The sequence below is a fragment of the Lithobates pipiens genome, unplaced genomic scaffold (genome assembly GCF_037356315.1).
Source record: "Lithobates pipiens isolate NorthernLeopardFrog02 unplaced genomic scaffold, aLitPip1_a1.2 Scaffold_16, whole genome shotgun sequence".
In the NCBI taxonomy this organism is placed as follows: Eukaryota; Metazoa; Chordata; class Amphibia; order Anura; family Ranidae; genus Lithobates; species Lithobates pipiens.
This window is the reverse complement of record NW_027507748.1, coordinates 80899055-81043233: the sequence shown is the minus strand read 5'-3', so window position 1 is coordinate 81043233 and position 144179 is coordinate 80899055. Positions and strand designations below refer to the sequence as shown.

General features: G+C 43.6%; 1 protein-coding gene across 2 annotated transcripts; it reads left to right on the top strand.

Annotated features, from left to right (window-relative positions):
* Positions 1–38541: 38541 nt before the first annotated feature.
* Positions 38542–136987, top strand: CXADR (CXADR cell adhesion molecule). Of its 2 annotated transcripts, XM_077480058.1 has the most exons (8): positions 38542–38709; positions 85666–85835; positions 101038–101239; positions 101399–101551; positions 106596–106718; positions 110451–110589; positions 111550–111736; positions 132594–136987. In XM_077480058.1, the coding sequence occupies exons 1-8, from the start codon at positions 38661–38663 to the stop codon at positions 132615–132617; spliced, it is 1047 nt and encodes a 348-aa protein (XP_077336184.1). In that variant the 5' UTR covers positions 38542–38660; the 3' UTR covers positions 132618–136987. The 2 variants fall into 2 exon arrangements, with proteins under 2 accessions (XP_077336184.1, XP_077336183.1); XM_077480057.1 differs by lacking the exon at positions 132594–136987 and having other exon boundaries at positions 111550–116760.
* The last annotated feature ends 7192 nt before the right edge of the window (positions 136988–144179 follow it).

Sequence of the window (144179 nt, the reverse complement as noted above, 5' to 3'; positions counted from 1 at the left end):
TTCATAAGTCATTTTATACAGCATGATATTGGCATATTGTTACTCAAGATTTCATCTTCTATAATACCTAAGAGACCCAACAGTGGGCTGCATATGTTCGGGAGATCAAACGTATCTGCGATAAACTGGGTCACCTGCGACCATAAGGGCCACATCCTATTGCAGTACCACACCATGTGCATAAAAGTACCATCTACCGCTAGACATTTATGACATGTGGTCTCTTCTACCCATCCTATATAATCTGTGTGGAGTATAATACATTTGATGCAGGTACCTCAGTTGTATCAGGTTGTCCCTGGCAGAAATAACTGTGGGCAAATAGGAGGTCAGTCCCATTGTGCCGCAGTTAGCTCTGGAATTATAGCAGTCCATCTTTCTTTTATTTTCTCTTCTCTCCGATGTTTTTTTTCGATGAGTATAGAATAATATGTAGATATTTGTTTGGTACGGTCAGGTGCAGAAAGAAGAGTTTCTAGTTTAGTGTTTTCTAAAAGTATTGGCCCTGTCCCAAACTGAGTATGAGCTGCATGTCTCATCCTGGTGAATTGAAATGCCCAATCGCCATTGTCATGATGCAGGTAAGTAAGGCCAAATTTGGCCCATCTATGTCTGTCTTCTAGATGAAAAAATTCTTTCAAACATGGGTTAAACCATAATGGGGCATTGGGCGACAGGTGTAAAGGCCCGTCATTTATGTGTTTTATACAGATCCATAGTACCCGCTTAGCTTATCTGAGCATGGGCATATCTCTGCCGTAGGGACTTTCCCTCTAAAGAAAACATTCAGTAGTGCCTCATAGGAGGTCGCCGTAGCTGCCTCCACCACAATTGCAGCGTTGTTCAGCTGTGGAAACATACGCCAATGAATCTGCACCAGCGGTAGACTTGTCTACCCATAAAAAGGAGGTCAACAGGGATTCAATGGATCTGAACGTCTTCTTTGGAATATATAACGTGGCTCTCGGCTGCTGCCGCCACCATTCTAGGTGAGGGAATCAGGAAGTGAAGCGAATCGGCTTCACTTCCCGGTTCCCTACTGCGCATGCGCGAGTCGCGCAGCGCAATAGGAAATCTCTGCGCTGTCGCTGGGACCCGTGTGTGCCAGCAGACAGCGCGGCAGGGCAGGAAATGGCGTAGACTCCCACGGGAGTCTATGCCCGGAAGTGGGTGTAAATACCTGTCTTTGACAGGTATCTCCACCCCCCTCCCCCTGAAAGGTGTCAATTGTGACACCGGAGGGGGGGAGGGATCCGATCAGCGGAGGTTCCACTTTAGGGTGGAATCCCGCTTTAAGTATGTAAACAGTAAAAAAGGAGGACAGACCATATTGGCCCCGTAAAGAATGAGGAAGGTCATCTGGTTACAAAGGATGGGGAGATGGCGAAGGTATCAAATGTATTCTTCTCCTCAGTCTTCACAAGGGAATCGGGGGGCTTCAGTAACCAAAACTTCAGAGTTTATCCTCATGACACATCACAGGATGCACCTCCATGGTTAACAGAGGACAGAATTAAAATTAGACTTGGGAAGCTTACCATTAATAAATCACCGGGACCAGATGGCTTGTACCCGAGGGTACTTAGGGAACTCAGTCAAGTAATTGCCAGACCATTGTTCCTAATTTTTACTGACAGTTTACTGACTGGAATGGTACTAGCTGATTGGAGAAAAGCTAATGTAGCACCAATATTTAAAAAGGGCCCAAAATACATCACTCGGAATTCAAGACCAGTTAGCCTAACATCAATAGTATGCAAGCTCTTGGAGGGGATGCTAAGGGACTATATACAAGATTTTAGTAATGAGAACGGTATCATTAGCAGTAATCAGCATGGATTCATGAAGAATGGTTCTTGCCAAATCAATCTACTAACCTTCTATGCGGAGGTGAGTTGTCATCTAGATAAAGGAAGGTCTGTAGACGTGGTGATTTTGCAAAAGCATTTGACACAGTTTCCCATAAATATTTACTGTACAAAATAAGGTGGCATGGACCATAGGATGAGTACATGGACTTAAAACTGGCTACAAGGGCGAATTCAGAGGGTGGCGATAAATTGGGAGTGCTCAGAATGGTCAGGGGTGTGTAGTGGGGTCCCCTAGGGTTCGGTGCTGGGACCAATCCTATTTAATTTATTCATAAATTACCTGGAGGATGGGGTAAACAGTTCAATCTTTGTATTTGCTGACTAAGCTAGGCAGGGCAATAACTTCTTCACAGGATGTGGAAACCTTGCAAAAAGATCTGAACAAATGAATGGGGTGGGCAACTACATAGAAAATGAGGTTTAATGTAGAAAAATAATGCATTTGTGTGGAAAAAAATATGAATGCAATCTATACACTGGGGTGAGAACCTCTGAGGGAATCTAGGATGGAAAAGGACCCGGGGGTCCTAGTAGATGATAGGCTCAGCAATGGCATGCAATGCCAAACTGCTGCTAACAAAGCAAACAGAATATTGGCATGCATTAAAAAGGGGATCAACTCCACAGATAAAACTATAATTCTCACGCTCTACAAGACTCTGGTCCAACCGCACCTGGAGTATTCTGTCCGGTTCTGGGCACCAGTCCTCAGGAAGGATGTACTGGAAATGGAGCGAGTACAAAGAAGGGCAACAAAGCTAATAAAGGGTCTGGAGGATATTAGTTATGAGGAAAGATTACGAGCACTGAACTTATTCTCTCTGGAGAAGAGACCCTTGAGAGGGGATAGGATTTCAATTTACAAATACCGTAACTGATGACCCCACAATAGGGATAAATCTTTTTTGCGAAAGGGAGTTTAACAAGAGACACGTGACCACTCAATAAATTAGAATAAAAGAGGTTTAACCTTAAACTACGTAGAGGGTTCTTTACTGTATGAATGGCAAGGATGTGGAATTCCCTTCCACAGGCCGTGGTCTCAATGGGGAGCATCGATAGTTTAAAAAAAACTATTAGATAAGCACCTGAACAAACATACAGGAATATACAATGTAATACTGACATATAATCACACACATAGGTTGGATTTGATGGACTTGTGACTTTTTTCAACCTCACCTACTATGTAATATACTATATACACACCTAAAGCACCACGTAAAACCCAGGATTTCACAGCTTCATGTCCTTCTCCGCCCCCTTTCAGGATTTACAAAATACATGCAATGACTTCAGGGCCGTCTTTAATATAAATTGGACCCTGGGCAAAATTTTTCTTGGGGCCCCCCCATGCAATTTGCCTCTCCACCTACTCTGAGACATACAATAAATAGCAGCTAGACTTAAAATCAGTTTTCTGTATCAGATCAGGCAGCAATTGCGATTGGTTGCCAGCAGTTACAGCAAATCATTACTGCTTACTGACTAGTTTGCTAGAGGTTACAGCACACATTACGGCTCACTGATTAGTTGCTAGAGGTTACAGCACATCCCCTCCTCACAGCAGGGGAGCATGATATACATAGGAATGCCGCCTTTATTTACATATCAATGCCGCCAGCCACAGCTATTTACTTAGTATTGTCGCGCTATTTGCATACGAATTCCAGTTATTTACATGTAAACACAGGGTCTGCAGCTGAGTCATCTGTACACAACAATAAGGCAGAGCTGAGCAGCATTAGTAGCAGCACTTCACACTGAGATATTGGGACACAGCACAGGAATAAAACTTCAAGGGACAAGGTAATTTAAACCTGGATTGTTGGCAAGTATGAGGCAGCTGTTTTGGGCCCCCCAACAATGACAGGGCCCAGGGCAGCTGCCCCTTTTGCCCTGCCTTAAAGACGGCCCTGAATGACTTATAAACAAGAACACAACTGAAGTAAAGCTTATCTGGTGTTCCGTTTTAACAGATTCAGCACTGAAGTGTTTCAGGAAAGGCCTGGACGTAGATTTTGCAATGTTCTATGTAGAGGCCAGATACTGAGGGATGTGCTCTGGTAATCTGACAGACACAAGGTAAATGATATAGCTGTGGTTTTGGATCTGGAGGTACCTTTACACGCAAACTTTGAGACTGCCACTTAGCTTAAAGTAAACCAGTTATGATACATCCTGGGCTGCCACTACTGACTTTCAGAAAATGGTAGCCGACCTAATAATCTTGATAGATTTAATTACTGACCCAGAACACATACAACCCCAATTCCACTTGGGATGCGGTGTAAAATATCCATTAAAACAGAATGCAATGATTTGCAAATCATGTAAACCCATATTTTATTTACAATAGAAAATGTTGAATGGTTAAACTGAGAAAAGAAGAAAGAGTCCTCCTTTACTATGTATTATGTGGACTCCGATGTAAGGGGGCTATGCACACTCTGATGTAAGGGCGGCTCTGCGGACTCTGATATAAGGGTGGCTCTGCGGACTCTGAAATAAGGGCGGCTCTGTGGACTCTGATATAAGGACGGCTCTGCGGACTCCGATATAAGGACGGCTCTGCGGACTCCGATATAAGGACGGCTCTGCGGACTCCGATATAAGGGAAACTCTGTGGACTCAGATGTAAGAAAGAACCCTGTGAACTCTGATGTAAGGGAGGAACTCTATGGACTCATAAAATATATGTATAGTGTATACTACAATAAAATTTGCAGTGCACGGATACATTTTTCATTTTTGGCTTGAAGAAAAGGTGATGACCCTACCCAAGACAGCAGAAGAGGGGTCGGCTGCAGAACATATGAAAAGGGTCCCTGTGCAGGATCATAATAAAGGGCCCTGCAATGGGAGTAAAGGGCCCAAGATTAGTCGGGCCAGAGGGGCCCTTCATGGGTTCTTGCACTGGGGCCCTGAAGATTCTAGTTATGCCTCTGACTCCCTAGCTAGCCTAGTTGGGACCTCGATGAACAGCAGACCCATAGCAAGCTTACCTGGGAGGGCAGCAGCCCTCAAATTTAGGATCTCTTCCTCTAGGACAAGAACCCCTCTGCCTCAGGTCTCAGAGTATTTATGCTCCCTCACAGCCACCATCTGGGCACCTCTTCCCAGGGATTGGGGAGGGCTGCTTAAATAATTAGCTGCTGATTTAACTCTCCCAGGCCACTATCTTCCAGAACCTTTCCAGACAGACAGGGGGAAGCAGTCAACCCTGCAGCCAGTGAAACACAGAACAGACCAAACTTATAACATGCAGCTAAATTGATTACAGTGACACCACTGATCAAAATTATACTGTGTAAAATAAGCACATGTAAACACTAGAGAAAATATAAGTTTTCCGTCAGTCCTTCCGTTTTTTATATTGCTATGATGGCCAATCGGATTAATATGATACTTCACCTAGTCGGGCTACTGGGTTATTAGAGGGACAACACAAGACCATTGGCCTGGGGGGGAGGGTTGTGCAGAAAATATAAATCCTACCAAGATTGCACTGGAGAAACAGAGTTTAACCACTTGCCGACCAGGCGCCGCAATTGTACTGCGGCAGAATGGCATGGCTGGGCAAAACGACATTATGCAACGATGATAGGGCCTGGCCCTGTGGCCACTAGGGGCACGCACGCCCCCTGCTCGCCCAGGGAGCCAATGAGAGTTCTCGGTGGTTGCGATCATCTGGGCTCCCTCGATCACTTGGGGCACACAGAGAACCGGTATCTGTGTGTGTAAACACGCAGTTTCCGGTTCTCTGAGAAGAGAAGTGACTGATCGTCTGTTCATACAGAGTAAGAACAGTGACCTGTCATCTAACCTACACAGCCCTCTCCCCCCTTCAGTTAGAACACACACTAGGGAACACAAGTAACCCCTTGATCGCCCCCTAGTGTTAACCCCTTCCCTGCCAGTGATATATTTACAGTAATCAATGCATTTTTATAGCACTGATCAGGGTAAAAAAAGCCAGTGGTCCCAAAAATGTGTCAAAATTGTCCAATGTGTCCGCCATAATGTCAAAATCCCGATAAAAATCACAGATCGCCGCCATTACTAGTAAAAAAATAAATTAATAATAAAAATGCCATAAAACTATCCCCTATTTTGTAGACGATATAACCTTTGCGCAAACCAATCAATATATGCTTATTGTGATTTTTTTTACCAAAAATATGTAGAAGAATGCATATCGGCCTAAACTCAGGAAAAAAATTATTTTTTATATATTTTTGGGGGATATTTATTATAGCAAAAAGTAAAAAATATTGAGTTTTTTTCAAAATTGTCGCTCTTTTTTTCTTTATAGCGCAAAAAATAAAAAAGCACGAAGATGCTTAAATACCATCAAAAGAAAGCTCTATTTGTGGGGAAAAAAGGACATCAATTTTGTTTGGGTGCCATGTCTCACGACCGCGCAATTGTCAGTTAAAGCGACGCAGTGCCAAAATGCAAAAAGTGCTCTGGTCACCAGGGGGGGTAAAATCTTCCGGGGCTGAAGCGGTTAAACAACTGGAAAGGTGTTCTGATTCACTCCCAACTCAAATGATTTCAGACAGTAGAATACATAGCTAAAAGGATCTCTGGTGCTTTCATTGTTTTTTCTCGTTTCCTCGTCCTGGTCTGCAAACACGCTGTTCTCTACATTGTCCTGAACAATCTGTAGACAGTTTAATGTAAAGAGAGAAATGTTGACACTGCCCTGGGCTGGTGATGACAGCTGTCAAAGCAAAGGGAAGGAAAAGGAGGTAAAGGCTCCTTCACACCAGCGGGCGTACATCAGAATGGGCAAAACGCCCACTGGTGTAAATTGTAAACATACGCTGCAATGCATTGTAAAACACATCTCTGTTCTTGTTTTTTCCTTTTTTTTAACCTCAAATAACTGCATGGAAACACTCGGACGCGTTGGAATGTTCTGCATAATAATGCAACATGTCCTACTTTTTCCAGCGCACACTAAACGCAGCCCATTGATGTGAACTGAAGCATTAAAACATAGGCATGGTCTAGGCGTTGGGAGTGCAAGGTTGTTCAACATCAACACAACCCAATGGGGCCGGTGTGAGTTACGCCAAGATGCTTGGTGTCCCTGCATACATTAAAGTAGTATTAAAAGAGTTGTAAAAGCCGAAGGTTTTTTTTCTGTTTTAAAGGGGTTGTAAAGGTTTGCATTTTTTCACATTAAACACCGACAATACCACCCCTCCCCCCTCGTTTTACTTACCTGAGCCCGTTCACCTGCTGCGCTCACCCCCGATGTCCTCTTCGCCACTCAGCCTGGCCGTTGAGGGGGCCGAGTGATACAGTTACTGGCTATAGCCACCGGCCGTATTACGGAAGCGCGCCTGCAAGAACTAACCACCATGCGAGAGAGCTCGCATGAAGGTGGTTAGTTCTTGCGGGGAGGAGCCGAGACAGCCGCGAAGGACCCCAGAAAACAAGGTTCGGGGTCACTCTGTGCAAAACGAGCTGCACAGTGGAGGTAAGTATAACAAGTTTGTTATTTTAAAAAAAATAAAAAATTGTCTTTACAACCCCTTTAATGCATTCTATACATTAAGAAAAAAAAACTTCTGTCTACGGGTCCCCCCTCAGCCCCCCTAATACTTACTGGAGCCCCATCTCTCTCCGGGATGTCCACAAGTGCCTTGGCCATCCGAGACGCTCCTCCTGATTGGCTGAGACACAGCAGCTGCGCAAAGTCAGTCAGCCAATCAGGAGGGGGGGGGGTCAGGGCTCTGTGTCTGAATGAAAACAGGAAGCTGTGACTTGGCTCGGGTGCCCCCATAGCAAGCTGCTTGCTGTGGGGGCACTTGACAGGAGGGAGGGGCTAGGAGCACAGAAGAGGGACCTGAGAAGAGGAGGGTCCGGTCTGCTCTGTGGAAATCCACTACAAGAGAGCCAGTAAGTATAACTTGTTTGTTGTTTTTAGAGAGAAAAAAAAAAACACTTGAGCTCTGGAAAGTTTCACCCCCTTCATGTCCAGAGCATTTTTTGCTATTTGACACTGTGCTAGTTTAACTGGTAATTGCACGGTCATGCAACACTGTACACAAGTGAAATTATTACCAATTTTTTCATGCAAATAAAGCTTTCTTTTGGTGGTATTTGATCACCACTGAATTTATAAATGTCTTAGGTAAAAAAAACATGTCTTTGGTAAAAAAAAATCCCACTATAAAGTTATAGCGTCTACAAATTATGGTATATATACTGGAATTTTTATTTTTTATTTTTTTTTAACTAGTAATGGTGACGATCAGCAACTTATAGTGGGCGGACAATCCGACACTAACTGACACTAGTGGGAACTGAATAACTGACACTGACATCACCAGTGACACTAATACAATGACCAGTGCTAATACTATACACTGTCACTGTAGTAATGACACTGGCTGGGAAGAGGGTTAACATCTATGGGCAATGAAAGGGTTTACTGCGTGCCTAACAAGCGTAATGTGTGCAATATGTGCTGCTTTTAATAGTGGATATGGTTGATTTTTCCTTGCAGGGAAAAAAACAGCCATATCTCTGCTCTGTGTACACAGTCCTATGTTGTTAGTAAACACAGGGCTCTGTACTGTGATTGGCTAGGCCAATCAGCAGATCCAGGCCATAAGTCATTGGCCAGGACCTGCTGATTGGCTTGTGCTGTACCGAATGACAGCACAGATGGGGTGTGGCTATGTGTACATAATCCAGTGCAGAGCAGAAACCCCGTCGCCATATATGCATTGGACGGTCCACAAGTGGTTATATTACACCTTGCCAATTGTTAGATTTGATGGCTGCATTTGTTTAATTTTTCAGGCTTTCTTCTATTTTCATCTAATGATCTGGCCAGTAAAGCCAAGTACACATGGGCCGAATGTCGGGCGGCATCAGCTGGTTCAATAGAAACCGGCTGACATTCGGCCCGTGTGTACTGCAGCTGGTCTGATACAAGCCGGTCATTTGCCCAGCTTCTGTGAACGAGACATGTCCAAAAAAGGTCTGCCGATCAGCGCTCTCAGCCAATGGCTGAGAGCGCTGACCGGAGTGTTCTGGCGGGGTGGGCAATAGAACAGCTGGGAAGATCTCTGTACTAACGTCAGATAGTTAGTACAGCGGCTCCCCCTGAGCGGTCAGTTTTTTTTTCGTTCAGCCCTGCTGGGTACCATGCTTTAACCTAGGTTCACACTGACTGCTGGTTAGAAATTGTGCATGTTCAGCTGGGGCTCCTGTCTATACAAATCGCCCCCCAAGTCGCCAAAAGTAGTACAGGAACTACTTTTGGAAGTCGTGCAGTACCGCAAAGTTGGCCAAGTTGGACGATGCCATTTCCGGCAATAGCTGCTGATTTGGCATGCGATTTGACATGTTAAATCGCATGCCGAGTCGGCCCGATGTGAACGTGGGCTAAGTCTGATCTTTTTCAACAGAAAAGGTGTCTCTATTGTTCCCTCATCCATGGTGGAGAAGCTCTAATACCAGAGGTATGTAAGGCTGGGTTCACACTGGTGTGATGTTAGACAATGTATGTGATTAGCACCCATTGGTGTGCACAGCCTATTGCACCCCAGAGCACAAACACATGTGTGTGTATATCAGCAGAGCAGTGGACGGTGTCAGTAGAGCATAGATTGTTGGTGTTAGTAGTCTATATTTTTTTATTTGTTTTCACAATTTTATTTTTTAAATTATTTTTTACAATTATTTTTTTTATTTAATTTTATTACTTTACATTTTTTTAGGAGCCTTGTTGGGAGGTTTTGGTGAAATATCAAGGGTCTAAACAGACCCCTGATGTCTCTATTTTTGGACAGTGAAAGGGACTTAGGACAGAGCGTCCCCAGTCTTTTTCTCTGTAGCCTCAGCTGCACTGGACAGTGAACTAATGGGAAGTGCTCTGTGCTGAGCAGCTCCCTGTTCACTCACATAGTTTACAATGCTTTAGTTAAGAATGAACACAGGAGCGACCAGTACGTATCACATACTGTGTTCATTCAGAAAAGCAAGGAGCTGGTAAATGCAATATTAGCTAGCCCCTTCCCCTGCTCTCAATCCTGAAACATTCCCTGCAGCAGCCGGAGGGAGAGGAGAGGAGGGAAGCTGGCAGCACTGCAGGGGGGGGGGGGGGGGGCTCCAGGAAACAGGAGAAATCAACACTGCATAGGGTGATTAGGGTGTGCCCAGGCACACCCAGCACATCCTGTGCACGCGCCTATGTTCACAACGCACTGCTGTGCAGATCACATGCGATGTCTGTGCGATGCAAAGTCAGCCATACAGATCTTTCCAAAATGGTGCAGGACTCTTTTTTCGGTCTGCACTGGATACGGATCACATGGGTGTTCACACCTATGCAATCCGATTCCTGCACCATTTGAAAGTTCACACTGTGATCTGCAAACTGATCTCAGGGTGTCGTTAACTTTGCATGGACACCCACAACGGTTCACAGATATCATTGTTACCCGCTGGCAGGCGACCTGCAATGCGGGAACCCTCATTGCGTATATGTGAACCGGGACTTACCGGCAAGATCATCATCTGAAAACAGAGGGAAAAAAGATAAGGATTGCTAAGCTGCAATATATTACATTTTTGGTTTTGGGTTTAATACGGCTGTAAAGACCAATTTAAACAAAAGCGAGGAGTTCATGTAATTTTGTAACTTCAATATAATTCCATGTTTTCCAATTTGTTACAGTTTAATGCATTATTTATTATGGGAAGAGGTGATGATTTGCAGAAACAAACAGGGAAATGTATCTGTTTTTCAATGAGAAATGTCTTATCCAATTACAGGATATTATCCTGACAGGCAGGACTGAAGACTTCAGCCGTGGTGTAACAAGGCGGCATTATTCCCCATTACAATGATCCTGCTGACTCAGGGCTTTGTAGAAACAAAGATTGGCTCTTAGCACCTAATCCATTCCAGCTCATCATTTTGTTAGCTGGAAAAACATTGCTGTGCAATCTGTCACATAAATGTACTCTGAATTTAACATTTCGACATATTTACCATTCAAGGAATGTATGTTTCCTGACACACTGAGCTATTTATTTAAAATCCATACAAAATGTTAAAATTATCTACATATTATAGTTATAACAGAGGCGTAACGAGAATCTTCAGGGCCCCGGTGCAAGAAACCATGAAGGGCCCCTGCTGGGTAGGGATGAGCCGAACACCCCCCGGTTTGGTTCCCACCAGAACCTGCGAACGGACCGAAAGTTCGCACGAACGTTAGAACCCTATTCATTACAATGGACGCGAACGTTCGAAATCTAAAGTGCTAATTATAATGGCCAATATGCATGTTATTGTCCTAAAAAAGGGTTTGGGGACCCGGGACCTGCCCCAGGTGACATGTATCAATGCAAAAAGAAGTTTTAAAAACTGATGTTTTTTCTGGAGCAGTCATTTTAATGATGCATAAAGTGAAAAAAAAGTGAAACATTTCTTTAAAAGGTATTGTAAAGTGAATTTTTTTTATTTTTTTTAATAAACATGTTATACTTACCTCCACTGTGCAGCTCGTTTTGCACAGAGTTGCCCCAAACCTGCTCTTCTGGGGTCCCTCGGCGGCTGTCTCGGCTTCCTCCTGCAGGTGCTTCTCACGTTCATGCGAGCTCCCTCGCATGGTGAGAAGCATCTGCGGGCGCGCTCCCGTGATACAGCCGGCGGCTATAGCCGCTCGCTGTATCACACGGCCCCGCCCCCCGGCGCTCCGCGTCAGTGGATGTGATTGACAACAGCGCGAGCCAATGGCTGCGCTGCTTTCCATCCATCCACTCCAGCCAATCAGCGGCCAGGCTGAACGGTGGAAAGGACGTCGGGGGACGAGCGTGGGACTTTCGAGGGGTGAGGTAAGTAAAACGGGGGGCTGGGGGCGCCGGGACTGTCAGATGTTTTTTCACCTTAATGCGTAGAATGCATTAAAGCGGGAGTCCGCTGGGAGTTCCACCGTTTTAAAAAAAAAAAAGCCAGCAGCTACAAATACTGCAGCTGCTGACTTTTAAAATAAGGACACTTACCCGCCCAGCGCGCCCGCGATGTCGGCACCCGAAGCCGATCTCTCGATCGTCTCTCGGGTGCTGCCGCCGCCATCTTGGGTATGGGAATCAGGAAGTGGAGCCTTTCGGCTTCATTTCCCAGTTCCCTACTGCGCATGCGCGAGTCGTGCTGCGCAATAAGGATGGACCAGCTGCCTCTGGGATCTGTGTGTTTCCCAGCAGGCAGCGGGGGACTTTCGGAAAGGGGCGTAGATTCTGCAGAATCTACGCCCCTTTTCACAGAGAGCTATCCCGGAAGTGGGTGCAGATACCTGTACTGTACAGGTACCTGCACCCCCTCCCCCCTGAAAGGTGCCAATTGTGGCGCCAGAGGGGGGGAGGATTCCAATGAGCGGAAGGTCCACTTTAGGGTGGACCTCTGCTTTAAGGTGAAAAAACATTTACCTTTACAACCCCTTTAAATATCGTACCTGGGGGGTGTCTGTAGTATGCCTGTGAAGTGGCATGTGTTTCCCATGTTTCGAATAGTCCCTGCACAAAATGACATTTGTAAAGGAAAAAAAGCCATTTAAAACTGCTTGCGGCTTTAATGTAATGTCTTGTCCTAATGTTAGGCCGATGCCTGTGCTGCACAAATGAACCACACAACACCAGCAACGAGGGGGTAGATTCAGGTGTATGTTGTGCAGGAGGCACACTACACTGACTGAATATTAGGCAGATGCCTGTGTTGCACAAATCAACTACACAACACCAGCAATGAGGGTGGGGGTAGATTCAGGTGTATGCTGTGCAGGAGGCACACTACAACCACTGTAACAGCGCTAGGTTAGAAAGCAAAGCAAATCTGACACTGTCCCTGCCTATCTTGCTCTCTCCCTGAACACTACACTCACTGGCGGCCATTGGCTACTGCTGCTGTCAAACAAATCCAGTGACATGGAAGCAGGGGGGGGGGGGGGCATTCCATGGGTAGGAGACCTGATGAAGGGAGGCAGCCGGGAGCGCCAGTAGGGCACCCCAGAAGAGGAGGATCGGGGCCGCTCTGTGCAAAACCCTTGCACAGAGCAGGTAAGTATAACATGTTTGTTATTTTATTTTTTTCTTTAAAAATCCGAACCTTTAGAATCACTTCTAATCTTGATGTGCTTTGTGTATTTCTTCCAGATCTGTGCAATAATCCAGTGTGAATGTTTGCCTCTATGCTGTTACAGATACTGGTCACTGCTACTCTCTCTCCTTGTACAGGGTGACTGGTCTTGTCTCCACCCCCTGGTGTAGTTTTCTGCAGGCAGCTTGCTGGGCCCCTCCCACAGCTCTGCTCTCTACACAGGCCATATACAGCACAGTGATGAGGTCACTGACTGCTAATTGTACAAGATAATATCTGGGTTTGCAAAGACATTTTTGTGTACAAAAAGTGGATTTATATCCTTTGAGGCTATTGAAGATTATATTTAACCCTTTCCCGCCGAGTGTACGCAGATATGCGTACTCGGCTTCCGGGGGTTATATCGGGATGATGCCCGCACCTGCAGGCATCATCCCGGTACCGTTTTTTGCAGCAGGCGATTGGCTATCCAGGTATAACAACCGATGCGGCTAAAAGCCGCTCGGCTGTTATGCCGGAGGAGCGGGAGGGGACGTCCCCCCCTCCCACCGCCTCTCGCCGCTGCTACCGGTGCTCCCGCTCGATCGGGAGCACCGATTCCGTGTCCGATGCCTCCGGCTGCTGCGGAGGAACTGGAACGAAGCCGTAATCGGCTTTGTTCCAGTCTCCTCCTCGTAAACACGGAAGCGACGTCATGACGTCACTTCCCGTTTACTCGGCTGCCAGTGGCGCCGGTTTTAAAAAAATATACGCTATTCAGAATCGCCGTTTTCGGCGATCTGAATACACTGAAGTCTAAAGGAGGGGTGGGGGGTCTTTTAGATCCCCGATCCCTCCATAAAGAGGACCTGTCACCACCTATTACTGTCACAAGAGATGTTTACATTCCTTGTGACAGCAATAAAAGTGATCAATTTTTTATTTATTTTTTTTTAAACAATTTAGTTATTTTAAAATAAATAAAATAAATAAAAAAATAAAAATAAAAATTTTAAAGCGCCCGCTGTCCCCGCGAGCTCGCGAAGCAAAGAAAACGCATACGGAAGTCGCGCCCGCGTATGTAAACGGTGTTCAAATCACACATGTGAGGTATCGCCGCGATCGTCAGAGCGAGAGCAATAATTCTAGCACTAGACCTCCTCTGTAACGCTAACCTGGTAACCGTAAAAAAATGTTAAAGCGTCGCCTATTGAGATTTTTAGGTACCGTACTTTGTCGTCAATCTACAAGTGCACGCAATTATAAAGTGTGACATGTTTGGTATCTATTTACTCGGCGTAACATTATCTTTCACATTACGCAAAAAAATTGGGCTAATTTTACTGTTTTTTTTTTTTTTTAATTCATGAAAGTGTCCCTTTTCCCAAAAAGTTGCGTTTAAAACACCACTGCGCAAATACCGTGTGACATAAAATATTGCAACAATCGCCGTTTTATTCTCTAGAGTCTCTGCTAAAAAAATATATATAATGTTTGGGGGTTCCAAGTAATTTTCTAGCAAAAAATATGGATTTTAACTTGTAAACACCAAATTCCAAAAATAGGCTTAGTCATGAAAGGGTTAAAAGAAAAAAAAATTGTTGTGGCTGGAGGTCTGCTTTATTACGTGTGACAGACCGCATCATATATTTCATTTTTTATTTTTTATTCCCCATAAATGCCTTTTAAAAAGGGGTGCAAAAAACTGTTCTTGAAAGTCAAGGATGTACACACAATGTCTCTTTTGCATGGGAGCCTTCTGCTTTCTATGTCTGCTAGGGACGGAGCCTGCCTTTTATACTGCTGGCCTTGGAAAGTGGGAGGGCTGCAGATGGAGGGGAAAAAATTATACTGATTATTACAAAATATGTAAAAAAGAAAACAAATGACCCTGATCTTGGAAACACTTTGGTGCAGCTTGAGGGAATGAGTGACTGAGTACACACCACAGGGATACAAAGGGGTTGATTTACTAAAGGCAATCCCATACCGCCTAACTTTTTGAGATGGTAATGAGGGACACCTATCAGCAAAAGTATGCAGGCAACGGACACACCCCCCTGCCACGCCCCTTTAAAGGAGAATTGTACAAAAAAAAAAAAACAAGATTGGTTAAACCCACAAGTGCTTTTTTTTACCATTACTATTCCTTTATATTTAATTTTGTCATTTACAAATGCAGCAATTTAGAAATTGGACGAAATGTTTAGCGCTGGGAAACACTTTTTGATAGATAAAAAGTGCATTTTATATACAACTACATAGATCAGACCAAAATGATTGAGGAGGAATGAGGGACATTGCTCCAAATCAGGGACAGTCCCTCAAAATCAGAGACAGTTGGGAGCTATGACCGAGTACACACCACTGGGATACAAAGGGATTGATTACTAAAGGCATATCCACTCTGCACTACAAGTACACTTGTAAGTCCAGTCACTGTAGACCTGAGGGGAAGCTCTGAAATGAGGGGAAGCTCTGCTGATTTTATCATCTAATCATGTGCAAGCTAAAATACTGTTTTTTATTTTCCTTGTATGTCCCCCTCAGATCTACAGCGACTGCACTTACAAGTGCACTGCCAGTTCCGTAAAAAGTCAGATGGAGCCCACACATGGTCAGATTTTCTGACAACATGATTCGATCGCACATTTTACGTCGGAAAATCTGACTGTGTGTATGGGGCATAAGCCTGTGGGCGTTCGCGTTTTTCTTTTCTTTTTTCTTTTCTGTATTCAATTGTAAAATCACATCTGATAATGAGTGTGTGGGAAGAGCCCTGTACTTGGAACCTAGAAATATAAACTGCCCACGTTATAACTTTATTAAAGGGTAACTCCACTTTCGTAGGAAAAAATAGCAAATAAAAGAAAAATAATAAAGCGTATACAATTGCGACACAAGTCATATTGTAATGGAATGTTATTAAAAATGACCTTTGCTTTTCAACCTGCAGCTCTGTCATTTTCTGTAAAATATAATGCAATATGGCTACCTGGATGTGTTCTATACCCAGAATGCCCCCCAGAAACATCATTTCCTGCCTGTGTGATTGGCTCCCCGATTTTCCCAGAAGTCTGCACTAAGGTACACATCAGATGTCAGGCATTCCCTGCAAAAAAAAATTTATTTTTTATTTTTTGATGAGATACTCCCAATAGGAAATCACGTCTAAAGGGATGCAGACCCTGCAATTTTCCTCATTAGAATACTGCAGGTGCTGCAGCTGGTTAATGGTTATGAAAGCACTACCATTAGATTTGTTTTCCATATGGACACAGACAACCACATAGGGATTTCTTAAGAATAACAAAATGTAGGAATCTGCAACAAAGTTTGTTACACTCCTTGTACATAGATCACCCAGAGGGGAATTTTTTTTTAAAGTTTACTGACTTGGGATAGGATTTAATTCCAAGACAAATGGTGCCCTCTCTACACTCCTATACCCTGTGCCAAGACCCGTATGGTCTGCCCACAGATCCAGGTCTGAACACATAAAAAGCTTTATTTTAAATAAAAATTAGCAGAGCTACTCATCCATCTAAACTTCATGTAAATGCATTCTGTGCAAATGGGCTAAAATGAATGTTCTCAGGCAATTTTCTCTACAGATACTAGGGGCCCGTTCACAGCCTGATAAATTTCAATGCCTGTTAGTATTTTATGCTGTGCTGCGCTGTGCTGCAATGCAAGTCCTTTGGAAGGTGTGTTGAGATATACACCTTCTGACAAACTTGCGGTGCACTACCAAAAAATGAGGCATGCCCATAAAGGGGTTGTAGAGGTTCGTGTTATTAGGATGCATTAAGGCGAAAAAACACCTGTCAGTGACTGGCCCCCCAGACCCCCCGATTTTACTTACCTGACCCCTCAAGCTTGACCCACGGGGATGCGCTGTCTCTCTGCCCGGGGTTCTCGGATGTTGATTGGATAGATTGATTGCAATGCAGCCATTGGTTCCCGCTGCTGTCAATCAAATCCAATGACGCGAGCGGGGCCGAGTCCTACATTCGGCCTCTATGGACGCTGAATGCTGGACTCGGGAGCGCGCCCGCAAGGTAACTCCCTCTGGGAAGTGCTTCTACGAGGGGGTTATCAGATGCGGAGAGGAGCCGCGAGAGCCGCCAAGGGACCCCAGAAGACCCGGATCGGGGCCACTCTGTGCAAAACGAGCTGCACAATGGAGGTAGGTATGACGTGTTTGTTATTTTTTTTTTTTTTTAAAACATTTTTACCTTTACAATCACTTTAATTTGCAGTATTTTGAGTGTTAAAGTGTGTTGTGTTATGACTATTTATTTTGAATGGGTTGCCAACACACAACTAAAACGGACATGTATGTTTTTTTTTTGTTTTTTTTTACAACACACACTGCACACTGATGTACATGTATGCATTGTAAAGCAATGCATGTGCATTTAGAAGGTGCATTAGGGTGTCACAATGCGTGTTGGGATAATGCATAACAAAAAAAAAAAAAAGATTTTCTGTGCGACACCATATTGCACACATGAAGCCAGCCTAAATCAGGGACAGATAAAACATATGTATGGTATCTGGCAGTTCCACATTAACATATATAATTATTTCCTTGTATTTTTAGCATAATACTCTGTACAAATAAATAAAATCATTAATTATACAAATTCTTATCAGGGTTATTTCAGTCTTATCAGATCTCGGTGAACCTGTCATATGAGTAGATTACGCTCAATGCGCAGAGAACATAATTAGATGTTGGTATGTGCGTTGCTTGTTTCCTGCTGTTTGAATTATAATAAAACCTTAGGCTATAAAAATAATGATTTAAGCAGTAACAGTATTACTAACCTTTCCTTAGCAAAAAACAGCAGCTGCTTGTTATTTCACAATACGCCCACATCTTGTTAGCGGCGGTAGACAGCAGTTTTGTCTCATGTGATAGTGTTTCATTTCCAAGTTACTGAAAATAAAATGACAACAGCGTAACATTCAGGAGAGTCCCCTCTGATAGTATCTAAGGCAAAATGAGGATAGGAGCGGGCTAGATGAATTCCTAAAATGTATATATATGTATATGTATTTATAAAACATTCACATATCTGTTCATCCATCTAAACTGCATGTAAATTGGTTCAGGGCAGATGGGACAAAATCGAATGTTATCAGGGTATATTCTCCGCAGATCAAATGTTTCATTGGAAGCAAAAATTGTGAATGGGGAAAATACATCATAATGGCCACTAGATGGTGCTCAGTATAATAAAAATAAACATGCTACTTTGCGCCATCTAGTGGTCATAATGTGGTATTTCTCAATTTTTTAATGACTAGCGTTCAATCTGTAGAGAAAATAGCCTGAGAACATTAATTTTAGCCCATTTGCACAGAATGAATTTACATAAAGTTTAGAAGGATGAATAGCTCTGCTAATTTTTATTTTTAAAAAAAATCTTTATTTGTTCAGGCCTGGCTCTGTGGGCAGACCATACGGCTCTTGGCACAGGGTATAGGAGTGTAGAGAGGGCACCATTTGGCTTGGCATTAAATCCTGTCCCCAATCAGTAAATTCTTGCCAGCCGTTGTAAATGCACACTGTGCACAAATAGCTGGAGCTGTCAGTGGCAGGGGTCAGATTTGTAGTACAGATCAATGGCTGGTGCTGCTGCCATTCACATGTAGCTGCTCATCTGAGCCCATAGAGGCAAACAAAGCCTCCAACTCACCCTGAATGCACCCAGCGTGTGTTCAGGGCCAGCATTTCTCTGGAGTTTTGGCTGCACACAAACTGGCTGGAGCTAATCTGTCAGTCTGTATGCAGCAATAGCACAGTGTGTTGCTGCATCCAGAGAAGGTGTTTGACTACCTCTGAATGCAGCAAACTAGCTGCGGGTATACAGCTGTCCCAATGCAGCCTTAACTGCTGGTTCACGCTGATGCTGTGAGGGAAATCGCATGAGATTTGGACAGAAATCGCACCGCATTCCTGTTCAAATCGCATGCGATTCTTTGTAGTGTGATTTTTAGTCCATTCGTTTTGTATGGCTAAAATCGTACCGCACCAACGCGAAATAGGTGCATGCATTTTTATTTTTTTTGCCACACTGGATTCACCAACACTGTGCTTTGCAACCTGTTTTCACGGTGTCGTTAACTTAACACTGACTTACACAGCAGTTCACATGAACAGAGTGCGATTGTGATGCACAAGCCGCATCAAGTGTTAGTGTGAACCGAGACTAAAGTGGAACTTTAGCTAAAAAAAAAAATAGTAAAAAAAAGGGGAATCAGGTAGGATTTTCAAGAGACAGCTTGGTCTCAAGTCTGCATTCAAACCTTCCTTTCTGCCCCTGTACATAGAGCAGCGCAGCTCACTGTAGAAATTTGGCATGCTGAAGCTGATTGCACTCCGATGCATGAAAGCAACGTCACTTCTACCCGGCAATTGAAAGCAGCCTGGGACCGAGGCCAGTGTGGAGCTCCAGGATGCCTCATTACTGGATCCAAGGTGAGTATAGTTCACTTTAGTTTAGCAACGACCAGCGAATTTCAGTCCATCTGTGGACATTCGCCTTTGATAGAATTCAATCTAATGATCGACTTTTGTTAAAGCGGCACTCCAGCCCCCCCCCACCAAAAAAATTAAAGTCAGCAGCTACAAATACTGTAGCTGCTGACTTTTAATATTAGGAGACCTACCTGTCTAGGAATCCCATGATGTGGGCTCTCCAGCAGATTTTTTTATTCTCGGGTTCTGCTGCCACCATTCCTTGTAAGGGAAACAGGCAGGGAAGCCTTGCGGCTCCACAGCCACTTCCCTACTGTGCTTGCACTTTGTGAATGGCCTGCGGCAGGGGAAGGAGGAGGGGGGCCAAATTTACAGAAGACGGGTACCTGTCAAAAACAGGTATCCGCTCCCCTGAAAGCAGAGACATGCAGTCAGGGGAGGCAGGTGAGGCAGAGCCTCACCTGCCATGAACATTAAAAATAAATAAATAAATAAAATAAAAATCAAGCTTTGAGGCTCGTGAGGTCACAAAGACCCCAAATTTGGGGGTTAGTTAGCCTATTTATTAGTTAGCCTATTCCTACGACCTATGGTTCCGGAGATATGGGGCTCCTTGCTTAGCCTGTCAGAAGCTACATACAGAGTGGCCAGCTTAAATACAAGCTGGCACACTCTGTTTGCAGCAGACTGAGAGGATGAGCTCACAGTGCCTCTTCTCACTTTTTGTCAGAGGCTTCGAGCTCAATGGACAGCTTGGAGTCTTGGACCAATGGTAATGTACTGTTAGCCCCAGCTGGCCAATAAAAATGCTGCAGTGGAGGCACGCCTCTCACTGCAGTGTCATAGAAGGGGCGTGTATCTAAAAGACACATGCTCCCTTCCAGCCCAGCCCTCTTAACTACAAGGAAAAAGCATGGATTTATGGATATAAAATGTACCCACAATCCCATGTTTTTCTCACACAGTTAGGGTCCTTTCACACGGGGCGGATCAGTTCTGATCCGCCCCGTGGCTATCCGTTTGCTCAGCGGGGATCACTCCGCCGATCCCCGCTGAGCAGGGAGATGACAGCTCCGTCTCTGCACACTGCGCAGGGACGGACCTGTCACAGCGCCGCTCTCCCCTATGGGAGATCGGATGGCGACGGACCGCAGTGCCCGTCGTCACCCGATCCGATCCGCAGACGGATGGAAAAATAGCTTTTTCCTCCGTTACACTTTTTCGGATCGGAGCGGGTCGGATGTCAGCGGACATGTCACCGCTGACATCCGACGCTCCATAGAGCTCTATGGAGCACCCGTTCAGGTCCGCCTGAAAAACTGACAGGCGGGCCTGAACGGGACGTCAGTGTGAAAGAGGCCTTAAGAGGGAGAATGAGAATCTGCTGCCTGCTGAAAAGGTCCTGTTATAATCAAGCTAAATCATATATTATTATTCTATATGTTATAACATAATCATTTATTATTTATCTATTTACTGTGAAATTCCTTACTTGCTGTGTATGGTGTAATCCTTTTTTAGTTTTTTTTCTTTGTTTTTTTTGATCAGCCGCTTGCTGATTGACAAAACAAAAACAATCTATCCATGTCCAGCTTTAACAGGTGTATCAGTCAGGTGCCAGAAAATACCGAGTAGCGTTCCGGGCGTGGTGAATGAAGGAGCCTGTGTTTTCAGGACAAATGTGAGCTCCCAGGTGCTGTAGAGCAACAAATCCTTCCAGCCAATAGCCATTCAGATGCCTTTCACTGGCGTTTAAAAACAATTCCTCCCCAAACTGTTTTTAACCACTTGCCTACTGGGCACTTAAACCCCCATCGTGACCAGACCAATTTTCAGCTTTCGGTGCTCTCACACTTTGAATGACAATTACTCATGTAACACTGTACCCAAATGAATTTTTTGTCTTTTTTTCCCCATAAATATAGCTTTCTTTTAGTGGTATTTGATCACTTCTGGGTTTTTTATTTTTTGCGCTATAAATGAAAAAAGACCGAAAATTTGGAAAAAAAAATGCATTTTTCTTAAATTTTTGGCCACAATTTATACTGCTACATATCTTTGGTAAAAATAACCCAAATTAGTGGATATTATTTGGTCTTTGTGAAAGTTAGAGAGTCTACAAGCTGTGGTGTAAATCATAAAAAATTGATCACATCTGAAGTACTGGTGGCCTATCTCATTTCTTGCGACCCGAACAAGCCAGGAAAGTACAAATACCCCCCAAATTACCCCTTTTTTGAAAGTAGACATTCCAAGGTATTTAGTAAGATGTTGTCATTTTTTTCCCACAATTCTTTGCAAAATTAAGATTTTTTTTTTCCACAAAATTGTCATTGTAATAGGTTATTTCTCTCACATGGCATGTGTATACCACAGATGACACCCCAAAATAAATTCTGCTACTCCTCCTGAGTATTATGATACCACATGTGTGGTAATTTTTCACAGCCTGGCCACATACAGTGGTGTGAAAAAGTGTTTGCCCCCTTCCTCATTTCCTGTTCCTTTGCATGTTTGTCACACTTAAGTGTTTCGGAACATCAAACCAATTTAAACAATAGTCAAGGACAACACAAGTAAACACAAAATGCAATTTGTAAATGAAGGTGTTTATTATTAAAGGTGAAAAAAAATCCAAACCATCATGGCCCTGTGTGAAAAAGTGATTGCCCCCTAAACCTAATAACTGGTTGGGCCACCCTTAGCAGCAACAACTGCAACCAAGCGTTTGCGATAACGTGCAATGAGGCTTTTACAGCGTCCTGGAGGAATTTTGGCCCACTCATCTTTGCAGAATTGTCCTAATTCAGTTACATTAGAGGGTTTTCGAGCATGAACGGCCTTTTTAAGGTCATACCACAACATCTCAATAGGATTCAGGTCAGGACTTTGGCTAGGCCACTCCAAAGTCTTCATTTTGTTTTTCTTCAGCCATTCGGTGGTGGACTTGCTGGTGTGTTTAGGATCATTGTCCTGCTGCAGAACCCAAGTTCGTTTCAGCTTGAGTACACGAACAGATGGTCGGACATTCTCCTTCAGGATCTCTTGGTAGACAGCAGAATTCATAGTTCCTTTTATCACGGCAAGTCTTCCAGGTCCTGAAGCAGCAAAACAGCCCCAGACCACACTACCACCACCATATTTTACTGTTGGTATAATGTTCTTTTTATGAAATGCAGTGTTCTTTCTACGCCAGATATACTTGGACACACACCTTCCAAAGAGTTCCACTTTTGTCTCATCGCTCCACAGAATGTTGTCCCAAAAGTCTTGGGGATCATCAAGATGTGTTGTGGAGAAATTGAGACAAGCTTTGATGTTCTTTTTGCTCAGCAGTGGTTTTCACCTTGGAACTCTGCCATGCAGGCCATTTTTGCCCAGTCTTTTCCTGATGGTGGAGGCATGAACGCTGACCTTAACTGAGGCAAGTGAGGCCTGCAGTTCCTTGGACGTTGTTGTGGGGTCTTTTGTGACCTCTTGGATGAGTCGTCGCTGCGCTCTTGGGGTAATTTTGGGCGGCCGGCCACTCTTGGGAAGGTTCACCACTGTTCCATGTCTTCGCCATTTGTGGATAATGGCTCTCACTGTGGTTCGCTGGATTCCCAAAGCTTTGGAAATGGCTTTATAACCCTTTCCAGACTGATAGATCTCAATTACTTTCTTTCTCAATTGTTCCTGAATTTCTTTGGGTCTCGGCATGATGTGTAGCTTTTAAGGATCTTCTGGTGGACCTTACTGTGTCAAGCAGCTCCTGTGTCAAGCATCATAAGTGATGCCTTGATTGTGAACAGGTGTGGCAATAATCAGGCCTGGGTGTCGCTAGAGAAATTGAACTCAGGTGTGGACAACCACAGTTATAGTATGTTTTAACAAGGGGGGCAATCACTTTTTCACACAGGGCCATGATGGTTTGGATTTTTTTTCACCTTTAATAATAAACACCTTCATTTACAAATTGCATTTTGTGTTTACTTGTGTTGTCCTTGACTATTGTTTAAATTGGTTTGATGTTCCGAAACACTTAAGTGTGACAAACATGCAAAGGAACAGGAAATGAGGAAGGGGGCAAACACTTTTTCACACCACTGTAGAGAGGCCCAACATGCAGGGAGCACCATCACGTGTTCTAGGAACATAAATGACACATCTAACTTCTTGACTACCTATTACACTTTTGAAGACCTTGGAGCACCAGGACAATGGCACGTGACACTGACGTGGCACTGATGACAGATGGCACTGATACGTGGCACTGATGGCACGTGACACTGATGTGGCACTGATGGCAGATGACATTAATACGTGGCACTGATGACACGTGACACTGATGACAGATGGCACTAATATGTGACACTGATGACAGATGGCACTAATATGTGGCACTGATGACAGATGGCACTAATACGTAGCACTGATGACAGATGGCACTGATGACACATGACACTGATGACAGATGGCACTGATAAGTGGCACTGATGACACGTGACACTGATAACAGATGGCACTGATGACACTGATACGTGGCACTGATGACACTTATACGTGGCACTGATGACAGATGGCACTAATATGTGGCACTGATGACACGTGGCAGTGATGACACGTGGCACTAATACATAGCACTGATGACACGTGGCATTGATGGCAAATGGCACTAATACATGGCACTGATGACACGTGACACTGATGACAGATGTCACTTATACGTGGCACTGGGGACAGATGACACTGTGGGCACTTTATTTTCACTTTTTTTAAATTTTATTAAACTTACTCTGCAGCCGTTCGCTCTCCCTCCTCACACGCTGTCTCTGTGTAATGAGGGAGAGCCGGCGATGAGAGATGATCTGATATGTTTACATATGAGATCATCTCTCATTGGACACTCAGATCGAGTGCTAAATGGGCGCTGTGATTGGCCATTTAGCACGATCTGTGATTGGCTGTGTCCAAGGGATACAGCCAACACAGAATTTCCCCGATGCACTCCAGCGGCAGCGTACAGAGGGGAAATAATCAGGAGGGCATCCAGGGACGGCCTTCCGGCAATTGGCGTCCACACTGCAGCCGTCTTTCTGCTATAGCACGGACACCTAGTGGTTAAAGGACCAGTCTGCCCAAATTTGATATGTCAGCAGTATTAAAAAAAGTGAAAAAATTCAGGAGAATTGCAAGCAATGGAATCCCCTGGAGTGCCAAAAATGCTTCAATATCAAGAAAAATGTCAAAATGCCAAAAATGTCAAATTGCAAAAGTCAGACTGCAGGAAATCTTACATAGTTACATACACTATATTGTCAAAAGTATTGGGACACCTGCCTTTACACACACATGAAATTTAATGGCATCCCAGTCGTAGTCCATAAGGTTCAACACTGAGTTGGCCCACCCTTTGCATCTATAACAACTTAAAATCTTCTGGGAAGGCTGTACACAAGATTTAGGAGTGTGTCTATGGGAATGTTTGACCATTCTTCCAGAAGTGCATTTGTGAAGTCAGGCTCTGATGTTGGACAAGAAGGCCTGGCTCGCAGTCTCCGCTCTAATTCATCCCCAAGGTGTTCTATTGGGTTGAGGTCAGGACTCTTTGCAGGCGAGTCAAGTTCCTCCACCCCAAACTTGTCCATCTTTATGGACCTTGCTTTATGCACTAGGAACAGGAAGGGCCATCCCCAAACTGTTCCCACAAAGTTGGGAACATGAAATTGTTCAAAATGTCTTGGTATGCTGATGCCTTAGGAGTTCCCTTCACTGGAACTAAGCGGCCAAGCCCAACCACTGAAAAACAACCCCACACCATAATCCCCCCTCCACCAAATGATCTAGACCAGTGCACAAAGCAAGGTCCATAAAGATATGGATGTGCAAGTTTGGGGTGGAGGAAGTTGACAATTCATCAGTCAGAGATGCTTGTATGTATATTTATATGATGCTTTGCATATGCGCATTAACTTGTTATTAGTGTAGCACCCTCTACCTTAGGTAGGTAGATGCTAGGTGTAGGTTTGGTGTAAGCTGCCAGCACAGGTAAATTTAGGCAGGCCTATGCTGTGAGCTAGGCCTGTTTGTTTTGATCTGGGGGCAGGGGATTGGTTTAGTATAGCAGTAGGTGACTGACATGTGCTTCAGCTCTTGGGCGCCTCCTCTGTTTCCAGAGAGAAGATTCTAGGAAAGGGGCAGGACAGAGAGCTGGAGTGATATGGGGTGCATGTTGGAGCTCTGACCAATCCCCAACTAGAATTGGCAGTGGAAAGGCTTCCCCCAGCAGGCTAACCCCCATGGTTAGCCTGCTAGGGGAGGAGCTGTCGGCTGGGCGAACTGGATGATGGACTGTCTAGCGTGTCTGAGGGAACCCCCTTTCTGAGGAGCTCAGGAGCTGGGAGGGAGCATCTCCTTACAACGTCATGTAGAGGTGTCCTGGAACAGGAGCCAGAAAGGACAGTTGGTCAGCACATCCAGAGTAAAGTCATCTAGGAGGGATCCGGGTCAGGTGTCAGTGAGTGGAAAGCACAGTGGAAAGCTCTGGAAGAGACATGCCTGGGGAGCTGGATGTAGAGCCAGAGGGAAAGACTGTGGGAGTTATGTAGTCACTGCAGACAGGAGGGCAGGCAGGATTTGCAATCGGACTTGCTGGTATCAGTAGTTCATCTACATTTATTCTTCTCAATTAAATTTGTTGCTACCACAAAGCGGTACAGCAGACCCCAGCCTACAAAGGGCTATCAAGAAAAGACACTGGGAGTTATTCAGAGTGAGGCCTAGTCATGTGCTGATGGTGTGACGGGAGGCTAAATTTGGACAGTGAAGTAAGTGCTCCAAAGTAGTGTGCTGAGGAAAGGACTGTCAAGTTCAGAGTCAACCATCTTTTGTTCTACTGATAAAAAGTGCATTTTATATACAACTATATATATCAGACCAGAATGAGGGACAAATGAGGGGGAAAGAGGGACAGAAGGACATTGCTCCAAATTAGGGTTAGTCCCTCGAAATCAGGGACAGTTGGGAGCTATGCCTTTAGTTGCAGGGTACAAGATCAATCCAAGAGGTGGGCAAAAAGCATGGTCAAACAGTCCAGGAGGTATGTACGGAATCGGTAGGCAGAAGCATGCTCGAATAACAAGCCAGGGTCAGTTACAGATTAGGCAGAGGTGTGTACAGAATCGGTAGGCAGAAGTGTGGTCGAATTACAAGCCAGGGTCAGTTACAGATTAGGCAAAGGTATGTAAAGAATCGATAGGCAGAAGTGTGGTCGAATAACAAGCCAGGGTCAGTTACAGATTAGGCAGAGGTATGTACAGAATCGGTTGGCAGAAGCGTGGTCTAATAACAAGCAAGGGTCAGTTACAGAGCAAGTAGTGGCAAAAGGGGTGTGAAGATAAATGGCAGGAAGTGAGGGTTATGTTTACCATACGTCATTAATAATGTAGTATGGTAACGGTGGAAACAGTCACCTATGCAGAGGCCTGGTTGGGAAGGACACTGGGGACAATAATAGTGGTGTCTCTTCTAACTCCCTCTCTGGAGCACACCCGGCATTTTTTCGGACGTTTTTGGCCTGTTGGTCTAGGAGGGATTTTATCAGGAAAGTGGCGTTTGAAGAGTCTATTAATCGCATCGGATTAAATTTTTTCTGGTGGGCCGTTTGGGAATATAAGGGCAGTGATGATTTCCTCCTGGTAGCCAAGGAAGGGTTGGAGGCTTTTAGTGGAGTTGTGATAGATTATATAGATGTTGTATATGGCCAAATTAAACAAATTAATTGAAACTTTTTTTTTACCACTGGTATGTTCATGTTGTGGCAAAGTAGGGTTTGAGCATATGGTCGTTGAAGTCGACATCCCTCATAAGAATATTGTATTTGTGGATACATGTTGGCTTTTGGATTGGGCCATTTCTCCTGGTGATCTCCACAAAGGTTTTATTGTGGATCGAAGACAGCATGTAGAAATCTCTTCTGTCCTTCCAATTCACAGCCAGAATTTCCTCATTCTGCAAACTAGCCGCCTCCCCTCTTCTTAACTTCTTGTTGACAAGGCTTTGAAGAAAGCCCTTCTGGTTCATCCTTATGGTGCCACATGCTGGAGTGTTCTTTCTGTTAAGGTTGTGGAACAGGGGCAAACTCGTATAGAAATTGTCTACATACAACTGGTAGCCTTTTTCCAGGAGTGGGTTTATGAGCTCCCAAATGACTTTCCCGCTTGATCCCATGTAGTCTGGGCAATTAGAGGGATGCAGCTGGGTGTCCTACCCTTCATATACCATGAAGGCATATGTATACCCTGTGGCTTGGTCGCACAATTTATACAGCCTCACCCCATAGCGGGCCCCTTTGGTGGGAATACATTGCTTGAAGCCCAGCCTGCCAGTAAATTTGATAAGTGACTCATTCACGCATATGTGTTGGTTTGGGGTAAACAATTGGGGGAAGATTTCAGAAAAATAATTTAGTAGTGGTAGAATTTTCTAAAGCTTATCATAATTTGGGTAATTTTGGTTAAGGCACTGGGTATTATCATTATAGTGTAGGAACCTCATAATCATGAGATATGTGGTTCTGGGCATTACTGAGCAAAAGATGTACATGTGGTGGATGGGGAGGGTTCACCAATATAAACGTAATACATTTTTTTGGGTTAGTCCCATACAGAATGTGAGGCCCAAAAAAATCTTAAACTCCTCCACTGTTAGGGCTCTACACTTGTAGGGACAGGCATAATAGGACGTTGGGTTACTTGCTATGAATTGTTGTGTATACAGGTTGCACTGGCGCACAACTGATGCTGGTATGCCCTCAGTAAAAATGAAGTGGAAAAAATATATCGGGCAGTGAAAGGGGGAATGTTAGCTTCTCCTTAATTAGGAGGAAGCCACGAGGGGTTCTGAAGGGAATAGAGGCAGGGCCGGACTGGGAATAAAAACCAGCCCTCGAAAAAATTTCATACCAGCCCCACAGCATTATTATACCAGCCCAACAGCATAACGTCATTATTTTCTTGTTCATGAAAAGGAAAACCATACATTTTAAAGCACATTTGATGAAGAGTGTATTATATATAGACATGAAATCACATAAGGATATAAATATATATATATATATATATATATATATATATAAATATATATATAAATATATATATATATGCAAATTCAAGTTAAAAGTGGTAAGTGGACAATCATACTCAGAACTCAGAACGTGGGGGGGTGGGACCACCTTCCACAGAAAGAATACACTATGGTAAGGGGGTGGGTGCCCACCAAATGCAGCTTTACTCTGCCCATGAATGCAGTCTCACTGTGCCCACAAATGCGGCCTCACCGTGCCCACCATTGCAGCCTTACTGTGCCCATTATTGCAGCCTCACGGTGCCCATCAAATGCAGCTTTACTGTGCCGTGAATGCAGTCTCACTGTGCCAATGAATGCAGCCTCACTGTGCCCATGAATGCAGCCCCTCCTGTGCCCCATGTCCCAGTCTGCAGTCCCTGTCTGTGGGAAGGTGTGTTGTTGATGCTTGGTATGGTACCTTGCATGCCAGCAGGATATCCATGATGGGCAGCAGCAGGCAGGGTCTGTTCTCGTTTTGGATGGGGATGGTGCTCCTTCCAGAGGATCTGTTTGCTGTGAGATGAATTGGTCCCTGGCCACCTACACCTTCAGCCGTCCTCATTTTACGGCCCCAATCAGCCTGTCCTCTGGTCCTGGGCAAGTGGAGAGCACTGGGTGGGAGCTGGAGAGAAGGGGGAGCAGAGAGTACTGGCGGGGTTGGAGAACACATCGGTGGGGGCAAAGAGCAGAGGGTAGTAGAGATCACAGGGTGGGGAGCGGAGAGCGCTGGGGGGAAAATTGGGAGTACTGGGGGGGGGGGCAAAAAGAACAGGGGTAGAGAGCATGGTAGGCTGAGAGCACTGAGGGGGCTAAGAGTGTGGGGTGGCGAAGAGCACTGGGGGGCAGAAAAACAGGGGTGTAGAGCACAAGGGCTGGAGAGTACTGGGGGGGTACAAAGAGTAGGGGAGAGTGGAGAGCAATGGGGGGGGGGAGCCTGAGAGCACCAGTGGGGGCCAGAAAAAACAGGGGGAAAAGCACGGGGGACTGGAGAGCAGCGGGGGAGTTGAGAGTACAGGGGTGGGGAGTGGAGAGTGCTGGGGGGAGCCAAAAAGAACAGGAGTGGAGAGCATGGGGGTAGAGAGGAGAGGAGTGGAGAGCACTGGGGAGGGGAAGAACAGGGGGGAGAGCACTGGGGGAAGTCAAGAGCACTGGGGGGGGCGGAGAACAGGGGGGAGAGCACTGGGGGAAGTGAAGAGTACTGGGGGGGGGAGAACAGGGGGGTGAGCACTGGGGGAAGTGAAGAGCACTGGGGGGGGGAGAGCAAGGGGGAGAGCACTGGAGGAAGTGAAGAGCACTGGGGGGGAGCTTGAGAGCACCAGGGGGCCAGAAAGAACAGGGGTGGGGAGAATGGAGGGCTGGAGAGCACTGGGGTGGGGGCTGGAGAGTGATGGGGAGAGCTAGAGAGCACTGGGGGGAGTGGAGCGCACTGGGGGGGGAAGAATAGGGGGAGAGCACTGGGAGGAGTGGAGAGCACTGGGGAGGGGAAGAACAGGGGGGAGAACACTGGGGGAAGTAAAGAGCACTGGGGGGGAAGAACAGGGGGGTGAGCACTGGGGAAAGTGAAGAGAACTGGGGGGGGGGGAGAACAAGGGGGAGAGCACTGGGGGAAGTGAAGAGCACTGGGGGGGAGAACGGGGGGAGAGCACTGGGGGGGAGAACAGGGGATAGAGCACTGGGGGGAGTGGAGAGCACTGGGGAGTAAAAAACAGGGGGGGGCACTGGGGGGAGTGGAGAGCACTGGGGGGGAGAACAGGGGGAGCACTGGGGGGAGTGGAGAGCACGGGGCGGAGCGCACTGGGGGGAGTGGAGTGCACGGGGGGAAGAACAGGGGGGAGAGCACTGGGAGGAGTGGAGAGCACTGGAGGGTGGGAGAACAGGGGGGAGAGCACTGGGGGAAGTGAAGAGCACTGGGGGGGGGAACAGGGGGGGAGAGCACTGGGGAGAGTGGAGAGCATGGGGGGGAGAGCACTGGGGGGAGGGGGGAGCACTGGGGGGGTGAAGAGCACTGGGGGTAGCACTGGGGGGGAGCAGGGGGTGAAGAGCACTGGGGGGGAGAGCAGTGGGGGGGGGGGGTGAAGAGCACTGGAATGGTGGCTAGAGAAGGATGGGGTGAACTGGAGAGCAGGTTGGGGGGGGGGCAGAAAGAACAGGGGTGGAGAGAACTGTGGGGGGGGGCTGGAGAGTGTGGTGGGGGAGGAGAGCACTGGGGGGGCAGGGAGCCCAAGGTGAACTGGGGGGGGGCAGTAAAAGAAGTTGGATAGGAGGATCAGCAGGGGGGCTGCATATAGAGGAAATGATCTTTCTATATTCCTCCATGCAGCCGGTGAATGCTTAATTCTCCTCCTCTCCCTCCTGCAAGCATTCAGCAGCTGCATGGAGGAATATAGAAAGATAATTTCCTCAATATGCAGCCCCCCTGCTGATCCTCCTATCCAGGCACACAGGGCCGGCTGTACGGGAAGCATCTAAGCCTCTTGATCACAGCGTTGGCTGGCAGTGGCTCTGTGTTCGGCGGCCACTCTGTAACATTGCCCCGCCCCCTCAGACCGGCTCATGTGATAGGTGGAACGTTGATTCTCTCTACCATCACACGAGCTGGTCTGGGGAGGTGGGCCGTGTTACAGAACGGCCGCCGAACACAGAGCCAGCTAGCGCTGTGATCAGATGCGCAGTAGAGAGCGGGGGATGCAGCCGCAACTAAAAGCGGCCCCAGGGCAGGCGGCCCTAGGGAAATCTCCAGGTATGCCAATCCAGCCCTGAATAGAGGTGACACCCCACTGGTACTTGGCCTTTCTTGCCAAGGTACTGCGGTGCTGGTGGATAGCACTTCCTCCTCACCAGAACGCCTTCGTCTGGTGGGCTGACTATCAGCCTCCTCTAAGGCTGTCAGTGTTCCACTGCTTAGGACAGACTCCTAGTTAACGTCAGACTCAGAATCTGAATTTGAGGTGGAATCCGAAACAAAGAGCTCCCCGTTGCTCTCGACGGCCGCAAGAATATTGTACACCTCCTCAGCTAAAAATGATTTTCTAGACATTGTTGGTGGGCACTTATGGCACTGATGACACATGACGCTGATGACACGTGACAATGATGACTGATGGCAGTAGGCACTGATGACACGTGACACTGATGACAGATAGCACTGATTACACGTGACACTGATTAAAATGGCACTGATGACTAGGGATGAGCCGAACACCCCCGGTTTGGTTCGCACCAGAACCTTCGAACGGACCGAAAATTCATACGAACTTTAGAACCCTATTAAAATCTATGGGACTCGAATGTTCAAAATCAAAAGTGCTAATTTTAAAGGCTAATATGCAAGATATGCAACAGACAACAAGAGCAATAAGGGGTATCTTCAGGTGTATACTGTGCTGGATGCACACAACACCCACTTTAACTCCTGCAGATGCCTGTATTAGAGGACACCAGCAAAAAAGGGTAGATACAGGTGTATACTGTGCTGGAGGCACACAACACTCAACAACTCCTGCAGATGCATGTATTAGAGAAGATGCATGTATTAGAGAACACCAGCAAAAAAGGGTAGATACACCCACTTTAACTCCTGCAGATGCCTAAGAAAAGAACACACTGTCCCAGTCTATCTTGCTCTTTCCCTGCACGCTGGAACACACTACACAAGGCCGCCTCGCTGGCGGCCTTATATAGTGTGGGGTGTGTACTAAACCCCCTGAGCTATAATTGGCCCCAGGCATCCTGCCTGTGGCCAATTATCGCTCTCCTCGCTGCCGGCAATGTGATTGGCCAAGCATGCGGGGTCACAGTGCATGCTTGGCCAATCATGAGCCAGCAATGCACTGCAATGGCATAGTGCATTGTGGGCCATTCGTGCCACATGAATTTGGTGCAAACAGTCCACAAAGTTCTGAATTCGCCGAACAGGCGAACGGCCCCTGTTCGAGTTGAACACCGAGCTCATCCCTACTGATGACACGTGACACTGACGCGACACTGATGACAGATGGCACCGATGACACTGACATGGCACTGATGACACGTGGCACTTATGACACATGACATTTATATCTATCTCTCTCTCTCTCTCTCTCTATATATATATATATATATATATATATATTATATATACACAAATGTTTGCCTTGCATCTTATTTTAAACGGAATGAGTTTTGTTTTACAAGGTGAGTGTTCCCAACTTCCCATATACTTTGCCAGGCTGAGTGACGAAACGAACAGGCTTTACCACGTTTTGTGACCTTCCTATGTCACTGTGGGTTGCCCTTGAATTAATAGGTGGTATCCTAGAGCAGGCGGATGAGGGGGGGGGGGGGGTCACTTCTTTGCCTTCTCTGACTTGGATACTAGATGACCTTGTCCTGACACTGCACCCAACCATCTGGATGTATAATTAAAGACTTATGTAGAAATATGATGACACCCGCAAAAAGTTTTACTTCCTATTTTACTCAATGGTGTCAGTATTTGTCTTTTTACAGGATTTCAGAATAACTGAATTACTCATAATACTATCATGTAGGACCAGAACAGGCTGTAATCACATGATGATGACATCTCACCCCAAGAGGAGGTCGGAGGGCAAAGGGTCCAATAAACTTTGATGCAAGAGGGTGCTGTGATGGGGACACCTGATATAAGAGGGTGCTGTGATGGGACCCCTGATATAAGAGGTTGCTGTGATGGGTACTCCTGATATAAGGGGGTGCTGTGATGAGGACACCTGATATAAGAGGGTGCTGTGATGAGGACACCTGATATAAGAGGGTGCTGTGATGGGTCCCCTAATATAAGAGGGTACTGTGATGAGGACCCCTGATATAAGGGAGTGCTGTGATAGGACCCCTGATATAAGAGGGTGCTGTGATGGGGACACCTCATATAAGGGGTGCTGTGATGGAACCCCTGATATAAGAGGGTGCTGTGATGGGGACACTTCATATAAGGGGGTGCTGTGATGGGACTCCCGATATAAGAGGGTGCTGTGATGGGGACACCTGATATAAGGGGGTGCTGTGATGGTGACACCTGATATTAAGGGGTGCTGTGATGGTGACACCTGATATTAAGGAGTTCTGTGATGGTGACACCTGATATTAGGGGGTGCTGTGATGGGACCCCTGATATAGAGGGAGCTGTGATGGGGACACCTGATATAAGGGGGTGCTGTGATGAGGACACCTGATATAAGAGGGTGCTATGATGAGGACACCTGATATAAAGGGGTGCTGTGATGGGGACCCCTCATATAAGGGGGTGCTGTGATGAGGACACCTGATATAAGAGGGTGCTATGATGAGGACACCTGATATAAGAGGGTGCTGTGATGGGACCCCTGATATGAAAGGGTGCTGTGATGGGGACACCTAATATAAGGGGGTGCTGTGATGGGACCCCTGATATAAGAGGGTGCTGTGATGAGGACACCTGATATAAAGGGGTGCTGTGATGGGGACACCTGATATAGGGGGGCACTGTGATGGGACCCCTGATATAAGAGGGTGCTGTGATGGGGACACCTGATATAAGGGGGTGCTGTGATGGTGACACCTGATATTAAGGGGTGCTGTGATGGTGACACCTGATATTAAGGAGTTCTGTGATGGTGACACCTGATATTAGGGGGTGCTGTGATGGGACCCCTGATATAGAGGGAGCTGTGATGGGGACACCTGATATAAGGGGGTGCTATGATGAGGACACCTGATATAAAGGGGTGCTGTGATGGGGACCCCTCATATAAGGGGGTGCTGTGATGAGGACACCTGATATAAGAGGGTGCTATGATGAGGACACCTGATATAAGAGGGTGCTGTGATGGGACCCCTGATATGAAAGGGTGCTGTGATGGGGACACCTAATATAAAGGGGTGCTGTGATGGGACCCCTGATATAAGAGGGTGCTGTGATGAGGACACCTGATATAAAGGGGTGCTGTGATGGGGACACCTGATATAGGGGGGCACTGTGATGGGACCCCTGATATAAGAGGTTGTTGTGATGGGGACTCCTGATATAAGGGGATGCTGTGATGAGGACACCTGATATAAGAGGGTGCTGTGATGGGTCCCCTAATATAAGAGGGTGCTGTGATGGGACCCCTGATATAAGGGAGTGCTGTGATGGGACCCCTGATATAAGAGGGAGCTGTGATGGGGACACCTCATATAAGGGGGTGCTGTGATGGAACCCCTGATATAAGAGGGTGCTGTGATGGGGACACTTCATATAAGGGGTTGCTGTGATGGAACCCCTGATATAAGAGGGACCCCTGATATAAGAGGGTGCTGTGATGGGACACTTCATATAAGGGGGTGCTGTGATGGGACCCCCGATATAAGAGGGTGCTGTGATGGGGACACCTGATATAAGGGGGTGCTGTGATTGTGACACTGATATTAAGGGGTGCTGTGATGGTGACACCTGATATTAAGGAGTGCTGTGATGGTGACACCTGATATTAGGGGGTGCTGTGATGGGACCCCTGATATAGAGGGAGCTGTGATGGGGACACCTGATATAAGGGGGTGCTGTGATGAGGACACCTGATATAAGGGGGTGCTGTGATGGGGAACCCTGATATAAGAGGGTGCTATGATGAGGACACCTGATATAAGAGGGTGCTATGATGAGGACACCTGATATAAGGGGGTGCTGTGATGGGGACCTCTGATATAAGGGGGTGCTGTGATGAGGACACCTGATATAAGGGGGTGCTGTGATGAGAACACCTGATATAAGAGGGTGCTATGATGAGGACACCTGATATAAGAGGGTGCTATGATGAGGACACCTGATATAAGAGGGTGCTGTGATGGGACCCCTGATATGAAAGGGTGCTGTGATGGGGACACCTCATATAAGGGGGTGCTGTGATGGGACCCCTGATATAAGAGTGTGCTGTGATGAGGACACCTGATATAAAGGGGTGCTGTGATGGGGACACCTGATATAAGGGGGCCCTGTGATGAGACCCCTGATATAAGAGGTTGTTGTGATGGGGACTCCTGATATAAGGGGATGCTGTGATGAGGATACCTGATATAAGAGGGTGCTGTGATGGGTCCCCTAATATAAGAGGGTGCTGTAATGGGACCCCTGATATAAGGGAGTGCTGTGATGGGACCCCTGATATAAGAGGGTGCTGTGATGGGGACACCTCATATAAGGGGGTGCTGTGATGTGACCCCAGATATAAGAGGGTGCTGTGATGGGGACACCTCATATAAGGGGGTGCTGTGATGGGACCCCCGATATAAGAGGGTGCTGTGATGGGGACTCCTGATATAAGGGGGTGCTGTGATGGTGACACCTGATATTAAGGGGTGCTGTGATGGTGACACCTGATATTAGGGGGTGCTGTGATGGTGACACCTGATATTAAGGGGTGCTGTGATGGTGACACCTGATATTAGGGGGTGCTGTAATGGAGACATGTGAAAGAAGTTTGTTTGAAATCTTTGCAAATGTATTAAAAATAAAAAATAAATCACATGTACATACTGTAAGTATTCACAGCCTTTGCCATGACACTCAAAATTGAGCTCAGATGCCTCCTGTTTCCACTGATCATCCTTTTACACTGGAGGCATGATATAAGGGGGTGCTGTGATGAGGACACCTGATATAAGAGGGTGCTATGATGAGGACACCTGATATAAGAGGGTGCTATGATGAGGACACCTGATATAAGGGGGTGCTGTGATGGGGACCCCTGATATAAGGGGGTGCTGTGATGAGGACACCTGATATAAGGGGGTGCTGTGATGAGAACACCTGATATAAGAGGGTGCTATGATGAGGACACCTGATATAAGAGGGTGCTATGATGAGGACACCTGATATAAGAGGGTGCTGTGATGGGACCCCTGATATGAAAGGGTGCTGTGATGGGGACACCTCATATAAGGGGGTGCTGTGATGGGACCCCTGATATAAGAGGGTGCTGTGATGAGGACACCTGATATAAAGGGGTGCTGTGATGGGGACACCTGATATAAGGGGGCCCTGTGATGAGACCCCTGATATAAGAGGTTGTTGTGATGGGGACTCCTGATATAAGGGGATGCTGTGATGAGGACACCTGATATAAGAGGGTGCTGTGATGGGTCCCCTAATATAAGAGGGTGCTGTGATGGGACCCCCTGATATAAGGGAGTGCTGTGATGGGACCCCTGATATAAGAGGGTGCTGTGATGGGGACACCTCATATAAGGGGGTGCTGTGATGGGACCCCAGATATAAGAGGGTGCTGTGATGGGGACACTTCATATAAGGGGGTGCTGTGATGGGACCCCAGATATAAGAGGGTGCTGTGATGGGGACACTTCATATAAGGGGGTGCTGTGATGGGACCCCCGATATAAGAGGGTGCTGTGATGGGGACTCCTGATATAAGGGGGTGCTGTGATGGTGACACCTGATATTAAGGGGTGCTGTGATGGTGACACCTGATATTAGAGGGTGCTGTAATGGAGACATGTGAAAGAAGTTTGTTTGAAATCTTTGCAAATGTATTAAAAATAAAAAATAAATCACATGTACATACTGTAAGTATTCACAGCCTTTGCCATGACACTCAAAATTTTACTTTTACACTGGAGGCATTTTTTAGGTGCTAAAGGGCTAATAATGGCACCTGTAAAATGCCTCCCTTGCAGCCCCAGTGTAAGCCCTTGTACACACGGTCGGAGATTTCGACAACCAAATCCGTCGGATTTTGTCCGTCGGATTTTGCCCGTCGGATCTTGTTCGAAACTGTTGCATACATACGGTCGGACTAAGTTGTCAAAAAAATCCGATCATTCAGAACGTGATGACGTAATTTCGTTACGATGGGACTACATTCAGGCTAGTAGCCAATTTGATCTGAGCATGCGTGGCACTTGGTCCGATCCAAATTCTCTACACATGATCGGAGTATGTCCAATCGAACCAGTTGGTCGGAAAATATTTCCAACAAGTTGGAAAATTGGGTCCGACGGATATTCCGACGGAATCAGTTCGATGCATACCACACACAGTCGGATTATCCGACAACACGGTCCGATAGGACACATTCCGACGGATTCTCCGACCATGTGTACAAGGGCTAAGAGTGGTGCACTTGCAGGACGTTAGAAAATGTCCTGCAAGCAGCATCTTTGGGGCACCACTTCTCCACCGCCCCTGCCATTTGAAATGAATGGGCACTGCTGCCGAAGCTCCTGCAAAGCGATTCTGCAGCGGTGCTTTTCGAGCCCATTTAACCCTTTCTTCGGCTGCTAGTGAGGGGTTAAAAGCGCCCCTCTAGTGTAGGGTGACCAGACATCCCCGGTTTCCGGGGACAGTCCCCTGATTGAGCACACTGTCCCTGGTTTTGTCCCTGGATTGGATTTGGAGTGGCCCAGCAGAGCCCCAACATGAACCCCACTGGACATCTCTGGAGAGATCTGACAATGGCGCCAAAGGGGCTTCATCCAGGTACTGAGCAAAGGCCGTGATACTTGTGTACATGGGGGATTACTTTTATTTTTAATACATTTGCAAAGATTTCCAACAAACTTCTTTCACGTTGTCATTATGGGGTATTGTTTGTAGAGTTCTGAGGAATATAATGAATTGAATCCATGTTGGAATAAGACTAACATGACAAAATGTGGAAAAGTGAAGCATTGTGGATACTTTGCGGATGCTCTGTATACTGACATACGACACAAACATGAGATTTGGACCTTCTTGAATTTTAATACGTCCTGTGTATAGATGTTCTGTAAGATTTGTGACTAGAAAACGTATTCTTATTCCTGGACGGAGAGAACAGAACTATACGGACAGGGAGAAGCCCAGTGCCGGTGAGGTGCGGAGAGGTGTGGGCGGGGCTCTCCGGGGACACACTGTGTTGTGAGGACACTGAGGAGGCGATCAGGTGACAGGTGTCCGTCCTCTCCTCCACTCTGGACAGGGGCGGAGGGGGCGTGCCCGCCCGGATGTGACGTCACCATTCACCTGCTGCTGGCTGGGCAGTGCTGGAGGCAGCGGCTAGGAGGGAAGGAGAGGATCGGAGGACGGCACACCCAGACACTGCGACCGGAGGCCGGGATGGCGCTCACATACCTCACCGTCCTTCTCATTGTTCTGTGCTGCTCTGGTAAGTACACATACCTACCTGTCACCATAGGAAGTCTCCTATACCCGGCTCACCCAACTTCTCCTTACTAGTTACTGCAGCTAGACGGCGGGGGGCACGGCACTGTACAGAGGATGGGGTTGTCCTGTTATCTGCACCGAGATCTGTGTGTATGGGGGGGGGGGGCTGTATATAGACCCCCCCCCCCCCCCCCAATAGATCTACTCCGCGTAGAGACATATGTATCATGTCTGTACATTGCTACAAGTGTGTGTGATTGTACAGGTGGGGAGATTCAATTAAACATTTAAATAACCCCTCCAATAATAAATATATATATATATATATATATATATATATATATATATATATATATATATATATATATATATATATTATAAAGTTGCTATAGTATAACCCTCCTATAGCAACTTTATAACCTTTGATTGTAAACGCACATGTATGTATAATATATTGTGATTTCTGTGTCTGAGATCTGTGCCCCCCTGTAGTTCCTGACCCTTTATATAAAAGGTCTGTGAAGGTCGATTGGTGTGTCCAGTTGTATAGATGGGGTGATTTGTAGTGTATATATTTGTGTGTGTGTGTATATATAGGACCCTTGCCTATACCATCCACAGCAACACTTACACACTTTTATACACTTCTTCCTATAATTGTCTTTTCTCTATATGACTCCTGTAGATGTTTTATAATGACTGTATAGATTGATAGAACTGTGTGTATCCCAATTGTTTTGGTTAGGTGTGTGTGTAAAATATATATCTTCTCTAAAGCTGACCACATAGCTTCCTTACTGTGTACTGAGAGCACATTTATACACTTGAGATTTTAAGCAATTTTCAGAAGACCTATATCTGTGTATATATGTGTTACAGGCAATGTGTGAAACTGGGCACTCTAATATGATTTATAATTTCACATATTGCCTGTTACATTATTATTATTATTATTATTATTATTAAATATATATATATATATATATATATATATATATATATATATATATATATATATATATATAATTTTTTTTTTTTTTTTTTTATAACCCTATGCCTAGGGAAAGTATATAGCAAGCAGATCATGCGTTTTTTTTTTTTTTTTTCCCGGCATTCTATAGATTGCCTAACTTCAGATTGCTTCAGTGGGGGGTGTCTCTTCTGTCTGTAGTCAGTGACCTCTAATAGCATAGTGGGGTTGATTTACTAAAACTGGAAAGTGCAACTCTGCATAGAGGACCAATCGGGTGTTATTGTCAAAGTTTAAACAAACCAGCTGAAGTTAGAAGCTGGCTACCATGCACAGCTGCACCAGTTTATGAGCAGTCCAGTTTTGGTAATTCCCCCCCAGTATGTACAGGTCGGTCACTCTCTGCACACTCTTTCCACCGATAATTATACGTATTCTTCTGGTCAGTGTGTTCTGCCATCCCTCCCATCCTCTAATCCCTCCCGGGGTGAATTGGCTGTATAACTCTTCTATGAATCACATCTCCTGGTCACCAGTAATGTCTGATCTCTGTGTAATCAGTTTTATGTTCTTGTATATAGTATAATGACGTGATTTGTATCAGCCCTTCAGGCTGGTGCTTTGCACTTCCCCATCTGCATGGAAAGATCTATATCCTTCATTTATGGAAGTGTGTGTGTGTGTATATGTATATATGTACGTATGTGTATATGTGTATGTGTGTGTGTGTATATATATATATATATATATATATATATATATATATATATATATATATATATGTGGTCCTCTATTCAAACACTATGGATGAAGTTCTAGAAACTTTGTTTTTTACTAGTATAATAATAGAGGAAGGACATTGTCAAGTTGGTTATTTTGTGTGGATGTATATTTTCTGTACGTTATTCCTGTGTACACTGCATCATTCCTATAGGATTGTACACTGGGTGACCCCCACACTCTTGGGCTGCTTCTAAACAGGACCTTCCTACCCATTAGGGAGTAGGGAAAATGTAAGAAAAACAAAATGTATGTTTGTTTTAAACAGTATGTTTATGGGTATTCAAAGGTTGGTTATGACATATTGCCATCAAAGCTGCTGTGTATATATATATTTCTCTTTTTGTGTGTGGTTAAAAATAAATATATATAATTTTAACCACACACACACACACACACACATATTATTTCTCCCCTTCAATGAAAATATAATATTATTATTCATTTGAAAGGGAGTTTTCTAGGGAAGAAGTAAAATTTGGGTGTGGGAAGAGTGTATTTCTGAATTTTTAAGTTGCAGGTTTGTTTTCCTGTCCGATGGATCCGCACCCTCCCCACCCTCCATGTGCTTTCTCTTTCTCACCAGTTAGAGATGTGGGGGTTGCTGGGGGGGATGGGGACTGAGACCTGATCCCATTAAACAATAAAGAGAGGGTCTTCCCATGAGGCTGGCGGGGGGGGGGGGGGGGGGGGGGCACAGAGACGTTCAGCCCATCACTCCTTTCTCTTGTCTCTCCAATTTCCAGGAACAATTAGTTGTTGATTAGCTTTGGCTACCATCAAAGCCAATTCCCTTTTTTTAGGAGGGGGAAAAGAAACGTGCTATTGTCATATTCCAACATGAGTGACGTGTAAATGTGAAGTTGGATGCAGTCAGTGTATTGGGTCTGGTATAACCTGGAGAGCCCTTGTGGACAGATCCGATCCTCTCCACCAGCCCGGAACACGGGATTATTTATCCAGCTCAATCTTTGTCATTTGGATACACATGTTTGATTATTCTTGTGGCTGCTGATCTAATCTGGTTCTGCGGGATGAAGCTGGCATTAGCGGTGAAGCAAGGCTCGTCTTTATAAACAAACGCATGCTGTGTGCGGGATTAGTCTTCGTTTATATCACACGGTGCCATGTGCTGGGCTGCTTTGTCTGGTTTGATTGATGGCAGATTTGTATTTTTTGATTATTTCACTTTAAATGAGATGATTTATGATTGGCGTGAATATGTACAGCGATCTATCAAGAGCTTTATCTGTAATTATTCCAAGGGGACTTAAGCTGACCATGGAGGGGGGTGTTTTTTTTTGTTTTTGTTTTTTGTCAGCAGAAATCCCCACCTAATCTAGCCAATCAATGTTGTATCCTATCGGACAGACCCTTGCATAACATAGTGTATGTCTTTAGATCTGCCAATAACTGACTATACAATCTGATTGTACAATCTCTGTAGAGTCTCCTTTACACTTACCAAATCTTTGTAATGGGACAAACCTAAAACAGTCCATTGCCTTTGTATTATACCAGGCAGGCCTTTGCACTACATAGTTGTTGGTAGATCTAAAGGAGATTGCACAATCAGATTGTACAGTGTATGGCAGGGCTTGACAAATTTGCTTTGAATCTAGAAGCCAGCTGAAAAAGGTAGAAGCCCCCCCCCCCTTCTTTGTTTGAAGAAGAAAAAAAAAGCTTTTCATCAACAAAACCCCTTCTCTTCTGTAGCCCTATGACACCCTAGAGAATAAAATGGTGGCAGTGCCAAATTTGTATGGCACATATTACCGTTGAGGTCTAGGAAACACAAAAGTTCAGCTAATTTTAAGGAACACAAAAATGTAATAAATTACCCAAATTTTTGGTATATAAAAAAGCCAAGGTTGCACAGAGTAGATATCGAACATGTCAAACCCTAAATTTTGCGTGTGCCCGTGAAATGGCGACAAACTTCGCTACCCTCTTTATTTTTCATAGGCAACGCTTTAAAAGCCCTCCTATAGGTCATCAGTTTAGCATTACAAAGGAGGTCTGGTGTTAGAATTGTTCTCATTTCAGCGTGCGAAGCAATATGTAGCCTGTGTATTGCAATCAGTTTTCAGGCATAGACGCCCCAATACGTGCATATATGTAGGGGGCACAATTCATTTTTTTACACGCCTTTTGTGGTGAATTATTATTTTTTTTTTTTTTCTGACAGGTTCTCTTTATTGAGACATCCGGAGTCTAAAAGACCCTGCATATCTCCCCTATGCTCCACTTTCCCTTGACTAGAGAAACGGGGACCTGGAAGTGATGTCACACCTATCACTTCTGGGTCAGCAGCAAGACCTTCTATCTGGTGAGACCCTCTATGCCGGTCCCTGAGCCACAGATTTACAAAGGGAGCCCGAGATGAACAGCGGTGGTGGCGTACGCGGGATGTGTGGAAGCATTCGGGCGGCAGCACTGTTGTCTGAATATTTCTATCCGAAAAAAGTGCCCCGCGCCCAAATCTCATGGCGATTTGGAATTATGCATCCCTGCGCCTGGTGACAACAGTGAATGGGACAATAAAAGCCCAGGCACCAGGATGCAATTTCTAGTCGGCATGCCAAGCTGGCGTCTCGGATTTGCCGCGCCCTGGTGTATGGTTACCCTTAGACACCTTTCACTGTGAAGTGCTCATAAACTGCCCATAAAATGTAAGGTGTTTTTGCGACGCATCAGTACCATTTTTTTTTTTTTTTTTTTTTTTTTTTTTTAAGGTCACGTGACTACTGGTTGGAGGTTTACTAAGAAGTTGTCCCTTTGTCCCTCTGGAATCGCTCCCTCTGTAGCTGAGGTGGTGAGATGTGGCTTCCATCACTAGCAACTGATTTTCTACAGAGCAACATGTCGCAGCATCTGGCTACACAGGGAGTGGTTCTATAGAGACACACAGACACTCTCTGAGATCCACTCGCTGGAGATGCATCTCTGGTAGTAGGATCATCCCTCAGGGAAGCCTCTTGTTAGGAGCAGAAGCAGTCTCCAGGATACATGCAAAAGAGAGATACAAAGGTGCCTCTAAGTGCGGACTATAGACAATTCAATAAAAGAAGGGTATATACCAGGGATATGCAATTAGCCGACCTCCAGCTGTTGCAGAACTACAAGTCCCATGAGGCATAGCAAGACTCTGACAGCCACAAGCATGACACCCAGAGGCAGAGGCATGATGGGTAGTTTTGCAACAGCTGGAGGTCCCCTAATTGCAGATTGCTGGACACCAGCCTTTACACGCACGTGAAAGTTAATGACTTCTTAGTCCATAGGATTCAATATTGAGTTGGCCCACCCTTTGCAGCTATAAGGCTACTTTCACAGTGAGTCGCTTTACAGGTGCTACAGTGCTAAAAATAGCGCCTCACGGGTCACTTGCAGGATGGTCAAAGTCCCGCAAGCCACATCTTTGCTGCACTGTAGGATCGGTGTATTCATCACTCCTAAAGCGCCCCTGCCCATTGAAAACAATGGGGCAGCACCGGCAAAATGCCGCTGCGGCACTTTTTGCTGGTGGTTTTAAACCTTTTTTGGTAAAGCGGCGCTTTACCGCTGGCACCAGCCCCACTGTGAAAGTAGCCTAACGGCTTCAACTCTTCTGGGAAGGCTGTCCACAAGGTTTAGGAGGGTGTCTATGGGAATGTTTGACCATTCTTCCAGAAACACATTTTTGTGGGATTAGGCACTGATGTTGGATGGGAAGGTCTGGCTCTTAGTCTCTGCTCTAATTCATCCTAAAGGTGTTCCATTGGGTTGAGGTCAGGACTCTGTGCAGACCAATCAAGTTCCTCCACCCCAAACTCGCTTATCCGTGTCTTTATGGAGAAAGAAAAGGCATGTAGCAGAATACACTTTCAGGCTAAATTTACAAGGAAAGATTATTTTATAACCAAAATTTTTTCATTTATTTTTTTTGCAAAAAAAAAAAAACAACCCGGTGTTTTAAATACTAGAGGTGTACCAAAAATTACAGTTTTAAAAAATATATTTATTTTGAGGATCTGTTGGATATATGCTGTACCTTGCCTATTATACATCATTATGTGTAATTATCTTTTTTTTTTTTCTTTTTTTTTTTTTTTTCCTTTTGAGATGCTGTACACTAACATCCGACTTGTGTTATTTTATTTGATGCATTCTGACATGACAATGTAACTGTTTGTTTATTGTTTGTTTTTTTTTGTTTTTTCTTCACCCAATAAAACGTTCGTATTAAATATATTTATATTTTCATATATAATTGTATTCAACTTTTTAATCAATATCATCAATTTAAATGAATATGAATTTCTCAGCCATTATATGGCACCTTTTTTAGCACAAGAAAAGCTCAAGAAAAAAATGTATCCCTTTCAAATTCTATGTATGTCTTCACACTGGTCCATTGGGCTTCCATTGTGGTGTTAGAAATCCTGCTTTCTGCATTCGTGGTCCAGTTAAAAAGGAGGGGGGGGGGGGAGCACACAAAATGCACCTCCCAGTTCAAATGCATTGAAAACACAGCAACATGCATCATTAACGCACCCATTCTATTTGGAGTTGCATGACCTATGAAAAACACACCGCAAGCACACCATAATCACAGTGAATTCATGGCAAAATTATGTGTATAGTCAGTGCACTTTTTTTTTTTTTTTTTTTTTCTTTCCCTCTCTCTTATCGGCCGAAAAGATAACACCATTTTCAGCCGGTGGTTGAAATTTCAGTGCATCTCTTAGGCTGCATTCACACATTTGCCCCAATTCGGCCAGCGATTTTACAGCACTGGCGAATGACAAACCGCGGGACTCAATTTGAGATGCCATTCATTTGAATGACACCTAAAATTGCGGACCTGCCACGATTGCTGCACGATAAATCATGCGGCAATCGTGGCAACCTGCATCACAAAGCATGTCACCTGAAAAAAGTTTGGGGGCTACTTTTGGGCAACATGCCTTACGTGATGCGGTTGCTGCAGTTGCAGCGCGATTTATCGCGGCTGACCCGCACCGCCATTTAAACGTGAGTCCTGAGATTTGTCATTCACACACCAGCGCTTTAAAATCGCAGGCAGAATCGTGGCAAATCTGCCCTTGATTCAAAATGCTGCCGTGTGAATCCAGCCTTAAATACCACCAATAGAAAGCTCTGTTTGTGTGGGGAAAACGATAAACATTTCATATGGGCGCAGTGTTGCATGACCGTGCAATTGTGAAAGTGTGACAGCGCTGAAATCTGAAAATTGGCCTGGCCAGGAAGGTGGTAAAAGTGCCCAGTACTGAAGCAGTTAATGGAAACCTTTTCTAAAAGAATATGGAGTCTGTCGGTGTTGACCTATTCTTTTTATAATGCTGATTTCCTAGAATATATACACATATATACACATATATACACATATATACACATATATACACATATATACACATATATACACACATACATACATATACATTTTTTTTTTTTTTTTTTGTAAATAACTAGCCCCAGATGGTGTCCTGTGTAGGGATTGAACCCGGGACTTTGAAGTGACAAATGTTTTGCATTTTCTGTCTTCTGATTGGTTGTAATCAGTCTAGCTGACATGGCAGAGGAGAGGTTTGTTTACTGAAGACACAGATAGGAGGCTGCCTGTCTCTGGATATATACAATTCTCTGTGTGCTGCCTGTGAACAATCATTGTGGAGCGGCAGTCTTGTCTTGTGTTGAGCCTCTGGGGGGTTTTCATGCTGCAGAAAGCTTTGTTTTTAAAATGTTATGCTAAAGGTAAAGCAGTCCACCTGTTGGCATAGTTGGTGGTGTTGCTGAGCTGTAGAACATGGAACTTGTGGGGAAGTTGATGACTTGTGTAGTGTGGGCTGGGAGCGCCCTTTGTACTCCTGCAGTTATAGTTATCTTCCGGGAAAAGGGATCTGTTGACTTTCAATCAGCAGCACACCAATACCCGCTGAGACTTCTTATCTGTACTGAGCTACATTGATGTCAACCATGAAACCAAGGTGCTGTCCGCTTATTTATATACATACAATGCTTTGGTTTCTGCCAAGGATGTGGAAAGAGCTACATAAGAGGATGTCCCTGGTAGAAACTGTCGTCTTCAGATGCTAATGAGCCCATCCTCCGAGTTTTCTCCCGCTGTTGCTGATGAATATAATGGTCGTTGCGTGGGGTTCTTTTTTTCCGTAGTGGAACTTCAACACATTGTGTACCCTGTCCTGTGGATGTTCGACAATAGGTCTCTGAGGCTTTGTTCCTGGTGGTTGGTGGGAATGATTAGCAGATACTGGGACTGTTAAAGACTCCAGTAAATGATGTATTCAGCCAAAGTTTAGGATTTACATATTTACAACTTTTATTTATTTATTTTTATTTTTTTGAGACCTATCAAGACATTAAATGGTCAGAAGTCATGTAGACGTGTCCCAACTTTCAAAATACCTCTCGTACAAAAGACCTTTCCTCCAGACCTATCCATTAGGATGGTTTGGACATGTGTAGATATTTCTCCAGACCTGCACATTGGGATGAGTTGGGTTGGAAATGCATATCTCTAAGATGGGTTGGACATACGTCAGACCTTTCTCCGTACGTAGAGCTGCACGGCTAAAATGAGAATCGCGGTTTTATTTTTTTTATTTATTTATTTTTTTGCTTGGAAGGTAGATCACGATTCTCACGGCGTAACATCGTCTTTCACATTAAAACAAAAAAATTGGGCTAACTTTACGGTTTTGTTTTTTTTTATTCACTGAAGCGTATTTTTTCCCAAAAAATTTGTGATTGAAAAACCGCTGGGCAAATACAGTGTGATATAAAATATTGCAGCCATTGGCATTTTATTCACTAGGGTCTCTGCTAAAATATATATATAATATTTGGGGATTCCAAGTAATTTTCTAGCAAAAAATATTGGTTTTTAACTTGGACCCCTTTCACACTGCGGCGTTTTTCAGGCGTTTTAGCGTTAAAAAAAGTGCTTAAAAGAAGCCTCATCTGCAATCCCAATGTGAAAGCCCGAGTGCTTTAAGAGCCCTTTCACACTGCCAGCGCCCGAAAAACGCACATAAAGCGCCGCTTAAACTAGCGGCGCTTTACCAGTGTTTTTCAAGCGCTAGTGGGGTGCTTTTAACCCCTGCTAGTGGCCAAATAAAGGGTTAAGCGCCGCTGCCAAAGGCACTTTTCAGACGTTTTGCAGGCACTTCCCATTGATTTCAATGGGAAGGGGTGCTTTAGGAGCGGTGTATTCACCACTCTAAAAGCGCTGCAAAGAAGCTGCTTGCAGGACTGGTTAAACTTCCTGCATTTACAGGTTGTTGAAAACTTGGCAGTCTGCCCAGATTATTTACAGTTTTTTTTTTATCCCTTTGATCTAAGAAGGAAGCTGTTACAATGTTGCAAGTTAAACTGCCTGGATGTTTTTCTTGACAGCTGAGTGAGCAGATAGTTTCTCCACTTGTTTATATGAAAGAATCACAACCTCTGCAGGAGAGATCTTCAGAGGGGGGCTAATTGAGATCACGATTTTAACGATTAATTGTGCAGCTCTATCCGTACGTATCCATTAGGATGGGTTGGACATGCATAGATTTTTCTCCAGGCCTGCACATTACAATAGGTTGGACATGCATGAAATATTTCTCCAGACCTGCACATTGGGATGAGTTGGACATACATCAGACCTTTTCCCAGAGATGCATATGGATTGGACTTGTGTGTCTGTATAGACAACTCTAGGGCTGCTTCTCGAAGAGAGACTGTGGCCATCGACTGCAAAAATTCTCCTTTAAAAGCTTGGCACACAGTAGTTTAGAGGGAAGTGTAAAGATGAGCTCCGGGAATCATTTCACTTTAACTTATTCTGGACCAGATTGGATAAAGTGATTTCTCCATATGTCACAACCATATAGCTGCTGGGAATGCAATCTATTGTAGTAGCATTCATTGCATACAATAGGATGAAGCTTCCAGAGGGCTCAAAGCAACTTTTCTTCGACCAGAAAGAAAATATTGGGTGCTCCCATCCCTCCGACACTCGGTAACCTCCTCGTACCTTCTTATGCTATTTTACTGGTTATGTTGTGACCTCACCAGAAAACCTACTCGCTTGCCCAGGTAATGCAGTGGTGTTTGGCTGCCACAACCTGGATTTTTCTGCTGCGGTGCCGACTCTTCTGGTTCTGCAGCTGAACACCGGCATTGTGTGGCCAGGTCCAGAAGAACAGTTTCATCCGAGGGGAAGAGAGAAAGGGATGCAAAATCTGTGCTATAAACACAGGCAGAAATAAAAATATGACGTGTTTTAGCCTAATTATTATTATTCTCTCTAACTGCACAACCAAGCGCTTACATGCAAACAGAGGGATATGAGGGGCCCTGGACATGTACCTATGTGTGCAACCACTCAGATGTGTGCAGTTCCTGGTGTACAGCCGCAGCCTCTGACAGGCTGTTTGTCATGGCAGTATGCCATCCCCCGTGACACCCAGGCACAGAAAGAAACTGAGTTCTTGCAATGTATGCTTAAAGGCATCTGTGTGTGTGTGTGTGTGTGTGTATTTATTTTTTTCCCCTTATCTAGGTGGACACAGCATCAGACCGACACTGCAGCTGTCCCCCGGGGTCTCTGCACTGAGAACCGAGCCACAGAACACCTCCAATGGCTCAGTTCTCCCTAAGCAGAGATGCTGCCTGTCAGTCAGCATCTCTCCTGCTCTGATACTCCATGCTCATTGGAGCGATGAGCTGTGGAGGGGTGGGGAAGTTGGGATGACGTGGTACCTGGACTGATAGCAGTGATATCAGCAGAGAGTGGACTTCGGACCAGTGCCACTGAAAATGGGTCACAGGAGCGCAAAACAAACTGCACTCCTGTGACCCAGAGGAGAAGCCCAGCTTAAAAAGCTCAGGCTGGACTTCTCCTTTTTAAGGGCCGTACAAGGGGCAATTATCGGCTGAGTCAGTAGAAACCGTCTGACATTCATTCAGCCCATGTGTGCAGATGTCGGGCAATGGCTGAGAGCGCTGACTTGTGTGCTCTGGCTGGTGACCCCGCCCCCCAATCAGAACCCAATAGCTCAGGAGGGTTAGATGGCTGTACTAGCATCGGTTTGCTGGTACAGGGGCTCCTCCTGAGCTCTACCATTTTTGGTTCAGCTCACTGGGTTGAATGAAAAAAAAAAAAAAATAGTGTACCAGGCTTTACAGTGCATTACACTGTTTACTTTTTTCATTCAGCTGTGTGCTCTGCAGTGCGTTGCGCAATTTGAAAAATACATACGAGAAATTTGATGCTACGGCCTCCACTGCAAGTGTATGGTGTGTACAGCACATTGCATTGATTCTGTGCAGCTAGATTCAGCACAATAGACAACAGTGTGAACAAAGAACGATGTAAATTGCATCTTTTGTGTGCACACGCGGGTGCCCCTGCATAAACCTGTATTCTGTATATTTTCCTCTTCGGTTCTCCGATAATCCATGCATTGTCCTGGTAGATGATTTAATTAGCTCGCAGCTAAAGAAATAACTGGAGCTTTGCTGATTTGCCATAGCAGAGTGAACAACAGAGGCGATTAGATCCCTATCATGTGAGCCTCTTGCTGCAATTTTATGCTCTGGCTCTTCCCATTTGCTGGCTTGTAACACATGATTGCCAGAAATAATTACCGTTTCCCTTCTAGGTACTCGCCGATTTTCGTCTGATCTCTGTGACCTGCTCAGTAAGAGCCATGCTGAACACAGGCTTTGAGTTGACATCAGAGGGTCACGTTGCCGAGATGGGAGTTAATTTATTACCTTGATTTCACGCCACAGTATTGTTTCTTAATTTAATATCTTGTAGCTTTGGAATAATTTTTTGTGTGTGTGCGCATTGAATGGTTGATTTTGGGCAAGCCTTAGACCCAATTCACACTGGGGCCATTCTCAGGAACTTTAATACTGGAAATGGCCTCTGCTAAGCGCCTGAAAACAGACTCCCGATCAATTTAATTAGAAAAAATAAAAAGTGTGTGTATCAGGGCTGTGGAAATGAAAGATTAATTCCTTGATTAATCAATAAATTCTTTTGATCGGTACTCTCCTCTCTGCTGGCTTCCGGTAGATCCGGTGTCGTCACTGGACTCCCACCCTTCCAAGTGCCTCCGTTTGCTAACAAAGGGAAGGGGGGGGGGGAGTCCGGTGTCCTCGAAGTTCTGATGTAACGCATACGGGGAGGAGCTACACATGCCGTCACCCGCTGCTGCCCTACGGAACTAACATGATTGTCGGCTTTACATGCTGTGTTTTTATCTTTATGCGATTAGTTTGTTTGAACACAAAAATGAAATCTTATACTTAAGCAGTAAGCACTTAGATCTGTTCTTTCTACCCATGACCTGGTGTCCTTGCTGAGATCTAAGGAGATGTGAGAAGTTTATGGTCCATGTTAACCCTTATGATACCCGCTTGCATGACCAGGGGTCCATGCCATAAGGTGAGAGTGATTAGTTAAAATGGAGGTGGAGGGATTGTCGCGTTACTGTGGAAAAAAAGACTTGCGTCAGTGCTAGAGTTTGAATTTAAAACGTATTTGTGTGAACTGTGAAGTTGAGTCAAGGATTGTGGAAACTAGTGCCGGGTGATTGTATATAATGTATACCACGTTTGCAACTGACAAATGCAGAGTTGCAATGCAAGGAGATCAGCTAAAAGTAGTTGGATCTGTATGCGCATTCAGTATGCTGCTCCCCCCCACAACCTCCCCTAATAGTTGCCTGATCCCAATCCAGCAGTGTGCATGAGAGTGGCTGCTGTCCTGGCTCTCTGCCATTGTCTCCTGCTGTGGCCAATCAGAACCAATGAGGATGGAGCCAGGGCCAAACCCCATTCTGTGTCTTATGGACACGCAGGGCTCGGGAGTGAGCACACATGAGTGCCCCATAGCAATTGGCTTGATATGGGGGCAAGTGGCAGGAGGGAGGAGCCCAGATTGCCAGCGGGCTACCCAAGAAGAGGAAGATCGGGGTTGCTCTGTACAAAACTATTACACCAAGCAGGTAAGTATAACCTGTTTACTTTTTTTTTTTTTTAAATGTAAGGCTTTAACATAACTTTTGAATGGCTCCAGTACAGTTGCGTTCTAAGAGTTCATTCACACCTGTTGCTGAGGCCCAAAGTCCATGGATGGGCTGTGTATTTATGCGGCTTGAGTGTGCGCTCTGGGTCGCTCACCTGCGCATCTGTCAAATGTAGATGAGCAGCTGTGTCCCTGCACTCACTGCTACCCCACATACTGACATGGGACACCTGCATGCAGCTGTATAAACACACAACCAATTCATGGCCTGTGGGCCTTAACGCCTTTGTGAATAAGCTCTAACACAGGGATGCAGATCATGAGTTGTGACTTCACTCATTGCATGCTGTTTCCAGGTCAGTGGCTCAGGAATTGTTAATACCAGAGTGGGCCAGGGAGCTGGCATTTTCAAGATGACATTTGCAATGGTTTCTTTTAGGCCCTTTTCACACTGCCACGACTTGAAAGTTGTGCAATTTCAGGAAATGCCTGTGTGAACTTGGTCTGTGGACCTCGGCTCCTATCAAAGTCAGACCAAAGTAGTACAGGGACTACTTTGAAGTTGCACAGATATGGTAATCGTGGGGAACGACTTGTCATGTGACTGACTGTCCAAAGTCGCAGGAAAAGCGACACAAGTGTGAAAGGGGCCTTCAAGGACTGCTGTACCCCAAAGCAAGAAAAAAGTAAGACTGCTACTAACATGAGATCCATGGATAGTGAGATCCATACCTTCACACACAACAGGTTTGGCCTATAACGCTAGTCAACCATGTATTAACAGAAAGGCATCACGTTGTTAAATGTCATAGCATACCTACAGGCAGTACTTATTTGAATGCCAATGCTAGATTATTGCAGGTCCTATTTAAAGCGCTAGTGAAGGCTGTAAATAAAAAACAAAAAAAAAACTTCCCCCTGCAAGTCAATGGCATATTGTGCTAGTATGCATCGCTTACTAGCACATTATGAAAGATTTACCTTTTAAGCCTCATTAAGAGACTAAAACAAGTGCACCCTCCCCCCCTCAGGTTTAAGTCGTAATGCACTAGTATGTGCATACTAGTACATTAGGAGAGACTTGCCTATAGATGGATCGGTCCAGTGCTGTGCTATCACAGCTCTTTGGTACATGACACTTCCATGTTAACCTGTTCTTCCTTCTGGGTTCCAGAACTTTGAACTTTTGGATGCGTGAAGTCCCTCCCGCACATGGGAGTCACTTTGCGGCACACACGGCGCGCTGTAAATGCGGTCTGACCCGGGCATTATAATATGACAGGCGGGGGGCATTTATGAAAGAGACCTTTTTTAGGGTCACTTCTGTCCAAAAAAAAAAAAATCCCTGCCTGTCAGTGGGTTTTTTGAAAATGGGTTTACTACCACTTTAGAATGAAGCCCTCCAGTGGCGGGCTGTCGCCACTGACAGAGCTTTCATCTTCACCTATTCTTCCGTCTGACTTCACATGTTTCGGCCGTTTGAATGGCCGAACTGTGATGATATCATTTCTGTGGATGCGCAAGTGTGCCACTATCGTGGCACAGAGCTTTGATTGGACGGCATTACTGCCACTTTAACTACTTCTCGCCCAAGGTGAGGAATAGGACTTTGAGTGGGGATATCTGATGCCTGCAGCTACAGGCATCATTCAGATATTGCCTTTTTCAGCCGGCGATTCCCTACACCATAAGAACGATCATAGCAGCTGTTCCGCTGCTCTATCGTTCTTACGGGTGGCGAGAGGGGATGTGTGTGCCCGCCACTCTCCGGTGCTTCTACCGATTCACCACTTCCATTGGTGAGTCGGAGAACGCATCTGCCGGCCTTGGATGTATACTGTAGATTCCCTGTCTCTGTGATTGTTCGGAGGCCTCTGCTTTCAAACAAATGGCGCCGCCTCGGCTAGGAAGCTGAGATTGCTTGTGGGTTCTTTATTTTTTTTTATTTTTTTTATCAGGCTTCCCAGCCTAGAGTTGAGATGTGGGATCTTATTGACCCCATATCTCACTGTAAAGAGGCTCGATCATGCCATATTACTAGAACAAGGGATGTTCCCATTCTTTGTAATGGGAATAAAAGTGATTACAAAAAATAGATGTGTCAAGCAAAAAAAAAAAACGTAAAATTAACAATTACAATTTTTTTTAAAGCACCCCTGTCCCAGTGTGCTCGCATGCAGACGTGAACGCATACGTAAGTCCCACCCACATACGCAAACAGTGTTTGAACCACACGTGAGGTATCACCATGAACGTGTTAGAGCAATAATTCTAGCCCTAGACCTCCTCTGTATCTCAAAACATGTAACTGGTAAAAAAAAAAATAAATAAAAATTAAAGTGTCTCCTATGGGGATTTTAAAGTACCGAAGTATTGGCGCCGTTCCACGAGCGTGTGACATGTTGGGTGTCTATTTACTTGTGTAACTTAATTTAAAAAAAAAGTGTATGTGTGTGTGTGTATATTTTGCGCAAATACTGTGCGAGAGAGTTGCAACAAGCGCCATGGTATTCTCTAGGTGGTTTGGGGAAAAAAAAAAACACAATGTTTGGGGGTTCTATGTAATTTTCAAGCCAAAAAAATATGAATTTTACATGTAGGAGAGAAATGTCAGAATTGGCCTGGATGGCAAGTGGTTAATACTCCTCTCCACTAGTTCTATCTCTGGTGCCTTATTTTTCTCTCCCCCAATTTGGTGCCTGCAGAAGGACTGTCACCAACCTGAAATCTCAAACGACTGAGCTGACAGGACTAGATTGACGGACTGGTCAGATCGGGTTTTATTTTTATTTATTTTTTTCCTCCTAGACTAGGAAATGGTTAGTCAGGTTTTTCTTGCATTTTGTTTACCTGCTAAGGAGCCTTTCCCTCACTTCCTATAAAGACAAAGTGAGAGAGTCAGAAATAACTGACTTATAAGAGTAACTAAGGATGAGAGGCCCTGTCATGTTTTCGTTGTCCATGTCCCCATCACCCTAACACACATAGAGGAGCACAGATATCAGCTGGCTGTTACATGACATTCCTTCCCACTCACTCTCTTTTAGATTGGAGACAAATGTGACCCAAATGACCTTTGGTAGTTTAAGCACTGGGCATTGTATTGTAATGTGAGCGAGGCATATTTGTGTCTATTGACAATAGCTTAAAGGGGCAGGTTTTGTATCTTAATGCATTTAATGCATTAAGATAAAAAAAAAACTTCTGTGTATAGCAGACCCCCATAATACTTGCCTGAGCCCCATCTCTGTCCAGTGATATGCAGGTGTGCCTCTGCTGTCTGGGACTCTCCCTTCTGATTGGCTGAGACACAGCAGCTGCCCTATTGGCTCCTGCTGCTGTCGGTTAGCCAATCGGGAGAGAGAGAGGACGAAACCGCTGCTCTGTGTGTCTGAATGGACACGCAGAGCTGCGGCCTGGGTTCCCCCATAGCAAGCTGCTTGCTGTGGGGGCACTCAACAGAAGGGCGGGCCAGGAGCGATATCAAGGGACCTAAGAGGTGGATCTGGGCTGCTCTGTGCAAACCCATTTCACAGAGCGGGTAAGTATGACATGTTAAAGGGGGGGAAAAAAAAGAGACTTTAGTATTACTTTAAGAATTTTACAAATGTTACATAGTTGGTGAGGTTGAAAAAAGACACAAGTCATCAAGTCTAACCTGTGTGTGCTTTGTTTATAGTATGTTGTGGTCGTTAAAGTGTAAGTTCTCTTTTTTACAAAAAAATCTGTAAGGTGAATTTACACTGAACCCCCTCCTCACCCCCTGGTGCCGCTGACCTGAACAGCGGCAGTCTCCCGTTCTGCGCACCCGGTATATCCGCAACAGGAATCCGGCGCTTATGGCGAAAGCGCTATGGTGTGATAGCTGGAAAAGATTGCTGAAACCACAATTGTGAAGAACCTGAACAAAAAGCAAGAAAAACATAGAAATAACTTTTGGCTCTGACATCACCTTGATGGAATAGAGCTGAATAGGATGCTAGCAAGTGATGTCATTCCTGTAGGAAGCCTTCACTAGAGCTAACAGCCTGTGGTCAGTAGAAATTCCCCCGTCTGACCAATGGTAAGAACAACTGTCTAGGAGCTATCGAACGTGGTCCCCATTTGTAATCCACAGATAAACCAATCTTGTGTCATGTGCTGGCTCACTGTGAAACAGGGTAACGAGATCTCCCAGCTGGATCCACAGAATTCATAATGGATAGGTATTGTGGTCTTCCATGTTATGCCCTGTACATTTAAGTGCGTCAGTCCACTGCTGCTGCATTTCTTCTAGCTTGGCAAAGCACTTGCTCATTGGCATCCAGCCAGTCGGAGACCTCTGTAGCTGAATCAAAGAAGTGGACTTGTCCCCTAGCCAGGATTTGGAGCCTGGCGGGAAACATGGCATAGGTGGCCTGCAGACGTTTAAGTATTTTCTTGACCTCCTAAATTTAGCACTGCCACGCTATATTTCTGACGAAGTCAAGAAGGAAATTCGGGTGCCATTAAATTGGCTTACAGCGTTCCCTGGCCAACCAAAGTACAATCTCCTTGTCCTTGAAGTGAAGTGTGGCAAGTAGATTGCGGGGTGGGTGGCCTGGTGGAAGAGGCCTTGGAGGAACACTGTGTGCATGCTTTTTGCTGGACACATTTCTACCACATGTGTCCAGCAGCCATTGTTCCACTAATTACGTGGGGTCCCCTCCCCTCCACCTTCCCCGGGAGCCCCAATACCTGTATATTGCTCCGCCTGTCGTTTTTTTTTATATCCGTTTTAAGTTCAGTGGCTTTAGCGATGCGCGATGCTGATTGTACATCTCGTGCCAATGGTGGTAGCTTGTCCTGTCACTTATGCACCCCTCTGCTGCTGTGGTGCACTCCCTCATTTTGCTGCGTGTCATGGCGGATCAATCCCACCTCCCTCCTTCAAGCCACCAAAATGTTCCTTTTAACATGTCCACTGAGGCTGTACATTTGTGCACAGCTTTATAGTTTTGCAGCCAGTGTGGGATCTTCATCTTCTCATGGGGGATCTTCCCCCACAGCTTTAGGGATTTTGGGTGGCTTATCAGCTCATTTCTGTCTCTCCACACGTGGGCGCTGAGAGGAGGCGCCTACCACAGTCCCGTGTTGGTCTGACTGCATGCCGTCTATTTCCTGCTTGTGAGTTACCATACCGCTCGATTGGTTGCCAGTGGTGTCCGCTGTGGTTGCGGCAGGTGTGCAGAGATAATTCAGATGTTTTTACTGGCTGGGAGTAGGGTAAATGATGGATCTCTCTCAGGAGCTCTGTGAAACCCTCCGTTTACATGTTACTCTTGAATCCCCTTTTTTAATGCATGCCAATATTCTGTTGGCTTTGCTTGCAGCAGCCTGGCATCGCATGCCATTGCGGAGCCTGACCTCTACTAAGAACCCCCAGGTCCTTATCCATCCTAGATTCCCCCAGTGGTTCTCCCCTAGTTAGTAGATTGCGTTCATATTTTTGGCATCCAAATGCATTATTTTACTTTTTTTTTTTTTTTTTTTTTTTTTCCCCCAACATCAAACCTCATTTGCCATGTAGTTGCCCACCCCATTAATTTGTTTAGATCTTCTTGCAAGGTTTCCACCTCCTTCGGAGAAGTTATTGCTGTGCTTGACTTAGTATCGTCTGCAAATACTGAGATTGAACTGTTTATCCCATCCTCCAGATCGTTTATGAATAAATTAAATAGGATTGGTCCCAGGACAGAACCCTGAGGGACCCCCCTTTCTAAACCAGACCATTCTGAGTATTCCCCGTTTATCACCACCCTCTGGACTCTCCCCCGTAGCCAGTTTTCAATCCATGTACTCGCCCCTAGGGTCAATGCCTACAGAACTCATTTTGTACAGTAAATGTTTATGGCGAACTGTATCGAATGCTTTTGTAAAATCCAGATACAACCCTACAGACCTTCCTTTATCTAGGTGGCAGCTCACCTCCTCATAGAAGATTAATAGGTTGGTTTGACAAGAACGATTACTTCCATGCCGATTACTAATAATCATACTGTTTTTATTGCTAACGTTTTATTATGTTTTTTTATTACTAAAATCTTGTATATAGTCCCTTATCCCCCTCCAAGAGCTTGCATACTATTGATGTTATGCTAACTGGTCTATAGTTCACAGGGATATATCTTTTTTAAATACTGAGGAGAAGAGTGAATTAAAAACTGTCGTCATCTCCATCTTTTGTAGCCAGATTGCCTTCATCATTCTTTATGGGGCCAATATGTTCTGACCTCCCTTTCTTAATAAAGATATAGAATTTTTTAGGGGGGGTTTCTTTTTACTCTCCTCCACTATGTCTTTGTGTTCTATCTTAGCCACCTTGATTATACCCTTAAATTTCTTACATTCATTGTAAAGTTGGAATGCTGATGATGACCCCTCAGCCTTGTATTGTTTAAAGGCCTTCTTTTGCTTTTATATGCATTCTAACATTAGAGTTAAGCCACCCAGGACTTATTAGCTCTTTTTTTAAATTTATTTCCCATTGGGATGCACCAGCAAGTGTGTGTGTGTGTGTGTGTGTATATATATGTGTGCTCTTAAAGCACTCCCATCTTTTGGTTCCTAGGATTTTATCCCATTTAATCTCCTCTAGCAAGGAGCGCAGTTTAAGGAATTTGGCTCTTTTGAAATTTGTGTCTTGGTATTCGCCTTGTGTTTCTTATTAATGAGTGCATCTAAACACATGTAAATAAAAGCACTTTACAGACCTTTACATGCGTATTTTTTTTTTTTTTTTTAAACCAATTCTGGCAAGATCCTGTGTAGATATCCGTATTTTATTACACCTGTGTGCCTGAGCTCCTAAATGTGTTCCGGCCAAACTGGTTAAAATGACCTCATTGAAATCCATGAGGATCTTATCAGCGGCATTGTGCTGGGGAAATGGTTATCATCACACTGTCTGTTCTGGACAGTCAGCGGGTTCCTCTTCCACATTCCTCTTCTGTTTCCTGTGAAGCTCAGCCCATCAGTATGCTGCTGGGGCAAACTGTGCAAAGGTGTTGTGTGCTTAATCTTTATATTCCAATTGAAGGTGCAACGAAACCTAGAAACTTACAAAACTATTTTGCCTCTTTCCCAAAAGTTCAGTATTGCATAAAAAAATAACTATCAGACACTGTAGTTTAGTCTGGCAGAATTCTTCACCTCTCAGCATTTTAGGCAAATATCAGAATACACACGTACCAAAAATCAGCCGGTTTGGCAATAACCTGACAACTTTAGGTATGTGTGTACTGCTGTTTAATAGAAGCTGATGTAACTGGCTTCTCTCAAACGGGCATGCTGGAGAACCAACATAACACCACCGAGCCGTCTGGCAACACAGGTTTAACTTTTTTTTTTTTTTTTTTTTTTTTTTTATCGGACCCCTTCTAAAGCAGGGGTCTCTAAAGGGTAACTCCACTTTCATGGGAAAAACATTAGCAAATAATAAAAAAAAAAAATCATATACAATTGCTATACAGGTCATATTGAATATTATTTAAAATTACCTTTCCTTTTCAATCTGCAGTGCTGTAATTCTCTGTAAAATACAATGCGATATGGTAGCCTGGAGGCGTTCTGTTTACAGAACGCTCCCCCGAAATGTCCTTTCCTGCATGTGTGATTTGGCTCACTGTTTTTTCCAGAAGTCTGCACTAAGATACAAGCCTGATTTTGAGCATCCTCTGCAACATAAAAATATTTTTGGTGAGATACTCCCAAAGGCAAATCATGTCTAAAGGGATGCAGACACTGCCACTTTCCTCAGAGCCCTGCTGTTGCAGTAGCTAATGATTATAAACTCACTTCCATTACATTCACTTGGCACATGGGCACAGACAAACTGCTATTCCTTCAGAAACAAAATGTAGGTGTGACGGACCGCCTGGTATCCCGTCAGGGTGCTTCTGCCAAGATGAAGCTTTTTCCACTCTGAAACCAGGTATTATAGCTGGGCATTGCACCCAAGAACTAGACAACACTACCTTAGGTGCAAACTGGAACTGACTAGTAACTGATCTAATTAACAATAAGCAGCCCGGCATCCAAACTTTGAGTTGGGGAGTGTCCATCCAAGACAATCCAGCACAAAGCCCACAGATATACGGAGTACATTACATATTCTGTCTGTCAGATATTTGCTTTCACTTGTATAATCTGTCCACTACAAAAGTCGCCATAGGGCAAAACTCATACAATGTTCTAGAAGTCTGAGATAGTGGAATTTATCTTCGTAGAGGTCTTGAGGGAGATTGAGTATTTCTGTCTCAAGTGGAGGAGCCTCTCCAACCCAGTCTGCCACCTGTACAAGATTAATATTACACCTTTCCATCCACTCCAGAAGGGACGCTTGTCTTCAGAGAAGCAATCCAAGCCTCTCTCTCAGTGTACATCATGTTGTCTATCATTAGAGAATGATCCGTTCTCTATGGGATCAGAGGCTGAACTGAACTCGTTACCATGCTGTGACTGGGAGAAGCTGATACAATTCCAGTGGGCCATAATCGGTGGGTAGAAGGCTAGCCCCTGTCCTGGTTGGGTTTTTCACAATAGAAATCTGCAAAAAGAAGTTTGGTAAAATCCCTGCTATGTACAAAGATGGCTGACTATGACCCCAAGAACACCACCCCACCTAGGTGGGGAAGCCTGATGCGGCTGTTTTTCTGCTAAAGGTACAGGGTGACTTTGCCACATTGAGGGGCCAATGGATGGGGCCATGTATTATATAATCTTGGATGAGAACCTTCTTTCCTCAGCCAGAACACAGAAAAGATGGGTCGTAGATTGGTCTTCCAGCATGACAGTGACCTAAAAACATACTGCTAAGACAACAAGGGAGTGGCTGAGGAAGAAGTGCATTAAGGTCATGGAGTGGCCTAGTCAGTCTCCAGACCTTCATCATATGGAACATTTATGGAGGGAGCTGAAACTTCGCATTGCAAGAAACCGTAAGGATTTAGAAAAGAGTGGACCAAAATCCCATCTGAGATGTGTGCAAACCTGGTAAACTACTACAAGAAACGTCGTACCTCTGTGCTTGCCAACAAGAGTTTCTCCACAAGTACCAAGTCATATTTTGCATGGGGATCAAATACTTATTTTACTCACAGAACTGCAACTAAATTTATAACATTTGTTTTATGCGTTTTTTTTTTTTTCTTCGGTTGATATTCTCTATCATCGTTTAAAATGCACCTATGATAGCAATTATAGACCCTTCATTTCTTTGTAAGTGGCCAAACTTACAAAATCTGCAGGGGATCAAATAATTATTTTCCCCTCCAAGTACCTGTAATTTCCCAGGAGACAATGGGATGCCCTGGCTATGTCACCATCAAATCAGGAGAGGTGGATGTGAGAAACAATAAGTGCATAGGCCATGACAATTTGGAACGCAAGTGTGCTGCATACAGAAGTGCATGCATATTTGGTTTTAATGTTTTGGGGGGGGGGAGAGGTCTGCTTTTAAAGCAGAGTTCCACCCAAAAGTGGAACTTGCACTTATTTGCTCCCCCTGGGCTGTTTTTGACAGGTCCCACTTCCAGAGATGCCATTGTCCCTAAATTTCGGCCTCTTTCCTCCACCGCCGGGCAAATTAGCGCAGCACACTTCGTGCATGCGCAGTAGGGAGCCGTCTGGAGCCAAAAGGCTTCACTGCCTGTTTACTTTAGTGGAGATTGCGGCAGTAGCACCCTACAGCCATTTCAACAGGTAAGGCCCCCCCCAAGGCTTGAACACCTCCTCCAACTTGCAGTACTGGATAGTGGAAAGCTGTCTCTGTTGAGTGATCTGATTGTTGGTCTTTCTGCCTTAATCTGTATTGATTAATAATCAAATCTAACAATCCGTGGTCCAGACCCTCTGCGCTAAACCTATATCTTGAGTGAACATATTGAGGAGAAGCTCTTCTGTGTTTGATTCATGATGCTTTATTTGATTGTTACAGAATTATTTTGTTCGGAAACAATCAATGTGATATGGAGCTGCATTTACTGGAGCAGTGAATGGCCTTTGTGATGTTTCCCAGTACGGAAGCTCTAAGCTCTGACCTGTCCTATCACAATGTCATTGGGAGACCTTGTATGCCGGTGACCAGGTGCACCATTGCAAGCACTATATTTGATTTTAAGCACACTCAGCATCCTTGCAGAAGGTGAAATTGCTAACCTCAGATGAATAATGTGTTCAGAAAAAGCACCGGCATTCACAAAGCAGCAGAATCTGTTTATTCCAGCTATCTGCTTGGTGCAGCTGCATCACCATGACCTAGTCTCCTAATGAGGGCCTCAACTTTTTATTTTATTTTCTGTTTTCTCTTGTTTGAGTGTTATTTATGTATTCCATATTTATTCATTGCATTGATTTTGTTATTTGTATTTATTTTACACGTATTCATATTACTATTTATTTTATTTATTTTTTCATTTGAGCACAAAAAGAACGAATGGTGTGATTCCATTCATTTCTATGAGAATAAAAACACACTGAAAATGCTCAAATCTGCCCGATTTGAGCTACAGAAAATGCTTCAGGCATTTGACTTCAGGTGACTTGGAGTGGAGATGTGAAACATCTCCATGGAGAATTTTTTTTTCTTTCCTCCTTCCCAGCGTTTTGTAGCTTCGAGCTTCAAGGGCCTTGGGGCTCATTCACAATGTGCATCATTACTGTAGGGTGACTTGCTAAAACTGGAGTGTGCAAAAACTGCAATCGGCTTCCAGGTTTTATTGTCAAAGCTTAACTGAACAAGCTGAAGTCAGAAGGTGATTGGCTACCAGGGGCGGACTGACCATTGGGCCACTCGGGGGAGGGGGGGGGGGGCCATCAGGGTTGCCAGCCTCAGTAAAACCAGGGACGGTATGTAAAAATCTGTGTGGGGGGGGGGGGGGTTTGTTTTTTTACATCTGTCTCTGAAATATCCTTTTACCAACATTCTTTTGGTCTAAAAATCCTGAGATTATAGCTGCCCCACCTTTCCAGTACCTTCTCGGCCAATAGAAACATGTCTGTGTATACTGTGTGGCCCCATAATCTCCTATTGCCCGGGGGCCCCATGAGTTGTCAGTCCACCCCTGTTGGCTACCATGCACAGCTGCACCAGATTTTGCACGTTCCCGTTTTAGTAAACTAACCCCTTTAGTGATACTAAAGTCTTATTAACTAAAAATAAAACAAACACATGTTATACTTGCCTGCTCTGTGTGGTGGTTTTACACAGAACAGCCCAGACCCTCCCTTCCCCTCCCCTTCCCTTCCCCTCCCCTTCCCTTCCCCTCCCCTCCTCTCCCCTCCCCTTCCACTCCCGTAGTGATGGCAATGTGGAAGTTTTATGGCATTCCGCGCTGTACCAACTGAGCATGCTCAGGAACAAGCGGTGAATGCTGGTAGCTCAGCATTCACTGCATCCAGGAAGTTTATGCTTGTGGGCTTCACATGCCCACAGGCAAGATGAAACCTGCCAGTAACACATTTTAAAAGTGTTTCATACGAAACCGGACATTGTGGGCTATATTTTTCCAAACATGTGAATGTAACATTGACCATATGTAAGGCTGTTAAAAAAATAAAATTGTCGGCGGACCTCCGTTTTTAATAGGTTATAGGTCGTCTTCAGGTGATGGACACTGATTATACGCAATCCAGGAAGTTCACTCCCTATATAACTCCTCCTCCTTCCAGGAGCACATCAGTTTTTTCGCCAGTGTCTAAGCTGTTGGTTACGAGTGAAGTTGTGCTCTGAGGAGCTCCAGGAGGGATCCATGCTAGATTTAAATGGCCTCCATAGACCAGATATATCCAAAGTGCCACTGAGGCCTAAGTGGATGGTACCTGGGGCCTCGTATCCAAAGCACAGGATTTTTTGCCTGTAACTCCTCTTTGTAGGGTTGGATCCCGGGAACCCAGGGCTTAGGTCTTGCTACATTACCTAAAGCTTTCCTGGTGGGGTGCTTTTACAGGTCCAAGGGAGTTGGAACCCCTATATCTAGGGACCCGGTCCTTGAAGGTTTGCTGAGCGCAGCCCGCCGTGATGGGTTGAAGGTTGGATTGTAAAGTCAGCAACTCCTGCGGCAGGGATATAGGGTAAGGGAAGAAATGTAGAAACTGAAAAGTCTACCTATGTATGCTTCTAATAGGAACACATTTTTGTCATGCCTTAATTTCTCACTAGAGGGAGCCTGTGCACATACCTTAGTCTGTTGTCTTCACTATAAAGCTCGGTCTCTGTGTGACTGCAGCAGTGTGTGCAGGGGGAATTTTTCCTCGGGTAAAAAATCTGCCAAATGTTTTCTTTCTCCTCCCCTGAAGGGACCGGAGGTTCAGGGGGACATCTGTGCTTTACACCCCAATTCCCCCCCCCCCCCCAGGAGGTCCCGCTGTTTCTGATACTGCTATTGTTACTATCACCAGCATGGCCCAGAAGGTCATGGTATGCAGCAGTCGTAAAGATTGCAGTGGAGGGCCCATGGTCCCTCCCACTACAGTCAGATCTGATCTCGCAGGAACCGATATTCCATCCTACCTTACGGTCTCTAAATTTAACGACTTGGCTATTGAAACCCACATTCTGAAGAAATGTGGGCTTTCTGGGTCAGTTATCTCTACCCTGATTAATGCAAGGAAGCAAGATTTTCCTTCAACTATGTAGTGCAAAGGCTTGCCTGATTACATACAAATTGAAAGTGTTTTAGGTTTGACCTCATATATTGTATGGTTTTGGTAAATCTAAAGGAAAGTTGTACAAGAAAATTGTATAGTGTGTAGCCATCTCTAGTCTCCTTAGAGCCGGTTCACACAGCGGGCGATGCGAGGCGACACGACTCGCCTCGCCTCGCTCTCGCAAGTCGCCCCCGTTCTGTACAATGGAACCGTTCTGAGAGGAGCGACTCGAGTCGCTCCGACTCAGAAAAAAGGTTCCTGTACTACTTTTGGGCGACCTCGGGGAGACTTGCATTGACTTCTATACAGAAGTCATCTGCAAGTTGCCGCTGAGGTCGCGGCAGGTCGCGGCGAAGGAAAGTCGGAGTCGCCTCGCCTCGCCTGCAGTGTGAACCGGCCCTTAGACTGGCCTGCGACCCCAAAGTCTGAGGGTTGTGTGTGTTTATATACAGGCAAGACATTTTTTTATTTTTAATTGCTGTCATTAATATTATTTCCTCTTCGTGTTTGGTCTGTCCTCCCTCTTTCGCCTCAAACCTGACAAAGCGAGGGGAAATCTCTTCAGTGAGGGTACAGAGATTACACATTGCAGACCTCCTAACCTAGTCTTTGTGAGCCCTGAATCCTTGGGGCCAGGCTTTTCATTTTACAAGTATTTTTTTTACATATTTTTTAGCCTCCGTATCGTTGGGTACTGTGGAACACTTAATTCTTAGAGTTCACTACAGAAGCACTAAACTCATTCAAGGTGTGTTGGCGCAACTCCTCCGCCACATTCCCCAAAACCTCCTCCACCTTGAGCTTGTTGCCCAAAAGGATGCCAGGCTGATGTGTATCGTCTAAATTGTTGGCAACAATGAATGCATAGAGCATCATGGCCATGCACAAACCTCTTCTGTTTCAGACCACAGGACTAAATGTGATGGGAATATAAACATGGCAATTCGTCAGTTGGGACAGCGGTGACACATTGTGTGACAAATGCATTTTATTGCTAACTATAAATGTGAAGAAAGCTGCATAGCGGAAGGTGCCTCAGATATGCAAAACAGTTTGGGTTTAATCTGTGTATTTCCTGGTATTCACAAGTATGCAGATTTTGAAGGCTATGACCAGGCCTTAGATGTGAATGCCAGCGAAGTGAGCATAAATTGAAATCAGAGAATAATGAATAATTACAAAGTGTCTCTTCTTCTTTTCTTTTTTTTTTTTTTTATTTCTTTTTTTTATGAAATGCAAAGTAAAGATCAGATGACAAAACAGAGAATAGAAGTTATAGACGGTACATTCTAGAATACAATATAAATGTAGGTTTAACCACTTTGCCTCTCCTACCTCTTCACCCCTGCCCTATACCAGAGCAGTTTTTAAATTTCTGCTATGGGCTTGTTTATTTGACAATAACATTGGCATTAAACTAAACGGTTTTAAGGACAAACCAGGCTTTCTTTTTATGAACTTGTCTTGTGACTTTGTGTGTTGTTGTGTTTTTTTTTTTTTTTTTTTTTTTTTTTTTGCAATCCTCTGATAATAAAACGCAACAATACTAAACAACTGCACATTTTATTTTTTTTTATTTTTTTTTTTATTTTTTTTTAGCAGTGTTTAAGTTATTGCTCACTTTTATTCTGTAATTTGTCCTTTTTAAAATGACACTACAATTATGATTCTGGTACAAAGTTATTAGTGTGGTTTTTTTTTATTTATTTTTTTTTTTTTTAAATGAGAGCTGTGTAAATATGTAGTCATCGCAAACATTTTTTTTTTAATAGTTAATAAAATAGAAACCACCAGTAAAATAGTTGTAGAGGGACTAATGAGTTAGGGCTTTAGAGTAAAGGGTTAATAAGGGGTAAAATAGGATTATTATAATACAAAAACTTTTTTCTTTAGAGGTTGGGTTGCTTTTAATGTACATCATCTGCAAATCCAAATTCATCCAGTTGATCTGCTGATAAATGAACAGAAAGATACACATGTAACATTGATACTTTGTATACGTCTGTAGCAGTGGTGTTTATAAACGCTGAATCAGTCTGCTTTTTTAAAGGATAAATCCTGCCTAAGGCCTCTTTCATATGGGGCGGATCAGTAATGATCCGCCCCGTGAAGATCCGCTCGCTCAGTGGGGATCGCTAAGTTGTCCCCGCTGAGCTGGCTGCGGACAGGGCGGTCTCCGCACACTGTGCGGGGACCGCCCTGTCGGCTCTCCGCTCTCCTCTATGGGGATCGGATGAGCACCGACCGTCTGTCCGTGTTCGTCCGATCCGCTCTGCAGACGGATAGAAAAATAGGATTTTCCTCCGTCTGCAGAATCGGACTGTTGCGGAGGCGGACGAAATCGGGTGTCTGCGGATGCTCATCCGCAGACACCCGCTATCCCATAGGGATGAATGTATGTCCGTATTTCATCCGCAAACGGATGGATGAAATACGGACATATCGTCCGCATGTGTGAAAGGGGCCTAACACTAAAATCTCTACATCCAGACATCTACGATCAAACACTAACCTATCTAGCCCTGTAAAGAAGGAGAGAGAGAGAGTGTGTGTAAATATACATACATACATACATACATACATACATACATACATACATACATACATACATACATACACTTTCCTTTTCTCTTCTTCCCTTTTTTTTTTTTTTTAATGCCGATCCCACACTGAGCTGTCAGCTGCGGCTTTGCAGTGGAGGTGGGTGCAGAGGACAATGCCGACAACAGAAGCCCCATAGCAAGTCTATTGGTGATGTCACTTCCCATTCATTTCGCAGCTGTTGTCGGCTGTGTCGTCTGCAGAGCTCCCGCCTCTGGAGACCAGATTGCCTTTAAAAAAGGTATTTATACTGATTTCTTCTTTACAGGGCTAGATAGGTTAGTGTATGTAGAGATTTTAGTGTTGGGTTGGACTTATCCTTTAAGCTAAAGCTGCCTACTTCTTACCTGAGTATACTGTAATTCCAGATTTGATTGGGGGGTTCCCAGAAGCAGGGCAGAGAGACTGGACATGCTGCACATGCCCTGTTTACTATGTTGAAGTTTTTTGCGGCATGTGTAGCATGCCCAAAGTCTGTAACTAGTTAAGAAGAAAAAGGCTTCCTATAAAAATAGAATGGTTTGGTTGTTGGTTAGTAGGCTAAAGACAAGAATTGTTGGCCAATGTAAATAATTGCAGTCTAATTGGGTACATTGAAAGAATGTGTCTTTATTTAACACTTTTTTTATTTATTTTTTTCTATGGGCCCATGCACACCGATGTGTAAAGTTTTTAGTAACGTGTTCAGTGCTGTAAAATTAGAAAGTTCCTGCTTCCTAGCTGCTGTCTCTTCTTAGTCATCTGCATGTACCCTGATAGGTATGCTGGGGCTTCCTAGAGTGTCATGTGACATTGGCTAGCGCTACGCTGGGGCTTCCTAGAGCATCCTGTAACAATAGCTACAGCTACACTGAGGCTTCCTAGAGCATCATGTGACAATGGCCAGAGCTACACAGAGGCTTCCTAGAGCATCCTCTAACAATGGCCAGAGCTACGCAGAGGCTTCCTAGAGCATCCTCTAACAATGGCCAGAGCTACGCAGAGGCTTCCTAGAGTATCCTGTAACAATAGCTACAGCTACGCTGAGGCTTCCTAGAGCATTATGTGACAATGGTTAAAGGTATGCTGGGGCTTCCTACAGTGCTTGATCAGTTATTTCAGGCACATTCTTTCCCTCTAAGACCCCTTTCACACTGGGGTGTTTTTCAGGCGCTTTAGCGTTGGGGAAAAAAAGCGCATGTAAAGCGCTTGAAAGAAGCCTCATCTACAATCCCAATGTGAAGGCCCAAGTGCTTTAAGAGCACTTTCACACTGCCAGCGCCCTGCAAATTACTGGTAAATCGCCGCTTAAACTAGCGAGACTTTACCATTGTTTTTCAAGCGCAAGCGGGGGTGCTTTTAACCCCCGCTAGTGGCCAAATAAAGGGTTAAAAGCTCCCACAAAGCGCCACTGACAAAAGCGCTTTGCAGGCGCTTCCCATTGATTTCAATGGGAACGGGCAGTTTTGGAGCGGTGTATTCACCATTCCAAAAGCGCTGCAAAGAAGCGTTGCCCTCTTTCATTCCTAACCCCTTTTGGGTAATTGATGCATGTTAGTATTAGCTGAGATGGGTTGGGTGTGTTTTTTTTTTTTTTTTTTGTTTTTTTTTTGTCTGTGCACTGTGATTGAATTAATAATACATTTAAAAAAATCATATAGTACTGCAGACTTCAGCACTAATCTTTGTTTTGTTTTCGCAGCTTATTTTTTTTTTTTTTTTTTAAAGCTTGTAGTTGCCCTCAATTCCTCCTTTTGAAAATTGGCTCCTTCCCTGCTTGCTGGTTTTCAGGTTGCTCCATATTACCAGGTCCCATGGAAGCCACCTATTTGTGTGCCTGTTCCTGGGTGGTGTTTAGGATGAGTCTCTAGTTTAAATGCGAGGACACACCAGAGACGTGTTTGTTCACTGACTGTACACCCGTGAGGTAATAAGGTGAATTGTTCTGGTTTGGCAGCAGCTTATGTAAACATTGGCAGAGGAAAGGCCTTTGTGAATCTAATAGTTTTGTATATATATTCACAGCGTAATAGTTATATATATATATATATATATATATATATTGTAAGGGATCTTCCCGGGGTAGGGTGTGTTTGGACACAGTTCACAGCAGACTTGGAATTTGATAAAGCAGATCTTGGCGTTTATTCGTGGTACAAACAGTCCAGCAAACAAAATATACAGCAACACCGTGCTTTCTAAGTACAACAAAAATAAAAGTCCTAGCCCGGCTGGGCGCTTACTAACAGGTTCTGCTCACCTATCTGACACTTACAAACACAGCGTCTTTCGCCTGGATATCGCAGGGTGAGTTTTAGCTCCAGCAGTGGCTGTGCTTGCAGCTTCCTTCAACACACAGATTGTTCATTCCCTGGCTGAGAAGCAATCACCTGCAGACCCTACAGAGCCTTTAGCTTCCCAGGCTAATTAGGATCCAAGCTCACCTGATCCCAAACCCAGAACTGGATCGGGGGATGTGGAATGACAGGTCCCTCTACCAAACCTACCTGCCATTCCATATAAACCCAGGCCCGGCAAAATTAAATAACAACTCAGCAGCATATCGCTGCTGAGAAACTGATCCATCCTGGATTTACCATCTCACACTGTGTAGCAACCTAGGTGAGATGTACACCCCCTCGATCACTTCTCCAGTGACATGTCTACATATCCCCCCCCTCTTTTTCAGACCGGAGGGCTGAGCCTTTTGTCCCCACAGACAACTTACCCTTGACAATGCGTCAGCATTTGCCTGTAATTTCCCTGGCCTGTGTTCCACAGTGAAATTAAAGTTTTGTAGGGAGAGAAACCATCTAGTCACTCTTGCATTTCTCTCCTTGTTTAACTTCATCCATGTTAGGGGGGCATGGTCTGTCACCAACTTAAATTTCCTGCCTAGCAAGTAATACTTTAAAGATTCTAGGGCCCACTTTACTGCCAAACATTCTCGCTCCACAATGGCATAATTTTTCTCGGCCGGGGTTAGTTTTCTACTCAAGTACGTCACCGGATGCTCCTCACCATTCACTCTGTGACACCTCAATTACCCCCAGAGCAAGCATACGTTTTACCTCGGCAGATACGGCTTCCCTACGTGCCTCGGGTATCCTATAGGGCTTAAGGTTTACTCTGCTTCTAGGCTCAGTTTCAATGTGATGATGGATGAGGTGTGTACGCCCTGGGAGGTCAGAGAACTTGTTTTTGTTTTTCTGTAAAAATTCCTGAGCCTCCTGTTTCTGTGACACTGATAGAGTATCACCTACCTTGACTGGAGGGATTGGTTGTGACAAATTATTAACAGTATTTGTCGCCCCCAAGGATTCCCTGTCTTTCCAGGGCTTGATCAAGTTTATGTGATAAACTTGGAAAGGCTTCCTTCTACCTGGTTGGTGCACCTTGTAGTTCACCTCACTGATCTTTTCAACAATTTCATAAGGACCTTGCCACTTCGCCAAGAATTTACTCTCAACAGTGGGGACTAGTATAAGGACCCTATCGCCTGGGTTGAATGTCCTGATTCTTGCGGACCGGTTATAAATTCTACTTTGGGCCTCTTGAGCTCTCTGGAGGTGTTCCCTTACCAGGGGCATTACAGTGGCTATACGGTCCTGCATTTGTGCTACATGCTCAATAACACTCTTGTATGGGGTGGACTCATTCTCCCATGTCTCTTTTGCAATGTCTAGTAGACCCCTAGGGTGATGACCATAGACCAACTCGAATGGTGAGAACCCTGTGGCCGCTTGGGGCACCTCCCTAATAGCAAACATGAGGTAGGGTAATAAATGATCCCAGTCACGCCCATCTTTTGCCACCACTTTCTTCAACATATGTTTCAAAGTTTTATTAAATCTCTCCACCAATCCGTCCGTCTGGGGGTGGTACACAGAGGTACGGATGTGTGAGATTTTAAATAGTCTGCATAATTCCTTCATTACTTTCGACATAAATGGCGTACCTTGGTCAGTTAGGATTTCTTTGGGGATCCCAGTCCTAGAGAACATATAAAACAACTCACGTGCAATTGTTTTAGATGCAGTGTTTCTTAAGGGTACAGCCTCAGGATAGCGGGTCGCATAATCCAGGACTACCAAAATATACTGGTGTCCTCTAGCTGACTTTACAATGGGACCCACTAAATCCATGGCAATACGCTCAAAAGGCACCTCTATAATAGGGAGCGAAACCAAAGGACTGCGAAAATGTGACACTGGGGCACTAACCTGACATGTGGGGCACGACTCACAGTATTTTTTAATGTCATCATATATGGCCGGCCAAAAAAACCTCTGGAGAACCCTCTCTCGCGTTTTGTCAGTCCCCAAGTGTCCCCCAAGAACATGGTTATGTGCCATGTCAAGCACCTGACGCCGGTACGGCTTAGGTACCAGAAGCTGTTCCACAATCTCATCTTTAACCTTATTGACTCTATAGAAAAGATCATTAGTCACCGAAAAATGTGGAAATCTTTTTTCAGCATCTGGTTCCTGAGGTACCCCGTTCATAACAGCAACCTGCTCTCTCGCATTTTTGAGAGTGGGGTCCTGTAATTGTGCAGTCCCAAAATTATCGCTAGACACCTCTAAGTCTAGTATATTTTGCTCAGTGGGAGGAGCCTCCTCCTCCCCAGCCAGGACCTGCAAAGGAAAACAATCATTTTCATCCTGCACATTTTTATCATTCACAGTGGACAAGGCAACCCCCTTAGAGGTATCCTCACTCCTTTTGGGGATTTTTCTTTTTTCCCAAAGAGCCCAGAATAATGGAAAATTGCGCCCCAATATTACATTATGCATGAGGTTTTTAACCACACCCACTTCATATTGTACGGTGCCTTGTTCAGTCCCGACTTTAGCCAGCACTATAGGGTACACTTTTGTATCACCATGTATGCACACAACACTCATATGCTTTTTAGACTCTAAGTCCCCAGTCACCAGGCTAGCATGCACCAAGGTTACAAGGCTTCCTGAGTCCATTAACGCTTTAACAGGAAAGTCATTGATTGTGATGTTGCAGATTTGCGGTTCAGTCTCTAGTCCAGGAACTGCAGCACAAGATGGTTCCGCAAATAGCGACTGACGCCTGCTAGCGTCACATTCCATGGGTTCAGAGGTAAGAGGGCAATGGGCCGACACGTGTCCCGCCTCATGGCATCTCCAACACTGGATAGGGCCTGGTCTCTTTGGCAAGGAGTCCTTTTCAGAGCCCCTTAGCCACCCGGGACCATCACCAGTCTTTTGTCCCTGAGACACCACTTGAGCCCTTTTCCCCCCATCAGCACCCCTCCACACTCCCCCAATAGATGGAAGTCTCTTACCAGCTGACGGCACAGATCTGGCGCTCCGGGGAGGTGAAGATGCTGCAGGAACATCACGGAGGTAGTCCTCAGTCGCCTGGAACCTCTCCACAAGGTTGACAAGTTCGTTTGCATTCTTAGGATCACCTTGTCCCACCCAGCGTTGCAAGTCAGTAGGAAGGGCTCGGAGGTAGCGATCCATCACGACCTTCTCTAGGATTTGTGCAGGAGTAGAAGTGTCTGGCTCCAACCACTTTCTTGCCAAATGGATTAGGTCATACATCTGGGACCTCGCTGATTTGTCCAGACTGTAGCTCCAGTTGCGTACCCTCCGGGCACGGACTGCAGTAGTAACTCCTAGTCGGGCAAGCATCTCCTCTTTTAGCCGAGTATAGTCCTTAACCTCTTGCTCACTGAGGTCATAGTAGGCCTTTTGAGGTTCACCTGTTAAATAGGGCGCAATTACCTCTGCCCACTCAGCGGCTGGTAACTTCTCTCGCTCAGCCACGCGCTCAAATACTGTTAGATAGGCCTCAACATCGTCCTCAGCAGTCATCTTTTGCAGCGCTTTCTGCACAGTCCTTCTCCCAGAAAAAATCTCTGGAGCGGCTCCCTCCATTGTGGGTGGATTAGCAACCACAGGCGCCTCTCGATTTACTATCAGGTGCTCGATAAGTTGTTGTTGGCTTTGGCGCAAAGCTTGCAACTCTTCCTTATGCATCCGCTGTTGTGCAGCCATCATCTGCTGTTGTGCAGCCATGGACTGTTCATGTCGTCTATTGGCCTCTGTCTGCGCCTGCTGTTGTGCAGCCATCATCTGCTGTTGTTCAGCCATGGACTGTTCATGTCGTCTATTGGCCTCTGTCTGAGCCTGCTGTTGTTGCAAACTCACTTGCATAAACTGCTTCAGCATCTCCTCCATGTTGCTGGACTGTTTTTGGAGTGTAGTTGCAGCTTTCACCCAGGACATCAGCAGCTGTAGCCAAGTCTGTCCACACCGTTGCCCCTAGCAACCGCGTTGCCCGCTACCTCCACCAATTGTAAGGGATCTTCCCGGGGTAGGGTGTGTTTGGACACAGTTCACAGCAGACTTGGAATTTGATAAAGCAGATCTTGGCGTTTATTCGTGGTACAAACAGTCCAGCAAACAAAATATACAGCAACACCGTGCTTTCTAAGTACAACAAAAATAAAAGTCCTAGTCCGGCTGGGCGCTTACTAACAGGTTCTGCTCACCTATCTGACACTTACAAACACAGCGTCTTTCGCCTGGATATCGCAGGGTGAGTTTTAGCTCCAGCAGTGGCTGTGCTTGCAGCTTCCTTCAACACACAGATTGTTCATTCCCTGGCTGAGAAGCAATCACCTGCAGACCCTACAGAGCCTTTAGCTTCCCAGGCTAATTAGGATCCAAGCTCACCTGATCCCAAACCCAGAACTGGATCGGGGGATGTGGAATGACAGGTCCCTCTACCAAACCTACCTGCCATTCCATATAAACCCAGGCCCGGCAAAATTAAATAACAACTCAGCAGCATATCGCTGCTGAGAAACTGATCCATCCTGGATTTACCATCTCACACTGTGTAGCAACCTAGGTGAGATGTACACCCCCTCGATCACTTCTCCAGTGACATGTCTACAATATATATATATATATATATATATATATATATATATATATATATATATATATATATATAATAAAAATTCTGCTCGGTGAGAGCAGTTCAGTGTCCGATTACTGGCGTTTTGACCTCGCGGCAGCAGAATATCCAGTGTCTGGAAGCAGATTGTAGCACACGGCGGGCGCGGTGTTGTAGTGTTCAGGATGACTTGTTTTGTTAGCCGTCCCTGTAGAGCGAGGTCATCCCTCTACGTGTTGCTAGGGAACCCAGAGACCGGCTAAACATGACTCCAGTGAGTTCAGTTTTCCCTGCAGTCATCTTGGCTCTTGTGTACACAAGCTGCAATTAACATAAGTCTATGTGTACAGTATTTTGGAAGACCGATTTTGAGTGCCCATTCACACTGGTGTATGTAGGTGTGTTGCGATGCCTTATTGAAATATTACAATCCAGTGGAGTGCATTGCAGCAAATTGCAACTTGTCCCACTTTTTTCATAGCAGACCAGTGTGACGCAGTGGTGTGAACAGAAACAATTGGGATGTTGGGCAAATTGCCTTGTCTATGCCTTCGGACTGCCAGACAACAATGCCCAATGCAGCCCAACAAGATGGGTGAACGAGTCCTAACTGTTTAAAGCTACTTGTGCTCTAGGCGTTTAGCATGTGTGCGTCCAATCCTGGACTTTTAGTGCACCCCGGGAGCCACAGGTTCAGCCTTTGACAGGCTGCAGGCAGTAGAGCTAAAGTCTAAAGTGGGCTGGACAGGGCTGAATATTGTACCAAGTGGTGTCTAATGCGTTCAGAGGGGTGTAGGTTCAGAACATACATGGCTTCTCTCCAGGCATGTGTTTAGGCATGTTCAGATCCTAGTCTAAACCTATCTGAGCTGTCCCACCAGGATGCTTTTGCACAATCCTAAGCGACTGAGGCATTCCCCACCCTGAAACCACACAGATGATTTCATATGTGCCACTTCTGGGCATGCCTTTGCCACATATGATTGGTGCGCCTCGACAGCTTCCTGGATAGCTTGACTGCTGATCCCCATTGAGCAGTCACATGACAGGTCAGTTTCCGCTCTGTTATGCAAAGCGGAGATGGACACAGATCTCTGTTCTCTATGGATCAGTCGGATGGAACGGACTGTCTGTCCCCAATCCGACCTGCCAGATGAATGGGTAATGGACCCCCCCCATCTGTCTGTTTTTATTTTTTATTTTTTTGCGGACAGGATTGGATGCCGATAGGAGTCCACACATGTCCACTGAAACCAGGCTTTGGACTCAGGTCCAAACATGCCTGAGCTCGTTCATGCTTCTCTCCAGCGGAGTTTCTTGCAGTATGGTGAAAAAATTGCTTTTTAACTCCAGGATTCTTTCCATCAGATTGTGATTTTTGCTTCATTGAGTATTTGCAGCATCTCCCGCTCTATCTTACAAATTATTTCTAAGGCCTCATGTACTCTGCTGTTGGTAAACAGACGTCTAGGAGAAGTTGGGCATTTTTTTTTCAACTGATCCTGTTATCTTATCAGTTAGAGCTGCACAATTGTTAAAAAAATGGTGACCTCCATTCAACCCCCCTGACCATCTCTACTGCAGAGTTTACAGATTCTTTCATATAACAAGTAGAGAGACTTATCTACTCACTCAGCTGTCAAAAGAAAACATCCAGGCAGTCTGCCAAGTTTTTAACATGAAACATTGTAACCAACTCTTCCTCCTTCGATCAAAGGATTAAAGTTCTGTGTGTAAAGAGAAAATCCAGGCAGTCTGCTAAGTTTTTAACAACCTGTAAATGCAGGAAGTTTAGCCACTTAAAGTGGTTGTAAACCCTTACAAACCACTTTGACCTACAGGTAAGCCTAGATTAAGGCTTACCTGTGGGTCTAAGAAATATCTCCTAAACCTATACGGTTTAGGAGATATTTGCCCGAAGACAGGCACCGCTGTCTACGGCGCATGCCCCGTAGACAGCAGCGCGCAGGCGCCCTGAGCGCAGCATTTCCAACAATGGAGCTGCCGCGCGTGTCGGCTCCCGTGCGCATGCGCGGGAGTGACGTCATCACGGCTCCGCCGAATGACAGCGGCAGAGCTGCAAGACCCCACCGAAAAGATGGATGCGCTGGACTACAGGGGACAGCGGTGACATCGCTGGCTCCTGTGTCAGGTAAGTGACACATAATGGGCTACTATGCGATGCATAGTAGTCCATTATGCTTTGCCTTTGCAGGGAATGAAAGAGGAAGTAAACCCATTAGGGTTTACTTCCTCTTTAAAGTCAAAAAGCTTTTTCTGACGCTTGTTTCTTAAGGTAAAATAATTTTTGCTAGAAATTTACTTGGAACCCCCAAACATATATATTTTATCAGAGACCCTAGGGAATAAAATGTCAATTGCTTTAATATTTTATGTCACTGTATTTGTCCAGCGGTCTTTCAAATGCAATTTTTTGGGAAAAAATACACTTTGAATAATGTTTTTTTAATGTGAAAGATGTTACGCTGCGAAAATCACGAGAGAATCATGATCTATCTTCTAAGCAAAAAAATTGTGATTCTTATTTTAGCCGGAATTGTGCAGCTCTATTATCGGGACATGTACACGGCCCTTTAGTCGTTTCTAGTCAGTTTCGTTTACAGGCGTTTTTCATTTTTGGCTATTTTTGAAGTGGACATGAAGCCTAAATCGGTTCAGCCACTCTTGTGGTTTACACACATTTTTCAAACTGCCCAGGCATGACAGGTGACACTTGTAGTTTGTTGGTAATCGTAGTTTGTTGGTAATCGTGCATTAAGTCCTTTATCTTCCTGGCTCAGGTATTGAGCTCTGTATGGCACTTCTCCACCTCCAGCCTCATCATTGGAAAATTGACATCATCCCACTTATTAGAGCACTTGTGGTATTGTAAGCTGTTGTGAAAGGAGATGGAAGCACTGTTTTGGGGTAGGTGGCCCCATGTGCTGTACTGCATCCAATGGTGATATGGTATACTTGTAATCTGTAGACACCAGAAATCTGACTAAAAGCTGTAGACTAGACCATATAAATGCAGTAGTCCGGTACGCTACCCACTCTAAGTAGCATAACCGGTTCACTCTATAGCAGGCTCTGTAATCGCGCTGTACTTCTGGTGTTGTGAAACTTGTGCATTGCAGGAAAATTCTAAGAGCTTTCAGTGCTGTTGGTTGAGTTCTATATTTGCATGTTGGTATTCGCATTACAAGTGTGAGCTGTTCTACTATGCATCCCTGTAGTAGTGTGATACGAGTGGGAGAGCCTTATCCAGCGCCATATGTTATGGTGGCCATACATGCTCTGATAAGTGATCTCCTTTCCAAGCCTTCTTTTCTCATGGGGATAATCTATCTGTAGTTTTCAACCTATAGTCAACGGTGGTAGATTTAGATTGAGGTTTAGTGATATTAAAGTCCTTTATGACTTTTAAATAACACCTGCTCTGTGCGGTGGTTATGCACACAGCAGCCACAATACTCCTCGGGTCCCTTGCTGGCACTCCTGGCTCCTTCCTCCAGAGCAAGTAGTTTGCAATGCGGGCACCCAAGCAGGCTCACTCCCGAGCCACGGCTCTGCATGTCTATTCACACACAGCCGTGGCTCGGCCCCACTCCCTTTTTCCTCATTGGCTCACAGGCTGGTATTGCCAGTGGCTCCCGTTGCTGTCTCAGCCAATGAGAAGGGGAATTCCCTGGAGAGCTGAGGCTCTTGTGCACATCTCTGGATCAAGATTGGGCTTTAGTAAGTTTTAGGGGGGAGGGGGGCTGCTGCAAAATCTTCAGCCTTTACAACCACTTTAAAGGATAAGGTCACCTTTTAAAAAAACAAAAAAACACAAAAAAAAGCACATTTTTGTAGGTGAAAAAAGTCATGTATGTATTTTTTTTTATTTTTTTCTAAGGAGCCTACTGAATGTTGCACCCTTGATCAGCAGATCTCAGGTGCGATGCCAGGCTCCTGTAGACCATGAGCATAGCTATGGACTGAGAGTGCTCACAGCCCTCGCGGCTCATTGAGAACTACAAGCAGTCAGCCACAATGGATGAAGGTACTTGTAGGCATTCATTTGGCCAGTCTGTTGTCAAATTGTGACAGCGGGTTTCGGGGAGAGGATCCCCTGGTCATTGTCACAGGGGAGGGGGGGTTTGGGGGGGGGGGTGAGGCTGCAGATGCTGGAGCATGTTACATGTTCCACCTTTAAACAGGTGCAGCATGTTCATAGTTATCCTTTTAAGATGCGATTTGTAACCTATGATCACCAGTTATCGATCTCATCATTTTCCACCATATAATCTGATCAATTGAAATATGATTGGATAAATTGTGCTGCACCTGAACCGCGGTGCATTGGTGTGAACCTGCTCTTGGAGCTGGAAGAGTCTGCAGAGCCTGGCATTGCCCTCAACATCCACTCATTGTGAGTGCAGTGCATTGCAGGCTCCTGTGCAATGTATGTGCAGTGCATTTATTTTTTGGTGGAAGTTGTCTTTGTCTTGAATTGTGTATTTAGTTTGTTTCCTGGAGTTGCACTTTAGAGCTGAATTCCTAACCATCTGCAGAATGCACAATCACCATACAGAGAGCTCTACCCTACCAGAGGGTTTGTGATTCTGTACCGCTAGTTATCTTGCCAATGGAATGCCAGACAGCAGAGCCGGGGTCTGACATTGTCCATCTACCAAGGATCATAGATACAAATGCCTTTCTCAAATGAACGATCAGCTCAAAATTTCTCACTGCTTTATTAGTTCTACTAGTGGTCTTAAGCCTAGTATGGGTTAAATGTCGGGTGGCATCGGCCAGTTCAATAGAAACCATCGGACATTCAGCCTGTGTACTGCAGTCTGTCCCACAGAAGTCAGTGGCAGATCAGTGTTTTGCCGGGGAGGCGTCCCCTGTAAGAGCACAATAGCACAAGAGGGGAGACTGCTGTACTGGTGTCAGTTAGTACAGCGGCTCCTCCGGAGTTGTGGTGGTTGTTCCCTTTACTGGGTTGAACAAAAAAAGAAAACGCTGCTAGTTTGTACAAGGCTTAAGGGAGGCCATATACAGTGCAAATTTCTTTCAAGAAACCCATTAGAGCAGAATTTGCTCTTCCCCACCCTCAACACAGAGAGTTGTACCCAAGCTGATTGATCCAACCATTCAACGTGCCCATTCATGATTCAAATCTCAGCCGTTTCCTGCTGAACTGATTGAGATTTGAACATCTATGGTCGACGTGAAATCTTATAGCCCTGGGCCTTTGCCATTTACCTCAGGAGAAAGTGATCTGGTAAATCTGAACAAGCTATACTCCATTTCTCCTGCATTTACCACTTGCGGACTGCCCATCAAACATTGACTGTGACAGGGTGGCCACTCTGTGCCACATCACATGCTTAGTACGTGATCTGACACGTCCAGGTCTGGGGCACACATGCCACCGGCGACCTACTCCCACTGTGGGAGTTTGTAGATGTTTAGTTTGTAGATGCTATAACTTGTGTACAAAACCAATCAATATTCGGATTGTTTTTACCACATATGTAGCAGAATACATATCGGCCTAAGTTGATTAAGAATATTTTTTTTAAATGGCTTTTTTTTTTCTTTTTTTTTTATAGTGGAAAAAATAAACTGCCGAGGTGATCAAACCACCAAAGGCAAGCTCTATTTGTGGGGGGGGGGGGGGGGGGGACACATTTTATTTGGGTACAATGACACACGTGTAATTGTCAAAGTAAGGCAGTGCCATATCTCAAAAAATGGCCTGATCATGAAGGGGGGTAAATCTTCCGGAAGTCAAGTGATATTTGTTAGCTGCATTAAACAAGGCAAAACCTTTCCTGGATGTACACAAAGCTAGACAGTGTTCCTACTCAATGGTAAATGTTAGTGTGCGTTCAGCCATAGAAAAGCATTACAGCTCTTACAGATGCGTTAGGAAATTGGCTCCTAACAAACAAATCCTCGTTACACTTGTGATCTAATTACTGGTTCATTTAGATGATCGCTCTCTTGGTACTTGTCTACCTCTCTGGCCCTTTCCTTTACTCTCTACCCTTTCACTTAACATTCATATCTACACCACAATAGTAGAATCACAGTTATACCTTAAATTACTCTATTATTATTATTGATCATCTAATCTTATTCCATATGATTCCTATTAACCATTTAAAATTTTAATGTGATTCTTTAATTTTCCATTATAAATTTACTTCTTGTTTGCTTTTTCCATATTCACACATTTACCTTCCCATATACTCTGAATCTTCTCACTCGGATGTATCCACAGCAGTTATTTTCTGAGAATCAATAAAAATGTATTTAAAAAAACAAACAAAAAAAAACTCCATGCACATTGAGCTGTTTTTTGATGCCTGTGTGTATGAGGCCTATTTCTTTATCTATTGGGCCTATCTTAGGCAAGCCATACATACTGCAACTTTCTTTCCTTCAGCCACAGGTTGAGGCAAAGAAAATCGCTCGCTTTCCTCCAACACAGCTCAGCTGCACTGTGCTGACAGCGGGAGGTTTCCCTGCCGTCAGAATGATATGATCACTTCTCCCGGCTATTCCCATTGGCTGTTATCATATGGGGAAAACAAGCCCAGACAGGCTGCTTGTACTGGAGTCAAACGATCAACTAAAGTGCAACCAGCCTGCTCCATAGATGGATCAAAATGTCTTCTGGTTCCTGTTGATCCAGCCCAGTTTCCATCCATCTATTGCGGGCTTTAGAATGGGTGATGGTGGAGACATACTATCTAAGCCAGTAAGGGATGTTTTATGGCAAAACCAAAAACACAACAGACTGGGCAGAAAAATCTAAGCAATAAAGGTCTATTCTTTTCACAAGTAGCCTAGACGGCTCACTGCCTTCTACCTGACTGTAAGGAAAAAATGAACAGCCATGTTTTCTCATTGTATAAGCCGCCTCTGATATCTTGATCCTCTTATCTCAGATCGACACCACCAGACAGGGTCTGCCTGCTCAGAACAATAGACTCTGCAGCCCAACTGCTTTTCATCAACCAGAATGATCTTAGTAGCCAAAGGCCGTGTGATGTAGCCTGGGAGCCGAGGGACAGTTTATTTATGGCTTCAAAAAGTTACTCGGTATACTCCAATTCCAAATGTAATTTGGTCTGTCCTAATACTATGGTGGAGGTGAGCTTGACTCTTGGACTCTGACTGTAAAGCCGGGTACACGCTAGAAATTTTTATTTTATTGTTTTGTTTAACCCAGCGGGCTGAACGATGACAAATTGAAGAGCTTGGGAGGAGATCCTGTACAATGTTCATACACCAGTCTCCCCTGCTGAACTGTTGTGTTTCTGATGGGGGGCAGCTCCCCCGCCAGAACAACCAGTCGGTGTTTAAAGCCATTGGCTCAGTGCGTTAATCACATGCCAGACGGCAGACTTTTCAGTCATGCCCCTAAGACGGGGTACCAGACATTCAGCCGGCACCGACGGACCGGTGTTCTATCAAATTCTCCAACCCGTCGCACTCCAACTACTTAACTTCCGAACTACTTAACATCTGGTTTCTTTAAAGTTTAAACCATCAGTAATTGGAGTTTTAACCAATTGCTGGTTGGACACAACACCGGCCACTGAATAGAGTCTGGTGCAGGATATTGTGAGCGGAGATTTTTACTCCGCTCTGAAAATAGCCAAAAAAATGGCCGCCTCTGAGGCAGTGACAACTTTGTACCCGTTAGCCGCTGTGCTGTGAAAAACTGCAAAATCTTCCTGTCCTGGACTCTATTCAGTTGTCGGTGTTGTGTCCAACCACCTATTTGTAAAAAATATCCAATAACTAAGGGTTTAAATAAACCTGGAAGTGACATGGTTGGAGTTTCTGAAGAGTTGAAGAAATTGACAGAACACCGGACTGCTGTAAACACGGGGTGAATGTGATGCCGCCTGATATTCTGCCTGTGCACGGCCCTTAACACAAGGGATGTTGGTGCACTGATACTCCCGCCCTACAACCATGTGCAATGGGCCATTTACAGGGATAAAACAAGTGGTGGGGAGGCGACATATTGCCTCCTAAAGTGTGATCCAACTATGGGTGAGGTTTCAACATGCACCTATAGGAAATCATGCTCATCCATCCCACACCATCAATGCCATCCCTTATGGGGAGTTTATTTGAGCCAAACTAAACTGTTCAACAGACTTGGCCTTTGAGCTGGAAGGTCATTCATCAGCGTTTATTGGACTGAGGTTATTATAACGAATCTGTTATACACCAAGAACTAGAAAGGGCGTCGATAATGGGCAGAGGAATTATTGCCAGATATGTCCAAGAGCATAAAAATAAACTTTACAACTCTAGAAATGGAGGAACGGGCAAACTTATTGCATTTGTAACCACATTTTCCCAAGAATTCTGCCAATACTGTATACAGATAAAGATTTTAAATGGGATATATTGCAAGCAGGTTGCAGATTGTCTAGCTGACATGTCTCCACACTAAGGACTGCACCATTGCCTAGTCTGTTTTCATCTAAACAATGCCAATCCACCTGGAAGTTACCCTTGTAACACAAAAACCTGTAGGTACTACAACTTGTGTGTATTGGGTAAAACATTTGTTGCTCCAGATGAAGAATTTACTATACAGCAATATATTAACCGTGTCACAAACTGTCATTTACCAGATCACTTGTATTTCATGCAGTCTTTGAGAGGGGAACATTGTGACACAAATAATCCGAATGCTGGAAATGTTTCAAATATTTCAAATGCAACATGTCACTTTAGAGAATGTCATCAGGGCGATCTTTCCTCATTTTGTGTTCGAGGAATAGAACTGTTGTCTCACTCGCCCAGAGGAGGTGATGGGGAGAGAAGCACGGTGCATTGAAATAAGTAGACCCTTCAGTAGTGGTGGGGAATGGCTTCTTCCAGTGAGCCTTCATGTAAACAGTGCACATTCCTGTGGTACAAGACATGCAGAAAAATCCAGTCCCTGTCCTTTTACAGTGTTTTTTTTTTTTTTTTTGTTCTATTTGCATGTCTATTTAATATATAATTCATCCGGAATTAGAATGTTATCTGTAAATGAGCCATGATGTCCATATATTGCACTGATGAGGACCAAGAAGCCACAAACGGTTGCATGCAGTTTGGAATACACGGCTCTATAGCCGTATTTTTGGTTGGTGTCGCTCCACCCATTGTCCTGAAATGGGGAATTAGACAGGCCATAAATTACACCATTTCTTTCATATAACCACAGATTTCAGGAGAGAAAATTGCCCCCCCCTCCCCCTTCAACACAGTCAGGATGGGGCAATCCCTCCCGCGGAGCTTCTTTGGTGGGGTATGGGGGAGCCGTCCGTCCCTGCCGGGAGAAAACAGTGATTACTGCTGGTGGCTATAGCTGCTGGCAATCGCATTGTAAAAATCAGACTGGTTGCTAGTTTTACCCTAGTCAATTGTTTGGGTATAATCGGCCTGCCCATACAAGGTTCAAGTCATCTATGGCCAAATCTGGCAGCAGCCTGACAGATTTCTGTAACATTACATTCACTGAATGTTGTGTGCCATTTGGTCATGTCAGGCGCCATATTTGGGGCCCTACGACACCAAGTAAGTTGACCGTTCCTGATGTACACAGAAGCCAAGAACCAGCAGATCGGGTTGGAGGAAGCACAATGATCTCTTCATGTAACCTACAGAATCCCATTTAGTCTGACAGCTGAATGGGTCTACAATGCACTTATCCTTTAAATGGGGTCTGACTTGCTGAGCAGACAAGGTTTTGATTTTATCTGACAAGAAATGTGAGCACAATTCTCACAATGTAAATGGAATCTATAGCAGAAGATTACACACTTAAATCTGTCCAAACCAGAGTCTAATGGATATCCTGGGTTTGATGTCTGAAACGCAAAACCATAAATGATAATTTCTTATAAAAAAGAATATAATACAATTAATTTTCCCACGATTCACTATCACTCAATTCTGCAAGTGTTCTAATTTTATTATTGCAGTTTTCTAGTTGGTCTAAAACCACTTTTGACGTAAAGGGACACATTTTGGTTGCTTTGGACAATCTCCAGTTTCCAGGCAGAAAGAACTGTATTTATAATATAAAACTACATGCAGGGCATTGGACAAATCACTGAGGACAAAAGGGATGTGAAATAATTTCATACAGTGGTGTACTGTATGTATTATGGTTTTCACTTTTTTATTTAATTTGAGCCCCCCCTGGCGTCACAACGCTTGCAGGGAACGGAGCCCGGGACACTGGACATCGGGGAGGAGGACAGAGTCCGCAGACACAGCGGGGGGACATCGCAGGATCCAGGGGACAAGGTAAGTACACTGCACCAGGATCCTGCAATGCAATGCCGAGTGACTTGGGGTTACCGCTAATGGTGCTGAAGTTTAACCCCCGAGCCACACTCGGGAAAACTGGGAGGTTAAAGGAGGGTAAAAAGCCCCATCTCAGTGATGGCGAACCTTGGCACCCCAGATGTTTTGGAACTTCATTTCCCATGATGCTCTGGTACTCTGCAGTGTAGTGGAGCATCAAGGGAAATGTAGTTCCGAAACATCTGGGGTGCCAAGGTTCACCATCACTGCTCTATCGTTTGTTTGTTTTTTGTTTTTGTTTTTGTTTTTTTGCCTTTTGTGTCCTCTTTGGGAAGATTTCATTCACTTCCTTTCCTGTAGACTCAGCAGGAAGTGAGAGGATCTCTTTCTGTGTCAGGGAAATTTGCTCTCTATTCTGTTTGCAGCTCAAAATTTTGGGTGTACCTTTTTACTTGCATTCCTTGTGACCTAGATTTTTTTTTTTTTTGTTTTATTTATCAAATGTATTTAATGTTTTTGGAGTGAATTCTAAAGCATTTTCTATTTAAGCTACATTAATAATTTATCCAGCGTAAAATGGAGCTTAGTTATGTGGCATGAGGCTGTATATTCTGCAATATTTAAATTTTTGGTAAACTCATGCAATAAATCCAAGCTGTGCAAGCTGAGATAACATGCACCACATTGATGCATTCACACAATTTTCATATTAACCAGGGGATAAACCAAAGATCAGGAATATTCCTTTATCCCATTGTTTTGCAAATCCAAAGTACACTACTAACTGTATGATTGAATATTTTCTGATATCGCTGTTTTACTAACCTGATGGCTTATTCTAAATAGGAAACCTTTATTTTGTTTGCAAATATTAAAGATTCTAGCTACCAGCAAGAATACCTCCCTACAAGAGCACCTGTCATTTCAGATCCATCATGGCAGCGCCTGTTAGCGGGCATCCGCTCAACTGCTACCCCCATGTCCCTCACCTTGTTGTCACTGCTGCATCACCAGCCCTCCCATTAAAGTGAATGGGCCTGTTGGTGAGTGAACAGCAGGTCAGAGGGGAAGCCACTGTGGGACCGATGACAAATTGACAAATTGCTCTTTAAAAATTATTTAAATGAAGCCTTTTTACTAGTGATTTAAATCGACTTAAATCTAATCCACCCTGGACTACATCACACCTCTGGCCATGTTAGGATTTTCGGTGTCTGAATTTACATAAAACTATTTGCTTCCTTCTAGTCTGTTTAAATTATATCATTTTTAAAATTAAAGTTATAGCTGCCCATCAAGTGCAAAAAAATGTGCTCTTACCAGAAATCATGTGACCTGTCTGAGTCCTATATGATGTCCATGTTATTTGTTTATGGAGAAGATAAGGAGGTGTTCTGTAGTCCCTGTTATTGGGGTGACACAGCTGCTGCTCTGTAGTTACAGTGCAGCATATTCCTTCTAGTACAGGAAGTGTTACTGGCAGGATCACCAGGTGAAAATAAAGGGGGGGGGGGTAGGGATAAAAGACTAAAAAAAGCAAAAAACAAATTCAGTCCCAACCAGTCACGTCTAAAGATTGAGCTGCAATGTATACTGTGTTCCAGTGATACGGACTTACGTGTTTTGTCTTCTCTTTTTAGCTTCTCTGAATGCTTTAGAACTGGTTACGCCAGCCAAGACGTCTTATGATGGTGTTCAAGGTGACAAAACTACTCTGGAGTGCAAGTACACGTTGGCACCAGAGGACAGTGGAACACTGGATATTGAATGGTTTTTGGTGGCAGCCGATTCCCAACAAGCTGACCAGATGGTATGTACAGAGCAACATCCAATCTAACCATCCACAGTATCGGGGTGCATGTAGTACAGCCATTTGTGTTCTGCTATTTAATGTTCTCTGCTATTGCTACACTAAAAAAAGGTATAAAAATGATTCACTTGCAATGTGCCTCTGAACTTGCTAGAACAGTTTAAGGGGTTCTAAACCACTTTTTTTTGGTATGTATCTCTATCTATTTCAATATCTCAAACCTGCCTATACTTTACCTGCTCTGTGCAATGGTTTTGCACAGAGCAGCCCCCGATCCTCTTCTTGGGTCTCCTGCCAGCTTTACAAGCCCGTCCAGCACAGAAGGTTTTTCATTTTTATGCATTAAAGCAGCTCTTCAATCATTTTTTTCAACTTTCCATCTATTACATCTTCTGTCCTTGTTTAAACTTTGGATAGCAAAACATTTTATTTTGCCAGTAAATGCCTTATACAGTCTGTTTGTTTCTTGTCTGGTCATTAGCCTAGGCTTATGACATCACACACAGCTCTCGCTCTTTCTTGTGAGTTTGCCAGGAAGGGAGGGAGTCATAAGAGGGCAAATGAGAGCTGCAGAGCTGGAAGTGTGTGTCTGTAAATCCAGGAAGTGAACAATGGATGCAGCTAGACTTGGTGGAGGGAGATTTCTGCAACATATTTGGCAAGTACAGAAAAAAGATATAGGGAGAGAGATGTTGGGGGGGGGGGGGGGGGGGCACGGCACGCGCATCAGAATGGCAAAGATGTTTTATTACAAAATATGCGAGCAAACTGCAGTTCCTCTTTAAGTCAAAAACCTTAAAGTGGTTGTAAACCCTTACAAACCACTTTCATCTACAGGTAAGCCTGCTTGTGACAAGCAGTCGCGATGACCACCAGCCAAGAGCGATCGCGGGCATGAGAGGCAGAACAGGGAAGTATGTGTACTAAGAGTCCCTACGAGCTGGGAACCACAATCTCTCATCTCCTATAGTCAGTCCCATCCCCCACAGTTAGAACACACATAGGGAACACAGTTAATCCCTTGATCACCCTCTAGCGTTAACCCTTTACCTGCCAGTGACATTTATACAGTAATTGGTGCATTTTATAGCACTGATCGCTGTATAATTGTCAATCGACCCAAAATTGGGTCCGATGTGTCTGCCATAATGTCGCAGTCTCAATAATCGCAGCTAGCCACCATTACTAGTAAAAAAAAAAAAAATATGCCATGAATCTATCCTATTTTGTAGACGCTATAACTTTTGCGCAAACCAATACATGCTTATTGCGACTTTGTTTTTGGTAATAAAGAAAAAAATGTAGAAGAATAACACGCAGATGCCAGTTAAAGCGACGCAGGGCCGTTTCGCTAAAAATGGCCTGGTAATTGAGCAGCCATTTCTTCCGGGGCTGAATTGGTTAATATGATGGCTGTGTAAGGGAATAGTTTTAGGACTTATGATACAAGGCGGTTGATTTACAAGAACTGGAGAGTGCAAAATCTGGTGCAACTGTTTATGGTAGCCAATCGGCTTCTAATTTCAGCTTGTGTAATTAAAGGGGTTGTAAACGCTGTTTTTCCCCTTAATGCATTCTATGTATTAGAGGAACTGCAGTCTGCTCACATAATTTGTAATAAAAACATCTTCGCCATTCTGAAGCTTCCCTCCAACCACTTTGCATTTTTTATATATACTGTGATTCTGTACTTGCCAAATATACTGCAGAAATCTCCCTCCACGGAGTCTGGCTGCATCCATTTTAACTGGTAGGTTTTAGCAGGTGTAGCAAGATGGCAGCGACGGCACATTACTTCTGTTACAAATTCTGATGGGTCGCCAAATCTGATGAAACTGAGGCACACCTCCAGCTCTGCAGCCCTGCAACTCTCATTGGCCCTCTTATGACTCACCCCCCCCCCCCCCTTTTCCTGGCAAACCCTCAAAAAAAAAAAAAAATCTATAGAAGGGCTATTTTTGACTTTCTATGCACATGTTCCTGGAGATGAATACTTTTGAATTCTGTTTAAAAGTGATATGAAGCATGTCACTTCAGACAGTGTGTTCTGTATGCTTGGTTGTGTAGCCCCTCTTTCTGGTACTGCACTGGTTACTGCCACCAAAAGGGTGGTGTTAACCACTTCCATACCGCAGAGTGTCGTATCATGTACTGGGCTTCCAGTGGTGATATCTGAATGATGCCTGCAGTTACAGGCATCATTCAGATTTTTTTTTCAGCTGGCAATTCCCTGCACCATAAGAACAATCAAAGCAGCTGCTTGATCATTTGTTCTTGTAGGCGGCGGGAGGGGACATTCGCCGGAAGTTGGCCATAGAGAAAACCGAGGGCCAGATGGTTCCCGGCAGTCTCTTTGACTCTTGGATGCCCGGGCATGACGCTATGTCACGTCTGGGCCAGCAGAAGTGAACAGTTACGGGGACCCGGCTGTTTGTTTTTTTGGTTTGGTTTTGTTTTATCTCAGGGCTTTCCAGCCTGGAGGAGAGATGTGGGGTCTTGTAATAGAAATAAAAGTGATCAAAAAAAAGAAAGTATAAATAAAAAGGTAAAATAGTAAAAAAAAAATGGAAGCGTTTCCGTGCTCGTACGCAGAAGTGAACGCATACGTAGGTCGCGTCCACGTATGTAAACAACGTTCAATCCGCTTATGTGAGGTGTCACTGCGAACGTTAAAGCGAAAGCAATAATTGTAGCCCAAGACCTCCTGTAACTCCTAAACAGGTAACCTGTAAAAAAAAAAATTAAAGCGTCGCCTATGGAGATTTTTAAGTACCGAACTTCGGCACCATTCCAGGAGCGTGCGCTTTTTTTAGATGTCAGGTATCCATTTACTCGGTGTAACATCTATCACATTATACAAAAATATTGGGCTTTATTGTTTTATTTTTTTTGAAAAAATTGCTGCACAAATACCGCGTGATGTAAAAAATTGCAATTACCGCCATTTTATTCCCTTGGGTCTTTGCTAAAACAATGAAAAAAAATATATAACTAATTGTGTGTGTGTGTGTATATGTATATGTATATGTGTATATATATATATATATATGTATATGTATGTGTATATATATATATATATATATATATATATATATATATATATATATATATATATATATATATATATATATATATACACATTTTTTTTACAGAAATTATTTTTCTTTAGTGGAACTTTACTGCACATAAGGGTATGAATGTTACTCATTTACATATATTATCGTGTGCGGTAAAGCTTAGTGAGTTGACCCCCAATAGTCCGTTCAGAGATTTTTGGCTCGTATAAAGGTGTTTGATCCTGATTTGCTGGCTCGGGCTTTCATGAATGTTTTGGGCTTCTATGGCTGTATTCCTCCTTTCATTAGAGTTTGAATTGATTTACAGTGTTTGGAATTCTATATAGTTGCTGATATTGAAGTCCTTTCCCTCAGCTATACTCTATAATAGGAGTGCCTTCCTTGGCGGGCCGCTGTGTGCAGGATGGACACATTCCGGAATTTCTCTTCTATCTTTTACCAGCAAGCTGGCCGTTATGGAGCGTGAACTTTACCCTGCTATGATGGCAATAATTCTGTCCACATGTAGGCATGGGTTGGGGCAACACTGCAGGAGTGACACAGCAAGTCACTGCAGTATGTATGGAATGCTGCTAAAAATATACACCAATACCATGATAACGTTATAACCACTGACAAGCAAAGTGTAGAATATGTATTCTCTCATTACAACGGCATCTGAAATTTGGTGAGATATATTAGGCAGCAAGTAAACATGTTGTCCCTGATGTTGAACAGAAAATGGACCTCAAAGATTTTTGTTTGTGGAGCTACATAGTCGTAGACTGGTCAGGGTGCCCATACTGATCCACAGCCAAAAACGCCTACAATGGCCATGTGAGCATCAGAATTGAACCACAGAGCAAAGGCAGAAGGTGGCCTGGTCTGATGCATCATGTGGGTGGCCGGGTGCGTGTGCATCACTTACCTGGGGAAGAGATGACACCAGGATGCAGCATGAGGAGTCAAGCCAGTGAAGGCATTGTGATAGTTTGGGCAATTTTTCTGCCATTCATGTGGATGTTACTTTGACGCATACCACCTACCTAAACAATGTTGAACAAGTACACCCCTTCATGGAAACTGTATTCTCCAATGGCAGTGGCCTCTTTCAGCAGTATAATGTGCCCTGCCACACTACACAAATGCTTTGAGGCACACAACAAGTTTGAGGTGTTGACATGGCCTTCAAATTCTCCATATCTCAATTGAGCATGTGTGGAATGTGCTGGAAAAAGTAGTCAATTCCAGGAAAGCCCCATCTCACAACTTATGGGACTTTCTACAGATAACACAGCATATCTTCAGAGGTCTAGTGGCTCCTGCCTCTGTGCCAGTGTGAGGAGGGGGATAGAGCAGCACCCGCTGCAGGCGGGCACGGCACAGAATTGATTTGTGAGGGAATGCATTAAGGTACAAAATGTCTTGCCTTTTAGAACCACTTTTAAGATCACATAAAGAAATCTATTGTGTATGATAAATTTGTTGGAAGAACGTGACCAATAATTGTCCAGGCCTTGACCAATTCAAAAGTTTGCATACCCTGGCAGAAATTAGGAAATTTTGGCATTAACCACTTTAGCCCCGGAAGGTTTTAACTGACAATTGCGTGGCCATGCTAGGCTGTATACAAACACAATCGATGTCCTGCAATTTTCCCACAAATAGAGCTTTCTTTTGGTGGTATGTGATCCCCTCTGTGTGTTTGTTTTTTTTTTGCCATAAACAAGACCATTTTGAAGAGGGTATTTTTTTTTTTTCTTTAACCTTTTGCTATAATATCCCAAAAACTGTATTAATCAGTTTAGGCAGAAAAAATAAAAAAAATTATATATATATATATATATATATATATATATATATATATATATATATATATATATATATATATATATATATATATATAATTTTTTTTATTTTTTGGGGGTAAAAAAATTCACACTAGGCATATATTGATTGGTTTGCGCAAAAGTTATTGCGTCTACCAACTACAGGATCAATTTTAGGGACTTTTATATTTCTTTGTTTTTACTTTTAATGGCGGCGATCTGTGATTTTTAGCGGGACTGCGACATTGCAGTAGACAAATCTGACCCCAATTTACACTTTTTGGGGACCAGTGACCTTATTACATTGATCAGAGCTGTAAAAATAACACTGGCAGAGAAGGGGGTTAACACTAGGGGGCGATCAAGGGGGTAAGTGTGTTTCCTCAGCGTGTTTTTAACTGTAGCGATGGACTTGCTAAAACATGACAGAGCAGTAGATCCCTGTTGTGTCACTAGGCAGAATGGGGAAATGCCTGGCTTACATGGGCAGTTCCCCATTCTCCCTCTCCTTGCCGTGATTGCGGGCCGCTGGCAGACATGGAGTCCGTGGGACACGCTATCCTTTCTTGATCTACCTGACCTTAGCTTGGTATCGAGATCCCCCAAATGTTCAAATCATCTTTGTAAAGTTTCATTACCTCGTTACGCAGGTCTTTTGAGTCTTCTACATCCTCGTGGCAGTGTCTAGCCTGCTTAGTGCATCCATGTGAGAGCTAACAAACTCATTGACCATTTAACCACTACAATACAGGGCACTTTCACCCCCTTCCTTCCCAGCCCAATTTTCAGCTTTCATCGCTCTAGCGCTTTCAGTGACAATTGCGCGGTCATGCTACACTGTACCCAAATGAAATTGTTATCATTTTGTTCGCACAAATAGAGCTTTATTTTGGTCTTATTTATTCACGACTCCGTTTTTTTTTTTTTTGCGATATAAGCGCAAAAATAGCGGAAATTTGGAAAAAAAACAATATTTTCTTTTTTCTATTTGAAAAGAAATCCAATAAAATCTAATTTTGTCATAAATTTAAGCCAAAATGTATTCTGCTACATGTTTTTGGTAAAAAAAATTCCGTTAAGTGTATAATTGGTTTGTGTGATCACGGACATATGTACGCAAATGATCATGTACATATGTGTGCAGGTGATCACGTACATATGTGTGCAGATAATCATTGGGACATGTGATTTTAGTGGGACATATGTGGGGGACATGTTTTTATTATTAGGGACATGTGTTTTTATTATTTGGGGACATGTATGTTTTGGGGACATGTGTGTTTTGGGGACATATGTGGGGACTGTGTTTGTACTGTGTGGTGTGTTGTGTGTTTACACTACACTGATGATCAGTGAGTAAAAAGCTGTAAAAAGCAGCCCATACTCACTGATCATCAGCCGGCTGCAGCGTTCTGCTCTCCTCTCCTCAGCGATGACTTCCGTGTGAGGAGAGGAGAGCCGATTGCCTAGCAACCGGCTGTTTGTTTATATCACATGACGGCCGTGATTGGCCCTCCTGATCACATGACGGCCGTGTCCAATCACAGAGCCCTCCTGCCGATCTGAGATGTGCCGTGTCCGGGTGACACGGGCGCATCGGGATCGCGCCGCTGCGCGAGCGCGATCCCGCTACTCCTGAAGGACGTTCCTGAATGGCCTATCAGGAGTAGACGGCTCCCACCCGGCCGTATATATGCATTGGCCGGGTGGGAAGTGGTTAAAAACAGTCACCAATTGTGATTTAAAAAGCCACAAATGTGGGAAATGAACCTTTTTTAGTTGCTGTTTTAACCTGTGTGTGCCACCTGTGTCTGTACCAAGGCCAAACATTCCAGGGTATGTAAACTTTTTCTATCTGGGCCATTTGGGATGATTTCTGTAATTATGATTTAAAAAGGATCCAAAAACCTGCGATCATGTCTTCATGTCATTGCTATCCTTAAATAAGACTTGTTTTGGCATTATCAGTCGTATTTTGATTATTGATGCCAATTTCACAATTTCTGCCAAGGTATGCAAACATTTTGAGCACAACTGTACATCTTAACAATGTTTTCCAGTCATTGTCCACTCCATCTAGTGGCCATAATGAATTTTATTCTGAAATAAATCAATGAGGAAAAAATACCACATTATGTTCACTAGATGGAGATGGCAATTGTAGGAAATCGCTCAGAATTCATTGGGGCTGGGAGAATGTTTGTTTTTTCCTATATGTAAACCCAAGTGTTTTTAATCCATTTAAAAAAAAAAAAAAAAGTGTGCGTAAACCTAAAATAAAAAACAAAATTCGTTTTTAGAGTGCCGTTTAACCACTGCCGCAGCCTCGGAAGAATTTACCCCCTTAATTACCAGGCCATTTTTTGCAATACGGTACTATGTTACTTTAACTGACCATTGCTCGGACATGGCGTTGTACCCAAATAAAATTGTCCTCCCCCCCATGAATAGAGCTTTCTTTTGATAGTATTTGATTACTTCTGTGGTTTTTTTCTTTTTTGCGCTGTAAACAAAAGCCGACAATTTTGAAGACAAATAATAATGTTTACTTCCTACTATAATATACAGCCAAAAAAATGTGAAAAAAAATATTTCTCCATCAATTTAGGTCAATGTGTATTCTACATGTTTTTTTGATAAAAAGAATAAGCATATATTTGCGCAAAAGTTATAGCGTCTACAAAGTACGGGATAGATTTATGGACTTTTACTAGTAATGGTGGCGATCAGCGATGGTTTTTTTATTTTTTGTTCTGTATTTTCAGTTTTTCAGAAACACACTACAGTCCATTTAACATGGTTTCCTGTGGTTTACGTTCATATCTGTGCATTTTATGGAAAGGACCGGGGACATTTTTCTGGTTTGTTTCCTTGGACGTTAATGGATCAAAAACGTGTATTGAAAAACACAAAATGCTCCTCGAATATGCAAATTGCATAGGTGTGAACCAGGCCTTAATTGGGATCCGAAACTTGTTAAAGATGGACAAAACAGTGTTGGACAATTTCAGTGGTCGGCATACTCGGATTCAGTGGCAAAATTTATATTTGGTGCCTAGAGACCTCCAATAGCTAAGAGGACTTTTGGGACTATTGATGGCTGTCCATGTTCTTGGTCAGGGGGTCTCCAAACTTTAGTATGAGAGCCACATCATATACACTATATTGTCAAAAGTATTGGGACACCTGCCTTTACATGCACATGGCATCCCAGCCGTAGGGTTCAATATTGAGTTGGTCCACCCTTTGCAGCTATAACAGCTTCAACTCTTCTGGGAAGGCTGTACACAAGGTTTAGGAGTGTGTCTATGGGAATGCTTGACCATTCTTCCAGAAGCACATTTGTGAAATCAGCAACTGATGTGGAGGAGAAGGCTCTAATTCATCCCAAAAATGTTCTATTGTGCGGGTCAGTCAAGTTCTTCCACCCCAAACTGATCTATGTTTATGGACTTTGCTTTGTGCACTGGTCCAAATCATTTGGTTGGTGGAGGGGGGATTATGGTGTTGGGTTGTTTTTCAGGGGTTAGGCTTGGCCCCTTAGTTCCAGTGAAGGGAACTCTTAAGGCGTCTGCATACCAAGACATTTGGACAATTTCATGCTCCCAACTTTGGGTGAACAGTTTGGGGGATGCCCCCTTCCTGTTTCAACATGACTGCGCACCAGTGCACAAATTAAGGTCCATAAAGACATGGATAAGTGAGTTTGGTGTTGAACAACTTGACTGGCCTGCACAGAGTCCTGACCTCAACTCAATTGAACACCTTCGCCATTTCCTTGCAGACCTTGTGTTTGACATATATGCTTTAGTTACATTGACTCACTGCTTGGAATTAGAATGTATTTTAAGCGTTCAGACTGACTTTACTCCATGCTAGTTTTGGTTTAGCATTGAAACCATGCAAAGCCAAGAAACTAGGATGTAGAACTTGGAATATCAGGAGTCCCTGTTCCTTATTGATAATTAGTCAGCACATTACAGTATGCTAGGTCTGATACATTTGTATAGTATATAATGGCGTAGTATAAGCTTCAGTGCTTTTACAAGAAGTTGGCATCTTCCACGGGTTATCAGTCTGTACTTTTCAGCCTGTTTTATCATTGATCTGCCAGGGATGTGAGAGGCAGACTAGCCGCTTTTCATCAAGATTTGTCAATGGAAAGTGAAATCCTTTTACCGTGAGAAAGACTTTATCTCAGATGATTAAATGTCTGATAATTCTCTAAAATTTTCTTATGGCTGGAAATGATATGAAAGCTTTTCTGTATCAGAAACCAGTTCTAGATTTACTGGTCCTTTCTGTTTCAAGTCAATCCAGAACTGATAATTTTTTTACTTTTGAGTAAGGATGAGCTCCGGCGTGTTGGCACAGCCCATGTGCAGAGCCCGCCAGGAAGTTGGCGCTGCGCTAATCACAGGCAGTGAGACATTTCTTGATCTCTGCAGCCATGCATCGGGACAATGTCTCACTGCCTGTGATTAGCGCAGTGCCTGGCGGGCTCTGCACATGGGCTGTGTGAACACGCCGGAGCTCATCCTTACTTTTCAGTGAATGCCTGGGAGTTGAAGCACCTACCCTTTTTTTTCCTGTCTCTCTCAATGGGGATTTCCTACATCTGGATTTCCAGCTCCTGATTCCAACCACATGAAGCATGCAAGTCTTGCTTCTCATGCAGATGTTTTGTAATGCAAAATAAATTAATCGAGCAGCAACACCGTGGCAAAGTGGTTAACACTTACACATAGAAACACTAGTGTAGTCGGTTCAAATTCCACCCACTGCACTACCTGCCTGGAATTTTCATGATCTCCCTGCGGCTGTGTGGGTTTCCTTTTTTGTAATCCAGTTTCCTCCCACACTGACATGCTGGTAGGTTTATTGGATCCTGCCTAAACTGTCCCTAATGTGTGTATGTATAATCGGAGTTGGGGATCTTAGATTGTAAGCTCCTCGAGGACAGGAATGAATGTAAAATATACACTCACCGGTCACTTTTGGGTACACCTTGGTAGTTCGGGGTTGGACCCCCTTTTGCTTTCAGAACTGCCTTAAAGCGGTTTTGTACAGAAAATTGCAAGTTCATCTTATTCAAATGGTTTTGGAACATAGATGCAGTTATGACCATTGAAATAAAATAATATGCAGTATTTACCTTTTATTTTTAATGTTTATGCCGACTTCCGGGCTCTCCTTCCGTGGGAGTAGGCGTGTTTATCGGCTTCGCAATGGTCCCTGGGAAATTTCCCAGGAATCAGTGGGGGACACAGTGATGCCAAAATCTTGTGAGATTTCGGAAGGAGGACGCCGGTCACGTGACGAGGGCATGTCCGAAATTGCCATTTTAAAAGTGGGCAGGCAGCTCTATCTGCCATTACCACTATAGCACATGAGACAAGAGGAAGGAAAACAAAGAGGACACTCAATGAGCATGTGCGAGATGGAGCAGTGAATGCTGGGAGCTCAGCATCATCACATCCAGGAAGTAAATGCCTGTGGGCTTCAAACGCCCACAGTGAAAATGGAAACCGCCGGACTGCTTTTTTAAAAGTTTTCCTTAGCAATGAAATCGTCACGCTGGGGGTTAAAAAGACGCCGATCGTGACTGCAAAGACACCGTAGGAATCGCCCACCAGTGACACAGGTTAAAAAAAAAACGGCAGCGGAATCCCGCTTTAATTCTTCGGAGCATAGATTCATCAAGATTTTAGAAACATTCCTCCGATTTTGGTTCATGTTGACATGATGGCGTCATCAGTTGCTGCAGATTTGTCGGCTGCACATCCGTGATTCCAAACGCCAAATAAAGGTGCTCTGACCTGGAATCGGCACAGAGCCTGTAAAGTTGGAGCTCTTAATCTGCATATTGATTCTTAGTTGCTCACACATTTTGCAGCCTTTGGATTGCCATGGCATTTAAGCACCTCAATACAGTGCAGTTACACCCCCTTCCTGACCAGACCAATTTTCAGCTTTCAGCGCTCTCACAGTTTGAATGACAATTACTCAGTCATCCAACACTGTATCCATATGAAACTTGCGTCCTTTTTTCCACACAAATAGAGCTTTCTTTTAGTGGTATTTAATCACTAGTGGGTTTTTTATTTTTTGTGCTATAAATAAAATAAAACGTAAATTTTGTGAAAAAAAATGCCTTTTTCTTCGTTTCTGTCATACATTTTTGCTAATTAGTAATTTTTCTTCATAAATTTTGGCCAAAATTTATACTGCTACATATCTTTGGTAAAAATAACCCACATTAGTGTATATTATTTGGTTTTTGTGAAAGTTAGAGTCTACAAACTATGGTGCCAATCGCTGAAAATTGATCACTTCTGATCAGGCCTTCAGTACATCAGGTGTACCTCATTTCTTGAGACACTAACAAGTCAGGAAAGTACAAATACCCCCCAAATTAACCCTTTTTACAAAGTAGACATCCCAAGGTATTAAGTAAGTAGCATGGTGAGTTTTTTTTAAGTTGTCATTTTTTCCCACAATTCTTTGCAAAATGAAGATTTTTTTTTTTTTTTTACTAAATTGTCATATTATCAGGTTATTTCTCACACACAGCATATGCATACAACAAATTACACCCAAAAATACATTCTGCTACTCTTCCCGAGTATGGCGATACCACTTGTGTGAGACTTTTACACAGCCTGGCCACATACAGAGCACCAACATTGAAGTAGTACCTTCAGACGTTCTACGAGCAAAAATTACGCATCTCCTTTCTCAACCACCTATCACACTTTTGAAGGCCTTGGAGTACCAGGACAATGGAATTTCCCATAAAATTACCCCATTTTGGAAAGCAAACACCCCAACGTATAATCTGTGAGGCATAATGAGTCTTTTGAACGGTTCATTTTTTTTCCAGAAGTTTTTGGAATATGTGGAAAAAAATTAAAACGCATTTTTTTTTTTTTTTACACAAAATTGTCAATTTATAAGATATTTCTAACACACAGCATGTATATAGCAAAAATTACACCCCAAAATACATTCTGCTACTCCTCCCGAGTATGGCGATACCACATGTGTAGGACTTTTACACAGTCTGGCCACATAGAGAGGCCGAACATTAAAGTAGTACGTTCAGGTGTTCTAGGAGCATAAATGACACATCTCATTTCATTCCTACCCATCACACTTTTGAAGGTCCTGGACCACCAGGACAGTGAAATTACCCACAAAATGACCCCATTTTGGAAAGCAAACACCCCAACGTATATTCTATGAGACATGGGCTGCAAATAGGTACTCGGGTACTCTGATGGGCTGGAGTACTCGGGTACTCTGATGGCCTGGTGACAGGTACTCGGGTACTCTGATGGCCTGGTGACAGGTACTCGGGTACTCTGATGGCCTGGTGACAGGTACTCGGGTACTCTGATGGCCTGGTGACAGGTGCTCGGGTACTCTGATGGCCTGGTGACAGGTGCTCGGGTACTCTGATGGCCTGGTGACAGGTGCTCGGGTACTCTGATGGCCTGGTGACAGGTGCTCGGGTACTCTGATGGCCTGGTGACAGGTGCTCGGGTACTCTGATGGCCTGGTGACAGGTGCTCGGGTACTCTGATGGCCTGGTGACAGGTGCTCGGGTACTCTGATGGCCTGGTGACAGGTGCTCGGGTACTCTGATGGCCTGGTGACAGGTGCTCGTGTACTCTGATGGCCTGGTGACAGGTGCTCGGGTACTCTGATGGCCTGGTGACAGGTGCTCGGGTACTCTGATGGCCTGGTGACAGGTGCTCGGGTACTCTGATGGCCTGGTGACAGGTGCTCGGGTACTCTGATGGCCTGGTGACAGGTGCTCGGGTACTCTGATGGCCTGGTGACAGGTGCTCGGGTACTCTGATGGCCTGGTGACAGGTGCTCGGGTACTCTGATGGACCGGTGACAGGTACTCGGGTACCCTGTTGGGCCGGGACAGGTACTCGGGTACCCTGATGGGCCGGGACAGGTACTCGGGTACCCTGATGGGCCGGGACAGGTACTCGGGTACCCTGATGGGCCGGGACAGGTACTCGGGTACCCTGATGGGCCGGGACAGGTACTCGGGTACCCTGATGGGCCGGACAGGTACTCTGAGGGGTGGTGACAGGTCCTCTTTATTGGGGGGGGCAATCAGTATGATTGGTGTACACTGTATGCGGTAACGAGATGTTTACCGCAATCTCCTCCTCACACACGATCGGTGTGTGAGGAGGAGAACCCGGTAACATCCCGTTACCGCGGTTTGTTTACATTTTAGTGATCGGCTGTGAAAGGATCACAGCCGATCATGCGGGTAAACAGCCGGCCAATGGCTGTTTACCAGCGTCGGTGACGAGCAGTGTTCCCGGGGAACACGCCGCCACCGACGTGCACGTTCGGGGTGTGACCATCTGTGATCGGCCGTGACTTCATCACGCCCAAACACGTGGTAAACAGCCATAACGAATGGCTGTTCACCCCCTTCGGTGGCGAGTGGTGTCTCCGTGACACGCCGCCACCGAAGAAACAGGGATGCGCACGATCGCGCTCATTCCCTGTTTAAACGGGAGGCCGTCATATGACGGCCTCCCGCCACATTAGGTGCGCCGCCTGGCCGTCATTTGACGGTCGGCATCTAGTTAAACGCCAACAGTTATCGGATGGAAGAACACAAGAACAGCCTACATTGTGTTCATTAGATTCCCTTATTGCAGAACATTTTATAGTCCTAAAACCAATACTTTTTTTTGTAGTATTGGATAATGTGGTAAGTGATTAGAACCCCTGTCAGGTTTGTATTGCTGCTTGTGTCCACACTAGGGAGATTCATGTATTCTGGTGACTACTGTCACTGAAACAAGTGACCTGCATGAGTCTTTAGTGCTGCTCCAAGCAGGATAGATATGTATTTCCCCCGTTGGTGCTCAGGAGTAGTGCCAGTGTCCATAGTAGTGTCAATAGAAGAGGCTTGAAACGCCATTTTCCCAGCCTGATCCTTGTGAATGTGTCACTGCCTCAGCCAGCGCTGCTCCACTGATGCGTTTTGCCCAACCCACCAAGGCTTAGACATAGAGGTGAGAACAAGTGAAGGAAAACCCAAAATGTTGGGTATGTTAGAGGAAAGAAGGGTAAATCCTTTCATTTGGACACTGGTTCCAGTGACAGCTGTCCCTGGAGGGTGGCGGGGGAGGTGTAGACTTTCCTCATGGCTTCATAATGTATGTTCAAGATGAGAAGTGAAGGAAAAATCTCCCCAGTGGGTCACACATGGTGTATTAAAAAGGAATTTATCCTTTCCTTGCACACTTCAGAATGGGGGGAAAAGGGTTTGGCTCCAGAGCTGCACCAAGCCTCTGTGAAGCCCACAATGTGCACTGTACTCCATAGACCCCTGGTGCCCAACCTGCAGCCCTTTGGTACATGTGTGAACCTCAGAAGTATATAAGGGGAACGTTGATTAGGGTAATATCATTGATCTCTACTAGTCTCATGTAACATGTTCCCAGTTATCTTCTGCAGCATATCCCCAGCCAAAAATGTAGCTTATCCACACTGACCCTCATTTTTCCCTATTAGTTTGGATGTTTCTGACTGCTTTCAAGCTTTCCATATAGTGACCATTATGTATGACCCTTTCGTGATGTCAAGAGCCGTATTTGAGCCTCCCTTTAGCTCATAATTTGACAACCACTGCCATATAGACCCTTTTGTATACATTGTGTTGTACACGCTACTTTGGTCCCAGTGGGTACACTGCTCTTTCGAAACACCCACGCTGATCCTGTCTGTGCCCGGACTACTTCTAGTAATGCGTGGCTGATGCAAACTCAAAGTGGAACTTTAGTCAGGAAATTAAGATTTGCTAGATCACTTCAGGCTGGCCCCTTTTGCAGGTATGACTGCATGTAAAACATTAAACATAAGTGTCTATACTGTTAAAAATGACAGTAATACACTGTTGCACCCTGCTCTGCACATGCTCAGTCGCTTTTTTTTTTTTTTTTTTTTTTTTTTTTTTTTTTTTTTTAGCACTGTGCCTAGTTTGTAGAGGCCGATCTGATGACAGCCTAAAGATTTACTGCTGTTCAGAGGCTTCAGAAAAAAGCAGCCTTCAGCAAGAAGAAACTATGCTGGAGGCAATTCACTGTCCATACAAATTTTGGTAGTATAATTAATGTGAAATGTATGTTCCTTGCTTGGGAATATTATTTTTCATTAAGTTATGGGTAAAGTTATGCATCAAAAATCATGAGCTCGGTACCATGACTGACTGGATTTCCCACCTGGAGTGTGAATGTTTAGTAAATTATCTCTTCTCTCCCTCTTTTGAAACAGATTATTAATTACAATACGGGTGTCGTGTACCAGCACAGCGGACCACTGAAAGATCGAGTACACTTTTCATCGAGTGACCCTGTAAATGGTGACGGCTCCATAGAGATTATTAATCTGCAGGAATCGGACACTGGGGCTTATCAGTGCAAAGTAAAGAAGCTTCCCGGCATCCAGAACATGAAGATGCGTCTGACTGTGTATAGTAAGTCTTTTCAGAGATTAAAGGGATGGCAGCAGCAGTGTGAAAATTGTCTGTTTTTGGGTGGACAGATGAGGGGGTGAATATAGGGATTTGAGTCTTAAAAGGGAATTTGGGGGGCTACAAGTATAGAAGACCTAATTTCATTGTCTGTTCATACAGTTAAGCCAGGAAAGACCAGGTGCTTCGTTGACGGAAATCAGGAGATTGGAAGTGACTTGACCCTTAAATGTGACGCCAAAGAAGGATCTGCTCCAGTCACATACTCCTGGGAGAAGATCAGTGGGCTGGAGAAGCTTCCACCCTCAACGTCAGGTGATAATTTTGGTTGGTTCTTCTGTAATGTCAGCTGTTCTTCAAGCTTGTAATGCTGAAGGCTATCTCTGAAACATTGGAGACCTCAGTTACAAAGGCTGTGTATTCCTACCAGTATCTTGGGACTAATACAGACCTGTCATGATGCTAGAAAAATCAAACTAGGATAACAAACCGTTTCCTTCTGCAAAAATCTGTTTTTATAGTGGAGCCTGCCCATGGAAACCACCTGTAATTCTCTTGATCTCCATTCTGTACATTGCATTAAAGTAGAAGTTCAGTCAAAATCTAATCAAAGGCTAAACCTACTCCGACCCCCCCACTCTAAGCCTATTCTTTCTAACCTTGTAAAGGAAAGATCTGTATATTTACCTGTTCTGAATCTGGTCTGGTTACATGATCTCTGCAGCTATTGTGTAGAGGAGAGATAGCTGACAATGGCTGCAAGTGCCAGGGAGATGCCACCCATAGGCTTAGTATGGGGCATCTGTTGTCTACTGCCCTGGTCAACTGCTTCCTGTGTCATGACCTAAAGTCTGTCCAGGAATTAAGGCAGAAGTAATCGAGCAGTGTTTTGAAACTGCCAAAAAAACAGTGAGGTAAGCATGCTTAGAATAAATGGAAAGCAGTTTTATTTTTGCCATATAAGTACATTAATTCTATATAGGTACATAGGGGAGATGGAATTTAGAAAAAAAGTGAACAGAGGTGAACTTGGTCATTAACTTGTAAGCAACAAATGTCAGTAAAGGGCCCAGTCAGCAAGTGCTTAGAAGACCACAATTGGAAGGGGGTTCTTGGTGAACAAGTACCCAGATGATGCACATTAAATCATTTTACAATCAATCTAAAGTTTAAAGTCAGATGGCAAGTAGGCAGGCCAAACAAAACTTTTTTGATAAACAAATTTGTTAGATAAACAATAAGACAATATTTGCAACGCTCATCAATAAACCTAAATCATGTGTGCCTTAAAGTCATAAGTGACAAAACCATAGATGATGACTTCAATGATCAAATTATCTTGGCAAAGCAAAACGGACAACAGTCATGCAGGTGCTCATTTATTGCATAAGTCCATAAATTTATTAAACTATATAATTATGTTTTCAAGTCCATAAACCACTGTGCAAGTGCAAAAATTCTTCCTAAATTAGATCTTGTGCCACTAAAGATGATCGCCACCAAATTTTCTAGTGTATGACCATAGACTTCCAAGCCATCTCCTGCTTCTACAGGCGTGTTTTAATTTTTTTTTTTTCGCCTCTAGAAGCACTTCTATTTGTGTTCTGTGTGTATTTGCACATTATGACTACTACAGGCGTTTTCTGTCAGGGACGTTCAGAGGCAGGAAAAAAAAAAACTTCTCTATCGCGTTTTCTGGAGAAGTTTAGGAACTGTAAAAAAACATCTTTCTCTCCGAAACGCGTCTTATCTTTCTGAACGTCAAGTTTTAGTAAAAAAAAAAGTGTGTTGTCACTACATCATTTCCTGGCTTTTGCAGAGGGGCGTGTAGTGCAAGAAACGCTTATAAACAAAATTCTCTTAAACTCTCATAGGCTCCCCTAAACTTTATACAATATGCTTTCAATTTGTGTCTTTTATGCCACTTTTTTAACCTAAAAATTTTGAAGTTTTTTCTAAAAGTGTGCATGGAGCCTGATGGTGTAAGATATAATTTAGGAAGAATTTTGCACTTGCACGGATTGGTTTATGGACTTTAGGATCACAATATAATTTTATAGATTTTATGTTCAGTTTTATTTATGAACTTGATGAGCACCTACACGATTGTTGTGCTTTTTACTTACTGAGATCATTTTGTCATTGGAGTCATTATCTCTGGTTTTGTCACTTACGATTTTATGTCATATAGGATTTAAAGTGGAGGGCCACCCTGAAAAACCAAAATACATAAAAATTTTGCAAAAATTCAGGAAAAATGAAAAAAAACTTTTTTTTTTTTTTTTTTTTAACTTACCAGAAATGCCTGTTGCTAGGCATATCGTCCTAATCTGCCTCTTCCTCATCCGCGGTGAGCTTCGGTCTTCTCTCCTCCGTGCGGCATCTTCTGGGTAATGGGGCACTGTGTGTTCTGGGAACTGTGTGTCCCAGAACACAGCGCGCCCCATTCACAAAGTGCTGCACGACTCGCGAATGCGCAATAGGAAACGGGCAGTGAAGCCGCAAGGCTCCACTGCCTGTTTCCCTTAGTTAAAATGGCGGCGCCGGGACCCGAGGGACGGGTCAGCCTCGGGCGGCTGACATCGCGGGTGCCCTGGACAGGTAAGTGTGCTTATTTAAAAGTCAGCAGCTACAGTGTTTGCAGCTGCTGACTTTTAAAAAAATTTTTTTTTAAAGCTGGCCCTCCTCTTTAAGTTTAATAGGCACTGCAAATATTGTTTTATTACAAAGAATTTTACGTGTTCTGTGTGCAAGTTGTAACATCACTTTAAAACAAGCTTCTGTTCACCTTTTTTAGCTATTGGCATTTTGTAGAAATTTTCAAATTTCACAACAGAGGCACCTTTCCTACGAAAGAAGATTTCAGCAACCTGCCAGCCCTTTAATGTAAACACACAGCAGGTGCTTATAAGCTGTTAGAAGCTGACAACCCAAATTCGGGGTCTTTTTTTGTGATCTTTGAGAATGAATAACCTTAAAAGTACAAGCAGCTGGAGGTATGAGTGCTTAAAGCCTATCTGCGGAAATTAAAAATTATCCCTTGCAGTTAGTGCCCCCAAACTGCTAGCAAGGGCGAATGCTCATTTTTTTAAATTTATTTTTTTAAATCTGAAAAGTGTTTTTATTGTACCTCATTTCATTTTTCATTATATCGGAGAAAGAAAAGTACTTCTTTGAGAATATAAAGCATAATGTTATCATAAACCTAACCTAGGAAAGGAACCGTGTGCAAAATTATACGTTGAATCAGAATGAACTGTCCGCACAATTGGCGTAATACCAAACTTATTACTAGACTTAAAACTAAACACAGAAAATTTAGAAGACGCATCACTCAAGGTTAATGCCATCCATTAATATAAAAGATAGAAAAAAGCTTCCCGTACGGCGACTGCTCATTTAGGCCTAGGGGACAGGAAAATCTTTTTTTCCCCCCAAGAGTCCAGTGCAGGGCTTCTGCTCTGCATGATAGTTACAAGAGAAGGTTGGGAATATAACAAAATATACAGTTACCTACTGGCTGCAGCATCGGTCCAAAGCTGCAAGCTGTCCCCTGCTGGCTCTGCCCGTTCTGAAGCCTGGGGCAGGACAGGAGGTAGGAGCAGCTGGCTCAGGCTTTTAGCAGTATGCTGAGAGGCTGAGGCTGCTGCTTGTAAGGCATTTGGGAAGCTCTGTGACATCAGCAGACAGCAGGCTTTGGCTTACTGTTGGCTGATTTTAATTCCCTGGGTAGCACAAAGTGCACTCCTGTGACCCACTCCTTCGGCCATACTTTTCTCTTAAGGTGTACATTTAATGCTAACCATAAGTGGTCTAACAGGCAGATATTTTAATGCAGAAGAAACATACTTTGTCTCTTCTGCATTAAAGTTATTTGCCCCCACCCCATCCACGGATCCAGCTTCTCTTTTTTTTTTTTTTGTGCTGACCCAGGTACCTGTCCAAAAAAGAAAATGAAGGTGAGGCAAAGGGGGTAGACCGCAGACTAAAAAAAAAAAAAAAAAAAAAATCTTCAACCTTTCTTCACACATAATGTCCACTGAGGAAGCTGCTTAACTTTGCCTGTACTGCCCTTCCCAATCCTTTCATACTATTTGACCTCCACAAATCCGTAACCCAACAGTTAAGCAGTATTATATACATGCCCTCAAGGAAAGCCATTCCAAGCAGACCCCCAATGATACCAGTGCAGATCATCCTCTGGAAACTGAAACCCTTGATGTTGAGGTTTTGATTCCTCTTGAAGCCTTTTATATATACAGATCCAGATGAACAAGGATGCAACAATAGATTTCTTACCCAACTCCCACCTATTTCACCTTCCATTCAATCTTCTGTCCAAAATCCATCTTCAAACCTACCCAAGTCAAGGAGCCATACATCCAGAGCTTTTACCAAGTGGTGCTCTCTGACCTACAAGTGTAAATCCTCGGGACCTGAACATGGCTTCCGCTCCAATCTTACCAACCCGGAGAAACAAGCACTCCAACAACCATCCATTGATCTGAATATCATTATCAAATCGGCAGACAAGGGAGGAAACATTCTCCTGCAGGATAGAATAGGCTACCTCAGGGAAGCATATAGATTGGACCCCAAGATCTACCCTTACTCTGTGAGTTGTAATTTTTAACCTAAACAAAGCTATTAGTATCTGTTTTAACATACTGTATGAGTTCCTATTCTAAAGTTACTTACCTGCCTGTCCACTCCTGTAGAATGATGCATGCACAGCTCACTGTAAAAACTCGGCTATGCGGAAGCTGACTGCACATCAGGAGTGACATCACCCCTGCCTGGCCGGAGATCAAGACCCGGCAGCTGGTTGCTCAAAGATGCGAGCAACTGGTGGGGGGAGCTCCGGGATTCTACATCGCTGGAGCTGAGGTGGGTATAGTTCTGCTTTAATAATGTTGGAGAACCTGTGATTGTCAGAACAGAGGATAGAGGCTGTGAGGATTGGTATGGCTGTGTGGAGGGAGCCAAGGATCGGGTAAGTGTAATGGCTTTTTACAGTTACTTAGACCTAAATGAGCATTTAATCCTTGTAGTGCAGGGGCAGCCCCACTGCAAGGGAGGACTTTACTTTCCCAGATGCACTTTGTTTCATTTTTAGAGAACAATTTGTATCTCAGAAATGCCTTGACATACTGTTATAACTATATAACCTGTGCTTGAGTATTTTGCCATTCCCTCACTTAAATAGGCAGGCTAGTGACAGGTTTAGGCAAGAGTCTGTCTGCTTTGTGGAAATACTGATTGCTCTCGATTTGGACTTTTTTTTATACATTTTAGACTATTTTGTAACAAGTATTTTAATCCTTCTATGTTCCTAACTCTGTTCCTCTGTTTTGCTTAGATGCATCAGGAGCTATTCTCAGCGTAAAAAATGCTTCTCAGGCATTTAGTGGAACATACAGATGTACATCCCGGAACAGAGTTGGTACCGATGATTGCTTGCTCATCCTCAATGTTGTTCCCCGTAAGTATTCCATTGGGTGGTGTTTTTTTTTTATAGCATATACTATATGTTGTCTTTCCAGTTACTGGATAATAAGCTGCAACCAGTAAAGTAGTTCACACCCTTTTTAGGGTTGTCCCATGTGTTCTGTCAGCATAGGTCCAAAACGATTTTACCAAAGTTAGTGCTTCATCTGGTGCTGCCAGGACGTGAGCACCTGGCCAGCTGCCACAAACTTTCATTAGCAGGTTATCTGACCACGCTGAACACTTCACATGCCAAATTTTGAGGGAGTACAGAAGCAAATGAGACCTTTATGGCCTGAGTGATTTCATTCTCATTACTAAATCTTCAAGTGATTGTAAAGTCTCGTGGTGTGTGTTTTTTATTTTTATCAAACATGTTATACTTGCCTGCCCTGTTGCAGTGATTTTGCACAGGGCAGCCTGGATCCTCCACTTATTGGGTCCCTCTTTGCTGCTCCTGGCCCCTCCCTCCTGTCAAGTGCCCCCACAACAAGGGGGCAGCCAAACTGCAGCTCTGTGTCCATTCAGACACAGATCTGCTGTTCGGCCCTGCCCCCTCTCCCCTGATTTGCTTGACTGACAGCCACATGAGCCAATGGCGCAGCTGCTGTCTCTTAGCCAATCGGGGGGGGGGGGGGGGGGGGAGTCCTGGGTGGCTGAGGTACTCGTGGACATCGCTGGACAGAGATGGGGCTCGGGTAAGTATTAGGGGGTGCTGTGGGGGCTGCTACACACGGAAGGCTTATCTCGATGCATTCTGCCTTTACAACTTTACAATGTATGGGCTTTTTTTTTTAATGGTTTTTCTCCAAATCTATTTTCCTTTTGCAACCAAATTTTTTAAAGTAGACTTTGGAAGGGATTTTTTTTAGTAGAGGGAGAGAAGTCCAGAACCTCCCCCCTGTTGCCTGCTTCCCTGATCGAGATTTCCTCTCACTTCTGTAACAGTGCCAGGAAGGGCAGAGAACATATAATCAGACGGTCATAGCGGTTCTAGTCTCCCCACGCTATATAAAGGTGTTAAAAAAATAAAAAAATAAAACAGATCAAGATTGAATGTTTTTTAGTAAATATTTTCCTCCTCTGTGGACATCAATGGGAGCAACCTGAACTGGTTATGTCATAGGCTTTCCACTGACTAGGAAATGTAATCATTTGCCCCAACTGTTCTGTCCTTCCCCTGCCTGATGTCCCTTAATTTGCTGCACTGAAAAGAATGTCCTAAAATGGACCTTTCTCAGTTGTCATGTATGAATCATTCCAGCAGCTCCTGATAAGAAGTAGCTTGTAAGGAATTATTTTGGCACAAAAAGGCGTACTGGCTTATTTCATAACTTGTATCAAACTGGTGAATCATAGTTCAACAAGTAAAGGTTTTCATTAATGTAAGCAGTGATAATGATGATGGCAGTCAAACTATACAGTTAACAGGGCTCAAAATTTTAAGTCCTGCGCTACTAGCCAGGCTTTAAGAGTTACTTGCCACCATTTGCCTGACCTGCCCCTAATCGCACCCTCGTAAACTAGGTCATGAAACAGTTTCAAAACTAAATATTAACAATATTAATATAAAGCTCATCGGTGCTGGCCTCATCGGTGCTGCCAGGAGGATTGCCGTTCAGATCACACAGATCGGGGAATCTCCCACTGTGACACAGCTTGTATATGAAATGCTGGCCACTTTCGAACAAAGTCCTGCCTCTTGGACTGGAATTGGACCAGTGTGCTAGGTATCATAGGAGACTGTCCAGGAGGAGGTGCAGCCGGCGATTCAAATACAAGCTGTGTCACATCGGGGAGTCTGGCCGGCTCTCCTCCTGACAGTTTCCTGGCTGATCGCTCCTGGCAGATGCCCTGTAAAAAAGACTGCACCGCTTCTGCCTGAGTGATCAGCCAGGAAACTGTCAGCCCAGTCTGTCACTGCTCCACACTCACCCTCAACTGATTTCCACTCGCCAAATGGAAATGGCGAGTGGATATTTTGAGGGCTGCAGTTATTAGAGCCTAGCACCAACCAGAGAGGCAGGAAACGCTGACTTTGGTTCCTCTCACAGGACATAATGGCTTTCACTGACAGTTTCTCCATCATGAAAATACCCCACCATTCACTATCACAGCTCCCATCCATTACCAGCAATTGTATCTATTTATTTTGGACTAAAGGACACGCGTTGGTTAACTGGACAGATAACGTTAATGTACTATTCTTGAATGTACATTACAGGACATGGAATTAATGTATTCTGGAACCAATGGGTTATACTGCCACCTTCAGGAAAATTGGTCACTGGCAAGCAAAGCTGTAAGGACAACCGATTATAACCCTTCACACTCCCAACGTGCTTGGGTTTTTTTTGATTTTTTGTTTTCGTTTTTTCCTTCCGGTCTTTTTTTTTTTTTTTCTGCAGTTGCTGCAGAGCCCCTTGGATGCCTTGTGTGCAGTTTCTAGATCTGTTGCTTCTTGGCTTTTCCTCCAAATGACCGTATCGGGCCCCCAGCTGGGAAGATGGTATGGGGCCACAATTTGGCCCCTGGGTGCTGGATTCTGCATTTAGCACAATTTATTGAGTTAATCACACAGTACTCTACAGGTCCAGGGCACAGGTCCACCCATCTGTTATAACCCAGTCCCTTAAGATCCCTTAGGGGGGTTATTTTGCTGTATAGGGTTTGTCTCTAGATATCTGCCTGGTGGGGTTTGCAGCATTGAAGATAGCTGTAGTAAGGACTGTTGCCTTTTAAATGGGAGAATAGATGCTGCAACATTTTCTTGTGCAGACAAATATTGAGAGGATGGCTCGCTGTTTAAACTTGGCTGCGTCTTTTTTTTTTTTTTTTTCCTGGTCCCATCAGCCTGGGCTTTCCACTGATCCTGCACTGCTACCTTCTAGTTCAGACTCTGCACAAGCGTGCCAGTGCCGTTTTGGGACATGCCCATGAGCTCTACTAGGCCTCTCCTGTGAAAGGTTTACATGAGGTTTACAAAGGTCTCCAGTACCCGCAACAGCGATACCATGGGAAAATGTCTTCCAGGGTCACAGGTGTTAACCCATCTGACCCTGCAATGCATTATGAATACCCCAGGTGAGTGCTCTCATACCTATGCCATGGCAGATCGTAGGTACAAAGGGCGTGGCCCTGGGGGTCCTGCCAACTCACAATAACAAGGCAGACAAGATGTTAGTCCAGGCCTCTGCCTTTTTCAGGAGCCTCCTTAACCCCAGTAGAATTTTCTACTGGCATGTCAGCATTTATGGTCAGCTCTTGGCCCCGTTAGATTATTCAGCCAGTAGAGGCCACAAGTGGTCTCCCTCTACCTATTCCAGAGTCTCTGATCTTTCTACAGCAGCAGATTTGTTTTTTAGCAGAGGTGAAATACTCAAAGAATTTTTTTCCTTTTCCATGCACCTTCAACTTCAAAGCTGTAAGCATGTTATGTACATCACATGGTACAAAGCCCGCAAAACTCGATTTAATTCCATATTGTAATACAAAAACGCATTTAAATTGTGTTTTTTTTTTTTTTTTTTTTTTTTTTCCATTTGGGGTACATTACAAGTCACAGGTACGCTAAGAAATGGATTTTACAAGTAAGACAAAAGCCTATTTTTTTTTTTCATAACCTTGATAGATGTTCCATAATTCCTTTTTACTGTAATATCATGAATAATTCTGGTATAGAACAACAAATGTCCTTATGTTAATTTGACTTGTTTTTCTTGTTTAGCTGCAAACACAGCTGGGATTATTGCTGGAGCCATTATTGGGACATTACTCTTCCTGATAATTCTGGGCATTTTGATCTTCTGTTGCTGCAGAAAACAAAAAGAAAAAAAATATGAGAAGGAAATCCAACATGAAATAAGGTGGGAATATAAATCTGTTTTATTGGCTGTCAGAAAACATGCATATATATTGATTTGCTAGTACATGGAGATAGATGGGGACTCCAATGTGGGCCACGTTACCAAACCGTATGCATCATAGGGATGGGTGGACATTAGGGCCCATTCACACTAGTTAACCCAAGTTACTTCAACACTCAGGAAATTATGCAGCACAGTCTGATGCGTTGTGGTACCATTCCTTTTGCATAAAACCCCAATACACCTACACAATGTAGTGCACCACAATGGACAGACTTAAATATTTATATACATTCTAACTCTGTATTTAAAGTGTTACTAAACCCATGACCGTGCGTCACTGTATCTGTTTTTCCACAATACACAGAACATGGACATGAAATTATTTTAGTAAACATAAACTGCCAGATACTTTTTCTTATCGGCAGTATAAAGCAGTCTTGTGACTTCTATTGATGTCTGGCTGAGCACTGGTTAAAGCTTGTAGGAGGCGTTTTCATTCTCCCCTGACTGTCCTATGAGGCTGCATGACCCCCTGACCCTATCTTGACAGTGCTGATTGGCCCTGTGCTGATCACATGCACCTCCCAAAAAAGCCTTCCGCAATAAACACAAAAATGAGCGTGTGCCGAGTGCCTTCAAGGGCTCTGTACTGTCGGGAGATGGATTCAGGACCATGGAAGGAGGAGAATCAGAGAAGACTGGATCAAACAGCCTTTTTACACAATGTGGATGATTAACCCCTTTGGTTCCACAGTGAGTGTAACGAGCATGCTTTACTGCATATATAGACTGAGTTTACTGTTGTGGGTTTAGTAACTCTTTTAATTACTTGCCTAGTGGGTTCTTATTTTAGCACACAAACCTAGCAACTGACATGGAGCAATAACCTACATAGCAGATGTTTGTACTTTACATTATTATGCTTAGTGTGTGTTTTAATTGATTGTACTCTTCTAGAGAGGACGTTGCTCCACCTAAAAGCCGGACTTCCACAGCTCGGAGCTACATAGGAAGCAATCACTCCTCATTGGGATCCTTGTCCCCATCAAATATGGATGGCTATTCAAAAGCCCGTTACAACCATGTACCGAGTGAAGTGCATGAGCGTCCAGCAAGCCAAAATCCAAGCTTCTTGGCTCCCAAGGTAGCAGGTCCAAATCTTAGCAGAATGGGGGCCATTCCTGTCATGATTCCAGCACAGAACAAGGATGGCTCCATAGTGTGAAAGGTTCATTGTGTATCCTGTATATGCAGGTGGCACCACATCCATAAGACTTTCTTGGTTTTGTTCTTTCCCTGCACATTCCATAAGGATCCACCATTGGCTGAGGTCACTTGTACATTCAGCTTAATAACTGGTTCTGCACAGCGGTTACTATTTTTACCTATGTGCTTAGTCAGAAAATCTGTTCCAGGCAGAAATTTTTTTATTTTTTTTGTTTTTTTTTGTTTTTTGTTACTGGGGGTAAGGGTATAAACACAAGCTGAAGTGCAGAAGATGTTGGCATGTCCCCATATTTCAGATTTCTTTGGAAGGTACCAGTCAAGTATTAGGCACTCTTGTATAGCTGTAAACTGTTTTTGATGAACTGTTGGATAAGTTGGTCTTGTTTCTAGGAAAGCCACTGATTATGGCATGCATTCAAGTGCAGAAATGTCAAGCAATGCTTCAGTCTGTCATTTTGTGTTTTTTTTTTTATTTATTATTTTCTTTTATTACTAATTGGTGCATAATAAACAGTGTAGCAGACATGAATCAAATTATATTTAAGTTTGAGTAGCTTGCACAATGTAGTCGGCACCGTGCAAGGGCAGTTGTTTACTACAGCTACTCTTGTGGATATATTTTGTAGGCAGCTGTTTTCCCTTGGATTAGATGCAGGTGATCCCTTGACAACTGCATGTGGTACATTTGCCCAATGCCATCCACTTTTTCTTTCAAGATTGTTTTCAAGTGCATTTCAATATTAACTAGAAGAAATTGGAGACAAACTGTCAGGAGTGGACTAGTATGTGTTTTCTGAAACTTTTTTGAAACTTAGCTGAACAAAAAATTCTGGAACTGTTTTGCACAGGTCTGTAGTCTAATCCAGCTGGCCATATGTGTGGGCAGCCATACTGTTTAACAGCTGTTCTTGCAGACAAATCTATCATTGCTTTGGGTAGAGTTGAGAGCTGGGATAAGGATCTGATTGGCCCATGTACCTTCACTTGGCAGTCCCCTTACCTTTTTATATTGGCTGCTTTCAAGTCTTTGTTGCTCTCTGGGATCCTGGCTAGAATATCTTTACCTCCAGGCTTGGATTGCCATTAAATCATAAAGGGAATATATATTGGTTTTGTACATATTTTGTTTGATTCTATTCAGGACTAAGAAAAAAAAGTATACATTTTTTACCAGGATGTGACAAAGTGCTTCCTGTCCTGATGGCCTTCTTATTTGGTCTCAAAGAGTTGCCGCTGGCAAGATCCAAAGACATTTCAGGTTCTTGATCACACTTTGTGCGCTGTTTTCATCCATTGGCCCCTACAGCACTACAGGACAGACTACAGGCATAGATGCCAGGGGAGCACCCAGAGGGGGGACCAGGCAAACAAAACGCCCAAAAGGTTCTTTGGCAGTGGTATAACTTCAAAAGAGTGAAGAGTAGGTTTGTGGGACAAAAAAGTAGTCTCTTACAAGAAGCATTTTTCATTTATTTATTTTTTCCTAGTTGCTGATAGCGTTGCTTTAAAATTGGATAAATATAAAAAATATTGTATATTATGTAGTCCTCTGTCAAGCCAGCAGGTGGCGTGCTAGTCTCCTTTTTGTTCAATTAGCACAATTACTTTTCAGCTGTGCTATAAAAAGCCTGCTATGTATAGAACACAAACTAAGCATTTCAAATAACATTTACCCAGAACCATTTGTTTCCCTTTAAACTCTAAATGTCGTCCAGTAGAGCTGAGGATGAATGACATTGAAGTGCTGTCACTTGCTCTTTAGTAAAAATCACATTAGAATATATGGCACATTGACCACGTGATGCCAGATGCAGTAAAAAGCCAAGCTGCCAGGGTTTGGGGCAGCGGGGGGGGCGCAAGAAGATGCTTGATTTGCCCCACTAATTGCAGAATGGAGAGATCAGTTTCAGGAGAAGGGATTCTTAAAGTCTTGCAACCTTTTGTTAGTCTGTTGGAAGCAAATCTTGACTGTTGTTAAGTTGGTGGTATTAGTAAGGATTAATAAAGTGCCATTGCAAGTAATGGTTGAGGTTCCATCCTTGGATAGTTCTGCGTGTGCAGTACAGATCCATTTCACACCTGCTCCAGATTGCCCCGATGGTGCCTTTTTATAAATCAAAAACCTTATGCAGGAATGTATCTCTGAAGACGCGTGTGCCTACTTTTGTCTTTTCTGAAGGTGCTTTAAGTGTATAGGCACCGACCTTTTCATATCCTTTCTAACTACACTGAATGATACGTTTCTATGTCCTAGCCATCCTCGTACTCGAGTGAATGACATACAATGCAATATGACTAAACGGATTCTTCTATTAATTGGTTATAAGCCCGAGTATGACGATGAGCTTGCTGTATTTTTCTGCTTCATATTGACACGCTCCATCACTGCTATATAAAAGTCACTCCCTGCATTGTACTAATATTTATAGGAATGATGCTGATACCTTACATTACGGGCTAGCATGTTAAAGGACCAATAAAAGTAACATTTGTGACCTTTTTATGTACAAGAGCAATCAATACCATTTATGACGGGTGTTGTAAGCTGCTGTACCTGTAAAGAATGTCTGTCAGCTGTTTTTTTGATGATGAAAATTTACCTGAAGGGCCATTCAGTTCAATTAATAAGTAGTAGGGGGGTCTAGTGATTTTTCTCCCCAAATTTTTATCTTTGTCAAAAATATACTTTTTTTTTTTTTTGTTTGAATAAACTCATAAAACATTTTTAACAGTTCCTGGAAACATCATTAATTTTATCTAAACTCGCCACTTGGGTTTGTTTGACCTTTTACGGGTGTATGATGAGGGTTGTTTAGAGAGACGTTGTCATTTGGCCTAATCAGAGCAAAGGTGACAGTGTGCGGGTAGCCCACCCCCTGCCGTTTTTTTATTTATTTTTTTATACTTGCCAAGCTACATTCCTTCGCCTCCTCCCTGCTTCCACATGCCAGCAGTTCTAAGCTTCAGACAGGGGATGAAGACACAATCCACCCCTCTGCAGATGAGTGTTCGGGCCTGGTGGGGTTGAGTATTGTCACATGCTCTCTTGAACATGGAAGCCTTGCCATGGTAGCTGGCTCAGTAAATATAACTGGTTGGGGGAATGAGACTGTCTGCAGGCACTGGGTAAAATTACAGTATCCATTTAACCACTTAAGCCCCGCACCATTTTGCAGGCTAAAGACCAGAGCACTTTTTGCGATTTGGCACTGCGTCGCGTTAACTGACAATTGTGCGACGTGGCTCCCAAACAAAATTGACCTTTTTTTTTTTCCACAAATAGAGCTTTCTTTTGGTGGCATTTGATCACCCCTGCGGTTTTTATTTTTTTGCTCTTTAAACAAAAAATAGCAACATTTTTGAAACAACGCATTATTTTTTACATTTTGCTATAATAAATATCCCCCAAAAATATGCAAAACATTTTTTTCCCTCAGTTTAGGCCGATACGTATTCTACATATTCTTGCTAAAAAAAAATCGCAATAAGCATTTGGCTTGCGCAAAAGTTATGTTTAGGTGATTATCGTGACTGCGACATTATGGCGCATCGGACAATTTTGACACATTTTTGGGACCACTGTCATTTATACAGCAATCGGTGCTATACAAATAAACTGATTCCTGTGTAAATGGCAGTGAAGGGGTTAACCACTAGGGGGCGGGGAGGGGTTAAGTGAACCCTGGGGAGTGTTTCTAACTGGGGGGGCGGCATGCGTCACTGATCTCTGCTCCGATCACATGGAGCAGAGATCAGTGACACTGTCACTAGGCAGAACGGGGAGATGCTTGTTTACATTAGCATCTCTCTGTTCCTTCCTGTGAGATGATTGCGGGTATCTCTGTGGTGATCAAGTCCACGGGACCTGCAATCGGACTCGCAGAGGTCCTGACTGGCGACGTGATGGCACGGCGGCAAATCTTAGTGATGTACCTGTATGCCCATTTGCCTGTCTGTGCCATTCTGCCGACGTACATCGCGTGCACTGGTTGGCATGTGGTTATAAACGCTCTGTGCACATTTATGCAACTTTGTGGCCTTTTAAAAAAAAGTTTTCCATTGCCAGAGCACGTTCTGTTCTGACCAGTCAGCAGAAGACTTGACTTTCAGTTTTTGCCAGAGTCAGAGCTCCAACCCCTGGAAGCTATGGGCTGCAATGGATCTTTTATGAAGTAGGGTGGTGGAGGCCAATGGTCTATACGCTGCAGTAGAGTAGAGGTCTTTTTAGGAACTACAAAGCTGCCTATAATTTCATAATTTTGAAGAGCTGTAATCTTCAAACCCTTCTACTCTAGGAATGAGGTCAATTGGTTCCATATTTCCTAATTAAAATGAGTCCAAACTTCCACATCCACTGAGTACTCTGCGAATGAATTTCAGGTTATGTGATGGTCCGTGTCAATCTTACAAATGTTCTAAAATTCTAATTTGGTGGAAATGTATGTTTTTGTCTAACTATTTCACTGTTTTATTGCTAACCAATACATATCTGTTACAGATTTTCATTTCCATTGTTCACTTGCTATTTATTCAGTGTTGAAATAGGCAAAGACATATTTTACCCTCATATCTGATTGCTGACATCCCAAAGCAAAGAAAAATAAATGAAATTGCTTATCTTGCTTATCTACTTTAATGCAACGATTAAATCAAATCCGTACATATCAAACATAATACACCTTATCAGAAAGGAACTTCTAGCGGTGGTGGCACAGCGCAGAGCTGGCCCTTTTTTTTTTAAAGGGTGTTTCCTTCAGAAGATCTGATGGAGCACAATTACCGGCCGCTTACTGTTTTTATATCTTTTTATTGAATTTGAACAACACACTTGTGTTCAGTTTTTCTTTTTTATGTACACTAAGGGCTTTCAGACGTGTAAAATTTTTTGTAGTTTTGTGAAACTTCTGTACTTTTTAAAATAAAAACTTGCGGTTAAATCCAGACTGGTCTCTTTCAGCTTTTTGTCAGCAGTTTGATTTTCTTACTTAAATCTTTGAATTAAAAAACTAACTGATGCTTCATGATTCTTCACTTTTGCTTCATATCTTTACAAATCGGGGAATCTCCAACTTTTGCTGGATATTTTGATCGGGTTATAAGTTATTTTGCAGTCTATGGTTTCAAGTGTATCTTAAGACAGTGATTTGGTTTTTCTTCACCCCTCTAGTTGTCCTGTAAACCAGAATTTTTCAACCAGGGTGCCTTGAGGTTTCTTCAGGAGTGCCTTGGCAAAATGCCAAATAATTGCCCAAAAATTGTGTACAAGCTGGCATGTGGATGAAGGCTGCCCTTTTTAGTTACACAAAGTCACAGGTTTTCATTGTGCACCATTACAACCTAGCTGCCAGTGTCCTAATGACCAATAGAATCATCAGTTCCTAAGGAGGATGTCCGTTTCCTACATAGCATCTTTGTTTGACTCTCCCATGCCCCTCTCCATCAGATTTGTGGACACATTAGCTGAGGGATGGGGAAAAAACAAGGCAGAAGAGAAACAGTGGCATTACTAGTCAGAACCAGTTTGCAAAAGGTGTATTTGCTTTGCAGTGGCAGCTGGTGCTCCATTTTCTTGGGGGGGTGGTGGTGGCGGCCCATCACGCCAACTATACCCCCCCCACCCTTTCGCTCATTCAATCAGGCTGTCAGCCCCACACTTGCTCCATCCAGGTTGCAGTTTAGAAGGCTTCCTCCCGACCTGAGTCTCGTAGTCGCTTATCCCATGTAGTTGGGTCTCAGGACCTGCTTACTGCTTGGCTGGGAGGAAAAGCAGGAAGACATTAGTGAATATTCGCTAATGTGTCACAACTGGGTGGGTTCCTGGCACATTTTTTTTTTGTTTGTTTTTTAAGCCAGTTGGAGCCCCAGGCTTTTAAGAATGTGCTTCCAAAAAAGAAAAAATAATTAAATCCATGCGTCGGGCTCCCTGCCTATGTAGATTAGGGGCAAGGTGAGTGGACTAGGGAGGCTGTACCCTGTATGAGCACTGTTGCTTTTACATTTTGGAATGGGGTGCCTTGAGACTCTCCATAATTTTCAAAGGGCGCCTTGAGATTGCCCATTTGGGTGCCTTGACCAAAAAATGGTTGAGAAACACTACTGTTGTATGTGATGGAAAATTGATAACTTTTTTGAGTTGTAGAGAGCAAGAGGTGAGGAGAAATAAAATACTCCAATGGCCTCAGTGACGACTCTCTAACATGGGAAGTCTATTCACCTTGGAGTGATCTTATTCCCTGGTGTGTCTAGAGGACAGTAATTGAAGGGAATTGTGCCCTCAGCAAAATGTAACCCGATAAAGTCTCTATCTAAAGACGAAAGTTTTAAAAGGTTACATTTTAAAGTGAATGTTTCCTATTTTGCTCAATGCATATGAACACTTTGTGCCCTGATTTGTATTGTTTAAATTTCTTCACAGTGCAGGTCTGAGTTGCCTGATTGCAAAAACAATGCCCTCCCTGTGTGGATGATATCGTACCTTAGCATACTTTAACCAATTAAGCTGGCTGTGTACTAGTAGCTACAGGGTTCCCTGGGTGTCCTGATTTCTTATGTTTTACAAGCCTTCACACGTTTTCTTCATGCGAGTTGCAAATTTGGTTTTCATTGGGCAATAAATGTTTTATTGTTGCACTGAAATGGCCCCTCTGTGTGTTTTTATGTCTTGATTTGATTTTTTTTTTGGTCTCTGAAGGTGCTACATCTTGTGAAAGGTAGCTTACTGGAGTCAACCCCTGACATGCATGATAAAGACTAGTTTATTGGACTCATGGTTGTGCATCCCAGTGTTTTCCTATGCTATAAGGAGGTTCCCTATTCACTACTTATGCTATAAAGACATTTCTTTTGTTTCTCCGTTTCTTTGATGGTGTCTGGTACAACCAGGATGAGTATTTAATCTCCCATTGCAAGTATTTCTCCTACAGTATTTGTAAGTGTATATAGAAGTCACTTTGAAGGCCCGTTCACACCAGTAGCATGCATTCTTCTCTGTATAAATTGTGTACAGTTGCATTATGTTGTGCGTTATGCCGTAGGGGAGGTGTGATGTTTTTTTTATTTTTTTTATAACTTTTTTCTTTGTTTAGCTTTATGCACTGCATGCAGTGAAGTGTTTTGCACTGCGTAAAAATACAGACCTGCCTCATTTTTACACATTGCACACCACCACACGTGTGGCGTGAACAGGGGGCACATAGGGAGAAGCTCAGACATGTTCAGGAGCGTGTCCAAACTGTCAAAGCAGATGGCCAATCCTAGGCGGCAGGAGCGTGCCCTGCAGCGGCATGTTACAAGGGGCGTTTATACTTGTGGCTGCAGGGAATGCCTCTGCTGCCTATGATTGGCTGTTTGCTTTGACAGCCTCTGTAGCTCAGGTGGGTTCGGACTCTTGTTCGATCATCCCTGATGAACGAAGAGCAAAGGTGCCACTTGAAAACCGAACTCTTAACTGATCTAAATGGTACAAACTCATTTGTGTGCTTATGTGGGAGAAAAGGCACTTCATACATGACTTTTATGGGAATTATGTAGTATTAAGTCTGTCATATGAATGTCATGTTTGATTTTCAGGTTCTTATACCAGCAGTCACTTAACATCCTATTGTGATGGATTTAAACACCCTGTGATGTAATGCAGCCACCCGATCCACTCCGGTCTCATTATTAGATTATTGGCAATAACACTCAAATGGTTTCCACAATTTAGCCCTTTATGTTGCTAGTTACTAGAAAAGACAAGACAAAGGCTTGCTCTGTAATCTTGTGTGGCGTTGTTATGCTTTTGTTTAATTATAGCTTGGATCTGTTTGTTTGGGAAGTAATTACTGTGCCCTGTACATGGATGGAGAGAAGTGCAGACCGCTTTATTTGGGCTTCAAGCGCACAGGACGCCTTTACTCTTGGCTGGAAAAAGCATAAAACTGCGTCTTGCACAAGTTTAACAACAAATATCATCGGCGCTAAAACGTGGCCTTGTGTGGATAGTAGGGTCACAGTCGGTGGCATGGAGTCTAAGCCCAGTGCAGTTAGACAAAAGCCATAGCTGGAGGATATGAGTGAAACAAAAAGCAATCAATGGGACCCATTGAGCGCTGGATCATTTTGTTTTTGCTTTGCACATGAGTAAGCGTGCCAAACCTTATGGCATTCCATTGGTCAGATCATTTCATTTGGCCATTAGAATACATGAACGCTGAACCACTTCAGCTCCCGAAGGGTTTAACCCGCCCCCCCCATATGAAAGACCATTTTTTTTACCGCACTGCAGTATTTTAACTGACAATTGCACAGTGCAACACTGTACACAAATGTGTTTTTTTTTTTTTCTCAAATCGAGATGGTGGTATTTGATAGTTTTTGTTTTTTGCGCTATAAACAAAGGCTGACCATTGCGAAAATAAAAAAAAATATATTTTTTTGCTATAAAACATGCTCAATAAAAAAAAGTGAAAAAATAAAAAAAAAAGCAAACTTCATGAATTTAGGCCAATATGTATTCTGCTACATATTTTTGGTAAAACAAAAAAATCCCAATAAGCGTATATTGATTGGTTTGCACAAAAAATTTATAGCGTCTTAAAACTTTAAAATGTTTTTTTTACTAGTAATGGCGGTTATCAGCGACTTATAGTGGGACTACGATATTGCGGTGGTAAAAATGGACACATGACACTAATACAGTGATCAGCGCTAAATAAAATGCGTGGTCACTGTACTAATGACACTGGCAGGAAAAGGGGTTAACATCAGGAAATCAAAGGGTTAAATGTATGCCTAGGTTGTGCTTGCTCATTGTGGGGAAGGCAAAGAGTCATGTTCCTGCTTTGCAGCAACACAGTAACAATACCATCCCTTCGGTTAGAAGGCAGTCTGCCTGTGTAATCGGCAGGCGCTGCTGGGCTTCTGCGCACGCCCAAGACCTGGATGTGTCAGATCATACTAGGTACGTGATCTGACAGAGCAGCCGCCCTGCAGCAGTAAATGTACTTTTTTTGTGCCCAAAAACTTCTTTCTTGAACACGCAAGTGATGCTGTAAATGGCAATATGTGCATTTACAGGCTGAAAAAAGTTACACTTGCAAAATGGCTTTTGTTTGTTTTTTTACTTTAAGGCAACAGCCCACCCTAAAATAAAAAATTACATTAATAATCTCAAAAAAGATATAATTAGAATTTCTTTTTTTATTTATTTTTATTCTTTTACTTAACAGAAAACCCGTTGCTAGGCAGTAGGGATGAGCCGAACACCCCACCCTGGTTCGGTTTGCACCAGAACCTTCGAACGGACCTAAAATTCGTGTGAACTTTAGAACCCTATTAAAGTCTATGGGACTCAAACATTCAAAATCAAAAGTGCTAATTTTAAAGGGCTAACATGCAAGATATGCAACTGTGCTGGAGGCACACAACACCTACTTTAACTCCTGCAGATGCCTGTATTATAGAACACCAGCAATAAAGGGTAGTATACAGGTGTATACTGTGCTGGAGGCACACAACACCCACTAACTCCTGCAGATGCCTTAATTGGAGGAAAAACAGCAATAAAGGGTAGATACAGGTTGTATACTGTGCTGGAGGCACACAACACCCACTTTAACTTTAAGATGCCTGAGAAAAGAACACATTGTCCCTGCCTATCTAGCTCTTTCCCAGCACGCCGGAACACACTACACAAGGCCGCCACGCTGGCAGCCTTATATAGTGTGGGGTGTGTACTAAACCCCCTGAGCTATAATTGGCCACAGGCCAATTATAGCTGTAGAAAACCATGATACCCACCCCCCCCCCCCCTTTTTTCCTTCTTTTATAACATTAAAGTAACACTAAACTCTGGATGTTTATGGACTATTTTTGGAGAATAAGAATATTGTTTAGGATTGGTTCACACATGTAGTTTCCCCACGGCTGTGTTTGCTTGTGTACAGAACACACATTCGTTTGAATGGGCTGCTGTAGCTACTGAAAAGGCAGCAAAAAGGTCCCTACAGCTTTTCTGAAATATCAGCCACAAGGAAACCGCATAGTTCAGCGCAATTCCTAGTGTGTGAGGGTGCGTTTAATGGTACCCCTATGCATCTCTTGAGTGACAGAATGTTTCTCTGTTGGTGGTTGCAGGTTGGAAATGTGTGGCAAGTGTGATACAAGCCTTAGCCCTAGTTCACACCAGTGGGTCTTTGTAATTGCTTGCCTCTCATTTAATTGCAATGCTTCCTTTAACAAAAGTCAATGTAAGTCGCAATGAAATCCCCAAAAAGTAGTGCAGGAACCTTGAGTCACAACAATTTGAACGGTTCCATTGCCAGCAATGGGTTATGAATTGTCATGTGATTTTTGAACTGCCAAATCGCATAACAACTTGTACTGGTGAGCCAGGGCTTTGTCATGCTTTGTAACAGAATGTCAATGTGACACTGTTATTACGTTTTACACTGATCAGCCACAACATTATGACCACTGACTGGTAAAATTAATAACCTTGAATATCACTTTACAATGGCACCAGAAATTGGGTGGGCTATATTATGTGGCAAATGAACATGTTGTCCCTGAAGTTTATAGGCCAGCGTATGGATTTGAGCAACTTTGACAAGGTCCAAATTTTTATGGCTTGACGACTGGGTGGAGCAACACCAAAGCTGCAACGCTTGTGGGATGTTCCCGGTCTGTAGTGGGCAGAACCGACCAAAAGTGGTCCAAGGATGGAAAACTGGTGACAGGTGGGTAACCAAAGCTCATTGATGCAGATGGGAAGGCCGGACCATGTAGTCTGATCCATCAGAAGAGCTACTGTATCTCAAATTGCTGAAAAAGGAGCAGACTGGTCAGAGTGCCCATGCTATAGAATGATACCTATCAAGAGTCCTGATAAGGCTGCGCACCCCGAAACAAATCTTGAAAAAAACACATTGAGGTTTCCCCATGGGGGGTTTTTAGCAGCAAAAGTAAGTCAAAAGATTTTCCATGAAAATAGATTTTGACAAAAAACTTGACATGGGTTACACAGTACAAAAATTTAAAACATGAGCTCTGGTTTACATGATATACGACAACTTGGATTGCATAGCAGATTGAACAGTAAATGGTATCCTAAAGTTTATGGGGAATATGCATCTAAATATGCTACCCACAAAATTGGTTATGGTTATACTGTCCGATGCTGGAAAAAACCCCAATGCATTTCGACCTTTTGGGGTTATGGTCTTCCTCAGGGGGTTCTTATATTTCTACAGGCACAACAGGAAAAAAATGTTTTTTTAAATATTACCTATATGTACATTAGACTAGAGTAGTCACATATTTATAGGGCTGCAACTAACGATTATTTTCATAATCGATTTGTTGGCCGATTATTGTTTCGATTAATCGGTTAATAACCTTAAAAAAAGTGTGGTGTATAATTTAGTTAATATGTAAAGTTAAAAAAAAAAAAAGCAATTTATTCTTAAATATCTCTATTCAGTGGTAAATATGAATAACCAACTATATGGTTAGGGAGCAAAATATCTAATCTACTCTGAGAATAACAGACAGAAGAGATATACTGTATATACTATTAGCGGAGATATACTGTATATACCGGCAAATACAAGGGAAGAGATATAATGTATATACTATTAAAGGCTATAGACTGTTAGAGGAGAAATCTACTGTATATACTATTAGAAGAGATGTACAGTATATACTATTAGAGGCTATATACTATTAGAAGAGAGAGATAATGTATATACTATTAGAGGGGATATATACTGTATAAACTATTAGAGGAGAGAGATACTGTATATACTATTAGAGGATATATAGTGTATATACTATTAGAGGAGAGATATACTATTAAAGGGTCAATCTAGTAAATATCATCAGACTCATTAACTTTAACCCCATTTTGTTACTGGCCGATTAATCGATTATGAAAATAGTAATCGATTCATTTCATAATCGATTAGTTGTCGATTAATCGATTAGTTGTTTCAGCCCTACATATTTACCCTTTCCACCAAATGAACTCGTTTATCCGGAGACTTCTTTAAAAAGACCTATAGAAAAAGCAGAAGATTCCCCCACTGGTGATCCTTAGTCTAATGTACATATAGGTAATATTAATAAAAAATTGTTTTTTTTCCGTTGTGCTTGTAGAAACATAAGACCCCCCTGAGGAAGACCATAACCCCAAAAGGTCGAAATGCATTGGGATTTTTCCAGCATCTGACAGTATAACCATAACCAATTTTGTGGGTATCATATTTTGATGCATATTCCCCATAACAAACTTTTTATGATACCATTTACTGTTCAATCTATCCAATCAAAGTTGTCTCGTATCATGTAAACCGGAGCTCATGTTTTAAACTTTGGACATGGGTTACACAATACAAACAGGTTTTTTTTTTTTGGTCAATAAAAATGTATTTTTCTGAAAAATCTTTTTGACTGACTTTTGCTGCTAAAAAAAACACCCCATGGGGAAACCTCAATGTGTGTTTTTTTTTTTTTTTTTTTTTTTTTTTGCACGAGTGCCTATGCTGACCTGTATCCACAGCCAAAAGTGCCTACAATGGGCATGTAAGCATTAGAACTGGACCATAGAGCAATGCAAGAAGGGGGCCTGGCCTAATGAATTGCGTTTTCTTTTCCATCATGTGGATGGCCAGGTGTATGTGCGTCACTTACCTGGGGAAGAGATGGCACCAGGATGCAGTATGGGAAGAAGGCAAGCCGGTGGAGGCAGTGTGGCAATGTTCTGCTGGTGAACCTTGGGACTAGCCATCCATATGGATGTTACTTTGACGTCCATGCCATGATGGGTCAGGGCTGTTTTGTAGGCAAAAGGGGACCTACTCAATATGAGGTGGGTGGTCATAAGGTTATGTCTGATCTGTGTATATCTGGATGGCTTAACTGATTTCCCTGCAGATTTGAATGCTATCTAATAAGGCATTTACAAGAATAGAGTGTGACATCAGAATCTGACTTAGGCGGCATCACCACAAACAAAACCCAGACGTGGGCTGTTCATAACTATTCAACATCTTTTGAAATTCCCTTCTCCCTGAAGAGAACACTAGAAAATTAGTTGGACTATGGACTAGAGGGCAGCCATCTTGTCATGTAAAACTGAGCTATGGGGATGTCTCATGGTCCTGCTACACCATATCATCTATCTGTTCACCTGACAAAATGGCTGCCTTTTATGTGGTAAAATGGCTGCTTCCTCCAGCAATTCAGGCCACAAAATCCTGCTCTATTTACAGTGTATGGTCAGAGTGCCATATAAACAACCTGCCTCTTATCTCCTGAGAACACTCGGCTCACTTTAATTACGGGTCGGGGGGGGGGGGGGTGTTCTCTTAAAATAAAACACAAGTAATCAATGGCAGCTCAGGAGAGCTTTTCTTTTATTTGCTGATTAAGTTCTTGTTGACTTTCCCATTTAACTATAAATAAAACGGTGTTTGTGTTCGGCTATCACATGAGATTAGAGTTATATCAGGTCTTGCTTGCTAAGTTCATGAGCTGTAATAGCAGACCTGACCTCCTTCATTTACACAGCAGGGCGGCCATTTTGTCTGTTATCTACCATAGGGCATGATTAATTTGCTTTTATCAGCGCCCGCGTGACAATAATGGCAAATCTGCACTACGTTTTAGGTGCCTTTTGTAAACGGCACCTGAACCTGCGTTTTGTGATTGCAGGCAGAAATGCAGCGATTCTGCCGCAATCCCAAAATGCCCAGTTGGGAATGGAGCTGCTCTTGTTCACACACATGCAATTCTGGATGCCTTTTCAAACTCTGATTCACATGACAGGCTAGATATGTGTTCCTATTGAGGTGATTAACACAGATATGATCCACATGCATTGCGTTTTGAGTGCCATTTACGAAAAAGGTCCTGTACAAGTTTGTAGAGGTGTGTTCCAGACTTGCAAGTGATAAAGTGGCATGTGGAGAAGATAGTTGCATAGTAGGTGAGGTTGAAAAAAGACACAAGTCCAACCTATGTGTGTGATTATATGTCAGTATTGTATATCCCTGTATGTTGTGGTTGTTCAGGTGCTTATCTAATAGTTTCTTGAAACTATGAATGCCCCTCGCTGAGACCACCGCCTGTGGAAGGGAATTCCACATCCTTGCCGCTCTTACGGTAAAGAACCCTCTACGTGGTTTAAGGTTAAACCTCTTTTCTTATTTTGATGAGTGGCCACGAGTCTTGTTAAACTCCCTTTTGCAAAAGTATTATCCCTATTGTGGAGTTACCAGTATAGTATTTGTATATTGAAATCATATCCCCTCTCAAGCGTCTCTAAGGATTGCTATTGACAGTTTTTGCATTGAAGGCCATGGGATGGGGTTTTTCTTTGAAGGCTATGGGAGGAAATTGCAGAGAGCCTAAATGACCTTGCGTTTTCAGTACAATAGGCGTGAACCCAGGTGCCAGGATGCAATTTCTAGTCTCCATGGCAACGTGGAGCCTGGGATTTGTTGAGCCCTGATCTTCATGGTTGAATATGTACCCAACCTTGAATATGTAACACATTTGCAGCCAAATTAGGATTAGAACTACTGAAAGCCCTGTTCACCCCAAATGCACTAAAGAAACCAGTGTTTTTTTTTTTTTTGCGTGCTTTTTTGCGTAACAAAGCACCCAAATACACGTTGCTGAAAAACTCACCAGAATCGGCTTTTAGAAAGGTTACAGGAGCTACTCCGGCACATTTTTGGAGCAGAGGGCAGCCCATTAAAGTGAATGTTGCTGTTACAAAAAAAGCACGTAAAATGCAACGCATCTACTTTAGTCTGGGCTGAGCCTGCGCACAATTTCTGTAACCACGCAATATAAAAAGTTATTCTGCCGCAGGCGGGGCTGTAAGCTACTGTAATAACATCAGCTGCACATGGTATGCAGTGCTGCTGTCCATTAGCAGTACAGGGACGACCCATTATTGTCAGCCATTCAGGAAAAGCCTTGTATTTTTTATCAGTGAATACAAGGCTTCCTGTGAATGGCTGAGAAGCACTCAGCCTGATTCAGTTTTGATGCAGTCGGTAAACTACCTGTGATACTACCAGAACGCAGCACAGTATGAATGTGACTACAGTATGATACAGCAGTGACAGCGGCAGAATAACTTTGTTTTGGGAATGGTTCATTCGGGCCAGCTTTGCCCAAACTAAAGTGAATAGGGACTTGGGCTTAAATCTTGTCCATTCACATGGTCTTCATCTTTACAATCACAAGCGGACCCAAACAAGTTATTTTCTACACAAAAAGGTGTGCCCGCTGAGCGTGCTGTGTGAACTGTATGTACCCTCATGTATACAGCACTGTGTTCTGGCAATGGAATGGGAACTTTCCTCTCCACCATGTGTTTAACTTTCACACCTTTGCTAGATATAGATATAGCTATAGCAATAGCAGAGGCTGCATCACAGCAGTCCCACCTATAAATTTGAGAGTCTCCTGCGTTGGAGCACATATATAATGATGGATAGATTAAGGCAGGTATGCTTGGAGGGAGCCCACTCCTCAAAAGTACAGGGGTGCACTGGACACATGCATTGTCCTTCTATGTGCTGTAAAGGTTGAGGTGGCTGCCATTTGTTTGTAATGTAGAAGAATACCCTTTGGCCTAAATGTATGAAGAAGTTGTATTTATTTTTTTTCTAAATTTTTGGTAACAAAAAAAAAACCCAGTGGTGATTAATCGCTTGTCGACCGCATAACAAGGCTCTTATGCGCTGGATCACACACCTAGTACATGATCTGGCATCTCTTCGGGGGGTGTGCCACTTCTGTGATTTGTCACAGCAGATGCCAATCAGCAAGTGCCAGTGAAGGAATGTCCGCCGGTACCCACTGATTGTTGGGAAAACACGGAATGCATCTCTGCCTGTGTAAACAAGGCAGAGCGTCCTTATGATGGGGCAGGGATGGATGTTCTTTCCCTGCAGGTAATAAAATCCATCACTTCCCTTAGCAAAAGCACCAAACACAGTACACACAAACACTGGTTAGGCACACATTTAACCCTTTGATCACCCTAGCTGTTTAACCTCTTTCAAGCCAGTGTCATTAGTACAGTGACAGTGCATATTTTTAGCTTTTACTGTCACTAGTTCCAAAAAAGTGTAAATTTCCACTGCAATATCGAAATCCCCCATAAGTTGCTGATTTGCTGTCATTAATAGCATAAAAAAAATAAAAAATTCAAGTGTATATAACATATTTTGTAGATGCTATAACTTTTGCACAAACCAGTCAATATATGCATATTAACCTGTAGCAGAATACATATTGGCCTAAATTTATTAAAAAATTGGATATGTTTTATAGCAGAATAATTCCTCCCCCCGTGTAAAAAAAAAATGAATGCATCAAATACCACCAAAAGAAAGCTCTATTTGTGGGGGGAGAAAATAACAAAATGTATTTGTGTACAGTGTTGCATGACCACACAATGACCAGTAAAAGTAACAGTGCCATATAGTAAAATGGTCTGGTCGGGAAGAGAGGTAAAATCTTCTGGAGCTCAGGTGGTTAATATTTGTATTGAGGTACTGATCTGTGTTGAAAACTCAAATCCTGTGCATAATTCCAAACTTCTGTATTTCATCTACTGATCTCTTCACAATGCCAAATTGGAGTTTAAAAAAAAAATAAATAAAAAAAAAAAGGTAAAGTCTGCATTATTCAGTCTGTTCTGCGATTCCATTATTTACTTCCCTCTTTCCCAGACCAGCAGTTTAACATTTATTCAGGTATTTGCTGCCACCTTGTGGTGATTTTGTAGATTACTAGAATTTCTATCTAGAGCAAAAGCGGTGTTCACCCCTTTTGAAAGGTGAAGACTCTTTCCTTTATTTTCACCAAGTGATCCTTCCAATAAGTCTATTTTTCAACAGAACCAGAGCTCGTTCTGCACGCTTTACAAGAACAAGCTGTCCTGCAAATGTGGAGGGTTGAGACAAACGATTTTAGCACCGACAAGGGTGCTTACATGTCAAACCCTTTCTCTCAAAGGAGAAAAAACTCCTGCAATCGCAGTGTGAGCTGGAGTTTGTCTAAAATTGGTAGGTTTCTCTAAATCTAAATCCAGCTAACACTCCCTTTAGCCAAAACTGACAATGCTGCTGTACAGCTGTGCCCCCTGTGCACATTCATCCGGAGTGGAAGCATTCAATACAGGAGGTGTTACTCGATAGATCACCAGGTGAAAACGGGGGGGGGGGGGGGGGAGAGAAAAAAAGAAAAATTAAAACTAATGCAGCCACAGTAGTGGCAGTGGGGCAAGACATTATTGCTTTAAGCAGCCCGACCACAAAGGCAAGATCTGCTTAATGCTTAGGGTCATCAGGGAGGGGGAAGGGTTCTCTGTCATAAGTGGACCTTGACTTGGGTAAAAGAGATTGGTATATCGGTAATAAAGGGACTAGAGGAACTCGGTGATGAGGAAAGACTACAAGCATTAAACCTATTCTCTCTGGAGAAGAGACACTTGAGAGGAGATATGATAGCAGTATAAGAATACCTTACTGGTGACTAGCATAGGGAAGAAACTATTCAGTGGGACGGAGTTTAACCACTTGCGTACTGGAAGGATTTGCCCCCTTGAAGTGGTTGTATACTGCAAATCAAAAAAAAAAACACACCTGTAAGGCAAAGGCATAATGAGCTAGTATGCGCCATTCATGAAATACTTACCTTTAGAACGAGATCCTTGCGTCGCATCCCGGTCAACGCTGAGGGAGCTGACATTTTCCCCTCTACGTTTGTTCCGGGTTCACGGCTCCTGCGCTCTGAGTGGCTGGAGCTGCGATGATGTCACTCCAGAGCATGCGTGCGGGAGTCCTCAGTTCCGGCAAGGTCCTCTGCGTTTTTTTATTTTTTGCCCTATAAACAAAAAAGAGCAAAATTTTGGAAAAAAAACTATTTTTTTACTTTTTGCTATAATAAATATCCCAAAAAAATTCAAAATTTCTCAGTTTATTAGTTTAGGCCGATATGTATTTTTCTATATATTTCTGGTAAAAAAAAAATTGCAATAAGCGTATATTGATTGGTGTGTGCAAAAGTTATAGCGTCTTCAAAATAGGGGATATATTTATGGAATTTTTATTATTATTTATTTTTATTTTTTTACTAGTAATGGAGGTGAACAGCAATTTTTAGCATGACTGCAACATTGCAGCGGACAGATCAGACACTTTTTTTTTTTTTTTTGGGACCAGTGATATTTATACAGTGATCAGAGCTAAAAATAGCCACTAATTACTGTATAAATGTCACTGGCAGGGAAGGAGTTAACACTAGCGATCAAGGGGGTTAAATGTTTCCTCGGGAGGGGTTTCTAACTTGGGGGGGGGGGGGGGGGGGGGAGGTGTACAGAATGGGAGTAGAGAGATTGCTGTTCCTAGGAACAGACAATCACTCTGTACTTCCCTGACAGAATGGGGATCTGTCCGTTTATATTGACAGATCCCCGTTCTGAAAAATGATAGAAGTATAGGGGTGGGTGGTGCTGCCTGAAGAGTGTGCCTCCGCAATGGGTCACTCTTTCCTGGTGAATGTGAAATAGTTAAAAAGACACTGCTGTCACCTGAAGGGTAATCCTTCACAGTGAATCACTCTTTAAAGAATAAGTAGTGAGTGCTAAACTCAAAATAAAATGGATAGCATGACGGGTGTTCTCACTCTGTGTTTAAGGCAAGTTTATACAGATAAAGCCCCAATAATAGTGCTAATTGGAAACTGGTGTGTCGGCTTGCAATATGAAAGTGAATGTGCGTGGTGGAATAATGAGTGTTCTCACCCAGTCAGCAATTATAACCAAATTTCATTCTAAACAGTTCATTTCAACAGCTCTATCATAAACGTGCAGCATAAGTTAATTGTATCCACATCAATAAATAAAAATAAGTGCATTTAACATATTCTGTTAAAAATAATTATTCGGTGGGGGAAAAAAAAAAAAAAAAAAAAATATATATATATATATATATATATATATATATATATATATATATATATATATATATATATATATATATATATATATATATGTATATGTAAAAATTGATTAGAAGTTCAGTCTTTTAGTAGTGCAAAAAATAACAGGGTTTCAAGTGACTTTGTGCTTGTCCAAAATAACTCGTGCCTATGTAGCAATTTAGGTGACTTCCATGCTCCCCTTCAGTTCCCCACTCACCAGATCCCTGCAGGGGTAAATCGCATGCAGTGAGTGTAGTTGCAGTCCTCAGGGCAATTGCCTCCTCCTTAGCTTAGCGCGTATCTGGGTATCCAGATCCTTGAGCCTCTCCGGGGGTAAGCCGTTCCCAATAGATTGGATTATAGTAGTTACCCTGTTTCCCCTAAAATAAGACCTACCGTGATTGTCGACGATGGCTGCAATATAAGCCCTACCCCCCAAATAAGCCCTAGTTAAAGTCCTTCTATGTCTTATTCTCAGGGTAGGGCTTATTTTTGGGGAAAGAGGGTGGGGCTTATTTGGGGGGTAGGGCTTATATTGCAGCCATCACCGACACTCACGCTAGGTCTTATTTTAGGGGAAACAGGGTACCACCTCTGTGGTAAACCACAGGTTACCCTCATGGACAAAAGAGATGGGTACTCGTGGTGTAAAGCCGGATGAGTTTATTAAAAGTTAAAGTTTATAAACACCACTTAAAGCGGGAGTCCGCCGGGACTCCGCGTTTTTTTTTTTTTTTTTTTTTTTTTTTTTTTTTTTTTTTAAAAGCCAGCATCTACAAATACTGCAGCTGCTGACTTTTAAAATAGTGACACTTACCTGTCCAGCGCGCCCGCGATGTCGGCACCCGAAGCCGATCTCTAGATCGTCTGTCAGGTGCTGCCGCCGCCATCTTGGGTATGGGAATCAGGAAATGGAGCCTTTCGGCTTCATTTCCCGGTTCCCTACTGCGCATGCGCGAGCCGCGCTGCGCAATAAGGACGGTCCCCGCTGCCTCTGGGATCTGTGTGTTTCCCAGCAGGGAGCGGGGCACTTGCAGAAAGGGGCAGGCACTTGCGGAAAGGGGCGTAATCTACGCCCCTTTCCGCAGAGAGCTATCCCGGAAGTGGGTGCAGATTACCTGTACTGTACAGGTATCTGCACCCCCTCCCCCCTGCAAGGTGTCAATTGTGGCGCCGGAGGGGGGGAGGGTTCCGATGAGCGGAAGGTCCACTTTAGGGTGGACCTCCGCTTTAAATTCTAGTGTGTGAGCTAGCATAGCTTGGTTGCAGTACAGGAGCTTCAAACCGGCATACGTTCTATTGAGCGGAGCTCCGCAACCTGAAATGATGAGAGTGTGTACCAAGCTCCGTCTTATGCGTTTCGTCATAGGACATCATATGGGCCGGAGACTTATTTTTACTATTAGGTATGCTCTCTGTGGTGTACTCCCCCTGTGATAGAAGAGTGGAGGTGCTCTAAGGTGATTACATTGCTCTTACGTATATACAGTAGAGTGAGTGTTGTCACCCAGGGACAGGAAATGTGGCACTCGCAAGTTCATCAGATCCGGGGGGGTGGCTGACAAAGGAAAACTGATGCAGTCACCACATCTAAGGAATGCTGAGCTTCAATATATTTCTTGTTTTATTGGGTTTAGCTACACTGTAATGCATACACACGCCTATTTAAAATAAAAATAAAAAACTCAAATCTATTTAAAGAACACAGTTGATCTGCTATAAATTACACTTGGAAAGAGGCACTTTGCATATAATATCTAACATCACTTTTCTCTCCTTCATTCAAGTATCATGGCTTAACTGTTGTATAAAGTGGACATCTCCTTCAACACAAGCCGCGCCCGGGACACAGACATCAGATTTGATTTACTGACGCATTTTTTTATGGTTTGTGTCAGAACTACAAAAACGTATTTACCTGGCCTGTGCGGTGTTACTATTTTACCAATATGGAGAGACTATCCCGAGACTGCGAACATTTGTGGAGGACCGAAGAATTCAGACTCTACTATACGGCACCTGCCTCAGTTTTACCATTGCTTACCGTCGCTCTTCTCTAATGTACCCAATACTTATTTTGAGAGGCACGTTCGTAGCCACACACCCAAGCCTTGGATGATCTGTATGACTTCAGTTTCTTGAAATCCAAAATCCTGTTGGCTTGATGCAACAAAAGGACAATACTCTGACATTGTGGGTGCCAGTATTCATCAGGAGATCATCCAAGCTCACTATATGTGTTACAGAGCAAACCTGTACACAATGTATATTACCCAGCATGTTCGTGAAACATTATTGAGCCAGATGGTCAGGACAAAGCCGTGCCTCTATCCTCCCACTGTGATTCACCCAACAGCTGGGCTTAGCAGTAGAGCTCTACCTACATGAGTAAGCTCGGGTGTTGGGTAAAATGTGTCAATGCATGAGGATCTAGGTGGGGTTTTGTTCTGATCCTTTTTTTAACTGCAGGTGCCCTACTTTCCTCCAACCATCTATAGACCTGCTGGTAGGTTGACAATTGGATACGAATTGTGGCAACAAGTGAATTGTAAAAAAAAGGTGAGGCCAGAAAGACTGAGTGTTAAAAACTGGGCAGGTAAGTAAATATACATAATTGGGAAAATGACAAAGGCCTGTTTCCCATGGGTTTCACTTTGTATAAGAGCTGTGTGAACACCAAGCATTGACAAAACGCTTTGCAGCAAGCTTTGTTGAAGCTTTTGACCACTTGCCTACCAGGCACTTTCACCCCCTTCCTGCCAAGGCCAATTTTCAGCCTTCAGTGCTGTTGCACTTTGGGGTTTTTATTTTTTGCTAAACAAAAACAAAACAAAAAAGACCAAAAATTTTGAAAAGAACAAACTTATTTTTACTTTGTTTTAAAATTTTGCAAACAAGTGTGCGTTATTGATGCGTGCTTGCTGCGTTTTCAATTCATTTCAACGGGGAGGTGTTTTTGGTGCATTTTTTTTTTTTACTGAGCAAAAATGCAGCAAGCAAGATTTGTAACAGGACAAACCAGCGTGAAGACATACATAGAATTCTATACATTTTTCTTGAGCTTTTCTTGGGTTAAAGGTGCCGATAATAAATTTATATTCATTTTAAGTTCAAGATATTTTAAAAAAATCGAAAAATACTACAATTGTGTGTGTGTATATGTATATATATATATATATATATATATATATATATATATATATATATATATATATATATATATATATATATATATAAAATTACACACAAATATACAGTACAACCTTGGATTGTGAGTAACGTGGTCTGTGAGTGTTTTACAAGATGAGCAATATTTTAATATTATTTTTTTTATACACATTTCAACTTTGATAAACAAGTGAGGTCTTGCAATACGAGTAGCACCTGAGTAGAAGGCTGCGGTCACACCAGATATGATTTAAAGTAGTGCGATTTAAAGCCCAACTTCTGTGACATTTGTAATGATCTGATATGACTTCAGTGAGAGCTGCTGTCCCTGTCACAGGGAGCAACAGTGATGTTATGAACAAAGGTTTAACTAGCAAAGGGTTAATATTTAACTTCTTTCAGGTTCAAGTAAAAGAGGTGCCTCCTAAGTGTAGCAATATGGTTACATTTAATGAAGGTACAACATTTAGCAACTCACATGGTTGATGATTAAAAGAGGCACATCTAAGGCCCCTTTCACACTGCTGCGACTTAAAAGTTATGCAATTTTGACGCTATTTCAGGGACTGCCTATGTAATCTTGGTCTATGGACTTTAACTCACATGAAAGTCAGACCAAAGTAGTAGAGGGACTTCTTTGAAGTTGGCACGACTTGAAGTCACACATATATGAATGGTTATCATTGAAAATAATGGGGAATGACTTGTAATGCGACTTTGCAGTCCTAAGTCGCAGGATAAGCCGCACAAGTGTGAAAAGGGCTTAAGTATGCAGGCATCTGTGGTAAAGGAGTCCATATAGACCAGTGATGGCGAACCTTGGCACTCCAGATGTTTTAGAACTACATTTCCCATGATGCTCCACTACACTGCAGAGTGCAGGAGCATCATGGGAAGTGTAGTTCCAAAACATCAGGGGTGCCAAGGTTCGCCATCACTGATATAGACCATGCTCTGCACTGACGGCTCTCACGGCTGTCAGTCTGCAATTGTGACCGGGAGGACCCTGCAGTAGAGCGATCTGAAAGCGAGGCTTGAATCGCTCGTGGAGCACAGCCTGGAAGGGACTACAGCGATGGTGCAGAGGATGGTCTATGTGGACAGCTTTACCCCTGATGCCTGCATACTTGGATGTGTCTGTTTTAATCAGCCATGTTGCTAAATGTTGTACCTTAGTTAAATGTAACCATATTGCTACACTGAGCCTAGGGTCACACTGTAGCGATGTGGGAACCAGTGCAATTACAGAGCCGGTTTCTGAATCGCATCTCTCCTGCAGGCAGTTCACACTGCCCTCTGCGAACCGCTGTGGGTGTCAATACAATGTTAATGACACCCCCAGATCGGTTCACAGATTGCACTGCGAACTGTGGACTCGCACAGAAATCGGACTGCATGGGTGAGAGCACCCATATGATCAGATTCCAATGCAGGAAAAAAATAAAATCCCTGCACTATTTTCCTGCGAATCCAACTGTATGGCTGAACTCGCATTGCCCAGACATCGCATGCGATCAGCTCCACAGTGCGGGTGCGAATTACATGCGATGTTTGTGTTCGTACAAGTGTGAACCCAGGCTTAGATGCGCCTCTCTTCTCTTTTATACTCTGCAGCTCCTGTTGGATTCTGCCTTATGCATTCCCTATTGACACTCTTTTTGTTATAGTTGTGGAACAAATCCATTATTTCTTATGGGGAATTTTGCTTTGATATACAAGTGCTTTGGATTACAAGCACGTTTCCAGAACAAATTATACTCACAATCCAAGGCATTACTGTATTTTTTTTTAAAAACTGCCATTTTCAGTTAAGTGCATCCTGAATTTTCGGTACCAAAATTTCCATTCTGTGCACATCTAATGCTTAGTAAATATTTGCTGAAGATGTACTATTAAGCAGCTTTTGGATGATGTCTGTGTGCTTGGGGTCTAAAGCAGGGGTCGCCAAACTTTCTGAACAAGTTACTGTCCTTCAGACTTTTAAGGGGCCAGACTGTGGCCAGTGGGAGTAGATGTCCTGGCCTCAATGGGAGGAAAGAATGCCCAATTATTGGTATCAATGGGAGGATTATTGCCCCACTGTTGGTATTAGAGGAAGAAAAGGTGCCCCATTATTGGTGTCAGTGGGAGGACTTGTGCCCCATTGCTGGTATCAGGAAGGAATAGCGCCCCATAATTGGTGTCATTGGGAAGAATAATGCCCCATTGTTGGTATCTGGGGAAGGAAGTTGGTGTTAGTGGGAGGAATAGTGTCCCATCATTGGTGTACATGGGAAGAATAGTACCCCATTGTTGGGGAGTCAGTGGAGGAATAGTACCCTACTGTTGGTATCAGTGCCAGGAATTATGCCCCATTGTTGGTGTAGGAATAGTGCCTTATATCAGTGGGAGAATCAGTGGCCCAAGGGCCTGATAATGGCAAGCACCACACATCTGGCCCCCGGGCCGCAGTTTGGAGACCACTGGTCTAAATTGTTCATCGCATCAACCTCTGCTGTCATCTTAAGCCCCGACTGACTTCTGATTGAGGTGGTCTTGAAAGTCATTACTCTGCAATTTTCATAACATTTGATTCATAGAAAGGAGTTTGATTTTTCATTTAAAAACTTTTTATTTCGGGTTGAGATGTTTTACGCGTTTCTCCAGGGATACAAATAGTTCTCTTGCTTACTTTGAAAGTCGCTGACCTTTTCCATTTGACAGAATTATTTTCCTCCTTCCTTAATTTGATTGGCTGCCTCATATGGCAGTCATTTGTTAACTTTGCCAATCAAACAAAAAGCAATAAGAGAACAAAGCCTGATGTCTGCATGGAAATCAACATCAAAGAACAACCTGCTCCTGTCAAGGGACAAACCAAACGCTGAGCAAAATGTGCCGCTTGCTCCAGAAATCATTAATATTTTACTGTGAATTTTTTGGGACAGTGGGAATATGATTTGTATTTGGAAAATTAAAGCAGACAGTTTACTGTGAATGTGAATGTATAAATAAAGCTGTATTTTCTAATGTTTCTACTTGGTTGTGTATTTAAATAATAAAACTGGAACAATTGTATCTGGAAACGCCATGCGGATCGCGGATTCACTGATCCTGAAAGTTATAGGCTTGTAACAAGCATGCAGCCAACAGTGGCTAAAAAAAAAGGCATATGCTTGTTCTGGGTTACAATGGCAAGTCAGCAGCTGCAGCACCTCCTTTTATTACCCAGGGTTCCCTTCAAACATATCATTTTTTTTAATTGATTAAAGCTGAACTCCGGGCAGATCTGAAAGATGCATATAAATGCAGCTCTCTAATCATCCATAGAGCATTACATTTATTGTTTAAAATGCAAGCAGTGTAAGTACCATATTTCCCGGTGTATAAGGCGACCGGGCGTATTAGACAACCCCCCAATTTTACAGTTGTTAAAGCGTTTTTGCCTGTACTCACCGTCTAAGACGACCCCCCTTCTGAGGCTTCCAACGCTCATATTTCTTACTTCTTGCCGAAGCTACATACAGTATTACCGAACACCCAGCAGACATCCCAGGGGGCTGACCCAGCGTATAAGACGACCCCTGCTTTTTGTGGCCAGTGTAAAAGGTCGTCTTATACACCGGAAAATACAGTACCTAAAACTGACCAGGTATTGGCCTCTTGCCGTCTTCTGTACAGCAGAGCTCAGGGGAAGGAGGGAGCAGCACCATGAGCCCGTGAGGTGTGCTGCAGTGCAACTCGCATGCTGATTGGAGCAGAGAGCATAGCAACAGAGCAATGCGCTGATCAGCCTTCTGCTTCTCTTTTCACTGTCCAGTCACAGAGTGGGGGAATGGATGAGACTTATGAGTGAAAGGAAAAGTGCAAGAGAAGAAAATTCAGGTCCTTTTCCCCACCAGAGAGGGTTGTGCTGTGCTATGGTCGATAAATAAATGCTAGACACAAATGGAATACTGCTTCTGATGTTCTAGCCACCACAATAAAGCCCTGTTCACACCTGAGCATAGAGCGGAAACATGTTTCAGTTAGCTTTTTTTTTTTTTTTTGGAACGCGGCAAAAACTGTTGCATCAAAAAGGCGCAAAATTACACAGTGTCGCTATGCTCAGATGTGAATGTAGCCTAAGGCAGTGGGCCTCAACCTCAGTCTTCAAGTACCCCCAACAGGCCATGTTGTGGGAACTTCTCTTAGATAAAATAGCTCTCATCAATACCATGTCATTGATAATTTAAAGAAGCTGTGCAAAGTGAAGGAAAACCAGAAAACATGGCCCGTCGGGGGTACTTGAGGACTAAGGTTGAGAACCACCGGCCTAATACATGATGGCTGCCTGCTTGTATAATGAGCCCCTTAGCTCTCAACACCAATCAATCCTGGCATTGGAGGTGCTTGTGTACCACATATACGTTCATTGGCCACTTTATTACACCTTGCTAGTACCGGGTTGGACCCTCTTTTGCCTTCAAGACTGCCTTCATTCTTCATGGTCTAGATTCAACAAGGTGTTTGAAACATTCCTCAAAGATTTTGGTCCATACTGACACGATAACATCACGCTGTTGCTGCAGATTTGTCGGCTGCACATCCATGACACAAATCTCCCACCACATACCAAAGGTGCTCTATTGGATTGAGATCTGGTGATTGTGGAGGCCATTGGAGTACAGAGACCGCATTGTCATGTTCAGGAAACCAGCGGTGAGATGGTTTGAGCTTTGTAACATGGTGCATTATCCTGCTGGAAGGAGCCATCAGAAGATGGTACACTGAAGTCATAAAGGGATGGACATGGTCAGCAACATACTCAGGTAGATTGTGGCATTTAAACGATGCTCAATTGGTACTAAGGGGCCCAAAGTGCGCCAGCCTGAACCATTGATACAAGGCAGGATCGATCTATGCTTTCATGTTTATGCCAAATTCTGACTCATCAGACCAGGCAACATTTTACCAATCTTCTATTGTCCAATTTTGGTGAATTGTAGCCTCGGTTTCCTGTTCTTAACTGACAGGAGTGGAACCTAGGTATGGTCTTCTGCTGCTGTAGCCCATCTGCTTCAAGGTTTGCTATGTTATGTGTTCAGAAAATGTGTTCTTGAAAAAAAAAAAAAGCCACCACCAAGAGGAATCAGATGCACACTTACCATAAATTGGAGACCTTCTAGTGAAAAAAAATCTCAAACAAGCTGATTTACATGTGGTCCTCCAAATTTTCCATGGACTTTAGCTGTACTTAAAGAACTCTGGACCATTCTAAACCACCAATTCTGGACATGAGGTAAAGAAACTAACCATATAGTGTAAAACCCTTTAAAACTAACATATTAAGCCTTAAAATAACACTTACAATGTCTAAACTCAATTGTGGATGTACGAACAGTATTCGCAACTGGCAAAGATGGCGTTTTACTGTAATTTCTAGTTGATGCAAGCATGTCGCTCTACCCTACACGTTTCGTCACAAAATACTTCTTGCGGTGCACTTAGAGGCTCTTGTCAGGGGGTCAGAAGCACTAGCCAAATGCCATATTTTTAGTATCCATATGAACATAACCTAAAACACAAACAGCATGCACATATTTTTTATTTTTTTTTGTGATTATAGGGGATGGAATTTTTATTTTGCCTGAATGATTCTGATCTCAAGGGCTATTTAACCACATGCCAACCGGCGCACGCCGATGTACATCGACAGAATGGCACGGACAGGCAAATGGACGTACAGGTACATCCCTTTAAATTTGCCGCTGTGCCATTGTGTGCACGCCGGTCAGAACCTCCATGAGTCCAATCGCGGGTCCCGCGGACTCGATCGCCACGGGGAAGAAGAATGGGGAGATGCTAATGTAAACAAGTGTCTCCCCGTTCTGCCTAGTGACAGTGTCACTGATCTCTGCTCTGTGTAATCGGAGCAGAGATCAGTGAAGTGTCCTAGACAGCTACTCCCCCCACAGTTAGAAACACGCCCCTAGGACACACTTAGCTCCTACATGCCACCTAGTGCTTAACCCCTTCACTGCCAGTGTCATTTACACAGGAATCAGTGCATTTGTATAGCACTGATTGCTGTATAAATGACAATGGTGTCAAAAATGTCCGATGTGTCCACTGGAATGTTGCAGTCACAATAAAAATCGATGATCACTGCCATTACTAGTAAAAAAAATAACCGCGCAATTGTCAGTTAAAACGTCGCAGTGACGAATCGCAAAACGTGGTCTGGTCTTTGGCCTGCAAAATGGTCCAGGGCTTAAGTGGTTAACGAGGCAGATCTTAAAGTGAATCCCCATCATTAAAAAAAAGTGAAAGTGAATATTGAGCTGGAACTGGAAAAAATATTGCCAGAAGTACTACCTTTTTGTTCAAAAACAAAGAAATACATTTTAACTGGTGTTCAACTTTAAAAACCCTGTATATTTCCTGCTGATATCTCTACATGGTGCCACTGATGGGGCACCATTCCTCCCACCAATGCCACTGATGGGGCACCATTCCTCCCACCAATGCCACTGATGGGGCACCATTCCTCCCACCGACGCCAGTGATTGAAAACTATTCCTCCCACCGCCAATGATGGGGGGTACTATTCCTCCCACAAATGCCACTGATGGGGCACTATTGCTCCCACCGAAGCTAGTGATGGGGCACTATTCCTCCCACAGACGCTAGTGATGGGGCACTATTCCTCCCACCGACCGATGCCAATGATGGGGCACTATTATTCCCACCGATGCCATGGATGGGAAACTATTCCTCCCAGACGCCAGCGATGGGGCACTATTCCTCCCACTAACGCCAGAAATGGGGCACTATCCCTTTGTTTAGAAAGTTTTGAGACCCCTGATCTAGGGGATTAGTCTCAACAGGTTTTTGCAGAGCAGAAAGAACCATGTTGAGATCCCAAGAAAGCACAGGGTGCTGCAAGGGTAGCTTAATATGAGATACACCTTGAACAATGGTTCTTACAGGGCCAGAGGCCTTTGGAGAAGAATTGATGAGGCCAAGACCTGAGCTTTGAAAGTCATTAAGGCCACACTCTGGTCAAGGTCTGTTTTAAGGAAGGCTAGAACGTAAGAGAAAGAGTAATCTCCGGGACTGAAGTACCGGTATCCACACCAAAAAAAAAAAAGTAGGAATCACAGACACAGCAACCCCTCTATCCTTTAAGACCTGGGTTTCAACAGCCATGGCATTAAGGCCAGAGACCAAGAAGCAGGATCGAATAGAGAGAATAAAGTACCTGTATTCACACTAAACAAAAAAGGATTTCCAGGTATGATAATAAATCTTCCTGGAAGATGCATTTAGCATGGTAGGAATCAGGCTCTGGAACCCCTCTATCCTTTAGAACCTGGATTTCAACAGCAATGAAAATAAAGTGGTTCTAAAGGCTTTTTACCTTTATGCATTCTAGGCTTGTTAACCCGTTAACAGCTTGTGAAAGCATCTGCTCAAACCAATCTCAATTTGATCAGATTCTTTGGAGGCTAAAGGAAAGATATGGGGTCTAATAGAACCTAGATCTCGCCATAAGGAGGACATGTCACAGCCCATTCTATCACAAGGGATGTTGTTCATCTCTTGTAATAGCAAAAAAATTGATCCCCAAAAAAAATAAATACAATTAAATACATTTTTTAAACCCCCCCGTCCCCCCCCCCGTCCCATAGGAAATTAGGTCATCCCATTATGTACTCCTGGAAGTCGTGAGAGTATACAGGGCTTTGGCGAGCTGTGACAACAGAGCTGGCACTTTACATGACTAAATGTTGCTATCCTGGGGCAGGGTCATGCACAATAGAATGTGTGGCCAATTTGTTGTTTTTAGTGGTGATTGATTTTAATAAAAAAGAAAGTTTTACACTATATGAGCTTTTCTGAATGGTGGCATTCATCCCTATGTGTGGAATTCATTAAGAGAAGAGACAGCAGCAGTGACCCAGGGGATCCCCTCCCTTAAATAAGAAAGGTGCTCCATGACCCATAAATTAAAAAAAAAGGTCAGAATTGTCCAATGAGTTTATGGAGGTCATGGCACATGGGTGACCTTTTTAAAATAACATGGAATGAAGGATTAAGGACACCAAACAATACTTTTTAAAACCTAGCGCAAGACACTTTGGACTTTGTTAATGCTAAGAACTATGTTATTTATGCACTTTAATGGATATGGACCATTGATTGGTAGAGTAAACATTTGCACTTATTTATGCATTGTCGATTTAGGCTGGACTCACACTATTGCGATTTGGATGCAGGTTTCTCTGCGCCCAATTTGCATGTCAGGAGATTGTGACCGACTCTATGGAGCCAGTTCACACATCTCCAGATGGAATTGCACAGAAGTCCTGTGCGTCTTCTGGTCCGTTTCAGGTCCGAATACAGCCAAGAATTTGGGCTGAAACAGTAAATAGGGATGCTCCTGAGCCATGCTGTGAGCCGCAACGTGCGGCAGTGTGAACAAAGCCTTTAAGCATGCATAGAGCTGTTTTTAATAGACTTATAGATACCATAAACATATTTGAGTAGAATCCTTGTGGTAGTACTGGCACAAAAGATGATTCAGGGCATTATGCAAATTTAATTGTCCATAGGCAGTTTTTGGTTGATTTGAAAAAAGAAAGCAATGAAGGGGTAAAGTTTTAAACTTTTTTTTGTACTCCTTTGAAACCACTGATTGAACCCATTTGGTCTGGGACCTTTCCAACCACAGAGAGACAAAACTGTAATAGAGGTTCCTTTACTCTTAAGAGCTTTGGGAAATACTTAGTGGGGCAAGCCTAGCAGCGAAAGGCAGGGCTGAAGTTAAAGAGAAGCTCCAGTCTCGTAAGTGAAAATTAAAAGTCAACAGCTACAAAAACTGTAGCTGCTGACTTTTAATAAACAGCCACTCACCAGGACCCAGCGGTGTGCTTACTTACCCCAGCCGTTTTCTACCCAAGTCCTCTCTCACTGGCACTGACATCTTTACTATAGACAGCTTGCGGCTTCACAGCTGGGTGCCCAGTGCACTGTAAACTCTGAATGGTCTGGCCAAATTCTGGGACCTGTCATGTGTTCCAGAAGACTTCAGGAGGGTGGGGAGAACTTGTGGGACAAGTAGGAGTGGGTACCTGTCAAAAATCAGGCCCCCAACCCCCCCCCCCCAAAAGCTCCAGTTCAAACAGGAGCAGGAGAAGAGGCCTTAAAACGATGGAGCTTCCCCTATTGGGTGGAGCTCCACTTTAAAGCATAGTTGGAGTGGACAGGTGTTCTGCATTTAGAGGAGCTAAGGGCTCCTGAGGAGGTTTTTGGGTTCTTCTGCTGTAGAAGTAAAACCTTCTCAACTGTGACCTCTGATGAATTAGTCAAGTGCCTAACCAAACAGATGTCTTCCTTGGAAATGTATAGGTGCGAAGTGTCTTTTTCAGGCAAATCCAACTGTTCAAGCTTTCAGCCACAAGATTCAGTACATGTGAATGGCGATTAGTACCATTCTGGAAAATTTGTTTCATGACATGTTCAGGGGCATCCACACAAAAAAGGCAGAAGGCAATAGTTGGCAATTGCTCCAACAGCACAATCCTGAAATACAAGATCATGTTGGTTGTTCATTGCCCTATTCCAGTTAGATGGAGTCTCACATATTGAAATGGCAGTAGGAGCTGGTTGCAGGGCTGAGCTTGCTAAGAGCCTTTAGGAGTATCTCAAAATTTCCATCTGCAGAATCTTTGAAAGAACAGCATCTGCAATAGATACAGTGAGACATTTAGGACCGACATGCCAGGATCAGTCACAGGAATAGCCAACATTTTTTGCAAACTATTTTTCCACTTAATACAGCTCAACAACTTTTGGGGGAGTGAAAATCCTTTCTGGAGTGACAGGTTCTGGTCTGTAGGATTTTGCAGGTCTCCTTGTACTGAAAGGAGGGCCCTGGTTAGATGAAGGAGAGTCAGGCTGCACAATGCCAAGGCTTTTGCAGACAGAGGCAATGAACTTTTCAACTTTAGCAAACATGTTGTATTATTAAGCTCCTTTAATATGGTTGCAGTCTGGGGAAGAAAAATCTTCCGCAGCTTCTACCAATACTGCTTCAATAGGTTCTTCATTTCCTTCTATGGCAACGTCCTCTAGAAGCAGCATACTGGTATCAGACTCAGGTTGAGAAATGGGACTAGGAAAAGTGGGATAATATTTTTGAGCCCTGGACGAAGATGGCTGTAATCTGTCCAAGAAAATGT

Coding starts and splice junctions, on each gene's coding strand:
- CXADR (XM_077480057.1), top strand. CDS start 38,661: ATGGCGCTCACATACCTCACCGTCCTTCTCATTGTTCTGTGCTGCTCT. Junction 38,710..85,665: donor CATTGTTCTGTGCTGCTCTG/GTAAGTACACAT, acceptor TTCTCTTTTTAG/CTTCTCTGAATGCTTTAGAA. Junction 101,240..101,398: donor GATGCGTCTGACTGTGTATA/GTAAGTCTTTTC, acceptor CTGTTCATACAG/TTAAGCCAGGAAAGACCAGG.